This window comes from Ranitomeya imitator, chromosome 3 (assembly GCF_032444005.1).
Source record: "Ranitomeya imitator isolate aRanImi1 chromosome 3, aRanImi1.pri, whole genome shotgun sequence".
In the NCBI taxonomy this organism is placed as follows: domain Eukaryota; kingdom Metazoa; phylum Chordata; class Amphibia; order Anura; family Dendrobatidae; genus Ranitomeya; species Ranitomeya imitator.
The window spans coordinates 267,994,159-268,116,317 of record NC_091284.1 but is presented as its reverse complement, the minus strand read 5'-3'; the positions used below and the strand labels follow the sequence as shown (position 1 = coordinate 268,116,317).

Sequence of the window (122,159 nt, the reverse complement as noted above, 5' to 3'; positions counted from 1 at the left end):
CTCTGGGGAGACCTGTGGGGGGTCTTCATGTGGTGCTCTGCTTAGATATTCATCTGTATGGCTTCTGAAAGGTCACTGATCCCTCACTTTACCTGCCTAGTTTATATACTGAACTAGATGGTGGCCCGATTCTAACGCATCGGGTATTCTAGAATATGCATGTCCACGTAGTATTTTGCCCAGTCACGTATTATAATGCTCCATGCAGTTATGGCCCCATAGAGGCCGGCTGGCCTCGACCAATCAGCAAGGCGGGATTTCCGAGACAGACAATTAGACCCTTAGACAACACAATGGCGGCACTTGACAGCAGTGGAGGAAAATGATGATTCCAGAATTCGCGGCAGACTGTGCCCGTCGCTGATTGGTCGAGGCCGGCTGGCCTCGACCAATCAGAGACTGTGCCTGTCGCTGATTGGTCGAGGCCTTGCAGCCTCGACCAATCAGCGACGCGGGATTTCCAGGACAGACAGACAATTAAACCCTTAGACAATTATATATATAGATATGTTTAAAAAAAAAAATCACATTCAGCAAGGAAGTGTCAACGGTGACACCTGAGCTGCAGCATGATCATATCTATAATATCCATTTAATTATTTTATAATTATTTTTATATAAATTTATTCAGAAAAAAAAATCTCTCTCAAAATGGCGACGGCCGCGCCTGTGCAGTAGCATCTATCGGCGATCCGATAGCTGATACTGCGCAGATGCCGCCAGCGCCATTTTGGTAGAGGAAAACATTTTTTTGTCTCCATCAAGATTATTATTATTATTTATTTATATAGCAGCATTAATTCCATGGTGCTGTACATGAGAAAGGGGTTATAAACAGGGTTATAGATATCGTTTACAGTAAACAGGTTTACAGTGACAGTCTGGTACAGAGGGGAGAGGACCCTGTCCTTGCGGACTTACATTCTATGGGATAGTGGGGAAGAGACAGAAGGTAGGGGTGAGGCGGCGGCTCTTGCCGTGGTGAGGCGGCGGCTCTGGCCGTGGTGAGGCGGTGGCTCTGGTGGCGGCGAGGTGGCGGCTCTGGCGGCTTGGTTATTGTAGGCTTTCCTGAAGAGATGAGTTTTCAGGTTCCGTCTGAAGGATCCGAGGGTGGTGGATAATCGGACGTGTTGAGGCATGGAATTCCATAGGATGGGGGATATTCGAGAGAAATCTTGGAGGCGGTTGTGTGAGGAACGAATAAGTGTGGAGGAGAGTAGGAGGTCTTAGGAGGATCGAAGATTACGTGAGGGAAGATGTTGGGAGATTAGTTCAGAGATATAGGGAGGGTACAGGTTGTGGATGGCTTTGTAGATCAGTGTTAGTAGTTTGAACTGGATTCGTTGAGGAATTGGGAGCCAGTGGAGGGATTTGCAGAGGGGAGAAGCAGGGGAGTAGCGAGGAGAGAAGTGGATTAGCCGGGCAGCAGAGTTGAGGACAGACTGGAGTGATGCAAGAGAGTTAGCTGGGAGGCCACAGAGGAGGGTGTTGCAGTAATCGAGGCGGGAGATGAGAGCATGCACAAGAGATTTGGTAGATTGTGGGCTGAGGAAGGAACGGATTCTGGCAATATTTTTGAGTTGGAGGCGACAGGAGGTGGCAAGAGCTTGGACGTGAGGTTTGAAGGACAGGGCAGAGTCGAGAGGTACCCCGAGGCAGCGGATTTCAGGTGCGGGAGAGAGCGTGATGCCACGTGAGGTGGGGGAAAGATGATGAATTCGGTTTTGTCTACATTGAGTTTAAGGAAGCGAGAGGTGAAGAAGGAGGATATGGCTGACAGACACTTCGGGATTCTGGACAGCAGGGAGGTGATATCTGGGCCAGAGAGGTAGATCTGAGTGTCGTCTGCATACAGGTGGTACTGGAAGCCATGGGACTTTATGAGTTGTCCTAGGCCAAGGGTATAGATGGAAAAAGTAGGGCCCTAGGATAGAGCCTTGAGGGACTCCAACAGAGAGAGGGCGGGATGAGGAGGTAGTGTGGGAGTGGGAAACGGTAAATGTGCGGTTGGATAGGTATGAGGAAATCCAGGATAGGGCAAGGTCTTTGATGCCAAGGGAAGAGAGAATCTGTAGCAGTATGCAGTGATCGACTGTGTCGAAAGCAGAGGACAGGTCAAGAAGGAGGAGGATGGAGAACTGTCTGTTAGCTTTGGCTGTGACTAAGTCATTAGTAATTTTTGTCAGGCCAGTTTCGGTGGAGTGGTGGGGGCGGAAACCAGATTGGAGGTTGTCAAGAAGAGAGTTAGATGAGGTGGGAGGAAAGTTGAGCATGGACATGCTGCTCAATGAGTTTTGAAGCAAACGGGAGCAGTGATATGGGGCGATAGCTGGGCATAGCAGTTGGGTCAAGGTTCGTTTTTTTTAGGATGGGTGTGATGGTGGCATGTTTGAAAGCCGAGGGAAAGGTACCGGAAGAGAGCGATAGGTTGAAGAGATGGGTTAGAGCTGGGTAGCGCCATTTTGAGAATTTTTTGCTTCCTGACTAAATTTATATTACCAAATAATATAATTAAATGGACATTATAGATGCGATCATGCCACAGCTCAAGAGTCGCCGCCTCCTTCTGAATGTGATTTTTTTTTTCTTTTTTAAAACATTATATTCAGTATGTAAAATACGGGGCAGATCACTGAGGGATCAATGACCTGTCATAAGCAGCATCGGACTGGAGCACCTTGGGCCCACCAGAGAAAATCATTCTTGGGGTCCACTATGTAGCTACATAGAAATAAATACAAGACCACCAATTGTGAGGTAAAACATGCAACTATCAGGGTATAATATAAGGTAGTACACATCATAATTATGTGACAGGAGTTGGGGTAGCCTCCTCATAAAACAAAGTAGCCCCCTCACAGGGTACAATGTATTCCCTCATAGTATATAAAGTAGCCCCCTCTAAAGTATAATGCAGCCCCCTCACAGAATATAATGCTGGCCTCATAAAGAATATAATGTAGCCCCCTCATAGCATATAATGCAGCCCTCATAGAATATAATGTAGCCCCCCCATAGAATATAATGCAACCAGCCTCATAGAGTATAGTGCAACCCCCTCTTAAGGTATAATGCCGCACCCCACAGAATGTAGCCCCCTCATATGGTATAATGCAGCCCCTCCATAGAATATAATGCAGCCCCCCACAGAATATAATATAGCCCCCTCATAGGGTATCATGCTGCCCCCCTCCAATAGAGTATCATGCTGCCCCCCTCCAATAGGGTATCATGCTAACCCCCTCCACAGGGTATCATACTGCCCCCCTCCAATAGGGTATCCTGCTAACCCCCTCCACAGGGTATCATGCTGCCCCCCTCCAATAGTGTTTTATGCTGCCCCCCTCCAATAGTGTATCATGCTGCCCCCCTCCAATAGTGTATCATGCTGCCCCCTACAATAGGGTATCATGTTGCCTCCCTCCAATAGGGTATCATGCTGCCCCCCTCCAATAGGGTATCCTGCTAACCCCCTCCACAGGGTATCATGCTAACCCCCTCCACAGGGTATCATGCTGCCCCCCTCCAATAGTGTTTTATGCTGCCCCCCTCCAATAGTGTATCATGCTGCTCCCCTACAATAGGGTATCATGTTGCCTCCCTCCAAAAGGGTATCATGCTGCCCCCTCCAATAGGGTATCATGCTGCCCCCCTCCACAGGGTAGCATGCTACTCCCCCTCCACAGGGTATCATGCTGCCCCCTCCAATAGGATATCATGCTGCCCCCCTCCAATAGGGTATCATGCTGCCCCCCTCCAATAGTGTATCATGCTGCCCCCTCCACAGGGTATCATGCAGCTCCCTTCCCATAGGGTATCATGCAGCTCACCCCCATAGGGTATCATGCAGCTCACTCCCCATAGGGTATCATACAGCTCACCCCCATAGGGTATCATGAAGCTCCCCCATAGGTTATCATGCAGCTCCTCTCATAGGGTATAATAATAATCTTTAACCCCTTTCTGCCAGCTGACGGAATAGTACGTCAGCTGGCAGATCCCCTGCTTTGAGGTGGGCTCCGGCGGTGAGCCCACCTCAAAGCCGCGACATGTCAGCTGTTTTGTACAGCTGACATGTGCGCGCAATGAGCGCGAGCGGAATCGCGATCCGCCCGCGATCATTAACTAGTTAAATGCCGCCGTCAAGCGCTGACAGCGGCATTTAACTAGCGCTCCCGCCGCGCGGCCGGAAGTGCTCGCACTGCTGACCCCCGTCACATGATCGGGGGTCAGCAGTGCATCGCCATAACAACCAGAGGTCTCCTTGAGACCTCTATGGTTGTTGATGGCCGATTGCTTTGAGCGCCACCCTGTGGTCGGCGTTCAAAGCAACCCTGCATTTCTGCTACATAGAGGTGATCTGTACTTCACCTCTATGTAGCAGAGCCGATCGAGTTATGCATGCTTCTAGCCTCCCATGGAGGCTATTGAAGCATGCTAAAATTAAAAAAAAAAAGTGATTAAAAATATAAAAAAAATTAAAAATATATAAAAGTTCAAATCACCCCCCTTTCGCCCCAATCAAAATAAAACAATTAAAAAAAAAAATCAAACATACACATATTTGGTATCGCCGCGTTCAGAATCGCCCGATCTATCAATAAAAACAAAGGATTAACCTGACCGCTAAATGACGTAGCGAGAAAAAAAATCAAAACGCCAAAATTACGTTTTTTTGGTCGCCGCAACATTGCATTAAAATGCAATAACGGGCGATCAAAAGAACGTATCTACACCAAAATGGTATCATTAAAAACGCCAGCTCGGCACGCAAAAAATAAGCCCTCACCTGACCCCAGATCACGAAAATTGGAGACGCTACGGGTATCGGAAAATCGCGCAATTTTTTTTTTTTTTTTTTTTTTTTTTAGCAAAATTTGGAAAATTTTTTCACCACTTAGATATAAAATAACCTAGACATGTTTGGTGTCTATGAACTCATAATGACCTGGAGAATCATAATGGCAGGTTAGTTTTAGCATTTAGTGAACCTAGCAAAAAAGCCAAACAAAAAACAAGTGTGAGAATGCACTTTTTTTGCAATTTCATCACACTTGGAATTTTTTTCCCGTTTTCTGTTACATGGCATGGTAAAATCAATGGTATCGTTCAAAAGTACATCTCGTCCCGCAAAAATAAGCCCTCACATGGCCATATTGACGGAAAAATAAAAAAGTTATGGCTCTGGGAAGGAGGGGAGCAAAAAACGAAAATGAAAAAGCGGAAAAAGCTCCGGGGGTGAAGGGGTTAATTTTATATAGCGCTAACATATTCCGCAGCGCTTTACAGTTTTGAACACATTATCATCACTGTCCCAGATGGGGCTCACAATCTAGAATCCCTATCAGTATGTCTTTGGAATGTGGGAGGAAACCGGTGTGCCCGGAGGAAACCCACGCAAACACGGAGAGAACATACAAACTCTTTTTTGCAGATGTTGTCCTGGGTGGGATTAGAACCCAGGACCCCAGCGCTGCAAGGCTGCTGTGCTAACCACTGCGCCACCGTGCTGCCCATATCATGCAGCTCCCCCTCATAGAGTAGACTCACTGATATATCTATAAACAGTGGGGCAAAAAAGTATTTAGTCAGTCAGCAATAGTGCAAGTTCCACCACTTAAAAAGATGAGAGGCGTCTGTAATTTACATCATAGGTAGACCTCAACTATGGGAGACAAACTGAGAAAAAAAAATCCAGAAAATCACATTGTCTGTTTTTTTATCATTTTATTTGCATATTATGGTGGAAAATAAGTATTTGGTCAGAAACAAACAATCAAGATTTCTGGCTCTCACAGACCTGTAACTTCTTCTTTAAGAGTCTCCTCTTTCCTCCACTCATTACCTGTAGTAATGGCACCTGTTTAAACTTGTTATCAGTATAAAAAGACACCTGTGCACACCCTCAAACAGTCTGACTCCAAACTCCACTATGGTGAAGACCAAAGAGCTGTCAAAGGACACCAGAAACAAAATTGTAGCCCTGCACCAGGCTGGGAAGACTGAATCTGCAATAGCCAACCAGCTTGGAGTGAAGAAATCAACAGTGGGAGCAATAATTAGAAAATGGAAGACATACAAGACCACTGATAATCTCCCTCGATCTGGGGCTCCACGCAAAATCCCACCCCGTGGGGTCAGAATGATCACAAGAACATAGTAACATAGTAACATAGTAACATAGTTAGTAAGGCCGAAAAAAGACATTTGTCCATCCAGTTCAGCCTATATTCCATCATAATAAATACCCAGATCTACGTCCTTCTACAGAACCTAATAATTGTATGATACAATATTGTTCTGCTCCAGGAAGACATCCAGGCCTTTCTTGAACCCCTCGACTGAGTTCGCCATCACCACCTCCTCAGGCAAGCAATTCCAGATTCTCACTGCCCTAACAGTAAAGAATCCTCTTCTATGTTGGTGGAAAAACCTTCTCTCCTCCAGACGCAAAGAATGCCCCCTTGTGCCCGTCACCTTCCTTGGTATAAACAGATCCTCAGCGAGATATTTGTATTGTCCCCTTATATACTTATACATGGTTATTAGATCGCCCCTCAGTCATCTTTTTTCTAGACTAAATAATCCTAATTTCGCTAATCTATCTGGGTATTGTAGTTCTCCCATCCCCTTTATTAATTTTGTTGCCCTCCTTTGTACTCTCTCTAGTTCCATTATATCCTTCCTGAGCACCGGTGCCCAAAACTGGACACAGTACTCCATGTGCGGTCTAACTAGGGATTTGTACAGAGGCAGTATAATGCTCTCATCATGTGTATCCAGACCTCTTTTAATGCACCCCATGATCCTGTTTGCCTTGGCAGCTGCTGCCTGGCACTGGCTGCTCCAGGTAAGTTTATCATTAACTAGGATCCCCAAGTCCTTCTCCCTGTCAGATTTACCCAGTGGTTTCCCGTTCAGTGTGTAATGGTGATATTGATTCCCTCTTCCCATGTGTATAACCTTACATTTATCATTGTTAAACCTCATCTGCCACCTTTCAGCCCAAGTTTCCAACTTATCCAGATCCATCTGTAGCAGAATACTATCTTCTCTTGTATTAACTGCTTTACATAGTTTTGTATCATCTGCAAATATCGATATTTTACTGTGTAAACCTTCTACCAGATCATTAATGAATATGTTGAAGAGAACAGGTCCCAATACTGACCCCTGCGGTACCCCACTGGTCACAGCGACCCAGTTAGAGACTATACCATTTATAACCACCCTCTGCTTTCTATCACTAAGCCAGTTACTAACCCATTTACACACATTTTCCCCCAGACCAAGCATTCTCATTTTGTGTACCAACCTCTTGTGCGGCACGGTATCAAACGCTTTGGAAAAATCGAGATATACCACGTCCAATGACTCACCGTGGTCCAGTCTATAGCTTACCTCTTCATAAAAACTGATTAGATTGGTTTGACAGGAGCGATTTCTCATAAACCCATGCTGATATGGAGTTAAACAGTTATTCTCATTGAGATAATCCAGAATAACATCCCTCAGAAACCCTTCAAATATTTTACCAACAATAGAGGTTAGACTTACTGGCCTATAATTTCCAGGTTCACTTTTAGAGCCCTTTTTGAATATTGGCACCACATTTGCTATGCGCCAGTCCTGCGGAACAGACCCTGTCGCTATAGAGTCACTAAAAATAAGAAATAATGGTTTATCTATTACATTACTTAGTTCTCTTAGTACTCGTGGGTGTATGCCATCCGGACCCGGAGATTTATCTATTTTAATCTTATTTAGCCGGTTTCGCACCTCTTCTTGGGTTAGATTGGTGACCCTTAATATAGGGTTTTCATTGTTTCTTGGGATTTCACCTAGCATTTCATTTTCCACCGTGAATACCGTGGAGAAGAAGGTGTTTAATATGTTAGCTTTTTCCTCGTCATCTACAACCATTCTTTCCTCACTATTTTTTAAGGGGCCTACATTTTCAGTTTTTATTCTTTTACTATTGATATAGTTGAAGAACAGTTTGGGATTAGTTTTACTCTCCTTAGCAATGTGCTTCTCTGTTTCCTTTTTGGCAGCTTTAATTAGTTTTTTAGATAAAGTATTTTTCTCCCTATAGTTTTTTAGAGCTTCAATGGTGCCATCCTGCTTTAGTAGTGCAAATGCTTTCTTTTTACTGTTAATTGCCTGTCTTACTTCTTTGTTTAGCCACATTGGGTTTTTCCTATTTCTAGTCCTTTTATTCCCACAAGGTATAAACCGCTTACACTGCCTATTTAGGATGTTCTTAAACATTTCCCATTTATTATCTGTATTCTCATTTCTGAGGATATTGTCCCAGTCTACCAGATTAAGGGCATCTCTAAGCTGTTCAAACTTTGCCTTCCTAAAGTTCAATGTTTTTGTGACTCCCTGACAAGTCCCCCTAGTGAAAGACAGGTGAAACTGCACAATATTGTGGTCGCTATTTCCTAAATGCCCAACCACCTGCAGATTTGTTATTCTGTCAGGTCTATTAGATAGTATTAGGTCTAAAAGTGCTGCTCCTCTGGTTGGATTCTGCACCAATTGTGAAAGATAATTTTTCTTGGTTATTAGCAGAAACCTGTTGCCTTTATGGGTTTCACAGGTTTCTGTTTCCCAGTTAATATCCGGGTAGTTAAAGTCCCCCATAACCAGGACCTCATTATGGGTTGCAGCTTCATCTATCTGCTTTAGAAGTAGACTTTCCATGGTTTCTGTTATATTTGGGGGTTTGTAACAGACCCCAATGAGAATTTTGTTACCATTTTTCCCTCCATGAATTTCGACCCATATGGACTCGACATCCTCATTCCCTTCGCTAATATCCTCCCTTAAAGTGGACTTTAGACAAGACTTTACATAGAGACAAACCCCTCCTCCTCTCCGATTTTTACGATCCTTTCTAAACAGACTGTAACCCTGTAAGTTAACTGCCCAGTCATAGCTTTCATCTAACCATGTCTCGGTTATTCCCACTATGTCAAAGTTACCTGTAGATATTTCTGCTTCTAGTTCTTCCATCTTGTTTGTCAGGCTTCTGGCGTTTGCGAGCATGCAGTTTAGAGGATTTTGTTTTGTTCCAATCTCCTCACTGTGGATTGTTTTAGAAATGTTCTTACCTCCCTTCTGAGTATGTTTTCCTGGGTCGTCTTTGTTCGAGTCTAATGTTTTTCTTCCCGTCCCCTCTTCTTCTAGTTTAACGCCCTCCTGATGAGTGTAGCGAGTCTTCTGGCGAATGTGTGTTTCCCAGGTTTGTTGAGGTGTAGTCCGTCTCTGGCGAGGAGTCCATCATACCAGTAATTCACACCGTGGTCCAGGAATCCAAATCCTTGTTGTCTGCACCATCGTCTTAGCCAGTTGTTTGCATCAAGGATCCTGTTCCATCTCCTGGTGCCATGCCCGTCTACTGGAAGGATAGAAGAAAAAACTACCTGTGCATCCAGTTCCTTTACTTTCTTCCCCAACTCTTCAAAGTCCTTGCAGATTGTCGGTAGGTCCTTCCTTGCCGTGTCATTGGTGCCAACATGTATCAGAAGAAATGGGTGGACGTCCTTGGAGCTGAAGAGCTTTGGTATCCTATCGGTCACATCCTTGATCATCGCACCTGGAAGGCAGCATACTTCTCTTGCAGTTATGTCCGGTCTGCAGATGGCTGCTTCGGTGCCTCTCAGTAGTGAGTCTCCCACCACCACCACTCTTCGTTGCTTCTTGGCTGTACTTTTTGCTGTCACTTGTTGCTGTGTGCCCTTTTCTTTTTTGCTTGCTGGTATTGCTTCATTCTTAGGTGTGCCATCTTCATCCTCTACAAAGATTTGATATCGGTTCTTCAGTTGTGTGGTTGGTGATTTCTCCATGGTCTTCTTGCTTCTTTTGGTCACATGCTTCCACTCATCTGCTTTTGGAGGTTCTCTGACACTTTTTGCACCTTCTGTGACCAGTAGAGATGCTTCTGTTCTGTCTAGAAAGTCTTCATTCTCTTTGATGAGTTTCAAAGTTGCTATTCTTTCTTCCAGACCCCGCACCTTTTCTTCTAAAAGGGCCACTAGTCTACACTTCTGACAGGTGAAATTGGATTCTTCTTCTGGTCGATCTGTGAACATGTAGCACATGCTGCAGCTCACCATGTAGGTTGTCACATCTGCCATGTTGCTCCTAGATCCTGCTGACTTGCTGTGTGTTTTCCTTCTTGTGTAATCTACTCAGCCAAGCTCTCTTGCAATAATGTCCTACAGGCAAAAATTCGCGCGCCGTAAGGCGCGCGGTTTGGTGATGCTTTCGAAGCAGCTGGTCCCGGCTGTACCCAACGATCTTCTAGCTTAGGGAGACTTCGCTTCTCCCTAACGGTGAGCAAAAATCCCAGAACCACGCGGGGGGACCTAGTGAATGAACTGCAGAGAGCTGGGACCAATGTAACAAGGCCTACGATAAGTAACACACTACACCACCATGGACTCAGATCCTGCAGTGCCAGACGTATCCCACTGCTTAAGCCAGTACATGTCCGGGCCCGTCTGAAGTTTGCTAGAGAGCATTTGGATGATCCAGAGGAGTTTTGGGAGAATGTCCTATGGTCTGATGAAACCAAACTGGAACTGTTTGGTAGAAACACAACTTGTCGTGTTTGGAGGAAAAAGAATACTGAGTTGCATCCATCAAACACCATACCTACTGTAAAGCATAGTGGTGGAAACATCATGCTTTGGGGCTGTTTCTCTGCAAAGGGGCCAGGACGACTGATCCGGGTACATGAAAGAATGAATGGGGCCATGTATCGTGAGATTTTGAGTGCAAACCTCCTTCCATCAGCAAGGGCATTGAAGATGAAACGTGGCTGGGTCTTTCAACATGACAATGATCCAAAGCACACCGCCAGGGCAACGAAGGAGTGGCTTCGTAAGAAGCATTTCAAGGTCCTGGAGTGGCCTAGCCAGTCTCCAGATCTCAACCCTATAGAAAACCTTTGGAGGGAGTTGAAAGTCCGTGTTGCCAAGCGAAAAGCCAAAAACATCACTGCTCTAGAGGAGATCTGCATGGAGGAATGGGCCAACATACCAACAACAGTGTGTGGCAACCTTGTGAAGACTTACAGAAAACGTTTGACCTCTGTCATTGCCCACATAGGATATATTACAAAGTATTGAGATGAAATTTTGTTTCTGACCAAATACTTATTTTCCACCATAATATGCAAATAAAATGTTAAAAAAACAGACAATGTGATTTTCTGGATTTTTTTTTCTCAGTTTGTCTCCCATAGTTGAGGTCTACCTATGATGTAAATTACAGACGCCTCTCATCTTTTTAAGTGGTGGAACTTGCACTATTGCTGACTGACTAAATACTTTTTTGCCCCACTGTATATATATACTAGATTGTGGCCCGATTCTAACGCATCGGGTATTCTAGAATATGCATGTCCCCGTAGTATATGGACAATGATAATTCCAGAATTCGCGGCAGACTTTGACCGTCGCTGATTGGTCGAGGCAACCTTTATGACATCATCGTCGCCATGGCAACCATTATGACATCATCATCGCTGTGCCCGTTGCTGATTGGTCGAGGCTGCCAGGCCTCGACCAATCAGAGACGCGGGATTTCTACGTCGATGCTGTGCCGCTCTCTGATTGGTCGAGGCCGGGCGGCCTCGACCAATCAGAGAGCCGGGATTTCCAGGACAGACAGACAGACAGAAAAACCCTAAGGCAATTATATATATAGATATAAAAACGAGTATGTGTGTATCGAAGATGTCATAATGGTTGCCATGGCGATGATGATGTCATAAAGGTTGCCATGGCGAAGATGATGTCATAATGGTTGACATGGCGACGATAATGTCATAATAGGTTGCAATGGTGACGGTTAAGTCATAATGGTTGCCATGGTGACGATGATGTCAATATGTGTGTATCGACGACGATGTCATAAAGGTTGCCATGGCAAAGATGATGTCACAATGGTTGCCATGGCGATGATGAGGTCATAATAGGTTGCAGTGGTGACGGTTATATCATAATCGTTGCCATGGCGATGATGATGTTATAATAGGTTTCAAACTGAATTTCAATAAAGAAAATTCTTCATTTCATTCTTTATTCTACGACTAAGGGCTACGGCCAGAAACGCGTAAGAATGCTACATGTTTTTATCATCTTTCTGGACTCATTTTTTTTAAAAGAATGAAATAAAGAAGAATTTTTTATTGAAATTCAGTTTGCTGATCCAATTTTTTTTTCCTAACTTATCCGATGGTTAAAGGGAATCTTGATCCTAACTGCAGTATCAGAGGCTACCTACCATATAATACACGGTGAGGCACCATTCCCTTTCTTTTGTTTGCCTTTTCTCATTTGGTTATGTCATAATGGTTGCCATGGTGATGATGATGTCAATAGGTAGCCATGGCAACAATGATATCAGAATGGTTGCCATGGCGAAGATGATGTCATAATGGGTATATGGGCCCGGAACTATGGGATGGAGGATGTGTGATGGGTATATGGTCATGGGACTATGGGATAGAGGATATGTATGATGGGAATATGGGCACGGGACTATGGGATGGAGGATATGTATGACGGGTATATGGGCACGGGACTATGGGATGGAGGATGTGTATGATGGGTATATGGGCAGGGACTATGGGATGGAGGATGTGTATGATGGGTATATGGGCAGGGACTATGCAATGGAGGATGTGTATGATGGGTATATGGGCACGGGACTATGGAATGGAGGATGTGTATGATGGGTATATGGGCAGGGACTATGGGATGGAGGATGTGTATGATGGGAATATGGGCACGGGACTATGGGATAGAGGATATGTATGATGGGAATATGGGCATGGGACTATGGGATGGAGGATATGTATGACGGGTATATGGGCACGGGACTATGGGATGGAGGATGTGTATGATGGGTATATGGGCACGGGACTATGGGATGATGTGTATATGGGCAGGCACTATGGGATGGAGGATGTGTATGATAGGTATATGGGCACGGGACTATGGGATGGAGGATGTGTATGATGGCTATAATGGCTTGGGACTATGGGATGGAGGATGTGTATGATGGGTATATGGGCAGGGACTATGGGATGGAGGATGTGTATGATGGGTATATGGGCACGGGACTATGGGATGGAGGATGTGTATGATGGGTATATGGGCGCGGGACTATGGGATGATGTGTATGATGGGTATATGGGCAGGGACTATGGGATGGAGGATGTGTATGATGGGTATAATGCCTTGGGACTATGGGATGGAGGATGTGTATGATGGCTATAATGGCTTGGGACTATGGGATGGAGGATGTGTATGATGGGTATATGGGCAGGGACTATGGGATGGAGGATGTGTATGATGGGTATATGGGCACGGGACTATGGGATGGAGGATGTGTATGATGGGTATATGGGCGCGGGACTATGGGATGATGTGTATGATGGGTATATGGGCAGGGACTATGGGATGGAGGATGTGTATGATGGGTATAATGCCTCGGGACTATGGGATGGAGGATGTGTATGATGGGTATATGGGCACGGGACTATGGGATGGAGGTTATGTAAGATGGGGATATGGGCACGGGACTATGAGATGGAGGACATGTATATGGGTATATGGGCACGGGATAATCATTATAATTTTTTATAACTAACCACAGTTAGTTACTATGCCCGGGCAATGCCAGGCTCTTCAGCTAGTATATAAAAAAACCCAAAACACAATACTCACCTCTCCTCCTTGCTCCCACGCTGATTCCGGCGGTGGCGGCTCTGCTCCAATGTCAGGAGCTGCTCTGCAGTTGGGATCACAGTAGAGGGACGCTCAGCTCAAACTCTGACATTTCAGTTGAGCGTCATTGGTATAATAGGCTCAATTCTCTTGCATGAGAGAATACACGGCTCTGTGAGCGACCCCTTACATGAAGTATTCGTGGCCCTTCCATGTCAGCACTCATGCATGACATCCAGGAGCAGCTCCCATATTAACACCCATACATGAGGTGCAAGCACCGCACCCATAAATTAGGTGTAGGCTCAGTACCCATGTTAGCACCCATACAAGAGGTGTAGGCTCATCTCCCATGTTAGCACCTGTGACCCATACATGAGGTGTGGGCTCATCTCCCATGTTAGCACCCATACATGAGGTGTAGGCTCATCTCCCATGTTAGCACCCATACATGAGGCGTAGGCTCATTTCTCATGGTAGCACCCATACATGAGGTGTAGGCGCAGCACCCATGTTAGCACTCATACATGAGGCAAAGGCTCATTTCTCATGGTAGCACCCATACATGAGGTGTAGGCGCAGCACCCATACATGAGGCGTAGGCTCATTTCCCATGTTAGCACCCATACATGAGGTGTAGGCTCGTCTCCCATGTTAGCACTCATACATGAGGCATAGGCTCATTTCCCATGTTAGCACCCATACATGAGGTGTAAATGTTAGCACTCAAACATGAGGTGAAGGCTCAGCTCCCATGTTAGCATCCATACATGAGGTGTAAATGTTAGCACTCAAACATGAGGTGAAGGCTCAGCTCCCATGTTAGCACCCATATATGAGGCATAGGCTCATTTCCCATGTTAGCACCCATACATGAGGTGTAAATGTTAGCAGTCAAACATGAGGTGTAGGCTCAGCTCCCATGTTAGCACCCATACACGAGGCACAGGCTCATTTCTCATGGTAGCACCATTGCATGAGGTGAAGGCTAATCTCCCATGTTAGCACCCATACATGAGGCACAGGCTCATTTCTCATGGTAGCACCATTGCATGAGGTGAAGGCTCAGCTCCCATGTTAGCACCCATACATGAGGCATAGGCTCATTTCTCATGGTAGCACCATTGCATGAGGTGAAGGCTCAGCTCCCATTAGCACCCATACATGAGGCACAGGCTTTCTCATGGTAGCACCATTGCATGAGGTGAAGGCTCAGCTCCCATTAGCACCCATACATGAGGCATAGGCTCATTTCTCATGGTAGCACTGGATCGCCCCCAGACACAGGGCCACGCGTTTCGGTACCGGGCCTCTCTGGTTCGGTTCTGAGGCTGTCACGGTGGCTAGACCCGGTCTGCGACCCTGCTAAGGGGCATCCAATAAAGGTGGTGGTACAGTCTGTCAGGGGTTCGTGACGCCACCTGTGGTGGTCAGGGTGACCAACGCTGCTGTGGGGTCCACTGGGGTGATGGAATTGCAGCTGGATGGTATACCTTCCCACAGGTGAAGTGTGTCCCCAGGGCTTCCCAGTAAGGTGCATGGTGATGGTGTGAGGTGCAGGCAATAACGAGGACACAGGGTTGCAGTCTCTTTACTGAAGACTTCAGGATCCTCAATCCAGAGCACGTTTAACAGGGCTATCAGAGACCGGCCGGTCCGATGGGCACATCCAGAGTTTCCTTCGCAGATGGAAATCGTTGCCTACCACTAGCGCCTGTGTGTTGTAGTCCTACCCTGCTGAGCATTCGGAATAGTCCTCACAACTGCTGTTCTCGTTCGTTCTCTACAGCTCTCTCTCTTCAGTTCCAGATGTTACTAGTTTCTCGTCCCCCAGTATGTTTTGGCTAGGACGCACCCGTATGACGGGAAGGCTTGGAGGTCTTCCGGGACCCTAGAGACGCCCCTCTCCCAATGTTGCCCCCTATGTCTGCTTAGGAAATTTAAGGTAGACAGCCAACCTATAATTGACTGTCCGGCGGAGTTTGAAGTAAGGCTTGAAGTCAGTTACTCCTGCGGTGTTCCGGCCACCGACTACGCGCCTCAGTAAGATGTTGCCTCTCTCTCTCTCGGCACGACTCTTACTGGCTCTCCTTTGTGCTTGATCTTGTTTACACTGTTCCACAATATCCTTCCCTTCGTGTCTCTCTCCTGGATACCGCCGCAGGGTGTGCAGGCGCGGTTCATGCCTGACAGGGACCCCCCTGTGCCTTCTCCCTGCAACACCCCCTGCCACGGGATATTGCCTGATTCCAACCCAGTCAGCTTCTGACTAACTTCCTCCCCAGCCTAGTTTTACCAGTGTGAGGAGTGGCCCAATAAATAAAGCCTTTTTCTCCCCCTAGTGGCCGGAGTGTGAAGAGTAATGTGTTCTGGTGATACCTGGTCAGGAGAACTCCTTAGTGCCATCAGACGTACCGCCACTCTCCTTAGCGGCAGAGTGCCATACTGCAACGACCAGGTCCCTGGGGCGCGGCACTCTCCCTCGGTTAAATCCAGTACTCCTGGACTGGGAAGAAGAACAACAATATAATACAGCAAAAGACATACAAAATTTTGAAATGCTTAGAACAAGTAAATAGAAAAGGTGCTTCCCTTTATGGGAGGTAAGGACACTTGAACGTTACAAACAAGAAAACAGGATTAAATATTTTTAAATAACATTTTGACTATAAATAACTCTCAGTACCCAGCCGGGTATTCTACTAAGTGCAAACTTTTGAACAATAAGTTAACTTTCCTTTAAGGGCGTATACGCTGAACCCACTAAAGGCCTACCATAAAATGCTATATAAATAACTCAACTTTCTTTCCATTCTAACTTCCCCAATGCAGGACCGCCTAGCTCCTTGGCTGAGCCTACTGTCATTGTACCGACCATCTTTCTATAGTTCTCAGGAGGACTCTCTCTCTAACCCCTACGGGTTCACTTTCAAGCTTTCCTGTCCTCAGTCTCTGTTAACATTATCAAACTTTCTAAATTTCAACATTATTAATGTTTCAACTTTTATTAAGGCAATCATGTAAACATTCCCTTTAAGAAGGACTCAAGTCTCTAGTAAGTAGTGCAGATTCTCTCTCTGTCTGCAAGTCCACCGAAAGCAAGACCTTCTGCGTCATGTCTGGAAGCATCATCTTCGCAAAGTCTTCTCTCGCTTGTAAAACCAGTAGGGAGCACCTTTAAAGGGAACCTGTCACCTGAATTTGGCGGGACTGGTTTTGGGTCATATGGGCGGAGTTTTTGGGTGTTTGATTCACCCTTTCCTTACCCGCTGGCTGCATGCTGGCTGCAATATTGGATTGAAGTTCATTCTCTGTCCTCCATAGTACACGCCTGCACAAGGTAAGATTGCTTTGCGCAGGCGTGTACTATGGAGGACAGAGAATGAACTTCAATCCAATATTGCAGCCAGCATGCAGCCAGCGGGTAAGGAAAGGGTGAATCAAACACCTGAAAACTCCGCCCATATGACCCAAAACCAGTCCCGCCAAATTCAGGTGACAGAGTCCCTTTAAGAAGGTGCAAACTATATACAAAACAGTTTTGAATCATTCATCGTCCATGATCCGGCAGTCTTTAAAACAATGATGAACTTAGTGTAACAGTAGAGAAAACAATAGAAAACAATAGGGATCCCGGGTAAACAAAGGGATCCCTAGGAGTTAACCCTGGACGGGTTTAAGGTAGCAGCAGGAAACAGTGAACTATATACAAGTCGGGTCTCTGAGGTTTATTTCCTCGGCGTTAGTGGCTGTGACAACTCCACCGGCAGCAGTGGGCGGGGCCACCCCGCCGGGTACTCACGGGCACTCGGTGTGGTCACAGGAGATCCCGGGCTCCAGTCAGGGGTCTGTGTGGCGATTGTCCTGGACCTCGCAACAGCCGAGGCGCCAACCACTCCCGCGGTCAAGCTCTCCGCCACCACCGTAGTAACGGTATCCACAGTGCAAGTGGTGGTTTTCACAACAGTGCATGTAGGGGTCACCACCGTGGTCTTGGTGATGGTCGTGGTCCGATCACAAGGGGGCACCCTCGCTATGGGGGATGGCTTCTCCGCTGCTTTGGTTGATGACGTCATGGGGGCTGGTCGCTTGCGCACATTCAGGGTGAACCAACCCCTCTCCCCGAAGTGCCGGGTATAGGTAACTTCGTCCCCCTTGTACAGATCCCGGTCCGGGAGACCTTCCTTGAGATGGGACTCTACATCCCTCCGGTTTACAAAAACCTCGGAATATAGGTCCGGCTCCTTAATGAAGCCCCATCCTCCACGGAGCTGGAACTGAACAACGGTGCCCTGCTTGCGCGGGGCCTGGTGGGTGGTACGGTCCTTGCGGGCCCGGTTCTTTACTTCAAGGTCTCGCCGGTAGTAGGCTTCCCGCTGGGCCCTGGAGCTGTCTCTCCGTCTCCTCCCACCGCCGATCCAGCTGGGCCTGGTATTGCTCCCAGCTAAGGGCCTCCACCATCTCTCCCTCCTGTGTCTGCACCCCGGGGAACCCCATGATGTTCGACCCCGGGTTCACCCAGCGGCACACCGTACTCTCTGCATAGACCTCGCCTGGCATGGTAAGCGGCGAGATCGGGGCCTTGAGGAAGTGCTCCATGCCCGTGGGTTGGTCCCATTGTGGAAGGCGCTGGAGTTTATGGGTCCCAGGGAGAGGGGGCGCCGCGACCGGGCCTATCAGCAGGTCCTCCGCGGCCGGGGTGGGATCGGCGGACTCACCGGTTGAGGCGGCTTTCTCCGGTGCGACCGACTCCAACGATGGCAAAGGTTCCAGAGTCAGGAGTTCCTCCGCGGGTACCTCTTTGCACGAGGCCGCAGTCTCAAGCCGCCACTGGAGAAGCTGCTCCACAAGATCCTCCATCTCGCCCTGTAGAAGACCGGTCCCAGATGAAAGGCCCTGGCCGTGATGCTCATCCGGGTAGCTGGGGGAGCCCTCTGCTTCGACCCCGCAGTCTGGGTCTGAGCGGTCAGCCATGGCGTCCTCCACATGGGTCGCTTCCTGGTCTCTTTCCCGCTCTCTCCTTCGTGGGCGGTTTCGTTTCTTGTTCCTCCGCCCTCCATTGAGGATCAGGAGGCGGATCTCTGCTGCTGACGGGCACGTCCTCAAGGTGCAGAAATATTTAGACTAGGCGGCCATTATCTTTCGCGCTCTCCAACTTACTCACGCCCACTTCCACGCCCTTCTTCTTCTCCTGCGCTCCTTGTGGCGTTGCAATGGCAGCGGTTTTGGCGGGAATCTCGCGGCAGATAGCAATACACAGTCCTTGCAATAAATCACAGTCCAACACGTTTCAATCACAGTTCCAAGGCACACATGACCCAATTCTTCAGGCTTAAGTACGATCCTGTTCGTGACGCCAAGTTGGATTGCCCCCAGACACAGGGCCACACGTTTCGGTACCGGGCCTCTGGTTCGGTTCTGAGGCTGTCACGGTGGCTAGACCTGGTCCGCGACCCTGCTAAGGGGCATCCAATAAAGGTGGTAGTACAGTCTGTCAGGGGTTCGTGACGCCACCTGTGGTGTTCGGTCAGGGTGACCGACGCTGCTGTGGGGTCCACTGGGGTGATGGAATTGCAGCTGGATGGTATACCTTCCCACAGGTGAAGTGTGTCCCCAGGGCTTCCCAGTAAGGTGGATGGTGATGGTGTGAGGTGCAGGCAATAACGAGGACACAGGGTTGCAGTCTCTTTACTGAAGACTTCAGGATCCTCAATCCAGAGCACGTTCAACAGGGCTATCCGAGACCGGCCGGTCCGATGGGCACATCCAGAGTTTCCTTCGCAGATGGAAATCGTTGCCTACCACTAGCGCCTGTGTGTTGTAGTCCTACCCTGCTGAGCATTCGGAATAGTCCTCATAACTGCTGTTCTCGTTCGTTCGTTCTCTACAGCTCTCTCTCTCTTCAGTTCCAGATGTTACTTGTTTCTCGTCCCCCAGTATGTTTTGGCTAGGACGCACCCGTATGACGGGAAGGCTTGGAGGTCTTCTGGGACCCTAGAGACGCCCCTCTCCCAATGTTGCCCCCTATGTCTGCATAGGATATTTAAGGTAGACAGCCAACCTATAATTGACTGTCCGGCGGAGTTTGAAGTAAGGCTTGAAGTCAATTACTCCTGCGGTGTTCCGGCCACCGACTACGCGCCTCAGTAAGATGTTGCCTCTCTCTCTCTCGGCACGACTCTTACTGGCTCTCCTTTGTGCTTGATCTCGTTTACACTGTTCCACAATATCCTTCCCTTCGTGTCTCTCTCCTGGATACCGCCGCAGGGTGTGCAGGCGCGGTTCCGTTACGTTCTGTTCGCTAGGCACCTGCCAGGTTCCCACTCCTGACAGGGACCCCCCTGTGCCTTCTCCCTGCAACACCCCCTGCCACGGGATGTTGCCTGGTTCCAACCCAGTCAGCTTCTGACTAACTTCCTCCCCAGCCCCTAGTTTTACCAGTGTGAGGAGTGGCCCAATAAATAAAGCCTTTTTCTCCCCCTAGTGGCCAGAGTGTGAAGTGTAATGTGTTCTGGTGATACCTGGTCAGGAGAACTCCTTAGTGCCATCAGACATACCGCCACTCATTAGCGGCAGAGTGCCATACTGCAACGACCAGGTCTCTGGGGCGCTGCAGCACCATTGCATGAGGTGAAGGCTCAGCTCCCATTAGTACCCATACATGAGGCACAGGCTCATTTCTCATGGTAGCGCCATTGCATGAGGTGAAGGCTCAGCTCCCATTAGCACTCATACATGAGGCAAAGGCTCATTTCTCATGGTAGCGCCATTGCATGAAGTGAAGGCTCAGCTCCCATTAGCACCCATACATGAGGCACAGGCTCATTTCTCATGGTAGCACCATTGCATGAGGTGAAGGCTCAGCTCCCATTAGCACCCATACATGAGGCACAGGCTCATTTCTCATGGTAGCACCATTGCATGAGGTGAAGGCTCAGCTCCCATTAGCACCCATACACGAGGCACAGGCTCATTTCTCATGGTAGCGCCATTGCATGAGGTGAAGGCTCAGCTCCCATTAGCACCCATACATGAGGCACAGGCTCATTTCTCATGGTAGCACCATTGTATGAGGTGAAGGCTCAGCTCCCATTAGCACCCATACATGAGACACAGGCTCATTTCTCATGGTAGCGCCATTGCATGAGGTGAAGGCTCAGCTCCCATTAGCACCCATACATGAGGCACAGGCTCATTTCTCATGGTAGCGCCATTGCATGAAGTGAAGGCTCAGCTCCCATTAGCACCCATACATGAGGCACAGGCTCATTTCTCATGGTAGCACCATTGCATGAGGTGAAGGCTCAGCTCCCATTAGCACCCATACATGAGGCACAGGCTCATTTCTCATGGTAGCACCATTGCATGAGGTGAAGGCTCAGCTCCCATTAGCACCCATACACGAGGCACAGGCTCATTTCTCATGGTAGCACCATTGCATGAGGTGTAGGCTCAGCACCCTCCATGTGAGGCTCTCCGGAGGGATGACATGGCGCCCTCACCTCGGTTCCCTCCAGCAGTGCTGGAATGCGCGGCTCGTGTGCACTGACCCTGGCCATGAATGGAGGCGCTCCGGCTGTTCCACGCGGGAGGCGCTGTTACGATGTTTAGGAACTTTTGCAGCCGGCCCTTTGCACTCGGCGCTTCATTCACACGGACTCCGGGCAGATAAAGGACAGACATCCCGACATCGGTGAGAGCAGTCATAGCTGCGGACAGTGCGGAGCGGACAGAGTCGGACAATATGGACGTGGACGAGAAGCTGCAACTGCTCCATGGAGAGAACCGGTGAGACGCTCAGTATTGCCACCTGTGCGCGGCGGCTGCAGCCCGTGTCCGGGGGATGGGAGCACCGGGGCTGTGGGTCGGCATAGAATGTGACTGACCCCACGGGAAACGTTCTCGTGTGCACAGGGTGGGAGTCTCGGGGCTGTGGTTATCAGTGTCCTGTCACTGACCCCCCATGAGTTATTGGGGTCCACCTGAGATGGTCACATTACAGCCGGAGATGGAATCTCCCCCCTGAGTGACATTAGGTGGGCATGTACACCGGATTCAAGTTAGTCTGCAGTTAGCTATTAGATATTAGTTATTCGATTTTCATGTATGGCAGTTAGCTATTAGTTAGTTATTCGATTTTCCATGCATGGTGTTATACATAGAGTGGATATTGTTTGGGTAAAAATTTGATCAGGACTTTGAGACGTTTATTTTGACTACTTGTGGTCCTGGGTTATTCAAGTAAATCGCTTATGTCGCACATAATCAAACGCACTCAATCGTACGTAAATTCAATTTTAAAACAGGTACCCTTGACCACTAGTACTCAAAATGAACATATCAATGTCCTGAATAATATTTACCATAAAAAATATCAACTCTGTGTAGTTCTGAAGTTATTCACGTAAATCGCTTATGTCGCAAATAAACAAACGCACTCAATCATACGTAAGTTCAATTTGAAAACCGGTACCGTTGACCACTACTACTCAAAATGACCAGATCAATGTCCTGAATAATATTTACCAAAAAAATATCAACTCTATGTGTAGTTCAGAAGTTATTCACGTAAATCGCTTATGTCGCGAATAAACAAACGCACTTAATCGTACGTAAGTTCAATTTGAAAACAGGTACCCTGGACCACTAGTACTCAAAATGAACATATCAATGTCCTGAATAATATTTACCATAAAAAATATCAACTCTATGTGTAGTTCTGCAGTTATTCACGTAAATCGCTTATGTCGCGATCAGGATCCTGCTGTGCCATCGTTGGTCGGTGCAGAAAGTCCAGAACTTTATTTCGTCGCTGGACTCCCTGCAGACATCGCTGAATCGGCGTGTGTGATGCCGATCCAGCGATGTGTTCACTGGTAACCAGGGTAAACATCGGGTTACTAAGCGCAGGGCACCGCTTAGTAACCCGATGTTTACCCTGGTTACCAGGGGACCGGCATCGTTGGTCGCTGGAGAGCTGTCTGTGTGACAGCTCTCCAGCGACCAAACAGTGACGCTGCAGCGATCGGGATCGTTGTCTGGATCGCTGCAGCGTCGCTAATTGTGACGGTACCTTAAGCCAACTAGAACGCCAATAATACAACCCCGATGCAAAATAGCCACATAAATTTACGCCCTGCAATAGCTAACATGCACGTTGTAACGTTTCGTAAACTCAAACCTGTTAGTTCAACGACGGGTATAGACTCCACCACTGAGACATAACTAAAGTCTCTTATCTGCCTTTTAACCCCTTTACCCCCAAGGGTGGTTTGCACGTTAATGACCGGGCCAATTTTTACAATTCTGACCACTGTCCCTTTATGAGGTTATAACTCTGTAATGCTTCAACGGATCCTAGTGATTCTGACATTGTTTTCTCGTGACATATTGTACTTCATGACAATGGTAAAAATTCTTTGATAGTACCTGCGTTTATTTGTGAAAAAAACGGAAATTTGGCGAAAATTTCGCAATTTTCCAACTTTGAATTTTTATGCAATTAAATCACAGAGATATGTCACACAAAATACTTAATAAATAACATTTCCCACATGTCTACTTTACATCAGCACAATTTTGGAACCAAAATTTTTTTTTTGTTATGGAGTTATAAGGGTTAAAAGTTGACCAGCAATTTCTCATTTCTACAACACCATTTTTTTTTAGGGACCACATCTCATTTGAAGTCATTTTGAGGGGTCTATATGATAGAAAATACCCAAGTGTGACACCATTCTAAAAACTACACCCCTCAAGGTGCTCAAAACCATATTCAAGAAGTTTATTAACCCTTATGGTGCTTCACAGGAATTTTTGAATGTTTAAATAAAACTGAACATTTAACTTTTTTTCACAAAAGATTTAATTCAGCTCCAATTTGTTTTATTTTCCCAAGGGTAAGAGAAGAAATTGGACCCCAAAAGTTGTTGTACAATTTGTCCTGAGTACGCTGATAGCCCATATGTGGGGGTAAACCACTGTTTGGGCGGATGGGAGAGCTTGGAAGGGAAGGAGTGCCATTTGAACGCAGACTTAGATGGAATGGTCTGCAGGTGTCACATTGCGTTTGCAGAGCCCCTAATGTACCTAAACAGTAGAAACCCCACACAAGTGACACCATTTTGGAAAGTAGACCCCCTTAGGAACTTATCTAGATGTGTGCTGAGCGCTTTGACCCACCAAGGGCTTCACAGAAGTTTATAATGGAGAGCCGTAAAAATAAAACAAAAATTGTTTCCCACAAAAATTATTTTTTAGCCCCTAGTTTTGTATTTTCCCGAGGGTAACAGGAGAAATTGGACCCCACAATTTGTTGTCCAATTTGTCCTGAGTGCGCTGATACCCCATATGTGGGGGGGAACCACTGTTTGGGCGCATGGGAGGGCTCGGAAGGGAAGGAGCTCCATTTGGAATGAGGACTTAGATGGAATGGTCTGCAGGTGTCACATTGCATTTGCAGAGCCCCTAATGTACCTAAACAGTAGAAACCCCCCACAAGTGACACCATTTTGGAAACTAGACCCCCTAAGAACCTCATCTAGATGTGTTGTGATAGCTTTGAACCCCCAAGTGTTTCACTACAGTTTGTAACGCAGAGCCGTGAAAAAAAAAAAAAAAAAATCTTTCCCCCCCAAAATTATTTTTTAGCCCCCAGTTTTGTATTTTCCCGAGGGTAAGAGGAGAAATTCGACCCCAAAAGTTGTTGTCCAATTTGTCCTGAGTACGCTGATACCCCGTATGTTGGGGGGAACCACCGTTTGAGCGCATGGCAGAGCTCGGAAGGGAAGGAGCGCCATTTGGAATGCAGACTTAGATGGATGTTATGATAAGGTAATTCAGTACCGCAATGGACATAGAGGTCAGAGCACATACAGTGACATGACAATAACCCAAAAACATAGAACGAGCTCTGGGACGTGGAACTCTGCTGACCGCAATCCCTAATCCTCTCCAACCACACTAGAGGCAGCCGTGGATTGCGCCTAACGCTCCCTATGCAACTCGGCACAGCCTGAGAAACTAGCTAGCCTGAAGATAGAAAATAAGCCTACCTTGCCTCAGAGAAATACCCCAAAGGAAAAGGCAGCCCCCACATATAATGACTGTGAGTTAAGATGAAAAGACAAACGTAGAGATGAAATAGATTTAGCAAAGTGAGGCCCGACTTTCTGAACAGAGCGAGGATAGGAAAGGTAACTTTGCGGTCAACACAAAACCCTACAAAAACCACGCAAAGGGGGCAAAAAGACCCTCTGTACCGAACTAACGGCACGGAGGTACACCCTCTGCGTCCCAGAGCTTCCAGCAAGCAGGAAAAAACAAATAGACAAGCTGGACAGAAAAAAACAGCAAACAAAATAGCAAGCAGAACTTAGCTATGCAGAGCAGCAGGCCACAGGAACGATCCAGGAGGAAACAGGTCCAATACTAGAACATTGACTGGAGGCCAGGATCAAAGCACTAGGTGGAGTTAAATAGAGCAGCACCTAACGACTTCACCACATCACCTGAGGAAGGAAACTCAGAAGCCGCAGTACCACTTTCCTCCACCAATGGAAGCTCACAGAGAGAATCAGCCGAAGTACCACTTGTGACCACAGGAGGGAGCTCTGCCACAGAATTCACAACAGATGGAATGGTCTGCAGGCGTCACATTGCGTTTGCAGAACCGCTAATGTACCTAAACAGTAGAAACCCCCCACAAGTGACCCCATATTGGAAACTAGACCCCCCAGGGAACTAATCTAGATGTGTTGTGAGAACTTTCAACCCCCAAGTGTTTCACTACAGTTTATAACGCAGAGCCGTGAAAATAAAAAATCTTTTTTTTTCCCACAAAAAATATTTTTTAGCCCCCAGTTTTGTATTTTCCCAAGGGTAACAGGAGAAATTGGACCCCAAAAGTTGTTGTCCTATTTGTCCTGAGTACGCTGATACCCCATTTGTTGGGGTAAACCCCTGTTTGGGCACACGGGAGAGCTCGGAAGGGAAGAAGCACTGTTTTCTATTCGCCACGACAGCACCCACTAGAGAGAGAGGGGATCCGCCCCTAGGAACAGGAAACCTACAGAGAGATAAAAGGGGCGGCCCCCCCCCTCGCTCCTCAGTTGGTTTCCTGTTCCTAGAAGGGAACCCACAGAGAAAACTCTATGGCTAAGAAGAGGAAGGCCTGCCTGGGCTACCGCCTGTACCGACTCTGCTGAGCGACAGGGGTCCCAGAGCAGGTGGACAGTGTCAGGGGAATGTTCCTGCGGGCTCCCCCCTCATCTGGTGCGGCTGACAGGGAAGCCTGAAGGTGCCAACGGTCTCCCTGCTGGGACACCGTTGGGTAAGTGCTAATGAATGCACGGCGCAGTGTGGATACCTGCGGTAATGCCCTCCTAAGTGGAGCTGAGCAGCGGTGCGGCGTCCCTGGGCGGAATCTTCCCTCCGTTCCCTCCAGAGGTAAGAGGCGACATGGTGTGGGAAGCAGCGCTTAGGGCGCTTCCGGTATGCAGCAGACGCGGGCGCATGCGCAGTAGCGTCGGCGTCCCATGGAAGGAAGCTTGAACTTCCGGGGTCGCGGTGTCAGAGGACCATTTCCGGGGGAACCGCCATATTGGATTCCCCCATGCGATCCCAGTGTCCGGACGCCGGACTTGTGAGTAAAATTAGTCATTCCATATCTAGATGACCTATTGATTGTGGGTAAAGACCCCCTACAATGTGAGCAGAGGTTACGGGAAGTAGTGATTTCCTTACAATCCCTGGGGTGGCTGGTTAATTGGGAAAAATCTAGACTCCAGCCTGTTAAGTGTCAGAAATTCCTGGGGCTCCTTCTAGATTCAGCTGACCAGATTTGTAAGCTGCCTGAGGATAAGAAATTCTCCATAGTTGATAAGGTATCCTTAGCAATAGAAAATCGTAGTATGTCACTCAGACAGAGCATGTCATTACTAGGTTCTCTGACATCGTGTATTCCTGCGGTCCAGTGGGCTCAGGCTCATACTAGGCTTCTACAAAAATTTATATTCGAGGAAGACATCAAGAATAGAGGCTGTCTGGATAGAACAGTTTATCTAACAACGGAAGTATTACACTCCCTTAAGTGGTGGTTAAATCAGAAAAACCTTTCAAGGGGGGTTCTCTGGGTAATTTCCCCCTCTAGTATAGTGACCACAGATGCTGGTCCTAAAGGCTAGGGGGCACATTTTAAGGATCAGTGGGTTCAGGATCTTTGGTCTAGTTCGGAACTGGATAGTTCTTCGAATGTCAAAGAGTTGAGGGCGATATATTATTCCCTACTTCACTTTCTTCCTCAGCTCAGCGGCTCTCACACAAGAGTGTTCTCCGACAACACCACGGCAGTAGCTTACTTAAACCATCAAGGAGGTACGCGGTCGGACAGACTCAGGGAGCTGGCATCAGACATCATGGAATTAGCAGAAGGTCATCTGCTATCACTATCAGCAGTTCACATCAGGGGCACAGACAACTTTCGTGCCGATTTTCTGAGCCGTCACACCCTCCATCAAGGGGAATGGATGCTAAACAGAAAAATTTTCAAAATGATAACAGCGCAATGGGGTGTTCCTCAAATAGACTTGTTTGCCACAAGAGCCAACCGACAGGTCAGGGCGTTTGCCTCTCTAAACAGGGAGGACAAGCCGGACATACTCGATGCCCTCCAAGTACCCTGGACTTTCGACCTGGCATATGCTTTTCCTCCATGGAATCTACTACCTTTGGTAATAAGAAAAATAAGGGAAGAAGGAGCAAGAATTCTATTAATAGCCCCATTCTGGCCCAAAAGGCCATGGTTCTCATGGCTGAGGGCGATGTCAGTGTCGGACCCGTGGATTCTGCCTCAATCCAAGGACCTGCTCTCTCAGGGTCCGTTCCTTCATCCTCAGGCAAAGGGCATGAATTTAACTGCATGGAGTTTGAAAGGCAGTTACTAAATCTCGGGGTTTTCTAGTGGGTTAATAGATACTCTGATGAAAAGTAGAAAACCCTCAACTACCAGGATTTATGTTAGAATTTGGAGGAAATTCCTTCAATTCCATACTACACAACTTTCCGCTGATATTCCTATATTTCCAATATTGGAATTTCTACAAAAAGGTCTGGAATTAGGTCTTTCAGTAAGCACTCTGAAAGTACAGGTGTCAGCCTTAGGAGCTCTTTTTAATTTTGATGTAGCAGGTAATAAATGGATATCTCGGTTTATATCTGCCTGTGAGAGATCGAGACCAATTAGCATACCTCGGGTCCCTCAGTGGGATCTATCGATAGTCCTAAATGCATTGACACAGCCACCTTTTGAGCCTCTCCATGCAGCCTCACTAAAAAATATTTCTTTAAAAACGGTATTATTAGTGGCATTAGTTTCTGCCAGAAGAGTAAGTGATCTTCATGCTTTATCTATAGATCCTCCCTTTTTTGTGGTAACATCAGATAGGATACTTTTAAAAACAGATCCTTGTTATCTCCCTAAGGTGGCTTCTACCTTTCATAGATCCCAGGAGATCCTGTTACCTACCTTTTATGAGAACCACTCAACTCCAGAAGAAGAAAGACTTCACACCCTAGACGTAAAAAGGACTGTCTTAGCCTATTTAGAGAGAACTAGGGACTGGAGGAAGAGTAGGGCTCTCTTTGTGTCTTTTCAGGGTAAAACCAAGGGTGCCGGAGTCACAAAGAACACATTATCTCGCTGGATCAGAGAGGCAATAATCTTGGCGTATAAGGCTGGAGGGAAAGATCCTCCAATGCATGTGGGAGCGCACTCTACAAGAGCCTTGTCGACTTCCTGGGCAGAAAGGGCAAATGTGCCAATAGACCTTATATGTAAGGCTGCAACTTGGTCTTCACCGAATACCTTCTATAAGCATTATAGATTAGATCTATCCTCTGCTTCTGATCTAACTTTTGGTGTATCGGTCCTTGACTCAGTAAACCCACCCAGTCTATAGTCTCTGCAATTCTCTCTAGTGGGTGCTGTCGTGGCGAATAGAAAATACCGGATTACTCACCGGTAATGCTCTTTTATAGAGCCCACGACAGCACCCGTTCACATCCCTCCCTTTTCTGTATATAGTTGCACATGGTGCTTTTTTGGTGAGGTGTAAATATTAGAAGATATAGTATGAGGTTGTAAATATGTATATATATGTATATACCCGAACCTGTTAACTAAAACCTGGCGGCGGTTCCTCCTATTCTCTGTAAAACAACTGAGGAGCGAGGGGGGCCGCCCCTTTTATCTCTCTGTAGGTTTCCTGTTCCTAGGGGCGGATCCCCTCTCTCTCTAGTGGGTGTTGTCGTGGGCTCTATAAAAGAGCATTACCGGTGAGTAATCCGGTATTTTACTTTTTCAACGCAGAATTGGCTGGAATTGAGATCGGACGCCATGTCGCGTTTGGAGAGCCCCTGATGTGCCTAAACAGTGGAAACCCCCCAATTATAACTGAAACCCTAATCCAAACACACCCCTAACCCTAATCCCAACAGTAACCCTAACCACACCTCTAACCCTGACACACCCCTAACCCTAATCCCAAACCTATTCCTAAATGTAATCTCAACCCTAACTGTAACTTTAGCCCCAACCCGAACCCTAACTTTAGCCCCAACCCAAACTGTAGCCCTAACCCTAGCCCTAACCCTAACCCTAGCCCTAAACCTAACCCTACCCCTATAGGAAAAATGGAAATAAATACATTTTTTAAATTTTTCCCTAACTAAGGGGGTGATGAAGGGGGGTTTGATTTACTTTTATAGTGGGTTTTTTAGCGGATTTTTATGATTGGCAGCCGTCACACACTGAAAGACGATTTTTATTGCAAAAAACATTTTTTGCGTTACCACATTTTGAGAGCTATAACTTTTTCAATGTTTTGGTCCACAGAGTCATGTGAGGTCTTGTTTTTTGCGGGACGAGTTGACGTTTTTATTGGTAACATTTTCGGGCACGTGACATTTTTTGATCGTTTTTTATTCTGATTTTTGTGAGGCAGAATGACCAAAAACCAGCTATTCATGAATTTCTTTTGGGGGAGGCGTTTATACCGTTCCGCGTTTGGTAAAATTGATAAAGCAGTTTTATTCTTCGGGTCAGTACGATTACAGCGACACCTCATTTATATCATTTTTTATGTTTTGGCGCTTTTATACCATAAAAACTATTTTATAGAAAAAATAATTATTTTTGCATCGCTTTATTCTCAGGACTATAACTGTTTTATTTTTTTGCTGATGATGCTGTATGGCGGCTCGTTTTTGGTGGGACAAGATGAAGTTTTCAGCAGTATCACGGTTATTTATATCTGTCTTTTCTCTGATCGCCCATGACGGCACCACGGAGAGAGGGGATCCGCCCACCAAGGACAGGAAACCTACGGATAAAAAGGCGGTACCACTCTCCTGCATCAGTTGGTTTCCTGTCCTTGATGGGAGACCTACGGACTTACCAGTCAGCGTTGGAATTCCGGGGCCAACCAGTCCGATTCAGGCAGCTGGGGTCCCTCTGCCTCGGCTGGGGTGGTGACCCGAGGCACCACCGCTGGGGGCTAGTGGGCCTCAAGGGTGCGTGGAGGAGGTGACAAGGAGTTCGCGGTCACCTCCTCAGGTAAGATGCAGCAGCGGCAACATCCAGGGGGGTCCCTCTGTGGTTGCGGGAGGTGCGGCGTGGCCCTCCCCTAGCTCGCGTCAGCCTGCACACTGCAACGCCATCGGGCTTGCAGAGCCGCGCAATAAGGGTCTGCATAGGACCGGGGGTGCCGGTCAGCAGCGCCATATCTGTACTCCGGGCGCCATCTTGGAAAGTCGGCGCATGCCCGGAACTGCGCTGGTCTCGCGAGACGCCGGGGCGCCGCGGAAGCGATTGCGCAGGCGTCGGCGCTCCTCGCTGTAGCTGGACGCTCCATAGATCCCGACATGACGCTTAGGCGTTCTACAAGACGCAGGAGCGTCTGCGCAGGCGCCAGCGTTTCAGCGCTCCTCGTGCCGGCCGGGCGCTACTGCGCAGGCGCCGGGAAGTAGAAAAAAAAAAAAAAAAAAAAAGAGGAGCAGCGGGAAAGTTTAAATGGGAGGATTTACTTCCCCCCAGTGGCTCTGCAGTATATTGGCAGGAGCCTCAGGAGCAGTCGTGTCAGCGCCAGCGTAGCAAGTGTTGTTTTGCGCAGACCAGCAGCAGCAGTATGAGCGACCCGGCATCTCCCTTGCCTGAATCACCTCCACCTATAGCATCGCCGCAGCAGCAAAAAAGGCGGCAGCAGAAAGGTTACCAGGACACCAGCAAAGAACGCCAAAGGTCTCAACACAGCAAGGAGTCCAGCACGGCGTCGGGGAAAAAGCCAGAGGCTGAGAATTCCCAACCGGTATTTATGGGTCCTGGAGGTGGTAAGTTGATCTTCGTGAAAGTTAGAGACAGTAAGATTATTATTTGTCTCTTTTAGGGAAGGAAAAGCGTAGGTAAAACCAAGCACAAGGTCTGTGCCATCTGTAAAGAGGATCTTCCACTCGCCTGGGAGAAGCAGCTATGTAATTCCTGCATACAGCAGACGGTATCAGAAAGCCTGCCCGGGTTTGCAACAGATCTTAAAAACCTGATTAAAGAGCAGGTGGAAGACACCTTTAAATCCCTTAAAAGGGGAAGAAAACGGAGAAGGACCAGACACAGGTCCCCGTCCCCAGTCTCTAAATCTGACAGCGATAGTGCGAGTTCGGAATCCTCCGACTCCTCCTCCGCGTCTTCGTCATCCACTTCTTCCTCAGGAGGTCACAATTGTTTCCCATTAGAGGACACTGATGGCCTCATAAAGGCAGTGAGGAGTACTATGGGGTTAGTAGACTCCCACCCTAAAAAATCAGCACAAGACATTATGTTTGGGGGCTTAGAACAAAAAAAGAGGAGAGCTTTTCCGCTTAATGAAACAATTGCAGCGCTAATCAAAAAGGAATGGAAAAAACCCATGAAAAAGACTCTCCTAACTCCCAAAAGGAAATACCCCTTTGAGGATGAATCCTGCTCCTTTTGGGAAAAAGCCCCCAAATTAGATGTAGCAATAGCGAAAGCATCAAAGAAATTCGCTCTCCCGTTTGAGGACATGGGGGTCCTAAAAGACCCTATGGACAAGAAGGCGGATGCCTTCCTCAAGGGCTCTTGGGAGTCAGCGGGAGGAGGCCTGAAACCGGCAGTGGCAGCAGCATGCACATCTCGCTCCCTAATGATCTGGTTGAATCAACTAGAGGGTCAATTAAAGGGGAAAACTTCCCGAGACTTGATGCTAAAGACATTACCCGTAATAAGGGGAGCTGCGGCCTTTCTGGCTGACGCCTCGGCAGACTCTATAAGATTAGCTGCCAGGTCGGCAGTATTTGCTAATGCGGCCAGGCGTGCCCTCTGGCTTAAGAATTGGCCTGGCGATCTACAAACAAAAACAAAATTGTGTACTATCCCCTGCGAAGGGGAGTTTTTGTTCGGTTCCACATTAGATGATATCTTGGAAAAAGCAGGGGACAAGAAAAAGTCCTTTCCCTCTCTAGGTCTCCCCTCTTACAGGAAGCCCTTTCGAAACAAGAGGTTTTTCCGTAAGAACCCTGGGAGAGGCCAGGGAAAGTGGGAGGATAAGAGGAACAAGAACAAGGGGTTCATCTTTAACAAAAACCCCAGCGATACCAAGAAGCCTTCTCAATGAAGGTTCGCCCCAGGTGGGAGGGAGATTATCTCTCTTTCTCCCAGCCTGGAAAAAGATTACCTCCAGTCAATGGATTCTAAACATCATAGAATCAGGTCTGAGGCTGACATTCAAAAAATGGCCCCGTCCCTCTTTTACGATGACATCTATAAGATCTTCGGCAGAAGAACAGCTGGCACTGGAAAACGAGGTCATCGGGCTAGTAAAAAAGGGAGTACTCCTGGAGGTTCCCCCACAAGAAAGAGGGCAAGGGTACTATTCCCCTCTATTCCTGAGGAAGAAACCAGACGGTTCCTTCAGGACCATTATAAATCTAAAAAAACTAAACGATTACTTGGACGTTCAAGCATTCAAGATGGAAACGATAAAATCATCTATCAAAATGTTGTTTCCCCAATGCTTCATGGTGGTCCTGGACCTAAAGGACGCATATTATCACGTCCCAATACACAAGGATCACCAGAGGTTCCTCAGGATGGCAGTTCACATCAGGGGAGTCCTAAATCACTTCCAATTTTCAGCTCTACCATTTGGCCTTGCCATAGCCCCGAGGGTTTTCACAAAGCTGATAGCAGAGGTAATGGCTCACCTCAGGGAAGAAAATACCCTAATCGTTCCATATCTGGACGATTTCTTGGTGATAGGCTCCTCCCCGCAACATTGCGAGGATCAACTGGCAATAGTGATGCATTCTTTAAAGAAATTGGGCTGGCTAATAAACGTAGGGAAGTCCAGACTAATGCCTTCTCAGGTCCAGGAGTACCTAGGTCTCACTCTAGACTCCAAAAAGATGGAGTGTCGGCTCCCAGAGAACAAGATACAAAAACTAAAAAGTTTAGTATCAAGAACCCAATCTCTCCCCTCCATAACACTCCGTCAGGCCATGTCCCTCTTAGGCTCCATGACCTCTTGTATTCCAGCGGTCCAGTGGGCCCAATTACATTCGAGAGTCCTTCAATGGCAGATATTATCGGAGCAAATCCATCTAGGAGGGCATTTAGACGGGCAGTTGACTCTATCTCCTCGCACCAATCACTCTCTAACATGGTGGAAATCGCAGGAAAATCTTTCCCAGGGAGTCCCATGGGTAATTCAGGTCTCGAAAGTCCTGACTACAGACGCAAGCCCTTCAGGGTGGGGGGCCCATCTGGGCGACCTAGTAGCCCAGGGCATTTGGTCTCCATCTCTGGTAAACAAATCCTCCAACATGAAGGAACTCCTTGCAGTAAAATTTGGCCTTCAAGAATTCTTGGGGGTCCTTCACTCTCACCATGTAAGAGTAATGTCGGACAACCGGGTGGTAGTATCTTACCTAAATCACCAGGGGGGTACCCGTTCCAAAAATCTAATGGAAGTGACCGACTCAATCCTGCAAATAGCCGAGAGCAATCTCTTATCCCTAACAAGCCTACACATAAAGGGAGTAGACAATTACAAAGCAGACTTCCTCAGCCGGTCCAGCCTAAAACAGGGGGAATGGGAACTAAATCGGTCAATATTCACCCAGATCACAGAAAGATGGGGTGTTCCCAAAATAGATCTCTTTGCGAGCCATCTAAACAAAAAAGTAGCCTCCTTTTGCTCCCTATCTCCTCTGGGGAACCCAGTAGCGGTGGACGCTTTCCTGATATCTTGGGGTCACCATCTTGTCTATGCCTTCCCTCCTCTTATTCTGATTCCAGCAGTGCTGAGGAAGATTCGGGAGGACGGGGCGCTGGTCATCCTAATTGCCCCGTTCTGGCCGAAGAGACCTTGGTTCTCATGGATGAGGAAGATGTCAATATCCGACCCTTGGGTATTACCAGACCTTCAGGATCTATTGTCGCAGGGCCCAGTCTGTCACCCTCGAGTCAAGAACTTGCACTTGACAGCTTGGCTCTTGAAAGGAAATTATTAGAGAGCAGAGGGTTCTCTCCGGGGCTAATCTCAACCCTGTTACAAAGTAGGAAGCCGGTTACAACAAAACAATACGGCAAGGTATGGAAAAAATTTCTGTCTTCTTCAGGTGTAAGAATAGGGAAAGAAATTCCCCTTACTTCCATACTAGAATTCCTACAAAATGGGTTGGAGATGGGGTTGGCCACTAGTACCCTAAAAGTTCATGTGGCAGCTTTGGGAGCCCTATTCAATTTTGACTTGGCTTCAAACAGATGGGTCTCTAGATTCATCAGGGCAGCAGGAAGATCGAGGCCTCTTCCAGTAAAAGTTGTTCCTCAATGGGACTTAAACTTGGTCCTTAAAGCCCTGACTAGTACTCCATTTGAACCATTACGCGAAGCTTCACTGAAAAATTTATCTCTAAAAACTGCTCTGTTAGTCGCCCTCACTTCTGCCCGTAGGGTTAGCGACTTACAGGCTCTCTCAGCTAATCCTCCCTACACACAATTTCTAGAGGATAGAGTCATTTTAAAAATAGACCCAGCATATCTACCGAAAGTGGCTTCAAAATTTCACAGGTCCCAAGAGATATCTCTCCCCTCCTTCTGTCCCAACCCTAAAAATAAGGAGGAACAAACCTTACATACACTAGATGTAAAAAGGTGTCTCTTACATTACATAGAAGCCACTAGAGAGAGTAGGGAGGATCCCTCTCTGTTTGTGTGTTTCCAGGGTCCCCGGAAGGGGAAAAAAGCATCCAAAGCCACCATAGCAAGATGGATCACGGACGCCATCAGTCTCTCATACTCGGCAAGTGGGATGTCCGTTCCAGGGGAGGTTAAGGCTCACTCAACAAGGGCAGTGGCAACTTCCTGGGCGGAGAAAGCCGGAGCTTCTATAGACCAGATATGTAGAGCTGCTACCTGGTCTTCACCATCCACATTCTATAGGCACTATAGATTGGACCTAATCTCCTCTTCAGACCTTACTTTCGGTAAAAGGGTTCTGGAGGCGGTGGTCCCTCCCTGAATGTACTATCTATGCAATTCTCTCCGTGGTGCCGTCATGGGCGATCAGAGAAAAATATAGTTCTTACCGATAACGGTATTTCTCTGAGCCCATGACGGCACCCGTACATTCCCTCCCTTCACTTATGGGTGCGCACATCAAATTAGTGCCATAGTCTATTTATAGTCTTTAAACACGCGGTATCTCGTTATGATAAACAGTTAAAATTTACAAATGTTTTAGTAGTCTCCCATCGTTCTCTATGTAAAACAACTGATGCAGGAGAGTGGTACCGCCTTTTTATCCGTAGGTTTCCTGTCCTTGGTGGGCGGATCCCCTCTCTCCGTGGTGCCGTCATGGGCTCAGAGAAATACCGTTATCGGTAAGAACTATATTTTTTGATCGCGTGTTATTCCACTTTTTGTTCAGCGGTATGATAATAAAGCGTTGTTTTTTGCCTCGTTTTTTTTTTTTTTTTCTTACGGTGTTTACTGAAGGGGCTAACTAGTGGGCCAGTTTTATAGGTTGGGCCGTTACGGACGCGGCGATACTAAATATGTGTACTTTTATAGTTTTTTTTTTTTATTATTTAGATAAAGAAATGTATTTATGGGAATAATATTTTTTTTTTTTTTCATTATTTTGAAATATTTTTTTTTACACATTTGAAAAATTTTTTTTTTACTTTGTCCCAGGGGGGGACATCACAGATCGGTGATCTGACAGTTTGCACAGCACTCTGTCAGATCACCGATCTGATAGCAGTGCAGGCTGCTTCACAGTGCCTGCTCTGAGCAGGCTCTGTGAAGCCACCTCCCTCCCTGCAGGACCCGGATCCGCGGCCATCTTGGATCCGGGTCTGGAACAGGCAGGGAGGGAGGTAAGACCCTCGCAGCAACGCGATCACATTGCGTTGCTGCGGGGGGGCTAAGGGAAGCCCGCAGGGAGCCCCCTCCCTGCGCGATGCTTCCCTGCACCGACGGCACATCGCGATCATCTTTGATCGCGGTGTGCCAGGGGTTAATGTGCCGGGGGCGGTCCGTGACCGCTCCTGGCACATAGTGCCGGATGTCAGCTGCGATAGGCAGCTGACACCCGGCCGCGATCGGCGGCGCTCCCCCCGTGAGCGCCGCCGATCGCGCTGGACGTACTATCCTGTCCATGGTCATAGGGGCCCACCCCACCTCGACGGGATAGTACGTCCGATGTCAGAAAGGGGTTAAAAATCTTAATGTGCCTATGGCTGCTCTTCGTACATCAAAACATTCCTAAGCCAACAACCTAAAAATTTTATGCGCATTAAAATTATCCACTGTATTTAAAATGCATGAATGTTCCACTTTTCACAATGACACAACTCACTTTAGTTGCATTTCATAGATATTACAAGGATTGGTAACAAATAAAATGTGTGTCTAATAATCAGTTTACTAAAACCATACTACTAAATCAACAACCTTGATCAGGTACATAATACTTAATAATCCACATATTTTGAAATTATTGTCAGTGACATGAATATAATAAACATTTATAATATGTATACTTTCTAATATTATTATAAATTAATTTCACATAATTTGTGCCTATAATACATAGAGTATGAATATCTATTTGAAGCACTACTTCCTTGCACACTAGTTGACAAGATGATACTTGTCAACAATATTCATACATACACTGTAGCAGTTTCGTATTAAGACAAAAATTTTAAAGCAAGACCTCCAATATCTAACCTTTTTGAGATATCAAAACAAAAATGATTCAAAAAATTTACATTAAGCAAGTACATTTTTAAGTAAAATGTTGAGACTGATCTCATCATTTACTTTTATTCTTAAACATATTAAAAATTTTATATACCCAAATATAAATTTAACTTTCAAACAGGACAAACACAACAACACTGAAATTCAGACTTAACTTACACTGTAACCTCAACTCCAGTATGCCAATTCAACACTTACCATGGACAGATGACGTTCACAGACAATCCTCCAAGTAGGGCCGCTCTATGGCATACTTCGATGGCTTCCAAGTAAGTGTATCACTTCAGAACAGATCAGTGATGACATGGACTCTTTCAATGCCTAACATGGGTTGAGTTTCTTAAAATTTGGTCACACATGATGGTATTCTGTTTACCATGTGATAAGACCCTCATTGTTTCTACAAGACTCTAAAGGTACCGTCACATTAAGCGACGCTGCAGCGATATAGACAACGATGCCGATCGCTGCAGCGTCGCTGTTTCGTCGCTGTGTGGTCCCTGGAGAGCTGTCACACAGACAGCTGTCCAGCTACCAACGATGCCGAAGTCCCCGGGTAACCAGGGTAACCATCGGGTTACTAAGCACAGGGGTGCGCTTAGTAACCCGATGTTTACCCTGGTTACCATTATAAATGTAAAAAAAACAAACACTACATACTCACATTCCGGTCTCAGCTTCCCTGCACTGTCTCAGCGCCGGCCGGCCGTAAAGCAGAGCGGTGACGTCACCGCTATGCTTTACGGCCGGCCGGCGCTCACAGTCAGTGCGGGAAGCTGACGGCGAGGGGACTGACACCGGAATGTAAGTATGTAGTGTTTGGGTGTTTTTACATTTACAATGGTAACCAGGGTAAACATCGGGTTACTAAGCGCGGCCCTGCGCTAAGTAACCCGATGTTTACCCTGGTTACCAGTGAAGACATCGCTGAATCGGCGTCACACACGCCGATTCAGTGATGTCTGCGGGAGATCCAGCGACGAAATAAAGTTCTGGCCTTTCTGCTCCGACCAACGATGTCACAGCAGGATACAGATCGCTGCTACGTGTCAAACACATTGAGATCGCTATCCAGGACGCTGCAACGTCACGGATCGCTGTCATTCTCATTCAAAAGTTGCTCAGTGTGAAAGTACCTTTAGGAGTGTAGTTTACAGTTCCTGTTGACTCATGTAATTACCTTTGCCAGGGAAGGTCACAGACTCAGATAAATCAATTATGCTAACCTTTCATTGTATTGCTCGATTCTATGTAAATTAGCTGACTCTATCTCATCTCTAGACACCATAAAGGTACCTTCACACATAACGATATTGTTAACGATATCGTTGCTATTTGTGACGTAGCAACGATATCGTTAATGAAATCGTTCTGTGTGACAGCGACCAACGATCAGGCCCCTGCTGTGCTGTCGTTGGTCGCTGAATAAAGTCCAGAACTTTATTTCGTCGCTGGACTCCCTGGAGACATCGCTGGATCGGCGTGTGTGACACCGATCCAGCGATGTCTTCACTGGTAACCAGGGTAAACATCGGGTAACTAAGCGCAGGGCCGCGCTTAGTAACCCGATGTTTACCCTGGATACCAATCTAAAAGTTAAAAAAACAAACACTACATACTTACCTAACGCTGTCTGTCCTCCAGCGCTGTGCTCTGCACTCCTCCTGTACTGTCTGTGAGCCGGAAAGCAGAGCGGTGACGTCACCGCTCTGCTTTCCGGCTCACAGACAGTACAGGAGGAGAGCAGAGAAGCAGAGCGCAGCGCTGGAGGACAGACAGCGGTAGGTAAGTATCTAGTGTTTGTTTTTTTTAACTTCTAGCATGGTATCCAGGGTAAACATCGGGTTACTAAGCGCGGCCCTGCGCTTAGTTACCCGATGTTTACCCTGGTTACCGGCATCGTTGGTCGCTGGAGAGCTGTCTGTGTGACAGCTCTCCAGCGACCAAACAGCGACGCTGCAGCGATCCGGATCGTTGTCGGTATCGCTGCAGCGTCGCTTAATGTGAAGGGGCCTTTAGTACTAAGGATATTATGTTTGCGGCTTGGAATCTAGCACACTCTTATTCCACCAATCATGAAGCCCCAAGTCTGAATTGAGAGCTCAGGGGTATAGAAGGACTGTCCAGTGACCAAGTCTCTCTTGCTGCATGGTACCAATTTTTGATCTGCGGATCCGATTGGCAGGCCATAACCGAGCATGGATTATAAGACTACATGGACTTCAGCATCGAATGCAAGGATTCGGCTGAGATATCAAAGACTACATAAGGATGGTATACAGCTTGGGACAATCCAGTCTCCTGACTACAGAATTTGCGGTACTCAGTCAGCTTCCTAAATCTGGCATTATTGCGTTCTCGGTGGGTGCCCGCCGAAAGCGGGGTGCTGCTGGCTTGGAGTGAGTAGCCCTGGAAGCTCTGATGAACGGATATTATAATCCCTGGGGAGCCAGTGCAAGGGTGAGAAACTTGCCTGTTACATTTTGTGTTTTGCTGGTTGTGTGATATATGCCATTAATTGTTTGGAGATCCAAGAAAGTCCTAATATTGTGATTCCCTCACCCTCTGTTGTCTGAGTAGTGTTCCACCCACTGTTGAGGAGGTCGGGCGTTCAGTTGGGATGAGCCATGGTCCATGCTGTCTTTGTAAAGGCGGTCGGGACAGCGGACGAGAGCACCCACTGACCCCCATGTCTACACAAGAACCACTATGTAAAGTTAAAAAAGGTTAAGAATGACGATACAATTACATATAAATAATTTGATGACATAAAACTTTATTAAGTGTAATTTCACACACAAACTTAGCATCTGTTCAACAACCCTTGAATTGAACATAGATTAGTGGGTTAAGCCCTTATGGAAACTTCAAGTAAGTTGTGATAGCAGCGATGTACCTATAAAATGTTTCACATGTGGAGTTAGCATATTTTGTATAATTCTTCAAAAATACATAGAGTTCTGAATTTTTGGGACAAAATTTGTTAGATTGAGTACGATTGATTATGTGCGACAAAAGCGATTTACGTGAATAACTTCTGAACTACACATAGAGTTGATATTTTTTTTGGTAAATATTATTCAGGACATTGATCTGGTCATTTTGAGTACTAGTGGTCAAGGGTACCTGTTTTCAAATTGAATTTACGTACGATTGAGTGCGTTTGATTATGTGCGACATAAGCGATTTACTTGAATAACCCAGGACCACAAGTAGTCAAAATAAACGTCTCAAAGTCCTGATCAAAATTTTACCCAAACAATATCCACTCTATGTATAACACCATGCATGGAAAATCGAATAGCTAACTAATAGCTAACTGCCATACATGAAAATCGAATAACTAACTAATATCTAATAGCTAACTGCAGACTAACTTGAATCCGGTGGCATGTACTGCGATATTTCAGCACTGAGCCCTAGTTTTATGGAATATTGGATGTGAGCTAAATTCCGCATAATGCACACCTCCCATATGATGCGCTGCGTTTGCGCTAAATTCCACATTTACTAGGGTATGTGTCCACGTTCAGGATTGCATCAGGATTTGGTCAGGATTTTATGCAGGTAACTGGCACCTGAGGTCACTGGCAGGTCACCTGCGCTGTCCTTGCGTTGTTTCTGCAATGTAAGGACATGCTGCGTTCTTAAAAGACGCATGTGCGTTTTCACTGGTCTGCCACATGCATCTTTTAATGCATAGTGGAGACGGGATTTCATTAAAACCCCTCCACTATGCTGTAACATCTGAACGCTGCGTCAAAAACGCTGCGTTTCCTGAACGTGGAAACATACTCTTAGGCTTCTTTTACACTTACCGTGTTTTTTTGCCGCCCTTTATTGTGGGCCTTTTTTTTGCAGGGCGTATTGCCACAATTTTCACGGTCTGCCTCAATAACGGACCGCAAAAACTTGTTGATCACCGTTTATCGGTTTTCAATACTATTGCAAAAGTATTGGAGGGGGGGAATGGCGTTCCGCAAAACCGGAAGTCACGGTGCACCTCAAAAAGCTTCTGTTGTTTTTGCAGCCCCATTGATTTTTCAATGGAGGCCGTGTCCGTAAGCCGTGAAAAATATTGAGCAGGCTCGATTATTTTTTCACAGCCGTAGATGCGGCCATACGGAGTACGGCGCTCCTTGGAATTATTACGGTCCCATAGAAATCCATTGGGGTCGTGAAAACGGGACGCAAAACCACGGTAAGTGTAAAAGAAGCCTAATGCACACCTTTCGTATGATACGCTGCGTGTGCGCTAAATTGCGCATTAATGCACACCTCCCATATGATACGCTGCGTGTGCGCTAAATTCCGTATTAATGCACACCTTCCATATGATACGCTGCGTGTGCGCTACATTCCGCATTAATGCACACCTCCCATATGATACGCTGCGTGTGCGCTAAATTCCGCATTAATGCACACCTCCCATATGATACGCTGCGTGTGCGCTAAATTCCGCATTAATGCACACCTCCCATATACACTGCGTGTGCACTAAATTCCGCATTAATGCACACCTCCCATATGATACGCTGCGTGTGCGCTAAATTCCACATTAATGCACACCTCTCATGATATGCTGTGTGTGCGCGCTAAATTTTGCATTAATGCACATCTCCCATTTTTTACATGCTGTGCTCACTAAATTCCCCTGTATGGTGCACATCTCATAGGATGCCCTAAATTTTTCAATGTGGTGCGTGCATACTTTAAAGGGAACCTGTCACCCCCAAAATCGAAGGTGAGCTAAGCCCACCGACATCAGAGGCTTATCTACAGCATTCTGTAATGCTGTAGATAAGCCCCCGATGTATCCTGAAAGATGAGAAAAAGAGGTTAAATTATACTCACCCAGGGACGGTCCCACTACGGTTCTGGTCCGAGTGGCGTGGCGGTCCGGTCCGGGGCCTCCCATCTTCTTACGATGATGTCCTCTTCTTGTCTTCACGCTGCGGCTCCAGCGCAGGCGTACTTTGCCTGCCCTGTTGAGGGCAGAGCAAAGTACTGCAGTGCGCCGGGCCTCTCTGACCTTTCCCAGCGCTTGCGCACTGCAGTACTTTGCTCTGCCCTCAACAGGGCTCACAAAGTACGCCTGCACTGGAGCCGCAGCGTGAAGACAAGAAGAGGACGTCATCGTAAGAAGATAGGAGGCCCCGGACAGGACCGCAACGTCCATCGGACCAGAACCGCAGCGGGACCGCCCTGAGTATAATCTAACATCTTTTTCTCATCTTTCAGGATACATCGGGGGTTTATCTACAGCATTACAGAATGCTTTAGATAAGCCCCTGATGGCGGCGGGCTTAGCTCACCTTCGATTTTGGGGGTGACAGGTTCCCTTTAATATGCATTTTTTATTTTAGTCTCGTTGCATCCCACAAGGTCCTGTCCCCACGACCAGCAAAAATTCAACTGCTTTCAACTTTTTGTGACTTAACTGGACACAGTCACTGCACCTCAATGCCACCCTGTCCTTCATCTTCAAAATTAATGGCCAAGCACTCCTCTATAGTGGAATAGGCCACTTACGTCGGCAGGAGCTTGCGGCTTAGGTTCAACACAGGGTGATCTTGGTTCCCAGAGTTGACATGGCTAAGCACTGCATCGAGGCCAAGCTCGCTGGTGTTGTTCTGTACTAAGAAAGGCCGACTGTAGTCGATCGCCCTTAGCACAGGGGAAATGTGAAACCCGAAAGGCCACCTCACAGTCATTTATCCAATTGACTGTATGGGGTAGGTTCCTCTTGGTGAGGTCTGTCAAGGGTTTTGCAAGGCTACTATAGTGTACAAAGCGCCTATAGTACCCTGCAGTGTTCAAGAAGGACCTCACCTGCTTCTTGGTCCTGGGGATTGGCCAGGACGCAATAGTGTCCACTTTCCCATGCTCTGGCTTCAGAGTACCCCTGCCTACCCGGTGCCCCAGGTAGTGGACCTCGCTCATGCCCATCTGGCATTTTCCTGGCTTGATTGTCAAGCCTGCTTGGCGAATGCTCCTGAGCACCTGCCGCAGATGGTCGAGGTGATCCTCTCAGGTGGGACTGAAGATGACAATGTCATCCAGGTACACCACCACGTACCTCTCCAGTCTCTGGAGCAGGTTGGTGACCATCCTCTGGAATGTGGCGGGAGAATTCTTCATGCCTAAAAGCTTGACCATGAACTCATACAGCCCAAAGGGGGTGATAAAGGCAGACTTCTCCTATGCCTCGGGGCTCAGGGGAATCTGTCAATATCCCCGGCTCAGATCCATAATGGATTATCTAGCTCATGCTAGCTAACTGCTCAAGCAGCTCCTCGATGCGTGGCAATGGGTGTGCATCTGAGGCTGTTATGGCGTTGAGCCCCCGTCACACGCTCTTAAGGTACCTTCACACTAAACGATATCGCTAGCAATCCGTGACATTGCAGCGTCCTCGCTAGCGATATCGTTTAGTTTGACACGCAGCAGCGATCAGAATCCTGCAGTGATGTCGTTGGTCGGGGCTAGAGGGCCAGACCTTTCTTTGGTCGCTGGCTCTCCCGCTGACATCGCTGAATCGGCGTGTGACACCGATTCAGCGATGTCTTCGCTGGTAACCAGGGTAAACATCGGGTTACTAAGCGCAGGGCCGCGCTTAGTAACCCGATGTTTACCCTGGTTACCATCCTAAAAGTAAAAAAAACAAACGCTACATACTTACCTACCGCTGTCTGTCCCCGGCGCTCTGCTTCTCTGGTCTGGCTGTGAGCACAGCGGCCGGAAAGCAGAGCGGTGACGTCACCGCTCTGCTTTCCGGCTGCCCGGCGCTCACAGCCAGAACAGAGAAGCAAAGCGCCGCGGACAGACAGCTGAAGGTAAGTATGTAGCGTTTGTTTTTTTTACTTTTAGGATGGTAACCAGGGTAAACATCGGGTTACTAAGCGCGGCCCTGCGCTTAGTAACCCGATGTTTACCCTGGTTACCGGCATCGTTGGTCGCTGGAGAGCGGTCTGTGTGACAGCTCTCCAGCGACCAAACAGCGACGCTGCAGCGATCCGGATCGTTGTCTGGATCGCTGCAGCGTCGTTTAGTGTGAAGGTACCTTTAGACCATTAAATCACCCCCAACTTCAGCATCTCACCAGTCTCTTGGCACATGACGTGCTGCAACTCGTCCGATATTTGATAGGATGTCCGCAGGATTGGGGTATGATTCCTGGTGTCCACTTTGTGGACCGCTACCTCTGTCCTTCCAGGCATGTTGGTAAACACAGCCTGGAAGGATTTTAGCGTTGCTTGCAGCTGAGACCGCTGGTTTGTGGATAGCAAGGCGCTTATCTCCACATCCTCTATGGCCGGCCTTCGCTTGGGCCATGTTCAGTCCCCGGGGCCTGTGGCTGCAAATATGGTTCTGTGAGATGCTGGATCTCTTCACCTTACTTACAATTGGTGACATTCGCAGATAGCTTAACTCAGCTGCAGGCACACGTTATGAAGAATCCAGAAGAGACTTTGATTTCTTTAAGAATTCTTTTTCAATGCATACAAACAGCAGCAGGTAAAAAAGACTTTCTTCAGACAGGCTGAAAGCACATGTGCCTCTAATGAAACCAAGATGGAGACTGAGACACAGGGAGAAGGCGGAAGTGACATGACACCCAGCAGAGGGAGGCAGGGAGACAGAAGGGATAAACTTCATGGAAAGGGAGGATTTAAGCTATGCAAAACACAGGAACACATAGCAACAATAAACAATATGAGAGACTGCAATACAGCATGTAAAATGTACCGGACAGTCTGTAAAATGTCTCATTCATGGGACATAAAAGGCCACATGTCCAAGAGGGGGTCTTCCTCCCCATCCTCGGGCAGGTTGCAGACCGGTAGGACGCAGGCTTCAGGTTCTTGATGAGCCTTCATTAACGTGGAAGGCCTTTCTCCTACCCAGAGTGTGGTCAAGAGTGACCACATAGGTGACTGTGTTGAGCTGTTGGTGTATGACGTATGGGCCTTCCCAGGTTGCCTGAAGCTTGTCTATTGGTACGAGGACCGGCACCCACACCTGATAGGTCCGCTCTCGGGTGTTCTGTTCATTCCAATGCTTTTGGTCAGCCTGGGCCTGAGACATGTTGTCGTGCACCAACTGCATCAAGGTCTGCATCTTGTCACAGAAGCGCAGGACACACTCCACGATGGACACTCTTGGAGGGCTCTTCCCAGGATTCCCTTACCAAACCAAGGAGTCCCCGGACTTGCCTGTCGAACAGGAGCTCGAAGGGGGAGAACCCCGTCGAGGCTTGCGGAACCTCTCGGTAAGCAAACAGCAGATGTGGGAGGTACCACTCCCAGTCACGTCCCTGGGACTCGACCAACATTTTTAGCATCTGTTTGAGGGTACCGTTGAAGCGCTCACACAAACTATTGGTTTGGGGATGATATGCGCTCGATACAAGACGCCGCATCTGCATTTTCATTCAGAGAGCCTCCATTAGGCGAGATATGAATTGAGTCCCCTGGTCGGTAAGCATCTCCCTGGGAAATCCTACTCGAGAAAAGATGGCCAACAGGGCATCCACCACCTTATCTGCCCTAATTGAGGTGAGAGCCACTGCCTCTGGATACTGGGTAGCATAGTCTACCACAGTAAGGACGAAATGGTTTCCAGAGCTCCTGGGTATGGCCACTGGTCCCACAATGTCCACAGCAATCCTCCGTAAAGTCTCCTCTATCACTGGCAAAGAGATACCGGGAGCTTTGGGAGCAGGCCCTGACTTTCCCACTCTTTGACACGTGATACAGGAGCACCAGTAGTTTGTCACATCTGCCCCCATTTTGGGCTAATAGAAGTGTTGAGACAGCCGGGCCTTAGTTTTACTGACCCCCAGGTGTCCAAGTGGAATCTCATGGGCAATCCATAACAACTCATCCCTAAATTGGTAGGGTACGACCAGCTGTCTCTCCCTCAACCACTCCTGTTGGGGTTTACAGGGAACTACATTCATGGCCAAAAGTACTAACACCCCTGCAATTCTGTCAAATACTAATTTTCTTCCTGAAAATGATTGCAAACACAAATTTGGTATTATTATCTTCATTTAATTTGTCTTAAATCAAAAAACATGAAAGAGAAGTAAGCAAAAAGCAAAACATTGATCATTTCACACAAAACTCCAAAAATGGGCCAGACAAAAGTATTGGCACCCTCAGCCTAATACTTGGTTGCACAATCTTAAGCCAAAATAACTGCGACCAACCGCTTCCGGTAACCATCAATGAGTTTCACAAATTATTTGGTATTATCTTCATTTAATTTGTCTTAAATGAAAAGACACAAAAAGAATTGTCCTAAAGCCAAATTGGATATAATTCCACACCAAGCATAAAAAAGGGGGTGGACAAAAGTATTGGCACTGTTCGAAAAATCATGTGATGCTTCTCTAATTTGTGTAATTAACAGCACCTGTAATTTACCTGTGGCACCTAACAGGTGTTGGCAATAACTAAACCACACTTGCAGCCAGTTGACATGGATTAAAGTTGACTCCACCTCTGTCCTGTGTCCATGTGTGTACCACATTGAGCATAGAGAAAAGAAAGAAGACCAAAGAACTGTCTGAGGACTTGAGAAACCAAATTGTGAGGAAGCATGAGCAATCTCAAGGCTACAAGTCCATCTCCAAAGACCTGAATGTTCCTGTGTCTACCATGCGCAGTGTCATCAAGAAGTTTAAAGCCCATGGCACTGTGGCTAACCTCCCTAGATGTGGACGGAAAATAAAAATTGACAAGAGATTTCAACGCAAGATTGTGCAGATGTTGGATAAAGAACCTCGACTTAAGGTACTGTCACACTAGACGATATCGCTAGCGATCCGTGACGTTGCAGCGTCCTCGCTAGCGATATCGTCCAGTGTGACAGGCAGCAGCGATCAGGCCCCTGCTGGGAGATCGCTGGTCGGGGAAGAAAGTCCAGAACTTTATTTCGTCGCTGGACTCCCCGTAGACATCGCTGAATCGGCGTGTGTGACACCGATTCAGCGATGTCTTCACTGGTAACCAGGGTAAACATCGGGTAACTAAGCGCAGGGCCGCGCTTAGTAACCCGATGTTTACCCTGGTTACCATCCTAAAAAGTAAAAAAACAAACAGTACATACTTACCTACAGCCGTCTGTCCTCCAGCGCTGTGCTCTGCTCTCCTCCTGCTCTGGCTGTGAGCGTCGGTCAGCCGGAAAGCAGAGCGGTGACGTCACCGCTCTGCTTTCTGGCTGCCCGGCGCTCACAGCCAGACCAGAGAAGCAGAGCGCCGAGGACAGACAGCGATAGGTAAGTATGTAGCGTTTGTTTTTTTACTTTTTAGGATGGTAACCAGGGTAAACATCGGGTTACTAAGCGCGGCCCTGCACTTAGTTACCCGATGTTTACCCTGGTTACCGGGGACCTCGGGATCGTTGGTCGCTGGAGAGCTGTCTGTGTGACACCTCTCCAGCGACCAAACAGCGACGCTGCAGCGATCCGGATCGTTGTCGGTATCGCTGCAGCGTCGCTATGTGTGACGGTACCTTAACATCCAAACAAGTTCAAGCTGCCCTGCAGTCCGAGGGTACAAAAGTGTCAACCCGTACTATCCGTCGGTGTCTGAATGAAAAGGGACTGTATGATAGGAGACCCAGGAAGACCCCACTTCTTACCCCGAGACATAAAAAAGCCGGGCTGGAGTTTGCCAAAACTTACCTAAAAAAGCCTTAAGTGTTTTGGAAGAATGTTCTCTGGTCAGATGAGACAAAAGTAGAGCTTTTTGGGCAAAGGCATCAACATAGAGTTTACAGGAGAAAAAAAGAGGCATTCAAAGAAAAGAACACGGTCCCTACAGTCAAACATGACGGAAGTTTCCTGATGTTTTGGGGTTGCTTTGCTGCCTCTGGCACTGGACTGCTTGACCGTGTGCATGGCTTTATGAAGTCTGAAGACTACCAACACATTTTGCAGCATAAAGTAGGGCCCAGTGTGAGAAAATTGGGTCTCTCTCAGAGGTCATGTGTCTTCCAGCAGGACAATGACCCAAAACACACTTGAAAAAGCACTAGAAAATGGTTTGAGAGAAAGCACTGGAGACTTCTAAGGTGGCCAGCTGTTGTGAAATCTGTTTTCGAACTCCCTCCTGTGGTCATGAATGGTACTTGGCGAGTTCTGTCCATGGACTCCCTCTGGTGGCTGTGAGTGGAGCTGCTGCTTCTGAGGTTCCTTCCACAGGTGACGTAGTTTATTCTTTGGCTGGCTGCTCTATTTAACTCCACTCAGATCGTTACTCCATGCCAGCTGTCAATGTTCTTGTACTGGTTCAGTTCGCTCTTGGATCTTTCTGGTGACCTGTCTACTCCAGCAGAAGCTAAGTCCCTGCTAGTTAATTATTTGTTCATTGTTTCCTTGTCCAGTTGGCTATCATGATTTTGCCTTGCTAGCTGGAAGCTCTGGGATGCAGAGTGGCACCTCCGCACCGTGAGTCGGTGCGGTGGTCTTTTTGCATACTCTGCGTGGTCTTTTGTATTTTTTTGTGCTGACCGCAAAGATACCTTTCCTATCCTCAGTCTGTTTAGTAAGTCTGGCCTTCCTTTGCTGAAACCTGTTTCATTTCTGTGTTTGTGACTTTCATCTTAACTCACAGTCAATATATGTGGGGGGCTGCCTTTTCCTTTGGGGAATTTCTCTGAGGCAAGGTAGGCTTTATTTCTCTAGTAGCCTTCCACGACAGCCACCAGGAGGTTGTCTCCATTCCCTAATGGGGGACAGGAAGCACGAGGTTAAAAACCCCTCTCACCTCCCATTAACCAGTGTCTTTCCTGTCCCCCATGGGGCATGGAGAGGTTCCTGGTGCGCTGCTGCGGCGGCTCTAGCAGTGTACCTGAATTCATTTTCTTGCCGGGCACTTACGGTCGGGCTCCCCGCGGCTTCCTCCTGCGCTGTGCCTCCCGTCTCCTCCGGATTCTGGGACCGCGTTCCCGGTCCTCCTGCGTCCTCTTGCGGGGACAAAGCTGGCCGGTGAGCCCACCCGGAGGCCTCCCTGAGCTCTCCAGCGTCTCCTGTTATGGCTGGCAATCAGGCAACACAGCGTGCAGTAATCAGCGCACATACAGAGATCTGGCAATAACCAAAAACAATAGGACGAGCTCTGAGACGTGGAATTTCTGTAGACTGCAGTACCTGATCTATCCTCACACAACTATAAGCAGCAGTGGATTGCGCCTATAACTACCTATGCAACTCGACACTGCCTGAGGAGCTGACTAGCCTGCAGATAGAAATACAAGCCTGACTTACCTCAGAGAAATACCCCAAAGGAATAGGCAGCCCCCCACATATAATGACTGTTAGCAAGATGAAAAGACAAACGTAGGAATGAAATAGATTCAGCAAAGTGAGGCCCGATATTCTAGACAGAGCGAGGATAGCAAAGAGAACTATGCAGTCTACAAAAAACCCTAAAACGAAAACCACGCAAAGGGGCAAAAAGACCCACCGTGCCGAACTAACAGCACGGCGGTGCACCCCTTTGCTTCTCAGAGCTTCCAGCAAAAGAAAATAGCAAGCTGGACAGAAATAACAGAAAACAAACTAGAAGCACTTATCTAGCAGAGCAGCAGGCCCAAGGAAAGATGCAGTAGCTCAGATCCAACACTGGAACATTGACAAGGAGCAAGGAAGACAGACTCAGGTGGAGCTAAATAGCAAGGCAGCCAACGAGCTCACCAAAACACCTGAGGGAGGAAGCCCAGAGACTGCAATACCACTTGTGACCACAGAAGTGAACTCAGCCACAGAATTCACAACAGTCTCCCCCCTCCAGCGCACGCTGTTCGGCGACCCGGAAGTCAGGTGGCGCTCCACTTCCGGGTCGGCGCTCCTGTACAGGAGCGACACAAGTCCAGAGCAATGGATCATCGAACGGCATGCGAGGCACGCTGCATCCTCGCACGCCTGCCTGGGACTGCGGAGGGGGAGGGGCGGCTAATTGCCACGCGCTGGTGCAGCTTATTTTCTATATAAGCTGCGAAGACGTCTCAGGTAAGCCTGCTGTACGCATGGACTCGTCTTGCCCTGCAGCTGCAGAGCCCAGCGCTCCTCAAGCCCTAGTAAGTACGGCAGAGGGGGTCCCATTTACAGGTACATTTTTTAATATACCTTTTCTTACACGGCTTCCTCTCTCATTGCAGGGAGTCAAGCCTCGCCCTAAAAACATTACCAAGCGCAAATGTGCTACCTGTAATGCAAAAATGCCACCAGATTGGGAGAAAAAGTTATGCCAACCTTGTACGGATAAAATCGTCAGAGCGGAACACCCTTCTTTGATTGATGAAATTCGCTCCTTGGTTAGGCAGGAGGTTCAAACCTCTTTGGCCACACTCGCTCCACCGCCACCACCATCCTCACCTGGTCCATCACTCCCCAAAAAGAGAAAAATCCAGGAGTATTCGGAGTCAGTCTGAGGGGTCTTATACGTCTTCCTCTGTCAAATGGGAAGATGCGTTACCCCATAAATCTGTGGAAATTAGGAAATACCTTTTTTCCTCTGAATATATTGAGGAATTGGTATCTGCTGTGAGGAACACCATGGGGCTAAAAGAGGAATCAGTTCCTCAGTCTATACAAGACTAACTGTTCGGTATACATACTGAAAAACAACCCGGGTTCCCCGTCCATAATAGCATAATTGATCTGATTAATAATGAATGGGAATTGCCCGAGAAACGGCTAACAACGCCTCCAGATTTTAAGCATCGGTTTCCTCTTGATGAGGACTCAATAAAATGGAACATCCCAAAAATTGATGTCCAAGTGGCTAGAGTGGCTAAAAAGACGGCTCTGCCGTTCCAGGATTCCTCCCAATTAAAAGACCCTTTGGATAGGAAGATTGAGAGCCTTCTCAAAAAGTCCTGGGAAACGTCTACCTCAGCCCTCAGATTCAATATAGCATCCACCTGCGTGGCCCGCTCTCTCTTCCGTTGGATAGAAGAGTTAGAAAGCCACATCTCTCAGGGTACCCCAAGAGAGGAGGTACTGGACTCTTTGCCTATCTTGCACAGAGCAACAGGTTTCCTTGCAGATGCCTTACTGGACTCTATCCGGGTAGCCGCCAGATCCTTGGTCCAGACAAATTCAGCCAGAAGAGCTCTCTGGTTAAAAATGTGGAGCGGAGACGTTACGTCAAAAATAAAACTATGTTCTATTCCCTTTAAAGGTGACTACGTGTTTGGGCCCTCCTTAGATGATATCTTAGAGAAAGCCACAGACCGAAAGAAAACCCTTCCTGAACAGAGGCCTCCTAGGAAGCGTTTTTTTCGACCCTCCCAGCCCCAGCCCTCCCAGGGTAGAGGGAAAGGAAAAACAGGGAGGTGGAGTTATGCTAAGGGGAAGCCTAAAAACATCCTTATTCCCCAACAAACACAAGAAAAGCAATGACTCCGATCCGGTGGGGGGGAGGCTTTCGAACTTCGTTCACAGTTGGCAGAATATCTCCAACAGCCCCTGGGTGGTGAGTTATCCAACAGGGTCTGCTGATAGTTCGATGCGCCTCCTCCCAGGATCTTAAGAGTCACCTCCCTGTCATCTCGGGAGACTCAAAAGTCGATGATGGCCGGAAAACAGGACTTGCTAAACTCAAGAGCTATTTCCATGGTCCCGGTGAACGAGCAGGGGGAAGGACACTATTCCCGTATCTTCATGATAAATAAAGCCTTCCGAGCAATCTCGGATTATAATAAATCTGAAAGCTCTCAACAAATACATAACCTACCGCAAGTTCAAGATGGAGTCAGTAAAAACAGCCATCCCTCTAATAGCTCCTCATTCATATATGGCAACAATAGACCTCAAGGATGCCTATTTCCATATTCCAATACATCCTCGCCACAGGAAATACCTGAGATTTGCGGTCCAATTCAACCAAAAAAATCTTACATTTTCAATACAATGTTCTCCCCTTCGGGATCTCCTCAGCCCCAAGGGTGTTTTCCAGAGTCATGGCGGAAGCAGTAGCCCATATCAGGAGCCAAGACATCGCTATAGTCCCGTACTTGGACGACCTGTTAATAATTGGTCCTTCCGCCGAAGTTCTCAATCAGAGAATTTCCAAAACTCTGAACATCTTACAGGGTTTGGGTTGGATTCCAAATCTAAAAAAGTCTCAGCTATCACCATCAAAGGTGAGGAAATTCCTTGGAGTCCTCTTGGATTCAGAAGGTCAAAAATCCTTCCTACCAGAGGAACATCGGATAAGTCTAATCTCCAAGGTCTCACACTTCAGAAAACAACGTTCTCCGACCTTACGAGCTGCGATGTCTCTTCTGGGATCGATGACGGCCTGTATACAATCAGTCCAGTGGGCTCAGAGCCACTCCAGAGTTCTGCAGGCACACATCTTAGGGAACTGGAACGGGAATCCAAATTCCCTAAACAGAAGAGTTTACACTCCAGGGAAGGTAAAAGCCTCGTTAACCTGGTGGGCGATCCAATCAAACCTACTGAAGGGAGTAGACTGGGTGCAAGATCCGCTGATTACGGTGACAACAGACGCCAGTCAAAAAGGTAGGGGAGCAGTGGTCTCGCAAATCCCATTCCAGGGTCACTGGAATCAGAAAGAAAGCTCCGGTTCCTCCAACTCCAGAGAATTGTTGGCAGTGGAGAGGGCCCTTCTGACAGCCAGCAGTCTCATTATAGGTCAACATGTCAGAGTTTACTCGGACAGCCTGACCCTTTTCATCCTAATATTTCACAAATATTGAATTTTTTACAAAAAGGATTAGAGTTGGGGCTGAAGCCAAGTACCTTGAAAGTTCAAGTGTCAGCCTTGAGTTCCGTCTTCGATCAGGACCTTGCGGGTCATCGTTGGATAAAGAGATTTATGGTCGCAGCATCAAGACATTGTCCAAGAAAACAAATTTTCGTGCCATTTTGGGACTTAAACATAGTTCTAAAAGGTCTTACGGCTCCTCCATTTGAGCCATTATCCTCTTGTTCCTCGCAACTTCTGTCCTGCAAGACGGCCTTCTTGGTTGCAATCTCTACCGCAAGACGAGTGGGGGAAATACAAGCCCTTTCAGTAAGAGAGCCTTATCTTACCATAAGGGATGACTCCGTAGTATTCCGTCCAGATCCTTGTTTCCTACCGAAGGTAGTATCAGAATTTCATCGATCACAGGATATAGTCCTCCCATCGTTTTGTCACAATCCTTCAAATCCGGAAGAACACAGATTCCATACTTTGGACGTACGACGTATAGTGTTATACTACTTAGAATATACTAAATCGTTTAGAATTGACAAAAATCTCTTCGTTCATCTTTCTGGCAGAAACAAAGGCAAGAAGGTAGCGAAGAGTACCATTGCCAACTGGATAAAAAAGGCCATTTCTGAAGCATACCTAACTCAGAATATTGCTGTTCCTGCGGGCCTAAAAGCTCATTCCACCAGATCTACTTCTGTCTCTTGGACTGAAAGGGCTGGCGCTTCATCGGAGCAGATTTGCAGGGCAGCAACATGGTCTTCTCTACACACATTTACTAAGCATTATAGATTGGACTTCTGGTCCAATTGGGATCTTGCTTTTGGCCGAAAGGTTCTTCAAGCTGTGGTCCCGCCCTAAATACAGAATTGGTTGGCATTCCTCCTGGTGGCTGTCGTGGAAGGCTACTAGAGAAAATAGAATTATTCTTACCGTTAATTCGGTTTCTAGGAGCCTTCCACGACCGCATTAATTCCCTCCCGATGTTCTTGGATATTTTTTCTGAGAACCTAAAGGTAACCGGTGCTATGGGTTCAGTTGTAAGTCACTGGTTAATGGGAGGTGGGAGGGGTTTTTAACCTCTTGTGCTTCCTGTCCCCCATTAGGGAATGGAGACAACCTCCTGGTGGCTGTCGTGGAAGGCTCCTAGAAACCGAATTAACGGTAAGAATAATTCTATTTTTCTATCTTTAGGGCTAGTTAGCTCTTAGGCTGTGAAGAGGCGTCTAGGTCGTGTTAGGTACGCTCCACGGCTATTTCTAGTTGTGTGATAGGATTAGGGGTTGCGGTCAGCAGAGCTCCCACTTCCCAGAGCTTGTCCTGAGTGAGTTTAACCATCAGGTCGTTCCAGGTGCTCTTAACCACCAGGTCCATAACAGCCAGCAATGAGTCCAGACCTGAATCCCATAGAACACCTGTGGAGAGATCTAAAAATGGCAGTTTGGAGAAGGCACCCTTCAAATATCAGGGACCTGGAGCAGTTTGCCAAAAAAGAATGGTCTAAAATTCCAGCAGAGCATTGTAAGAAACTCATTGATGGTTACCAGAAGCGGTTGGTCGCAGTTATTTTGGCTAAAGGTTGTGCAACCAAGTATTAGGCTGAGGGTGCCAATACTTTTGTCTGGCCCATTTTTGGAGTTTTGTGTGAAATGATCAATGTTTTGCTTTTTGCTTCATTCTCTTTCATGTTTTTTCATTTAAGGCAAATTAAATGAAGATAATAATACCAAAGAATTTGTGATAGCAATCATTTTCAAGAAGAAACTGAGTATTATCTGACAGAATTGCAGGGGTGTCAATACTTTTGACCATGACTGTATTCCTCTGGCTGAGGAGGGTCCAGAAGGCAGGGTGTTACTTGCGTTCTGGGCACTCTGACTGCAGGTGACAGCAGCTTTATAGGCCATCTCCCCAGGAAATAACAATCTCATCTGCCTGCCTGGCCATGGGTACTACCTCCCCATCCTCCCCTATTGCCTCAGGAGCAGTGCTGATTATGGGGCAGCTACCATCAGTCAGGTCATTTTCCTTTGACATTGGTCAGTTTCACAGCATCACCTGCTTCATGGTTCCCACGCTTCTCCCCATCCCCCCCCCCTAGCACTGATGCTTGCTCATTTTAGGGGGTGCTCAGCAATATCACCCAGCTGCGTGGCATGGCTGAGCCCTCCTGTACCTCCAGATACATCATTATCAGGTAAAGCATTGACATTCACATAATTAACATTACCATCAGTATCAAACATCCTCCTCAAATCAGTCCCCAACAAAATGTTTGTGGGTAGGTTTTCGGACACCCCCCATTTCCTTCACCCCACTCTCGACACCCCAATCGATTAAAAACCTGGGCCATCAGCAAGGGACAGCGGACGCCCCCAATTCCAGTGACAGTCAGGGTTTTCCCCATGATAATCTCTTCAATCAAGGTAATCCAGTGCAGGTTGGATGAGGGATCATTCGGCCCCAGTGTCCTTGAGGCCTACAGTGACAGTGCCCCCCACGATGTCAGACTGAATTTTCACAAGCCCTTCCCACTGGCCAACCCTAAAAAGAACTGCTGCATTAGGCCCTGGGGCCCCCCCCCGGCTCTTCTGCTTCTCCAGACAAGTGGCACTGAGGTGTCCAGTCTGTATGCAGAAATAACACTTGTGGGGATCAGGTGTAGGCCTGACGTTGGCAAAGGGAGCTAATACTCCGAATGGTCGGCTGGCAGGGGCAGGTAGGGTGGTCTATGGCTTACCCCTTTTCCAGCTCGTGATGACCAGCTTCCGCACCTTCGGTTTACGATTGGCCTCATAGGTGTCGGCAATCTTTGCTGCTTTATCCGCCTCTTTTGGCTCCCAATCCATCACGAACTGTCGCACCTTAGCCGGACAAAGATGTAGGAACTGGTCTCTCAACATCTGGTCCTTTAGCTGCTCAAAGGTGGTCACTGACTGTCCTTGGACCCGCTGCTCAGTGTCAAATACCACTGTCAGAGATTGACAGAAGCATTTAACAGGTTAATGGGCTCCACTTTCATCTGTTGGAGGCAGATGATGGCTGAAGGATTCTAAGGTAGGCACACGATATACAGTGTACGTTTTTGTATGTCATGTAGGGGTTAATGTCTATGCATGGTCTGGAAGTGGTCAAACAAGCAGTCTGCTCTTAACGATGCGCATTGAAGAAACTATAATGGATCGCACAGTTCTTGGCAGTTCGAGTCGTGTTTGCTAGGAAGTTGCGTTGCTGTGAATAATCTTTTGAGCAGCACAAAAGATAATTTCACCCAGTAAATTAGTGTTTTGCTCATTCATCGGGTGATGGAAAGCCTATTTTAAAATGCAGAATTACCGTGAAATGAGCCATCTTGGTTTCTTGGTTTCTGTTAGTGTTTTTTGTGGCTCCTGTATACAAGTAACGTTCACTAATACTCCACTCGCTAAAAGAAGCCATGCTTTTTGGTTGCTCATCTGTGTTCTGTTTTTTTTTTATGACCTCTTCTTGTATTTGCTAGGTTGTACTCTGGCGTTTTGGGCAAAGACTTCCATAACCAAATGTTTGCATATATGTCGGATCTAAATGGCATTGAATTGGGTAACCATGGGAAGAAGCACTGCCACTCCAACAGAGCACAGGATGAGTGGCACAGCACTGAAAAGGAACGTGCTCGAAGGAAACTTTATGTGGCATCGGCAGTGTGTCTGCTGTTCATGATCGGAGAGGTTATAGGTAGGAGAACCATAACCGTGTGAATTATTTCCGATAATACTGGAATTCCAGTCACTGAAATCAATCTTTAAAAGCCACTGATGATGTCAAGCTGGCCATAGCAATAAGATACACCCTGTATTCACATCTGTTGAGAGATCGTTTTAACTCATCCAATCCTTTTAATTTTTTTTCTTAATTTAGCAGAAATAAGTGCCAGATGTATCTGCCGACAAACTGTCCAACTTTTTTTTTTTTTTTTTTTTAGAGAAGTGACATTATTTGTTCATAACAGTTGAAAGGATGCACATGGACCCATAGTGTGAATGGGTACATGAGGCTTGATATGGTAGCTGTTTGAGAGGGATAGCTATTGGTGACAAAACAGTTGTATATGTGTATTGTACATCTTAGTGGGGTTTACAGCCACTTTAACCCCTTCCCAACCTGTGACACAGCATATGCGTCATGAAAGTCGGTGCCAATCCGACTTGTGACGCATATGCTGTGTCACAGAATGATCGCGTCCCTGCAGATCGGGTGAAAGGGTTAACTCCAATTTCACCCGATCTGCAGGGACAGGGGGCGTGGTACTTCAGCCCAGGGGGGTGGCTTCGATCGCTCTGATTGGCGGTTTCAGTTTCAACAGCCAATCAGAGCAATTTGTAATATTTCACCTATGAAAAGTGGTGAAATATTACAATCCAGCCATGGCCGATGCTGCAATATCATCGGCCATGGCTGGAAACACTGATCTGCCCCCCGCCACCGCCACCGATCTCCTCCCCAGTCCTCCGTTCTGTCCCGTACTGTGGTCCGCTCCTGTCTGCTCACCACCATCCTCCTGTCCGCCCCCCGTGCTCCGATCCCACCCCCTCATACTTACCAAGCCTCCCGGTGTCCGTCCGTCTTCTCCATGGGCTCCGCCATCTTCCAAAATGGCAGGCGCATGCGCAGTGCGCCCGCCGAATCTGCCGGCAGATTCGTTCCAGGTACATTTTGATCACTGTGATCAAACTAAAGAAAAAAGTAAATGAACCCCCCACCCCCCCTTTATCACCCCCATAGGTAGGGACAATAATAAAAATTATATATATATATATATATATATATATATATATATATATATATATATATATATATATATATATATATATATATATATATATATATATATATATATTACTCGAGTATAAGCTGACCCCCCTAATTTTGCCACAAAAAACTGGGAAAACTTATTGACTCGAGTATAAGCCTAGGGTGGAAAATGCAGCAGCTACCGGTGAATTTCGAAAATAAAAATAGATGCTCCATACCGTTCATTATTGCCCCATAAGATGCTCCATATAAAGCTGTGCCACATATATTGCTGCATACCGTTCATTATTGCCCCATAGATGCTCTGTATAAAGCTGTGCCACATATAATGCTCCATATTGTTCATTATTGCCCCATAGATGCTCCATATAAAGCTGTGCCATATATAATGCTCCATACTCTTCATTATTGCCCCATAGATGTGCCATATAAAGCTGTGCCATATAGTGCTCTGCACTGTTCATTATTGCCCCATAGATGTGCCATAGAAAGCTTTGCCATATAGTGCTCTGCACCGTTCATTATTGCCCCATAGATGTGACATCTAAAACTGTGCCATATAGTGCTCTGCACCGTTCATTATTGCCCCATAGATGTGCAATAGAAAGCTGTGCTACCGGTATACTGTATATAATGCTGCGGCTGCTGCAATTAAAAAAAAAAAAAAAAAAAAAAATGCCATACTCTCCTCTCTTGCTTGCAGCTCCTCAGCGTCCCATCCCAGCGTCTCTCCGCACTGACTGTTCAGGCAGAGGGTGCCGAGCACACTATATGCGTCATCGCGCCCTCTGACCTGCACAGTCACTGCAAGAGGACGCGAAGACAGAGCGGCGCCCGGCGTGTGGAACGTGGACAGGTGAATATGTAATACTTAGCTGCTCCCGGCGTCCCGCTCCTGCTCCTTCTCCCGGGCAGCTGGTCTCCGGGTGCCGCAGCCTCTTCCTCTATCAGCAGTCACCGTTACCGATCATTAGAGAAATAAATATGCGGCTCCACCTCTATGGGAGTGGAGTCCATATTCATTTCTCTAATGAGCGGTCCGACGTGACCGCTGTACAGGGGAAGAGCTGCGGCACCCGAAGACCGTGGGACTGCAGGGACAGCGCCAGGAGCCCCGGAAGCAGGTAAGTATTCCTCAGCCCTCTCTCCCCCTCACCCGCCGACCCCACCGCCGACCGTGACTCTAGTATAAGCCGAGAGGGGCACTTTCAGCACAATCTCTGAAAATCTCAGCTTTTACTCGAATGAATATATATATATATATATATATTACACACTGAGATTTTCAGAGATTGGGCTGAAAGTGCCCCTCTCGGCTTATACTCGAGTCACGGTGGGCGGCAGGGTCGGCGGGTGAGGGGGAGAGGGCGCTGAGGCATACTCACCTAGTCCCGGCGCTCCTGACGACGCCCCTGCCTGTCACACTGTCTCCGGGTCCCGCAGCTGTTCCCCTGTTCAGCGGTCACGTGGGACCGCTCATTAGAGAAATGAATATGGACTCCACTCCCATAGGGGTGGAGCCACATATTCATTCCTCTGAGCGGTGCCAGTGACCGCTGACAGGAAGCGCTGCGGCACCCGAAGACAGTGTGACAGGCAGGGGCAGCGTCAGGAGCGGCGGGACTAGGTGAGTATTTTATATTCACCTGTCCGCGTTCCACCCGCTGGGCGCCGCTCTGTCTTCGCGTCCTCTTGCAGTGACTGTTCAGGTCAGAGGGTGCGATGACGCATATAGTGTGCGCGCCGCCCTCTGCCTGATCAGTCAGTGCAGAGAGACGCCGGGACGAGACGCCGGGAGCTGCAAGCAAGAGAGGTGAGTATGGCTTTTTTTTTTTTTTCTATTATTGCAGCAGCAATGGCACAGCTTTATACGGAGCATCTATGGGGCAAAAATGAACGGTGCAGAGCACTATATGGCACAGCTATGGGGCAATAATGAACGGTGCAGAGCACTATATGGCACAGCTATGGGGCAATAATGAGCGGTGCAGAGCACTATATGGCACAGCTATGGGGCAATAATGAACGGTGCAGGGCACTATATGGCACAGCTATGGGGCAATAATGAATGGTGCAGAGCACTATATGGCACAGCTATGGGGCAATAATGAACGGTGCAGAGCACTATATAGCACAGCTATGGGGCAATAATGAACGGTGCAGAGCACTATATGGCACACCTTTCTATGGTACATCTATGGGGCAATAATGAACGGTGCAGAGCACTATATGGCACAGCTATGGGGCCATAATGAACGGTATGGAGCATCTATTTTTATTTTTTAAATTCACCGGTAGCTGCTGCATTTTCCACCCTAGGCTTATACTTGAGTCAATAAGTTTTCCCAGTTTTTTTTTGTGGCAAAATTAGGGGGGTCGGCTTACACTCGGGTCGGCTTATACTCGAGTATATACGTATATATATATTTTTTTTCCCCGTCTCCCATGACAGCACACCTGAGAGGGATCCACCCAGTCGGGACAGGAAACCTACTGAAATAAAAGGGCGGTACCTCTCCCTCGCTTCAATTGGGTTTCCTGTCCTGATGGGAACCCTTGTGCTGAATCTCGGCGGTATTTTGCTTGAAGATTTCCACTCACCCACTCCTGTCCCGGCACTTGAAGGGCAGGCAGGGCGCCTGTATGCCGGCCTTCAGGATGCTGGAAGCGCCGTTCGCAGATCTTGCGGGCTCTTGCAGGCGTCAGGCCAGCACAGTCCGGACTCTTGGGGCCATTCTGTGTCTGCCATGCCGCTCTCTCCCCCTCTGGGTGACTTCCGGGTGCGCGGCTGACGTTGCGCGCAAGGCACGCTGGGAATGGGCATGCTTGCGTGAAGTCAGAGCGGCGCGCCGGATCCAAGATGGCGGTGCCCATGGTCCGGACGCCGGAGACGATGAGGCTTCCCGGAGGTATGCAGGAGGGGGAGAGGAGCATAAACGGATACCGGAAGAGGTGGGGAGCACTACAGATTACCCTTTATTTAAGGGTGAAGTTACACAGGAACGTCGCTCACTTCTATACAGCTTTCCAGAGATGGAGGATCGTATGGAGCAGCAGCAGCCATTGCTGCAGCAGCAAGAGCCCTTATCAGGTGATGCACCTGATCACCAACGTGCTAAGAAAAGTAGCGGCAATCGTCCTAGCCGGACGTCACAGGACTCTTCAGCTTCCAGGAACGTTGTTCGTGCTCCCAGTCAGCCTCAGAATCCGGTAGCCTTCTTGGTCAGCGGGTGGTGAGTGATCTACGTGAATGTCACCCTGGTGGTAATGGGCTACATTTTCTGTTTACTTGGCAGGCGCCGAGGAAGGCTAGCACCAAGTCAAAGCATAAGGAATGTGCCCTCTGTAGAGTTCCGTTGGCAGTCCAGTGGCAGAAGAGTCTTTGTGTAGATTGCATCCAAAAGACTATTCAGGAAAAGGCCCCTGACTTTGCCTTTAGTCTTAGTTCAATAATCAGAGCGGAAGTACAAGGCTCTGTAAAAGCAGCTCTTAAGAAAAAGGGTAGTAAAAACCCGGAACCGGTTTCTGTTTCCGAGGTTTCTCAGTCTGACGAGGAATGTCAGGAGGGAACCATCATCTCCCTTCTCTTCCTCCTTCCATGTCCTCTGGCTCCTCTTCAGATAGCGATGTTGGGGGGCCGTCCGTGCTTTCTAACTGAGAACACGGATAAGTTAATAAAAGCTGTCAGAGCGTCAATGGGCCTAAAAGATGAAAAAGCGGCCAAATCCCTGGAGGTCATTATGTTTGGGGGTTTAGAGGAAAAAAGAAAGCGTACTTTCCCAGTTAACTCCAAAGTAAAAGCCCTTATAGAGAAGGAATGGAAGAAGCCGGAGAAATCGGGTAATCTACCCTCGGCTTCTAAAAGACGTTACCCCTTTGAACAGAAAGATTCGGAGACGTGGGATAAGGTTCAAAAAATTGATGGTGCGGTAGCTAGATCATCTAAAAAGTTCTCTTCCCTTAGAAGACTCTGGCGTGTTAAGGATTCCCTTAGACAAAAAAGTGGACGGATTCCTAAGACACACCTGGGAAGCAACCGCAGGGGGTTTAAAACCGGCGATTGCGGGGACTTGTGTCGCACGCTCCCTTATAGTCTGGCTACAGCAGATAGAGGAGCAATTGAAATCTAAAGCTCCAAGGGAAGAAATCTTATCCAATATAACTATGGCTAAAGGAGCAGCAGCCTTTATAGCAGATTCTTCAGCAAACTTTGTGAGGCTAGCAGCTAGAGCAGCAAGTTTATCCAATGCGGCTAGACGTGCTCTCTGGTTGAAGGGGTGCCCGGGGGACTTACCCTCGAAGAATAGACTTTGTTCCATACCGTGTGACGGCCATTTCCTCTTTGGTCAAAAACTTGAAGACCTTTTGGAGAAAGCAGGAGATGGGGGGAAAAAGGGTTTTCATCGCTTTCCGGTGGACATTAGAAGACCTTATTTTCGGAGGAGGAAATTTAGTAGAGGCCGCCCCCCCCCAGGAGATAGGAGGAATTGGGACTCCAGAGACAGAAAAGGATCTGGATACATGTTTAACCCCTTCAAGTCACGGCCCTTTTTCGTTTTTGCGTTTTCATTTTTCACTTCCCTCCTTCTCAGAGCCATAACTTTTTTTATTTTTCCGTCAAATTGGTCATGTGAGGGCTTTTTTTTTGCGGGACGAGTTGTACTTTTGAACGACACCATTGGTTTTACCATGTCTTTTACTAGAAAATGGGAAAAAAATTCCAAGTGCGGTGAAATTGCAAAAAAAGTGCAATCCCACACTTGTTTTTTGTTTGGCTTTTTTGCTAGGTTCATTAAATGCTAAAACTAACCTGCCATTGTGATTCTCTAGGTCATTACAAGTTAATAGACATCTAACACGTCTAGGTTATTTTTTATCGAAGTGGTGAAAAAAAATTCCAAACTTTGCTTAAAAAAAAAAAAAAAAGTGCCATTTTCCGATACCTGAAGCGTCTCCATTTTTCGTGATCTGGGGTCAGGTGAGGGCTTATTTTTTGCGTTCCGAGCTGACGTTTTTAATGATACCATTTCGGTGCAGATACGTTCTTTTGATCGCTCGTTATTGCATTTTAGTGCAATGTCACGGCGACCAAAAAAACGTAATTCTGGCGTTTCAAATTTTTTTTCTCGCTACGCTGTTTAGCGATCAGGTTAATGCTTTTTTTTTATTGATCGGGCGATTCTGAACGAGGCGATACCAAATACGTGTAGGTTTTTTTTTTTTAAATTGTTTTATTTAGGATGGGGCGAAAGGGGGGTGATTTAAACTTTTATATTTTTTATATTTTTTTCATATTTTTAAAAACATTTTTTTTTTTTACTTGTGCCATGCTTCAATAGCCTCCATAGGAGGCTAGAAGCTGGCATAGCCTGATCGGCTCTGCTACATAGCAGTGATCATCAGATCGCTGCTATGTAGCAAAAAATGCAGGTGTGCTGTGAGCGCCGACCACAGGGGAGGGGCTCACAGCAGGCCTGCATCAGTAACCATAGAGGTCTCGAGGACCTCTATGGTTACCTTCCTGATGCATCGCCGACCCCCGATCATGTGACGGGGCGGCGATGACATCATTTCCAGCCGGAAGCGCCGGTTAAATGCCGCTGTCTGCGTTTGACAGGTTAATAGCGGCGGGTGAATAGCGATTTCACCCGCCGCTATTGCGCGCACATGTCAGCTGTACAAAACAGCTGACATGTCGCGACTTTGATGGGGAGACACGACATGCGCCGTACTATTACTGCGCATGTCGTGAAAGGGTTAAGGGTCCCTCGACATCAGCTAAAAAGCCTCCCAATGATGCCAGGCCAGAGGTGGGGGGGGGGGGAAGAATTTCATCCATTTTCCCAGCCTGGGTAAATATCTCCCCCAGTCAGTGGACACTGAAGGTTGTCAAGGACGGCCTAAAAATAGATTTTGTTTATCCACCGCGACAGACTTTTGTGTTAACATCCCAAAGAAAAACCCCGGAAGAACAGCTAGCCTTGGAAGCAGAGGTATTGGAGCTGGTGTCAAAGCGAGTTCTGGTAGAAGTCGTGGGGGAAGAGGAGGGAAAAGGTTTTTATTCCCCTCCTTTTTTTTTTTTTTTTTTTTTTTTTTAATACGAAAACCAGACGGGTCACTAAGAACTATTGTCAATTTAAAAAATCTCAATCAGTCGGTAGTGAACTGCTCCTTCAAAATGGAGTCTGTAAATACAGCGATAAAACTCTTGTTCCCAAATTGCTTCATGGCAGCTATAGACTTAAAGGACGCCTACTACCATGTCCCAATCCATCTGGACTACCAAAAATTTATAAGAGTAGCAGTTTATGTCCAAGGAAGTCTCAGGCACTATCAATACGCTGCCCTCCCATTCAGCCTGTCAATAGCGCCAAGAATATTCACCAAGCTAATGTCAGAGGTCATGTCCTTCCTCCGTTCTCGGAATGTGGTTATAGTTCCGTATCTAGACGACTTCCTTATAATAGGGAATTCAGCAGCACACTGCTTCGCACAAATAAGAGGTCACGGCAATGCTAGAGGTGTTGGGGTGGAAAATAAATCTCACCAAATCAAGGTTGACGCCGGAGTTAGTTCAGTCCTTTCTGGGCTTAGTTCTGGACTCCAGGCGTCAGCTTTGTCTCCTACCAGAAAACAAATTGGTCAAAATTCAAAATCTTGTGGAGTCGGCAATTCAACACCCTGTAATGACACTGAGGAAGGCAATGTCCCTGTTGAGTTCTCTGACATCCTGTATACCCGCAGTGAGATGGGCGCAGTTTCATCTAAGACAGTTACAGTGGGAGGTCCTGTCAGCACAAAAGTGGTTAAAAGGGCATTTAGAGGGGAAGCTACTCCTTTCATTGGAGGTAACAGATTCCCTAAAATGGTGGGCAGTAAAAGATCATTTGGCGTCGGGTGTCCAGTGGGTAACTCCGATAGAGCAGGTCATCACCACAGACGGTACAGGATAGGGGGATCATTTAGGAACTCTCTCAGTTCAGGGATCGTGGCCCCGACTGGAATCACAGCAGGCGTCCAATTTAAGAGAATTATGGGCTGTAGAGAAAGCTATAAAACATTTCCTTCCTATCCTTCAGGGTCACCATACCAGAGTCATGTCAGACAATCACTCAGTGGTGGCGTATATCAACCACCAAGGGGGGACGAGATCCCCCTTCCCTTATGAAGTCAGCGTCTGTCCTACAACTAGCAGAGCACCACCTACTATCCCTCTCTGCTCTTCACATAAAGGGAGTCGAGAATACGAAAGCTGACTACCTAAGTCGCAAGACACTGAGACAGGGAGAGTGGTCGTTGAATCCCCAGGTGTTGGCATACATGTAATAGATTTATTTGCCACTCTGAACAACATGAAAGTGGAGAGTTTCTGTTCGTTAGACCCGAGAGAGAAACCTTTTGCAGTGGATGCTCTTCAAATTCAATGAAAATTCAGTCTTGCTTATGTTTTTCCACCAATAGCGATGATTCCGGCAGTGGTAAGGAAGATCAGAATGGAGCAGGCGAGGGTAATTTTGATTGCTCCATTTTGGCCGAAAAGACCTTGGCTTTCCCTCCTAAGACAGATGTCAATAACCGATCCATGGATTCTGCCAGAAATTCCGGACTTGCTTACCCAGGGTCCAATATGCCACTCTCAGGTGAAGGGCTTCCATCTTGCAGCCTGGAATTTGAGAGGGCGTTACTGAGTAGGCAGGGGTTTTCACCAGGGTTAGTCTCCACCTTGTTGAAAAGTTGAAAACCGGTCACATCAAGAATTTATGGTAGAACATGGAAAAAGTTTTTGGATTTTTCAGGGCAACCTTTGGGGGACGAGGCTCCTATAGATACTATTTTAGAATTTTTACAAACTGGTTTACAACTAGGGTTGGCAACTAATACGCTCAAAGTATAAGTGTCGGCATTAGGAGCCTTGTATAATTGTAATCTGGCCTCCAATAGGTGGGTGTCCCACTTTATAAAATCTTGTAGTAGGTCTAGACCAGTCCAGTGGTAATTCAGAGGGTTCCCCCGTGGGATTTGAATCTGGTGTTAGAGGCTCTAACTAGAACTCCATTTGAACCTTTACAGGAATCATCGGTAAAAATACTCACTCTTAAAACAGTACTTCTGGTAGCATTGATGCAGCACCCCAGAGATCTGGTCGTTGCAGTAACGTCGCTCTGCCACTAAGGGGAGTGATGGTACATCTGATGGCACTAAAGGAGTTCTTCTGACCAGGTATCATCAGCACACATTACACTTCACACTCCGGCCACTAGGGGGAGCAAAAGGTTTTATTTATTAGGCCACTCCTCACACTGGTAAAACTAGGGGTTGGATAGGAAGTTAGAGAGAAGCTGACTGGGTTTTGTCCAGGCAACATCCCGTGGCAGGGGGTATTGCGGGGAAGATTCAGGGGGGTCCCTGTCAGGCGTGGGAACCTGGCAGGTACCTAGCGACTAGAACAGAACGTTACGGAACCGCGCCTGCACCACCCGCGGCGGTATCCTAAGAAAGAGACACGAAGCGAAGGATATTGTGGACAGTGAGAAACGAGATCAAGCACAAAGTAGGAGTCGTGCCCGGAGAACGGCAACATCCTACTGAGGCGCGTAGCCGGTGGCCGGAACACCGAGGAAATAACTGACTCTATGCCTTACTTCAAACTCCGCAGGACAGTTAATTATAGGTTGGCTGTCTACCTTACATCACCTAAGCAGACATAGGGGGCAACGCGTGGAGAGGGGCGTCTCTAGGGTCCCGGAAGAACTCCGAGCCTACCCGTCAAACGGGTGCGTCCTAGCCATAACATACCTGGGGGACGGAGAACTAGAAAGAACTGGAACGAATTAGAAAGAACGAGCATAGAAGTTGTGAAGACTATCCCGAATGCTCAGCAGGGAAGCACTAGAACACACAGGCGCTAGTGGTAGGCAACGATTTCCACCTGCAAAGGGAACTCTGGATGTGCCTTCGGACCGGCCGGTCTCAGACAGCCCTGTTAACTGTGCTCTGGATTGTGGATCCTGAAGTCTTCAGTAAAGAGACTGCAACCTTGTGTCCTCGTTATTGTCTGCACCTCACACCATCACCATCCACCTTACTGGGAAGCCCTGGGGACATACTTCACATGTGGGAAGGTACACCATCTAGCTGCCATCACATCACCTCAGTGGACCCCAAGCAGCGTCGGTCACCCTGAACGAACACTACAGGTGGCGTCACCAAACCTTGACAGACTCGTATCACCTTTCATTGGACGCCCCTTAGCAGGGTCACGGACCGGGTCCAGCCACCGTGACATCCCCAGAACTGAGCCAGCAGAGGACCGGTACCGAGTAACCCGCGGCCCTGTGTCTGGGGGCGCCCGTAGGGTGAGTGACTTGCAAGCCATGTCTATCTCCCCTCCTTACACGCAAATATTTGATGACAGAGTAGTAGTCAGACCAGATCCAGCATATCTGCTGAAAGTGGTACTAAAGTTCCATAGGAGTCAAGAAATTGTATTACCCTCTTCTTGTGATAATCCTAAGAACCCAGGGGAAGAGAAATTTCATACACTGGATGTAAGAAGAGCTATTTTGCAGTACATATCTTTGACTAGTCAGTGGAGGAAGGATCCGTCCCTATTTGTAGCTTTCCAGGGTAGTAGGAAGAGATATGGGGTATCCAAAGGTACTATTGCTAGGTGGATTAGGGAGGCTATTACCTTATCCTATGCTTCACGTGGTGCCCCGATCCCTGAAGGCATCAAGGCTCACTCCACCAGAGCATTCTATATGGCACAGTTTTATATGGAGCATCTATGGGGCAATAATGAACGGTGCAGAGCATTATATATGGCACAGCTTCATTATGGCCCCATAGATGCTCCATATAAACGGTGCAGAGCATTCTATGTGGCACAGTTTTATATGGAGCATCTATGGGGCCATAATGAACGGTGCAGAGCATTATATGTGGCACAGCTTTCTATGGAACATCTATGGGGCCATAATGAACGATGCAGAGCATTATATGGGGCACAGCTTTATATGGACAATCTATGGGGCAATAATGAACGGTATTGAGCGGTCACAGTTACCGCTCATTTTCAGTCATGAATATGTGGCTCCACCTCTATGGGAGGTGGAGCCGCATATTCATGACTGTAATGAGCGATACCATGTGACTGCTCAATACAGGAAGAAGATGCAGTGCTGGAAGAAGCAGGGACCGCGCCGGAGCAGGTAAGTATAATTAGACAGCCCCCGCTCCCCCTCCCTTGCCGACCCCCGGGTATGACTCGAGTATAAACCGAGAGGGGGACTTTCAGCCCAAAAAAATGGGCTGAAAATCTCAGCTCATACTCGAGTATATACGGTAAATGTTCATTTTTTTCCTTCCATGTTGCTTCTGCTGCTGTAAAGCACCTGAAGGGTTAATAAACTTCTTGAATGTGGTTTTGAGTACCTTGAGGGGTGCAGTTTTTAGAATGGTGTCACTTTTGGGTATTTTCAGCCATATAGACCCCTCAAACTGACTTCAAATGTGAGGTGGTCCCTAAAAAAAAAAAAAAAATGGTTTTGGAAATTTTGTTGTATAAATAAGAAATCGCTGGTCAAATTTTAACCCTTATAACTTCCTAGCAAAAAAAATGTTTCCAAAATTGTGCTGATGTAAAGTAGACATGTGGGTAATGTTATTTATTAACTATTTTGTGTCACATAACTCTCGTTTAACAGAATAAAAATTTGAAATTTTAAAAATTTTAGCCAAATTTCCATTTTTTTTTCACAAATAAACGCAAAAATTATCGACCTAAATTTACCACTAACATGAAGCCCAATATGTCACGAAAAAAGAATTTCAGAACCGCTAGGATCCGTTGAAGCTTTCCTGAGTTATTACCTCATAAAGGGACACTGGTCAGAATTGCAAAAAACGGCCAGGTCATTAAGGTCAAAATAGGCTGGGTCATGAAGGGGTTAATAATAGGATGCCATAAGGTTATATTGGTTGGACATGCATGCTTTGATGTATGGCCATTATCAAATGGCACAGTGCTATCAATTAATTTTTAGTTACTAGTTTCTGACCTATAATGTTGCTGTTTTTCCTCATGTGTAATGCCTCTAGCTGAAGAGCCTCGTGTTTAACCCCTTCATGTCCCAGCTTGTTTTGACCTTAATGAACTGGCCATTTTTTGCAATTCTGACCACTGTCCCTTTATGAGGTAATAACTCTGGAACGCTTCAAAGGATCCTAGCGATTCTCAGATTCTTTTTATGTGACATATTGGGCTTCATGTTAGTGGTAAATTTAGGTTGATAATTTTTGCGTTTAATTGTGAAAAAATTGGAAATTTGGTAAAAAATTTGAAAATTTCTTAACTTTCAAATTTTTAATTTTTATTCTGTTAAACCAGAAAGTTACGTGACACAAAATGGTTAATAAATAACATTTCCCACATGTCTACTTTACATCAGCACAATTTTGGAAATAAATTTTTTTTTTTTTGTTAGTAAGTTATAAGGGTTAAAAGTTGACCAGCGATTTCTCATTTTTACAACAAAATTTACAAAACCATTTTTTTTCTCCTTGCCGCGACAGCACCCACTGAGAGAGGGGATCCGCCCCTAGGAACAGGAAACCCTATGCAGAGATAAAAGGGGCGGTCCCCCTCGCTCCCACAGTTGGTTTCCTGTTCCTAAGGGAATTCGTGGAGAGAAGAGGATACCTGGCCTGGATGCCGCTTGCGTGGCTACCTTGAGGACGGCAAGGGCTCCAGAGCAGGAAGCAGCGTCGGGGGTCCTGTCTTCAGCTCCTCCCTCTGCTGGAAGGACACCGTGAGGCCAGATTCCGGGGAGTCGCCTGGCTCACGGAGAATAGGAAGCGGAACTCTCGTTGCCTGCGGGAGGGCGCTACACTCAGGTAAGCGCGCCGCCACGCCGTGTTCGGCTGGCGCCCGCACGAGTGTACAGTCCCACGAACCTTTCCCCGGAAGTGATGTAAAGCTTCTGTGGGTGTTAGAAGAGAGAGAGCGCCTGGGCTGAAGCAGCGATGTTGCGCACAGCGTGGCCGTGACCCAGAAGTGACGAGTACTTCCGGGCACAGAAGAAAATGGCGGCCTCCAGTATAAAGGACACCGGTGGTGAGACCTCCGGTGTCCAACATGGCATCCCCCAAGGTCTCAGCTGTACCTTCCTTAGAAGACATAGCGGTACACAGCCATAGAAGTAGCAGTGGAAGCCGCAAGCAGAGTAGATCCTCTACAAGGAGCGCTAAAAACAAAAAATCCGATCGTTCCTCATCACAGCCTGCGCCTTCGCCTCCTCCTCTTCAACCGGTACCTTGACAGAAAGCTTCACTGGGTGAGTGTGTTTCCCACCCTATTAAGCTAATCATCCACCCCCCCCCCCTTTTTTTTCTTCTATGCACCCTAGGCAAAAAGAACTGAAAAATCTAAGCAAAGACAATGTGCTTTATGCTCCCAGCCCCTCTCGGATAGCTATCCAAAGTGGATGTGTCATACATGCATTGAGAACACCCTACATGAAGAATCCAAGAACAGAGGAGATCAGGCTAATGATCAGAGAGGAATTACGGGCATTGAAAGGTTCAAGTAGTATTCCAGAAATAAAATCCAATAAAAAATATGACTCGCCAAAATCTGACCTTACCACAGATATTGGTGATAGGGGTTCAGATTTTTCCCAGGAATCCCTTTCCTCAGATTGAGGCCAGGACACATGTTTTCCAACGGAAAGTATTGATAATCTTGTTAAATCAGTCCGAGATACCATGGGTTTAACCCCTTTCTGACCTCGGATGGGATAGTACGTCCGAGGTCAGAAGCCTCGCTTTGATGCGGGCTCCAGCGGTGAGCCCGCATCAAAGCCGGGACATTTCAGCTGTTTCGAGCAGCTGACATGTGCCCGTAATAGGCGCGAGCAGAATCGCGATCTGCCCGCGCCTATTAACTAGTTAAATGCCGCTGTCAAACGCAGACAGCGGCATTTAACTACTGCATCCGGCCGGGCGGCCGGAAATGACGGCATCGCCGACCCCCGTCACGTGATCGGAGGTTGGCGATGCTTCTCCATTTTAACCATAGAGGTCCTTAAGACCTCTATGGTTACTGATCGCCGGTAGCTGTGAGCGCCACCCTGTGATTGGCGCTCACAGCACGCCTGCAATTCTGCTACATAGCAGCGAACAGCAGATCGCTGCTATGTAGCAGAGGCGATCGTGCTGTGCCTGCTTCTAGCCTCCCATGGAGGCTATTGAAGCATGGCAAAAGTAAAAAAAAAAAAAAAAAAAAGTTAAAAAAAATGTGAAAAAAATAAAAAAAATATAAAAGTTTAAATCACCCCCCTTTCGGCCCAATCAAAATAAATCAATTCAAAAAATATCAAATCTACACATATTTGGTATCGCCGCGCTCAGAATCGCCCGATCTATCAATTAAAAAAAAAAAGCATTAACCTGATTGCTGAACAGCGTAGCGAGAAAAAAATTAAAAACGCCAGAATTATGTTTTTTTGGTCACCGCGACATTGCATTAAAATGCAATAACGGGCGATCAAAAGAACATATCTGCACCAAAATGCTATCATTAAAAACATCATCTCGGCACGCAAAAAATAAGCCCTCAAACGACCCCAGATCATGAAAAATGGAGACGCTACGAGTATCGGAAAATGGCGCAAATTTTGTTGTTTTTTTTTTAGCAAAGTTTGGAATTTTTTTTCACCACTTAGGTAAAAACTAACCTAGTCATGTTAGGTGTCTATGAACTCGTACTGACCTGGAAAATCATAATGTCAGGTCAGTTTTAGCATTTAGTGAACCTAGCAAAAAAGCCAAACAAAAAACAAGTGTGGGATTGCACTTTTTTTGCAATTTCACCGCAATTGGAATTTTTTCCCGTTTTCTAGTACAAGACATGCTAAAACCAATGATGACGTTCAAAAGTACGACTCGTCCCGCAAAAAATAAGCCCTCACATGGCCAAATTGACGGAAAAATAAAAAAGTTATGGCTCTGGGAAGGAGGGGAGTGAAAAACGAACACGGAAAAAACGAAAAATCCCAAGGTCAAGATCCCAAAGACCCCAAAACCCCACAGGATATCATGTTCACAAGTCTGTCTGAGAGGAAAAGACCAACGTTTCCAGTGATTATGGCAATTAAAAATTTGGTCAAAAAAGAATGGGAAAGTCAGGGACAAAAAGGGTCGCCTTCAACATCCAAAAGACGCTATAATAATAATAATCTTTCTTTTTATATAGCGCTAACATATTCCGCAGCGCTTTACAGTTTGCACACATTATCATCTCTGTCCCCATTGGGGCTCACAATCTAAATTCACTATCAGTATGTCTTTGGAATGTGGGAGGAAACCGGAGAGCCCGGAGGAAACCCACGCAAACACGGAGAGAACATACAAACTCTTTGCAGATGTTGTCCTGAGTGGGATTAGAACCCAGGACTCCAGCGCTGCAAGGCTAACCACTGCGCCACCGTGCTGCCCCACGCTATCCCTTTAAGGGCTCATTTCCACTTGCGAGGAAAACGGACGAGTGAAATCCGATAAAAAATCGGATTGCACTCGGACCAATGTTATTTAATAGGTGTCTTTTCATTTGCGTTTTTTTTCTCAGCCGAAATCGGACTGAAAAAAATCTGGGTCGGCTGAGAAAAAAATTGCAGCTTGCTGCGGGTCTCGGACGAGACTCGCCAATGCAAGTCAATGGATGCGAGAAAAAAAACGCATGGAATACGGACCATCCGTTTTTTACGGATACCTTACCATTCTGTGGCAGAGAACACTGTAAATAGTCCTGTAAATGACTGTATAAAAATATTTGCAGAGAAAAAAAACGGATTGCATACGGATGTCATACGGATGTAAAAACGGATGATGCGATTAAAAATCGCATTACACTCGCATGACACTCGCACACGTTACATCAGTTTTTTCGGTCCGTAAATCGGACCGTTTTTTTCTCACACAAGTGGAAAGGGGCCCTAATGATGAGGATCTGACTACTTGGACAAAAGCCCCAAAAGTAGATGCAGGTGTAGCGTCCACATCAAGAAGATCCTTGTTACCAGTAGAGGACTCTGGTTCTTTTCAAGACCCGTTGGATCGTAAAGCTGACTCCCTTCTCGAGAGATCTTGGGAATCATGTACAGGGGCATTTAATCCAGCAATATCAGCTACATGTACGTCAAGATCCATGTTAGTCTGGTTAAATGATCTGGAGATAAGTTAATCTCCTCGATACCTGACTCTATTCGTTTAGCGGCCAAATCAGCAGGTTGACCAACGCAGCACACCGGGTGCTTTGGTTAAAGGGTTGGAAAGGAGATGAGCAGACTAAATCCATACTCTGTAGCCTACCATGCCAGGGTGAGTACCTGTTTGGTACAAAATTGGATGAGATTCTCACCAAGGCGGGTGAGAGGAAAAAGGGGTTCCCTAATAATTATATAATTATTTTCCATCTTATAGGAGAACATTCCGAAAACCCGTGTTTAATAAGAGGAAGGACTTTAGGAACCAGGACAGCTGGGCCAACAGAGACTAAACAAAAAGGTGCATTCTTCGGCAAACGTCCATTTAGAATGGAAGATAAACCACATTATAAACAGATTTACCAGTGGGTGGTAGGTTGTCCTTTTTTTTTTTTTTTTTGCCAACAATGGAGAGGGATAACATCCAACTCATGGGCCTTTAGCCTTGTAACTTCAGGCTTAAAATTTAAAATTTGCCCGGGTCCCTCCGGACACCTTTCTGTCGACTTCTCTAAAATCCCAATCTCAACAAGGGTTTTTGGAGCAGGAAATAAGAATTCTATTATCCAAACGGGTTCTAACAGAAGTCCCGTTTCATCAAAGGGGGAAGGGATTTTACTCCCCTTTATTTTTGGTTCCGAAACCAGATGTGTCATATAGAACCATAATAAATCTAAAGAAATTTAATATCTTCTTAGAAAACCAGACCTTCAAAATGGAATCTATCTGATCTACTATAAAACTTCTATTTCACAGTTGCTTTATGGCGGTCCTCGACCTCAAAGATGCGTATCACCATCTACCAATTTATATCGAACATCAACAATACCTCTGAGTGGCGGTCATGATGAAAGGACAAGTCTGTAATTTCCAAAATACAGCAATGCCCTTTGGACTGTCAGTGGCTACCAGAGTCTTCACCAAATTAATGTCAGAGGTGATGTCATATTTGAAGTTAAATGACACTCTTATAGTCCCATACTTAAGTGACCTTCTAGTGGTAGGAAATTCTGCCTCAGTGTCAGCAACATCTAGATAATACAATCTCATCTTTACAGGAATTGGGATGGTTAATCAACTGGGAAAAATCCAGATTGTGCCCGCCAAACATTCCTAGGCCTTCTCCTAGACTGCTTAAGTCAGAAGTGTTTCCTTCCAGAAACTAAACAACTGACAATGAATAAAGTACAATCAGTGGTCAACAACCCTACGATTTCCCTCAGGGAGGGCATGTCCCTTCTTGGTTCCTTTACATCATGCATTGCAACAGTCCTATGGGCTCAGTTCCTTACTAGACAGCTACAGTATACCATACTGCAGGAAGAAGAGAAACTACAGGGTTATTTAGGAAGTCTTCTATCCGTACCAGCAGAAGTAATTGAGTCTCTTGCCTGGTGGCTAGAGCCAGACCATCTCGTAGGAGGGGTTCCTTGGGTAACTAAACCTTCAAAACCATTTTTACAGATGCCAGTCTTAGAGGCTGGGGAGCACACCTAGGAGAACAGATAGTTCAGGGACATTGGTCTATTACTGAGTCAAATGATTCCTCTAATGTAAGGGAACTAAAAGCCATCTATCATGCCATATGTGAATTTCTTCCGCAATTGCAAGGAACACACACGAGTACTGTCAGACAACATGACATCCGTCGCGCACATAAATCATCAAGGAGGAACGAGATCAGGAGCTCTCATGTCTATAGCAGACAAGATCCTAACAATAGCCGAGAAACATCTATCCTTATCAGCTCTGCATGTCAGGGGAGTAGACCATTCCAAAGCAGATTTCCTCAGCCGTCACACCCTCCACCAAGGAGAGTGGGTACTCAATCGTCGCATCTTCAGAATGATAAGAGAAATGGGGCACACCCAAAATAGACCTTTTTGCTACAAGGAGCAATAGACAAGTCGAAAAGTTTGTTTCTTTGTTTCTGACAGAGAACCCCAATGTTCTTGACGCCCTCCAAGTCCCATGGACATACCTCCGAGCATATGCATTCCCTCCAATGATAATCCTACCGGCAGTCATCAGGAAGATAAGGAAGGAGAGGGCAAATGTGATCCTGATAGCAGCACCATTTTGGCCCAAGAGGCCATGGATCTCCTGGCTCAGAGCCATGTCGATCTCAAATCCATGGATTCTCCCGGAAGACCAGGATCTCCTGTCTCAGGGGCCCTTCTACCACCCTCATGTGAAGGGCCTACGGCCGACAGCCTGGAATTTGAAAGGCAGTTAATAAGGCTAAGACGCTTTTCAGAAAAATGAATTAATTACAGAAAGGGCGTGACCTAGGCCTTTCAGTCAATACTTTAAAAGTACAAGTATCTGCTCTTGGAGCCTTAGATAGTCACAATATTGCAAGAGACAGATGGATAGCCCGTTTCATTTCAGCATGTCAGAGGACAGAACCTGTCCAGATTCCTCAAATACCACTATGAGATCTCAACCTAGTCCTAGAAGCCCATTTGAGCCACTGCACTCAGCCCATATATGTTTCCATTAAGACAGCCCTTCTAGTTGCCCTAGTGTCAGCAAGAAGTTTAAGTGACATTCAGGCATTATCGATAGATTTTACCCCCCCCCCCCCCCTTCTGTCAATATTTCAAGATAGAATTCTCCTAAAAACAGGCCCTGTCTACTTAGTGCCTAAAGTAGGCACTGAATTCCATAGCTCTCAAGAGATCTTCCTTTCTTCTTTCTATAATAACCCCGCAAATCAAGAAGAAGAAAAATTTCATACACTAGATGTAAGAAGGGCTAGAATAGCTTACTTAGATAGAACTAGCCCCTGGAGGAAGAGCAGGGCACTTTGTTACCTTCCAGGGCCATAAGAAAGGATCTGGAGTCACAAAACGCACGTTATCCCGGTGGATTCGTGACGCAATATGCCTGGCTTATTCATCAAAAGGGGAGAATCTGCCTGAAGCTGTAAAAGCACACTCCGCCTGGGCTATAGCATCACCCTTTACTGAAAGAGCGGATTTCCCAATTGAACTAATATGTAAGGCTGCAACTTGGTCTTCTACTTCCACCTTTTACAGTCACTATAGATTGGACTTGTCTTCCTCTACTGACTTAATTTTTGGTTGATCAGTTCTTAACACAGTGATTTCCCCTCCCCCAGTGATTGTCTGTGAAAATCTCTGTGGGTGCTGTCGTGGCGAGGAGAAAAAAAACAGATTACTTACCAGTAATGCTCTTTTATAGAGCCACGACAGCACCCACTCACTTCCCTCCCCAATAGTTGTTATGCATAGAGCACTGATAGGGGTGAATGGTTCAATTGGTTAGTCATACTTTAAGTAAGTATAAATAGAAATATTGAATTGCCTTCTAAATCTGGTGGGCGGTTCCTCTTTCTCTGTAACCCAACTGTGGGAGCAAGGGGGACCTCCCCTCTTATCTCTCCATAGGGTTTCCTGTTCCTAGGGGCGGATCACCTCTCTGTGGGTGCTGTCGTGGCTCTATAAAAGAGCATTACCAGTAAGTAATCCGTTTTTTTTTTTTTTTTTTTTTTTAGGGGACCACCTCACATTTGAAGTCAGTTTGAGGGGTCTATATGGGTGAAAATACTCAAAAGTGACACCATTCTAAAAACTGCCCCCCTCCAGGTGCTCAAAACTACATTCAAGAAGTTTATTAACCCTTCAGGTGTTTTACAGCAGCAGAAGCAACATGGAAGAAAAAAATGAACATTTAACTTTAGTCACAAAAAAAAAGCAACAATTTTTTTTATTTTTCCAAGGGTAAAAGGAGAAAGTGGACCCCAAAAGTTGTTGTCCAATTTGTCCGGAGTATGCTGAAACCCCATATGTAGGGGGAAGCCACTGTTTGGGCGCACAGCAGGGCTCGGAAGGGAAGTTTGATTCATTTGAATTTTTGAATGAAAAATTAGCTCCAATCGTTAGCGGACACCATGTCGCGTTTGGATAGCTCCTGTGTGTCTAAACATTGGAGCTCCCCCACAAGTGATCCCATTTTGGAAACTAGACCCCCCAAGGAACTTATCTAGATGTGTGGTGAGCACTTTCAACCCCCAAGTGCTTCACAGAAGTTTATAATGCAGAGCCATGAAAATAAAAAATCATTTTTTTTTCCCTCAAAAATTTATTTTTTAACCCACAATTTTTTTTTAATTTTCACAAGGGTAACAGGAGACATTGGAACCCAAAAGTTGTCCAGTTTGTCCTGAGTATGCAGGTACCCCATATGTGGGGTGGGGGGAACCACTGTTAGGGCACACGTCGGGGCTCAGAAGGGAAGTAATGACGTTTTGGAATGCAGACTTCGATGGAATGGTCTGCAGGCGTCATGTCGCGTTTGGAGAGCCCTTGACAGTGGAAACCCCCCAATTTTAACTCCAACTCTAACCCTAATGGGAAAACTGGAGCGGCAACAGTGGAAACCCCCCAATTTTAACTCCAACCCTAACTTTAGCCCAACTCTAACCCTAATGGGAAAACAGGAGCGGCAGGGGGTGAGATCTGCGAGGCAAGGGGTGAGATCAGCGGGGCTGGGGTGAGATCGGGGGCGATCAGTGGGGCAGGGAGGAGATCGGTGGGACAGGGACGAGATCAGCGGGGCAGGGAGTGATCACTGGGGCGGGGGGGTGTGATCACCGGGGGCAGGAGGGGCTGTCAGGCGCGGGGGGCTGAGGGGAGCCAGCAGCAGGGGGAGTGATCACCGGGGCAGGGGGAAGGGAACAGAAGTCGGGGGGTGTCGAATCGGACGGCATAAAGGTTGCCATGGCGTCGATTGTCATGTGTTGCCATGGAGACAATGTCATAATTTAGGGGAAAAACAAATTGGATTAGCAAACTGAATTTCAATAAAAAAATTCTTCTTTATTTCATTCTTTATTCGACGACTAAGGGCTACCGCCAGAAACGCGTAAGAATGCTACATGATTTTTATCATCTGTCTGGACTAATTTTTTTTTTTTTAAAAGCATGAAATAGAGAAGAATTTTTTGATAGAAATTCAATTTGCTGGTCCAATTTTTTTTCCCCTAACTTATCCGATGGTCAAACACAATCTGGATCCTAACTGCAGTATCAGAGGCTACCTACCATGTAATACACGGTGAGGCACCATTCCCTTTCTTTTGTTTGCTTTTTCTCATTTGGTTATGTCATAATTAGTGATGAGTGAATATACTCATTACTCGAGACTTCCCGAGCATGCTCGGGTGTCCTCCAAGTATTTTTTTTTTTTTAGTGTTCGGATATTTAGTTTTTCTTGCCGCAGCTGAATGATTTACATCTGTTAGCCAGCATAAGTGCATGTGGGGATTCCCTAGCAACCAGGCAACCCCCACATGTACTTATGCTGGCAAACAGATGTAAATCATTCAGCTGCGGCAATAAAAACTAAATCTCCAAGCACTAAAAAATACTCGGAGGACTCCCGAGCGTGCTCGGGAAATCTCTAACGAGTATATTCGCTCATCACTAGTCATAATGGTTGCCATGGTGATGATGATGCTATAATGGGTATATAGGCACGGAACTATGGGTTGGACTGTGTGATGGGTATATGGGCACAGGACTATGAGATGGAGGATGTGTATGATGGGTTTATGGGCACGCGACTATGGGATGAAGGATTTGTATGATTGGTATATGGGCACGGGACTATGGGATGGAGGATGTGTATGATGGTATATGAGCACGGGACTACGGGATGGAGAATGTGTATGATGGGTATATGGGCACGGGACTATGGGATGGAGGATGTGTATGATGGGTATATGGGCACGGGACTATGGGATGGAGGATAATCATTATAATCTGTTATTACTAACCACAATTAGTTACTATGCCCGGGCAATGCTGGGCTCTTCAGCTAGTATTTGATAAAGATGCATGCACATATGAATAGTTTAGAGTGTGAAATCCTGCAGACAGATTCCCTTTAAAGATGTCTGCATTCTTTACGAACTGGATTTTTATCTTTTTATGAGTGAGTGAACAAAAAATCCCACATTTATACCATTTTCCCCACCTTTTTCTCTATTGACAGGTGGGTACATTGCACACAGTTTGGCCATCATGACTGATGCTGCCCATCTTCTGACAGATTTTGCAAGCATGATGATCAGTTTATTTGCCCTCTGGATGTCTTCTCGCCCAGCAACAAAAACTATGAATTTTGGCTGGCATCGGGCAGGTGAGCAGCCACTTTACTACAGTTGATGGGAAGGAGGATTTGTAAGACTAGATGGTAGACTTGTAGAAATATTCTTTCTCAATGTTTTTTTTTTTTTTTTCCTTTCCAAAGTTATCCCTAATTTTACTTAAGAGATAAACCACACCATGGTCTACCGTACCACCAACATTCAACGACTTGCTAATTACACAAAGGTTTAAAGGAGTTGCCTAGCCATTTAATGTATAGTGAAGGAAATAAGTATTTGATCCCTTTCTGATTTTGTAAGTTTGCCCACTGATCAAGACATGAACAGTCTAATTTTAAGGGGAGATTAATTTTAACATTGAGAGAATATCAAAAATAAAATCCAGAAAATCACATTGTATAAATTTATATTCATTTATTTGCATTTTGCAATGAGAAATAAGTATTTGATCCCTGTGGCAAACAAGACTTTATACTTGGTCGCAAAACCCTTGTTGGCAAGCACAGCAGTCAGACTTTTTTGTAGGTGAGGTGTGCACACATAACAGGAGGAATTTTGGTCCACTCCTCTTTGCAGATGATCTCTAAATCATTAAGATTTTGAGGCTGTCGCTTGGCAACTCGGAGCTTCAACTCCTTCCATAAGTTTTCTATGAGATTAAGGTCTGGAGACTGGCTAGGCCACTCCATGACCTTAATGTGCTTCTTTTTGAGCCACTCCTTTGTTGCCTTGGCTGTATATTTTTGGTCATTGTCTTGCTGGAAGGCCCAGTCACGACCCATTTTTAATGTCCTGGCAGAGGGAAGGAGGTTGTCATTTAGGATTTTACGGTATATGGCTCCATCCATTCTCCCATTGATGCGATGAAATAGTCCTATGCCCTTAGCAGAGAAACACCCCCAAACATAATGTTTCCACCTCGATGTTTGACAGTGGGGATAGAGTTCTTTGGGTCATAGGCAGCATTTCTCTTCCTCCAGTTGAGTTAATGCCAAAGACCTCATTTTTTGTCTCATCTGACCACAGCACCTTCTCCCGATCACTCACAGAATCATCCAGGTGTTCATTGGCAAACTTCAGATGGGCCTGCACATCTGCCTTCTTCAGCAGGGGGACCTTGCGGGCACTGCAGGATTTTAAACCTGTACGGTGTAATGTTTTACCAATGGTTTTCTTGGTGACTGTGGTCCCAACTGCCTTGAGATCATTAACAAGTTCCTCCCCCATGTAGTTTTAGCCTGATCTCTCACCTTCCTCAAGATCAACGATACCCCACGAGGTGAGATTTTGCATGGTGCCCCAGATCGATGTTGATTCACAGTCATTTTGTATTTATTTCATTTTCTTACTATTGCACCAACAGTTGTCTCCTGTTCATCCAGCGTCTTACAAATGGTTTTGTAGGCCATTCCAGATTAGTGCAGATCTATGATCTTGTCTCTGACATCTTTAAAAAGTTGTTTGGTCTTGCCCATGTTGTAGAAGTTAGTCTGACTGACTTATTTGAGTCTGTGGGCAGGAGTGTTTTATAAAGGTGACTATGTAAGACAGCTGTCTTTTTAAAGGAAACCTGTCACCCCCCAGGCGTTTGAAACTGAAAGAGCCACACTGTGCAGCAGTAATGCTGCATTCTGACAAGGTGGCTCTTTTAGTTATTGGTGCTGTAACTGCAGAAATAATCCGTTTTGTAATTTGTCCTAAATACCTTTCTTCAGTCCTGGAGGCAGGCCTTCCCACCCCCCCACCCCTGCTGCAGACGCCACACAGCCGTCACGCAAGTCGTCTTGGCGCCGGGCGCCACCTCCTCAGCGCTCTTTTGAAATCAGCCGGCGCCTGCGCTCTTTTGTCATGCCTTGTGCAGGCGCCGTGAGCGCTGCCCGTCCTCTGTCCTTATATGCAGTCTAGCTGACTGCACCTGTGTGGCCGCCCTGCCTGTGAATCCCAGCCCCGCAGTGTCTTCTGATTTATTCACACTGCGGGGCACCAATAACTAAAAGAGCCACCTTGTCAGAATGCAGCATTACTGCTGCACAAGGTGGCTCTTTTAGTTTTAAAAGCCTGGGGAGGTGACAGGTTCCCTTTAATGCAGGTAACTGGTCTGTAGGAGCCAGAACTCTTAATGGTTGGTAGGGGATCAAATACTTATTTCTCACTGCAAAATGCAAATAAATTTATATAACTTATACAATGTGATTTTCTGGATATTTTTATATTCTATCTCTCAATGTTAAAATTAACCTACCCTTAAAATTATAGACTGTTCATGTCTTTGTCAGTGGGCAAACCTACAAAATCAGCAAGGGATCAAATAATTTTTTCCTTCACTTGAAATCACCAGTATCGCATAGATGGTGGTCCGATAATTGGCTCCCTGGCTGATTGGTTATAGTCACCGCTGGACCTAATATGTAAACCTTGGATAGAGCTGAACAGCACAACACAATGGAGCTGTGCTGTTCAGCTATGTTGAATGTTTAAATTCGGCCACCGATAGATCACAGCTAATCGGTGTAGGTGCCATGTGTTGGACCCCCACCGTTCCGATATTAATGATCTATCCTAAGTTTAGCCAAGAAAATTATAGGCCTGGACAACACCTTTTGAGCTTGTTACACTGTACATCACATCAATTATACAAAGTGAAATTGTCTATACATATCGTATATACGAAAGTAGATTTTATCTGGTGGTATGCTATGACATACAGTGTCACATTCTGAGCCTTACCTTTATTATACTCCACAACATTGCCTTCTCCCACACATGGGTAGTGTATATTTCTACTGCCTTAAAGGTTTCCTGAAAGCTTTGTGATTGCAGTCAGCATATCTTAGATTATGCCATTGGAGAACAAAGAATGGCACACTGAAAATACAAAAGCTTTGCTTCTCCTTTATTAGAAATCCATTATACTGGTATAAAAATGTAATCAACATTGATAGGTTATGCCATACAGTCTTCAGAGCAGATGCCGGCTTGCTATGCCTCCATTTACACTTGGATCTAGTGTATCTGCCAGTCTAGTATTACCACAGTGAATTGTTGCGTTATCGGCATATATACGACATTTGGTTTCCTAAATGTAGTCTTGAGTCTGCATTGTTGTCTCCTCTTCAGAAATCCTGGGAGCCCTCCTATCTGTCCTGTCCATCTGGGTAGTGACTGGCGTCTTGGTGTATTTGGCTGTAGAACGGACAATTTCAGGAAACTTTGAAATTGAAGGAGAAGCGATGTTAATCACATCCGGCTGTGCAGTTGCCGTGAACATTATGTATGTAATGGATTCTTTTTGCTCTCACTAACAATTGTCTGTAACATTCTGTTTATTGGTTTACTAGTGTAGTTAAGAACATAAAAAGATATTCGGCGTTCAGATTTGTCCACCATGAACCACAAAAATATATATATATATTCTGTTTAAAATAAGTGTTCCTAAATTACGGGAAAGCATTACCATAATAAGCTGCAGTAAACTCCTATTTATGAAATCCATATCCAAAAGTTAATTTGCATACGACATCTGTGATCTTTCTCGTAAGACATAATTACCGCATATACTCGAGTATAAGCCGACCAGAGTATAAGCCAAGGCAGCTAATTTTGCCACGAAAAACTGTGAAAACTTATTGACTCGAGTATAAGTCGGTTATGCATTGTCCCTTCATCCCTTTCCTGGGTTGCATGGCCCCTCATTCCTATCCTTGTATACATGGTTCCTCATCCCTATCCTGGTATGCATGGCCCCTTCATCCCCACCCTTGTATGCATGGCAATCTCATCCCTGGTATGCTTGGTTCATCATCCCCTATCCTGGTATGCATGGCCCCCTCATTCCTATCCTTGTATGTATGGCCCCCATCAGAAAAGCATAAAAAAAAAAACTGTCATACTTACCGTCCCTGCACTCCCTGCCAGCATCTTGTTCCAGTGCCAGCAGCTGCATCTGCCAGGTGATTATATGTCCCCCGCTACTTAAGGGAATGAATATTCACTTCGCTCCATGCCTTTGGACGCGGAGAGAGATGAATATTCATTTTTCTTAAGTTCTGGGCACATGTGTGCGCTATTACAGAGAAATGAATATTCACTGCCAGTGCAATGAATATTCATTTCTCTTTACTCTTTAGCAGCTGGCACAGGCTTTAGCTGCAGCAGCCGCCTCCTGTGACCCGCTGCTCCGCCGTTGCTGCCCTTCCTCCATCTTTTGGGACAATGACTTGAGTGTAAGCCAAGAGGGGCGTTTTCAGCACAAAAAAGTGCTGAAAAACTCTGCTTATAATCGAGTATATACGGTATACTATTTATGTGTTTCACTTTTAATGTTTGTGTCCTAGGTGAAACAAACTGTTCAGTCCAGAAATATTAAGAAAGTAGCACAAGTTTTGGCATTTTAGCTGCTTACCAAAACATATTTAACCCCTTAGTGACCAATTTTGACTCTAATGAACAAGCCAATTTTACAATTCTGGACACTGTAACTTTAGGAGGTTATAGCTCTGGAATGCTTCAACGGATCCCACTGATTCTGAGATTTTTTTTTTTTTTTTTCCGGGACATATTGTACTTCATGATAGAGGTAAAATTTCTTCGCTATGACCTGCATTTATTTATGAAAAAAATGGAAATTTGGCAAATTTTGACAATTTTCAAACTTTTAATTTTTGTGCCCGTTAACCCCTTCCCGACCCATGACGCCACGTAGGCGTCATGAAAGTCGGTGCCAATCCGACCCATGACGCCTATGTGGCTTCATGGAAAGATCGCGTCCCTGCAGATCGGGTGAAAGGGTTAACTCCCATTTCACCCGATCTGCAGGGACAGGGGGAGTGGTAGTTTAGCCCAGGGGGGGTGGCTTCACCCCCTCGTGGCTACGATCGCTCTGATTGGCTGTTGAAAGTGAAACTGCCAATCAGAGCGATTTGTAATATTTCACCTATTATAACGGGTGAAATATTACAATCCAGCCATGGCCGATGCTGAAATATCATCGGCCATGGCTGGAAATACTAATGTGCCCCCACCCCACCCCACCGATCGCCCCCCCAGCCCCCCGATCTGGCCGGTACACTGCTCCGGCTCCCCTCCGTCCAGTGCTCCGCTCCCTCCCGTGCTCTTGTCCGCTCCCCCCGTGCTCCAATCACCCCCCCGTGCTCCAATCACCCCCCCTGCACTCCGATCCACCCCCCCCCGGTGCTCCGTTCCACCCCCCCCGTGCTCCATTCCAGCCCCCCCGTGCTCCGTTCCACGCCCCCCGTGCTCCGTTCCACCCCTCCCGCGCTCCGATAACCCCCCCCCCCCGTGCTCCGATTTCCCAACCCCCCCCCCCCCCCCCGTGGTCCCCCCCCACCCCATCATACTTACCGATCCAGCCGGGGTCCCGTCCGTCTTCTCCCTGGGCGCCGCCATCTTCCAAAATGGCGGGCGCATGCGCAGTGCGCCCGCCGAATCGGCCGGCCGATTCGTTCCAAAGTGCATTTTGATCACTGAGATAGATTATATCTCAGTGATCAAAATAAAAAAAATAATAAATGACCCCCCCCCTTTGTCACCCCCATAGGTAGGGACAATAAAAAAATAAAGAAATTTTTTTTTTCCACTAATGTTAGAATAGGGGTAGGGTTAGGGCTAGGGTTAGGGCTAGGGTTAGGGTTTCGGTATGTGCACACGTATTCTGGTCCTCTGCGGATTTTTCCGCTGCGGATTTGATAAATCCGCAGTGCTAAACCGCTGCGGATTTATGGCGGATTTACCGCGTTTTTTTCTGCGCATTTCACTGCGGTTTTACAACTGCGATTTTCTATTGGAGCAGTTGTAAAACCGCTGCGGAATCCGCACAAAGAAGCGACATGCTGCGGAATGTAAACCGCTGCGTTTCCGTGCAGTTTTTCCGCAGCATGTGTACAGCGATTTTTGTTTCCCATAGGTTTACATTGAACTGTAAACTCATGGGAAACTGCTGCGGATCTGCAGCGTTTTCCGCAGCGTGTGCACATACCTTTAGAATTAGGCTATGTGTACACGGTGCGGATTTGGCTGCGGATTCGCAGCAGTGTTCCATCAGGTTTACAGTACCATGTAAACATATGAAAAACCAAATCCGCTGTGCCCATGGTGCGGAAAATACAGCGCGGAAACGCTGCGTTGTATTTTCCGCAGCATGTCAATTCTTTGTGCGGATTCCGCAGCGTTTTACACCTGTTCCTCAATAGGAATCCGCAGGTGAAATCCGCACAAAAAACACTGGAAATCCGCGGAAAATCCGCAGGTAAAACGCAGTGCCTTTTACCCGCGGATTTTTCAAAAATGGTGCGGAAATATCTCACACGAATCCGCAACGTGGGCACATAGCCTTAGGGTTAGGGTTGGAATTAGGGTTGTGGTTAGGGGTGTGTTGCGGTTAGGGTTGTGATTAGGGTTATGGCTACAGTTGGGATTAGGGTTAGGGGTGTGTTGGGGTTAGTGTTGGAGTTAGAATTGAGGGGTTACCACTGTTTAGGCACATCAGGGGTCTCCAAACGCAACATGGCGCCACCATTGATTCCAGCCAATCTCGTATTCAAAAAGTCAAATGGTGCTCCCTCACTTCCGAGCCCTGACGTGTGCCCAAACAGTGGTTTACCCCCACATATGGGGTACCAGCATACTCAGGATAAACTGCGCAACAATTACTGGGGTCCAATTTCTCCTGTTACCCTTGTGAATCTAAAAAAATGCTTGCTAAAACATAATTTTTGAGGAAAGAAAAATGATTTTTTATTTTCACGGCTCTGCGTTGTAAACGTCTGTGAAGCACTTGGGGGTTCAAAGTGCTCACCACATATCTAGATAAGTTCCTTGGGGGGTCTAGTTTCTAAAATGGGGTCACTTGTGGGGGCTTCTACTGTTTAGGCACACCAGGGGCTCTGCAAACGCAACGTGACACCCGCAGACCATTCCATCAAAGTCTGCATTTCAAAAGTCACTACTTCCCTTCTGAGCCCCGACGTGTGCCCAAACAGTGGTTTACCCCCACTCATGGGGTATCAGCGTACTCAGGAGAAACTGGACAACAACTTTTGGGGTCCAATTTCTCCTGTAACCCTTGGGAAAATAAAAAATTCTGGGCTAAATAATTATTTTTGAGGAAAGAAAACGTATTTATTATTTTCACGGCTCTGCATTATAAACTTCTATGAAGCACTTGGGGGTTCAAAGTGCTCACCACACATCTAGATAAGTTCCTTTGGGGGTCTAGTTTCCAAAATGGGGTCACTTGTGGGGGGTTTCTACTGTTAAGCCACATCAGGGGCTCTGCAAACGCAACGTGACTCCCGTAGAGCATTCCATCAAAGTCTGCATTTCAAAACGTCACTACTTCACTTCCGAGCCTCGGCATGTGCCCAAACAGTGATTTACCCCCACATATGGGGTATCAGCGTACTCAGCAGAAACTGGACAACAAATTTTGGGGTCAAATTTCTCCTGTTACCTTTGGGAAAATAAAAAATTGCAGGCTAAAAGATCATTTTTGAGAAAATAATTTTTTTTTTTTATTTTCATGGCTCTGCGTTATAAACTTCTGTGAAGCACTTGGGGGTTCAAAGTCCTCACCACACATCTAGATTAGTTCCTTTGGGGGTCTAGTTTCCAAAATGGTGTCATTTCTGGGGGATCTCCAATGTTTAGGCACACAGGGGCTCTCCAAACGTGACATGGTGTCCGCTAATGATTGGAGCTAATTTTCCATTTAAAAAGCCAAATGGCGTGCCATCCCTTCCGAGCCCTGCCGTGCGCCCAAACAGTGGTTTACCCCCACATATGGGGTATCAGCGTACTCAGGACAAACTGGACAACAATATTTGGGGTCCAATTTCTCCTATTATCCTTGGCAAAATAGGAAATTCCAGGCTAAAAAATCATTTTTGAGGAAAGAAAAATTATTTTTTATTTTCATGGCTCTGCGTTATAAACTTCTGTGAAGCACCTGGGGGTTTAAAGTGCTCAATATGCATCTAGATAAGTTCCTTGGGGGGTCTAGTTTCCAAAATGGGGTCACTTGTGGGGGAGCGCCAATGTTTAGGCACACAGGAGCTATCCAAACGCGACATGGTGTCCGCTAACGATGGAAATAATTTTTCATTCAAAAAGTCAAATGGCGCTCCTTCCCTTCCGAGCCTTACCATGTGCCCAAACAGTGGTTTACCCCCACATGTGAGGTATTGGTGTACTCAGGAGAAATTGCCCAACACATTTTAGGATCCATTTTATCCTGTTGCCCATGTGAAAATGAAAAAATTGAGGCTAAAAATTTTTTTGTGAAAAAAAAAAGTACTTTTTCATTTTTACGGATCAATTTGTGAAGCACCTGGGGGTTCAAAGTGCTCACTATGCATCTAGATAAGTTCCTTGGGGCGTCTAGTTTCCAAAATGGGGTCACTTGTGGGGGAGCTCCAATTTTTAGGCACACGGGGGCTCTCCAAACGTGACATGGTGTCCGCTAAAGAGTGGAGCCAATTTTTGATTCAAAAAGTCAAATGGCGCTCCTTCCCTTCCAAGCCCTGCCGTGCGCTCAAACAGTGGTTTACCCCCACATATGAGGTATCAGCGTACTCAGGACAAATTGTACAACAACTTTCGTGGTTCAGTTTCTCCTTTTACCATTGGGAAAATAAAAAAATTGTTGCTAAAAGATAATTTTTGTGACTAAAAAGTTAAATGTTCATTTTTTCCTTCCATGTTGCTTCTGCTGCTGTGAAGCACCTGAAGGGTTAATAAACTTCTGGAATGTGGTTTTGAGTACCTTGAGGGGTGCAGTTTTTAGAATGGTGTCACTTTTGGGTATTTTCCGCCATATAGACCCCTCAAACTGACTTCAAATGTGAGGTGGTCCCTAAAAAAAATGGTTTTGTAAATTTCGTTGTAAAAATGACAAATCGCTGGTCAAATTTTAACCCTTATAACTTCCTAACAAAAAAAAAATTTTGTTTCCAAAATTGTGCTGATGTAAAGTAAACATGTGGGAAATGGTATTTATTAACTATTTTGTGTCACATATCTCTCTGGTTTAACAGAATAAAAATTCAAAATGTGAAAATTGCGAAATTTTCAAAATTTTCGCCAAATTTCCGTTTTTATCACAAATAAACGCAGAATTTATTGACCTAAATTTATCACTAACATGAAGCCCAATATGTCACGAAAAAACAATCTCAGAACCGCTAGGATCCGTTGAAGCGTTCCTGAGTTATTACCTCATAAAGGGACACTGGTCAGAATTGCAAAAAACGGCAAGGTCTTTAAGGTCAAAATAGGCTGGGTCATGAAGGGGTTAAATCAGAGAGTCGTGTCACACAAAATAGTTAATAAATAACATTTTACACATGTCAGTTTTACATGAGCACAATTTTGGAAACATATACCGTAATTTGTTTTTTTGTTAGAAAGTTAACCAGCGATTTCTAATTTTTCCAACAAAATTTACAAAACCATATTATTAATAATAATAATAATAATAATAATAATGATGATAATAATAATTTTTTAAGGGACCACCTCACACTTGAAGTGAATTTTGTGGGTCAGTATAACATAAAATGCCCCAATGTGACACCATTCTAAAAACTGCACCCCTCACAGTGCTCAAATTCACATGCAGGAAGTTTAACTCTTCAGATGCTTCACAACTAAAGCAATGAGGAAGGAAAAAAATGAACATTTTTACTTTTTTCACAAAAGATTTACTTTAGACCAAAACTTTTTTATTTTCACAAGAGTAACAGGAGAAAATGGACCACAAAATTTGTTGTCCAATTTCTCCAGAGTACACAGATACCCCATATATGAGTGAAATCCACTTGTGGATGCAGGGCTCAGAAGGCAGGGAGCACAGTTTACATTTTTCAGATCACAAAATTGGCTGGAATCAATGGCGGGTGCCATGTTGCGTTTGTAGACCCCCTGATGTACCTAAACAGTGGAGACCCCCCAAGTTCTAACTCCAACCCTAACCTCAACCCTAGCCCCAACTCTAACTGCATAATTTAAACGGTGCTCCCTGCCTAATAAATATATATATATATATATATATATATATATATATATATATATAATTTTTTTTAACTAACTAAGGGGGTTTCAAAGGGGGGGGGGGTTGATTATACCATTTTATTATTTTGATCACTGTGAAAGACCTTATCACAGTGTTCAAAATTAACCAATAGGAAAAATCTCCTATTGTTGCCGGGTACCAGCCGGCAGATCTCGGTGGGAACACTGCGCATGTGCCCGCCATTTTCTTCCAGGTAGAAGATCCCGGGGGACCGAGCTGGAGGGTCCAGGGATGGCAGAGGTACAGGGGAGTGGGATATCGAGGGACCCAATTTCTCTCTTCTGGTATGCTAGATCGTATCAGTGGATCGAGAAATGAATGGGAATTGTGACTTGTACTCAAAACCACATTCAATAAGTAGTTTAACCCTTCAGGTGCTTCACAGTAACTATAGCAATGTGGAAGGGAAAAATTAACATTTAACTTTTTTTTTTTTTTTGCAAAAATTATACTTTATCTCCAAATTTGTTATTTTTCACAAGGGTAACAGGAGAAAATGTAACCTAAAATTTGAGTAATTTATCCTGAGTATTCGGATACCCCATACGGCAGGTCTCGGAAAGGAAGTAGCACTGTTTGTCTTTTTGAATACAAAAATGGCTAGAATAGAGAGCGGACACCATGTCACATCTGGAGAGCAACCAATGTGCTTAAACAGTAAAAAAAAAAAAAAAATCCACAAGTGACCCCATTTTGGAAACTAGACCCCGACCCCTTACGGGATGTTTCTAGGTGTGTGGTGAGCGCGTAGAATCACAAGGTGCTTCACAGAGGTTTATAACGTAGAGCTGTGAAAATAATTAATCAGTTTGTTGTGCAATTTGTCTCGAATGCACCTATCCACATATGTGGTCCAAAACGTCTGCTTGGGCACATAATAATAATAATAATAATAATAATAATCTTTATTTTTATATAGCGCTAACATATTACGCAGCGCTTTACAGTTTTTCACACATTATCATCACTGTCCCCCGATGGGGCTCACAATCTAGAATCCCTATCAGTATGTCTTTGGAATGTGGGAGGAAACCGGAGTGCCCGGAGGAAACCCACGCAAGCACGGAGAGAACATACAAACTCTTTGCAGATGTTGTCCTGGGTGGGATTAGAACCCAGGACCCCAGCGCTGCAAGGCTGCAGTGCTAACCACTATTTGCCTGGGATAGATTGTGAATACCATGTCCCATTTGAAGAGCCCCTGACATGTTAAAACAGCAGAATTCCCCCCCCACCAGTGGCCCCAGTTTGGAAACCAGACCTCCTCAAGGAATTTCTCTTGGGGTGTAGTGAGAATTTTGAACCCATAGGTGCCTCATAGAATGTTATAACATTGAGACGTGGAAATATGACATTTTAGTGGCAAAAATGTTATTTCTGTATTTGCTGCAAATTTGTCAGGTACACAAGGGTTAATAGGTGAAACTAGACCCCACAATTTACTGTGCAATTTCTCCTGAACACTGCGCTTCTAGCTATGTTGTCAGACATTACTGTTAGGCCACATGTCAGGGCTGAGAAGGAAGGAGCGCTATTTGGCTTTTGGAGCATAGATTTTGCTAGTTTAGTTTACGAGCTATATTTGTGCAGCCTCTGAGGTGCCAGAACAGCAGAAAAACCGCAAAAGTGATCCAATGTAGAAACATTGCCTCTGTACAGTCATGGCCAAAAGTATTAACACCCCTGCAATTCTGTCAGATAATACTCAGTTTCTTCCTGAAAATGATTGCAATCACAAATTCTTTGGTATTATTATCTTCATTTAATTTGTCTTAAATGAAAAAAACACAAAAAGAATTGTCCTAAAGCAAAATTGGATATAATTCCACACCAAACATAAAAAAGGGGGTGGACAAAAGTATTGGCACCGTTCAAAAAATCATGTGATGCTTCCCTAATTTGTGTAACTAACAGCACCTGTAACTTACCTGTGGCACCTAACAGGTGTTGGCAATAACTAAATCACACTAGCAGCCAGTTGACATGGATTAAAGTTGACCTCTGTCCTGTGTCCTTGTGTGTACCACATTGAGCATGGAGAAAAGAAAGAAGACCAAAGAACTGTCTGAGGACATGAGAAACCAAATAGTGAGGAAGCATGAGCAATCTCAAGGCTACAAGTCCATCTCCAAAGACCTGAATGTTCCTGTGTCTACCAACCGGTGTCATCAAGAAGTTTAAAGCCCATGGCACTGTGGCTAACCTCCCTAGATGTGGACGGAAAAGAAACATTGACAAGAGATTTCAACGCAAGATTGTGCAGATGTTGGATAAAGAACCTCGACTAACATCCAAACAAGTTCAAGCTGCCCTGCAGTCCGAGGGTACAACAGTGTCAACCTGTACTATCCGTCGGCGTCTGAATGAAAAGGGACTGTATGGTAGGAGACCAAGGAAGACCCCACTTCTTACCCTGAGACAAAAAAGCCTGGTTGGAGTTTGCCAAAACTAACCTGAAAAAGCCTAAAGTGTTTTGGAAGAATGTTTTCTGGTCAGATGAGACAAAAGTAGAGCTTTTTAGGCAAAGGCATCAACATAGAGTTTACAGGTGGAAAAAAAGAGGCATTCAAAGAAAAGAACACTTTCCCTACAGTCAAACATGGTGGAGGTTCCCTGATGTTTTGGGGTTGCTTTGCTGCCTCTGGCACTGGACTGCTTGACCGTGTGCATGGCATTATGAAGTCTGAAGACTACAAACAAATTTTGAAGCATAATGTAGGGCCCAGTGTGAGAAAGCTGGGTCTCCCTCAGAGGTCATGGGTCTTCCGGCAGGACAATCACCCAAAACACACTTCAAAAAGCACTAGAAAATGGTTTGAGAGAAAGCACTGGAGACTTCTAAGGTGGCCAGCAATGATTTCATACCTGAATCCCATAAAACACCTGTGGACAGATCTAAAAATGGCAGTTTGGAGAAGGCACCCTTCAAATATCAGGGACCTGGAGCAGTTTGCCAAAGAGAATGGTCTAAAATTCCAACAGCGCATTGAAAGAAACTCATTGATGGTTACCGGAAGCGGTTGGTCGCAGTTATTTTGGCTAAAGGTTGTGCAACCAAGTATTAGGCTGAGGGTGCCAATACTTTTGTCTGGCCCATTTTTGGAGTTTTGTGTGAAATGATCAATTTTTTGCTTCATTCTCTTTTATGTTTTTTCATTTAAGGCAAATTAAATGAAGATAATAATAGCAAAGAATTTGTGATTGCAATCATTTTCAGGAAGAAACTGAGTATTATCTGACACAATTGCAGGGGTGTTAATACTTTTGGCCATGACTGTATGAATAAATCCATGGCTGCAATGACTATTTTGTAACATCCATTCTGGAGAATTTCAAATCTGACAGTCTAGGACCCATACATTGTGCACAGCTTGTGCTTCTGGCGATACGCACCCATAAATTGCTATCTGGCATTACTGTAATGGAGAGAAGGCAAACATGTGGCCACTTACGGTTATTTAGGCACAGTGGGGCTCAGGAGGGGGGATTTGGATTTGGGAGTGCAGAATTCACTGGATTTTATTTGAGGGGGCGGAGCCATGTCTCTTTTCCAGAGTCTTTGTTCTACCAATAGTTTGGGAACCCCCTATAGTTCCAGTGACAGATGACAGACCTGAGTCGGGGCTGGTTTTGTGTGGCATAATTTAGGGTTTTTATTGGTAATATTTTGGGGTACATCATAATTTTCAATCACGTCCAGTATAAGACTGGATCACATTCTTGTGTTCTATGCTGAGCACTTGCCTTGGGGTTTCCGTTTAAATCCCACAAAAATGCGATTCAGACGAAACCCCTAAGGAACCACCCACCATGAGGCAGATGGAGACACCTCATACTCTGTTTGGCATCTGCTCTGGTGATAGCCATCTTTTTGGCTGTGCATAGAACTGTGGTAGTCCTCACTTGTGTTCTAAAACGACACCTAAAATGGTAAGACACCACCAGACCAGAGACCAGTCCAAAGTAACTCCATCTGCCTCATAAGTGAGTGGTTCCTTTCGGGGGTTTTGTCTGAATCACTGTGTTGGGGAATTTACATAGAAACCCAAATGTAAGCGCTCAGCGGAGAGTGCAGGATAAAGGTGAACTGAGCCTTCTGATTCTGACTTTTGGGAGGTAGAACGAACCGATAGCAGTACAAGAATAGCTTTTATTTTTGCGCGCTTTACCGTACGGTAAAAGTGATAAGGCGGCTTTATTTTTCGGGTCGGTGCTATTACAGCGATACCAGATTTATATAGTATTGTTTGTTTTTTTTCTAGGTTTCTCTATCACATAGTAAAAATGTTTTTTTATAAAAAAAAAAGTCAATTTTTCTTTTGTCGCAGTATTCTGAGAGCTGTAGCGTTTTGTTTTTTTTTTGGGCGAGCAGAGCTGTATGAGGGCTTTTGTTTTTGATTTTTTTTTTGGGTACCATTTGGGGTACACCTTTTTGGATTGCTTTTGTGAGGGGTTGACTCGCTCAGTTGCTTCTCAAGTTAGACACAGGAACAGCCTTTCTGGCAAAACAAAAAGATAACTTATAACAAAGTCCATCTGTCTGAGGAATTCGCTCGCTCAGACCACCATGTGTCTTCAGCTCCACATGGAGCCACCTTTTTGGAGTCTTTTCCTATCCAAACAACAACACCATGACTTCCTCTCATGTCCAGCTATTTAAACCCAGACCATGTGACTGATCACGTGACTGTGACGTCACACAGGTTCTATCAGCACACGGCTGTACCGACTTCAGTTGGAGATAAGGTGGACATCTTCCCACCCACTCTATAGATGTCCACATAAAACCAGCCCATGTATGCAACTTTAATTTAACCCTCACAACACGTAGTGTGCTGGAGGAAAATACTCTGCTGTCACATCACTGATGCTATTATGCACACTGACATATATCTCCCCTCATTTACTGTCAGTGACCCTGTAACAGCTTTGTATTCAGATTTTTCTGACACAGAATGAACATAGCTCAGAAATTGTTATTGTTATTTATTTTTTTGCGCCTTTCATGGTGGGTTAAGTCATAAGACCAATTTGTTCGTTGGGTCAGTACAAATACAGCGATACTAGATTTAGATTATTTTATGTGTCCGCCAAATAGAGTAGTGTGCCTGTTTTATAAAGCTGGTTGTTCCAGATGTGGCGATACCAATGATGTGTAAATATATATTTATTTATTTTTTGTATATTTACATTTTTATCAAACGCTGCATTTTGATTGGTGAAACAGATTTTAGTGATTTGTGTGCACTTTTTTTTCCACTTGGTCCCACTGTGGGACATTTATAGTTTTTATTTTGATCACTTATCTCATACACTGCTGTGCTCCTGCACAACAGTATGTAAGACTCAGCTTTTTGATATGGCAGATGCATCAGCAGAGTCAGTGCATTATTTCTGGCTGCAAAATGGACTATCAAATGCGGCAAGGCGGGCCCTGTGGCAAAGATCTTGGATAGGAGATACCCAGTCAAAGAACAAACTTTGTTCAATTCCATTCTCAGGCCTTCACGTATTCGGACCAGTTTTAGAGGAGTTGCTTGAGAAAGCAAATGATAAAAAGAAGGGCTTTCCCAAAGAAAAACCAATGAAGATGCCATCCTTTCGGAGGGCTCGCTCCTTTCGAGACTAGGCGTCAAGACCCGGCAGACAATAATGCCAAAGGTATAAGGGGGAGGCTGCAGTACTTTCTGGAGGGTTGGCAGGACATTACCCAGAATCCGTGGATCCTGCAGATCGTCGCTCAAGGGTACAGGATAGAATTCACCCAGCTACCCCCAAAAGATACTGCCTATCACGTACCGAGTCTCCAGCAGTCCGTCAAAGGCTTCTAAAGGATATACAAGAGCTTACAGAACTGCAGGTCATAGTTCAGGTGCCCCGTTCCCAACGTTTCCATGGACATTATTCCAGTCTGTTCTCTATTAAAAAAAAAAAACAACAAAAAAAAAACCCGGAGGGGAATACCATAGGATAATAAACCTAAAACCAATAAATCAGTGGGTAGCTTGCAGGCGCTTCAAAATGGACTCTCTCAGATCGATCATACCATTAATAAGGAAGGACTCAGTAATGAGCACGCTAGATCTCAAAAATGTTTATTACCATGTACCCATCCATGCCTCACATCAGAAATTCCTCAGATTTGCAATAAAAGACCACGGGGAAATACATCCTTTCCAGTTCCTTTGCCAGCCATTCGGTCTCGCCTCTGCTCCATGTATAGTCACAAAACTCATGGCAGAAGTTATGGCCTCCTTGAGAGAAAAGAACATTCTTATCGTCCTTTACCTGGGCGACCTTTTGTTGGTGGCAGACTCCCCATAACAGATGGAGCCTCTAACAGTAACCACGTCACTCCTGCAGAAGCTGGGGTGGGTAATAAATTTTAAAAAATAAAGTCTCAGACCAGAAAGGAAGAAAACGTTCCTGGGGGTACTTCTAGACTCCGAACAGGAGTAGTCATTCCTTCCAGAGCAAAAACAGACTATCAAGCGAGAGATTCAGGCGCTAATAAAACAAAAATGCATATCCATCAGGAAAGCCATGAGGCTTCTAGGTCTAATGACTTCATGTATTCCCAGCGTCCACTGGAGTCAGTTCCATTCAAGGATCCTACAACGGGAGGTCCTTTCAGTATGGGATGGCAAAAAAGCTTCGTTTGACAACAAGATGTTATTGCCCAGAGAGGTAAAACAGTTTGGGAGCAGTTTGGGAAGCACTGAAAAGATGCCAAAAAGAGTTGCACAAATGCCACGACCGAAGCACACATCCTGCCTTGACTGACTGAGGTAGTGGAGGTATTTCTCTTTAAAGGAGGGACGCTCCCTGGACCTCCTCCCTCCTCCACGTCAAATTCCAGCAGCGGGACCTACGGAGCAGTGTATCCACGTGTGGACCCATACTTCCTGGTTATCTACTGTACCACACTTTGTACACCGGATTGACATTACGGCTTACTACCAGTAAGTTTTATACCCTATACAGCATTGATTGCCATTGTCATATATGTGCTGGCTGGTCTTCTAGTATACTTCTATTTGGATATTGCTATATATTATCTACTATTATGTTAGTGCACTTAGCAACATACTATCTACAATTTTATCAGTACATGTAGCAGTTCACAATTGTAATTATAGAATCTTTTTTACAGTATTGTTCGTGAGTGTAGCATTCCATATGTTGATTTGTCTATCATAGCTTTAGCGCGGTGTCCTTCTTCTCTTATATAATTTCTTGTAGTTTGACAGATCTAGCACAGAAGCTGTGTAGGCATCAGCGGCTTTAGCTCACTTTTATTTATACCAGGAGCATCGGTGTGTTTACAACTCAGTAATGTTATTTAACTATTTTGTGTGATGTATATCTCTCTGATTTAAGGACATAAAAATTAAAAGTTTGAAAATTGCAAATTTTTCACCAAATTTACTTTTTTTTTCCTTTTTCAAAATTCTATGCAAGTCCTAGCGAAAATATTTTACCACTGTCGTAAAGTACAATAAATCACGAAAAAACAAGCTCTGAATTAGTGGGATTCGTTGAGGCTTTCCAGAGTTATTACCACATAAAGTGACACTGGTCAGAATTGTAAAATTTGTCCTGGTCATGAAGGTGAAAACCGACTCTGGGTTAAAGGGGTATTCCAATATGTAGTAGGTGTAGTATTAATAATATTAGCAAATGCCTCCAATTAGAAATGTACTATAGTTTTTTTTTTTTTTTTTCTCTCGTTATGCCTCTTTCCTTTTGTGCAGACATTGCAGGGCCTTGGGTATCGACGGTTACAACCACTAGCAACTAGCTATCACTTCATCAGTGGGCGTAATCATGGATACCTTTTTGAGCCCCTGAAAGGATTTACTTGTTCAACCCCTTTAATTAATTAAACCTGAACTTCTACACTTCAATTGTATCCTAATTGTTTCATTTTAAATAAAAAATAGTGGTATGTAGAGCCCAAATTGTGAAGATTCGGTCCTATCTAAATATTTCTGGACCTAACTGTATATCTTATACAGTGTAATGTTTGTGTAAATTCATTATCTTAATTCTTCTTCTATAGCATGGGTGTGACACTTCATCAGACTGGACACGGACACAGTCACGGAGGTGAAAATACTCACTCTCATTCGCACAGTAATGGAGAGCTGCATAACCCTAGTGTTCGTGCTGCCTTTATTCATGTGGTGGGAGACCTGCTGCAAAGCTTAGGTGTCTTAGTTGCTGCCTATGTCATCTATTTCAAGGTAATTCGGTGATAACAGAAATCTTTAATGGGTTGTCCCTTTTAATTTTTTCTTTTCCTAACCTATTCGTGATTATCCCATGTTCCCAACATGTTTGATGACAAGTTCACTGCACACTCGAAATGGTGCAAACTTGAAATAATATATTTAATAGAAGATGTGTCATTAAAGGATATCTCAATTATAGATTAGAAAATACAGTGGTTCATACAACATTAGTTCTATGTTTCGACCCTCCCGGGTCTCTCTCAAGCTATTATTTTACTAGGTTAGTCTTCAATGTGTCTAAAAAGAAAATAAGAAGGCGTGTATATGAATTTAATTTTAAGAAGTTAGACCAAAGTAAATTTTAAAACCATAAATCCTACATCCTATTTAAACCCAAGGGATCAGGGTTTGTAGCATATGGATCTCGTTGTTTTAATAGTCTCTCATGACATCCTCCTCTTCTTGGTCTAGAGACCTGTTTTATCACCTGAAATCTAGTGTGAGCCATGGTGTGCTTTGCATGTTTAAAGGGAACCTGTCGATATGAGTTACGGCCATCACCTTTCTGGCCTTATCTACAGCATTCTATAATGCTGTAGATAAGCCCCTGATCCGACCTGCAAGAGAAGAAAAATAACTTTTATTATACTCACCTGGGGACGGTCCGGTCCGATGGGTGTCGCAGGTCCTGGTCCGGCACCTCCCATCTTCTTACGATGCCATCCTCCTGCTTGCTTCACAGGGTCCCTGGCATCGCTCTTCTGCACAGGCGTACTTATCTCCCCTGTTGAGGGCAGAGCAAAGTACTGCAGTGACGCAGGCGCTGGGTCTCTCTGACGTTTACTGGCGCCTGCGCACTGCAGTACTTTGCTCTGCCCTCAACAGTGGAGATACGTACGCCTGTGCAGGAGCGCGATGCCGGGGAGCATGTGTGGATGATGCACGAATGCGTCATCCACATGAAGCAAGCAGGAGGATGGGGATCGTAAGAAGATGGGAGGCGCCGGACCGGGACCTGCGACACCCATCGGACCTCACCACCCCCAGGTGAGTATAATAAAAGTTATTTTTCTTCTCTTGCAGGTCGGATCAGCGGCTTATCTACAGCTTTATAGAATGCTGTATATAAGCCTTGAAAGGGGGTAGCCGTAACTCGTATCAGCCAAACCTGGTGACAGGTTCCCTTTACAGTTACAGGGAGAGGAATCAGGTTTTGCAAGATTGTATGGTAGATTTGAGGCTGGTTATCGTATCGCAGACATATTGTCTGGTTTCTCCAATATATAGCAGACTGCAAGGGCACTTGATAAAATCATCCCTTGATTGGGTATGATTTTGCCTATATGTGGATAAAGGAAGTTATTGGACATACAGGTATTGTTCAAAACAAGTGCAGGTGCTCAGTGCATCATGGTGGGGCTAAACATTTTAATACATCTTCCCATCTGCTTGTTTTTCCTGATCTCCACCCTCCCCTCTTTGACAGTTTAAGCTTCATAGAGAAATAGAAGGGCGGAGATGGATGGAAAACAAGCAGGTGGGAAGGCGTAGTTAAATGTTTTGCCCTACCATGATGCACTGAGCAACTGTACATGGTTTGAACAACCATTTTGTGCGGACTGTCCCTTGAACAACATTCGAAGCAACTAGAACTGTTTAGGAGTAGGACTGTGCCCATTCTCCTGGTGTCCAATAACTTATGTGAGTCTGTGTATGGCTCCCAATGTCTGCCTTAACATGTCTGTGATGCAGGTTACGTAGTCTTTTGAGACACATAATTGATAATGTATAGAAATCAAGAATGTGTGGATATGCTCAATTCAGGAGTGGGCAATGTTTGTGTATGCATGTGTACGAAAGATATTCTAGTATTGGCCTTAGTTAATTGCTTTTTTTTAGGATCCAAATTTGTCATTTCTTTGTTCAGTAAAACAAAGTTAGCCCCTCTCGCCAAATTTTTTATTTTTTTTTGCCATCTTTTTCCAGAGACTATCCTTCTTACCCTCTGAAATTGTGAATTGTGGAGGGAATCCTTTGTGGTCTGGGGTGGCAGCTTGAATAGTGTAGAAGGCCATATTTGTCTGTTGATTTGTTATATAGGTCTGTGCTTTGTATCCCATGTTCATCTTTGATGACTTTCTTGGATGAATTAATGCTAAACTGCAAATGGGGTCTGACTTGGTTGATGGCGAAAACAAAAGAATACAAAAGATTTCATCTACATATCTGTACCAACAGATGTCATGTTGTCTGAATAAATGATGTGTATACATAAAGTTGCTCAGACAACATACCATCTGCTGGTAAATATATTTAGAAGACCTCTTTTACCTATGGGTCAGCTCTGCTCTATTGATTCTCTACATTATTCTGCTTCCTTTTTGTTTCCTCCATCAATCAATTCATAAGTCAGGTGATCCACAATTGACTTGACTCTGTTAAAGGGAATCTGTCACCCCAAAAAATCGTATATGAGCTAAGGCCACCGCCATCAGGGGCTTATCTCCAGCATTCTGTAATGCTGTAGATAAGCCCCGATATAACCTGTTTTTCTTACCTTTCAGGTTACATTATACTCACCCAGGGGCAGTCCGGGTCCGATAGGCATCTCGTTCCGGCGCCTCCTATCTTCATTCGATGACGTCCTCTTCTTGTCTTCCTGCCGGGGCTCCAGCGCAGGCATACTTTCTGTCCTGTTGAGGGCAGAGCAAAGTACTGCAGTGCACAGGCGGCGGGAAAGGTCAGAGAGGCACAGCACATGCGCACTGCAGTACTTTGCTCTGCCCTCAAAAGGTCAGACAAAGTATGCCTGTGCTGGAGCCCCGGCAGGAAGACAAGAAGAGGATGTCATTGTATGAAGCTAGGAGGCACCGGACATGGACTGCGACGCCCATCAGACCGCAGCGGGACCGCCCCTGGGTGAGTATAATATAACCTGTTTTTCTTACCTTTCAGGATACATCGGGGGCTTATCTACAGCATTACAGAATGCTGTAGATAAGCTCCTGATGCCAGTGGCCTTATCTCATATACGATTTTTGGGGTGACAGATTCCCTTTAAAATAAAGTTGCTCAACCCCTTTAATTACATTGGCACATCCTGCTGTGTATGAAAATGCTAGACCGTGAGTTCGAAATACTGGATTCCAGTATCTGAATATAAATAATCTCTGTCTTCTACCAGCCAGAATACAAAATTATCGACCCTATCTGCACATTCCTGTTTTCTATCCTGGTCTTGGGTACCACATTGACCATTCTTAGAGATGTTCTGCTTGTACTAATGGAAGGTAAGTAGGATGACTCAAATTTTATATTGATTGTGATTGAAGCTGAAGGCAATTGTGCTGGGGTCCTATTTGTCCATAACAGAATATAGTATTTTTGTCTCACTACAGGTACTCCTAAGGGTGTTGACTTTAACATGGTCAAGGATACCCTTCTTTCTATCCATGGAGTGAAAGCTCTTCACAGCCTGCATATCTGGGCCCTTACAGTGTCTCAACCTGTTCTTTCTGTTCACATAGCAATAAGTAAGTGATTACCTGTCCAACTAGCATTAACTATTTTTCTTGTATATAAAATCTAGACTTGTATGTGGACTGTCTCACATTTTCTGTCTAATTATTTTGTTCACTTAATGGGCTTTTCATATAAAATCATCACTACATCAGTTTGATCTGTGGGGCTCTGACTGCTGACCTTAGCTTTTATTCAACAGATTTTCACTATTTGACTAGTCCCTTTCTTTATTTGGTAGGCACAGCACTTTAGTTGCTGTAAATGAAGAAATAGTCAAAGTGCATGACTAGATTCTTCTTTATCGATCATGATATAGGGTGAGTCATCACCTGAGACATGTAGATGCGAGCGTTACATCAATGCTAGATCATCTGTCATCTTGACTTCTGTTCCGGTGTATAGATTTCATCTGAATAAAGAACTATCTATTCATGAAACTGGACTATTCCTTCATGTATCATTTATTTGGGCTGTGGCTGTGCTGTCTGAGATCCGAGTGGATGGGGTGAAAGTCAATAGTAGCTGGACTCTACGTTATTGTATTTATTTGCTGTGCCTAGAACTGCCAATCACAGCAACTATTCCCATTCAATAGTTGCAGTACCAATCACCGCCTCTAACAAATTTATGGCATTTAGCAATGTTATCAATAGTTGGATCACATCATTTTTTCAGGGTGCGGCTGGGCCCTAGATGGCTCTGTAAACTGTGGCCTCTGTTCACACAGGATGCATTATAGCAATGGCTGGCCCGCTATATGGTGTTAATAGGCCTTGAGCCATATGCTTTGCACTTCTGTGTGAACATGCCACATACAGATCATTTTGCACAGGTGTGCCAGGCGGCCAAATCCTGATTGTAGGCTGGCTGCATTATCGGTATTATTGCACCTGTGCTTCTGTCATCCACCATCTTAACTTGGGTCCGCTGCACTTTGGTTAGTGTAATTGTTTGGAGGCCTTGGACAGGTAAGCATCTCTGCATGCGTACTGGCTCACTGTGCACACAGTCAGTTGGTGCTCTACACTGTCTTTTATAGACTTCCCTTAACTTCAATTCTCCATTCGCCAATGATTTGGTGCAGTATCTAAGCACAAGAACTGTCACATTGGTGTAGGAATCTCTGGATTATAGCTCTATCTGATTGTCACTTTGTTCACCTCCATTGCTACATCTAGAAAACCAGAATTGTGGTGTCCACTACTCCAACAAGGTATGTCCGTACTGATGGAGCCGTTCACCAGCCCCTTAGGGTATGTTCCCATGGTCAGTAATTTTCAGCACTTTGGACGCAGCACATGTCTGCTCCATCCAAAGAGCTACCTGCTTTTGAATGCAGGTGATTCCGCATGTGTTCATTGAACTGTGCGGAATCCCCGCGTGCGATACATTGGACTGGTGATATTTATCTTGTGGAGACTGAGCATCTCTGCAAGATAAATAGACATGCTGCGGTCTGGAAAGACGCACTGCATGTCCATCTTCGCAGGGAAGCCGCGGGCACATTTCTTGAAATCCCATCAACTATGCTGTAACATCTGGATGCTGCGAATTTACGCAGCGTCCAACCCGCAGCTTTTACTGACCGTGGGAACGTACCCTTTCACTTACAGACTAAGTCTAAGTTCACATTTGCGTTGTGCGCCGCAGCGTCGTCGCCGCAACGCAAAACGCATGCACAACGCAGCGTTTTGCACCGCATGCGTTCAACGCATGCGGCGCAAAACGCTGCGTTTTTTTGAAACGCAGTTGCGTTTTTACCAAAAAACGCAGCGTTATTCGATGCATGCGTTTTTAGTGCAGTGAGTCATTCTTCATCCCCCTCCCACAAAAAAAAGTGTCTACACAATAGATAAGGACCACCAATGGCTAGAAGAGGGTTGGTGTTAAAAATGTGTATATACCATGGCAGAGATGAATTCCTCCCATTTTGCTGGTATTCATGATGGAGCGACCCATGGACAGTATCTACATGGATATGGAGATGGAATTTGCCTTGGCTCATGCCTATGCTGTTGCCTGTTTTAATCAAAGGGAAAGGGAAAAACGGAGATGGAGTCGTCGCCGCTTTTGGATACACCCTATCGTGGAAGTCCGGGAGAGCCGTGGAGCATACCATTGCTTGTTCGGCGAACTGAATGACAACCGGGAAAAATATTTCGAATATACCAGGATGTCACAGGACAGCTTCCGCTATCTTCTGCGTCGGGTGGAAGGATCCATTAGCAGGCAGGACACGCAGCTCCGGAGAGCGATTTCCACAGAGGAACGGCTGCTGGTGACTCTACGGTACGTTGCTGTTTGAATGACTGTGATATGTATTTACTTTTTATTTTATTTTTATTTTTTGTTTTTAATTGTAATGGTCAATGTACTTTTATAAATTACAATGTACTTTAATCTAAATTTCTTTATCTTCTTGGCAGTTTCCTGGCTACCGGAGAGACGTTGAGATCACTTCATTTTCAATTCCGGATTGGAGTCTCCACTCTTTCCGGAATTATTGCTGAGACATGCCGCGCATTGTGGGATAATCTCCGGGAGGAATTTTTACCCGTCCCTACAAGCGAAATCTGGGAGGCCAACGCACAGAAATTCGAGCAAGTGTGTTCTTTTCCAAACTGTATTGGCGCAGTGGATGGAAAGCACATTCGGATTACCAAGCCTGCGAAAAGTGGATCCCTTTTCTACAATTACAAAAAATACTTTTCAACTGTGCTCATGGCAATTGCCGGTGCGGACTGCCGTTTTCTCGCAGTGGACATTGGTGCATTTGGGCGTGCAAATGACTCGCGCACATTTAAAGAGTCGGATATGGGCCAAAAATTATATGGCAACAATTTTAATTTCCCACAGCCACAACCTCTTCCCCACACCGAAGGCCCTGCGATGCCATTTGTTGTGGTTGGGGATGAGGCATTCCAAATGTCTGCCAACCTATTGAAACCCTACTCCAGTCGGGGCTTGGACCATACAAAAAGAGTTTTCAATTACAGACTGTCCAGGGCCAGAAGGACTGTGGAATGCGCCTTTGGCATCCTTGTCTCCAAATGGCGGATATTAGGATCCGCCATTAATCTTAAAATTGAAACAGTGGATGAGGTGGTGAAGGCTTGTGTGGTTCTCCACAATTTCATTATGGCCAAAGAGAGACTGAATGTGGAACTCGATGAACCCATAGCCAACCCATTGCCCGATTACCATGATCATCCTCTGAGGACAAGTGTGGAAATTGCGCAGATGCGGGATCGTTTTGCGGCCTATTTTGTGTCAGATGTTGGCCGTGTGTCATGGCAAGATCAAATGGTGTAGTAATGTTACTGTTGGACTGTCTTCTGATTTTAACTACACCAATAAATACCTCTACTGTGACTGTGCTAAAAATATATGAAAATAAAGTAATTCTCCAGTAAATGTGCAATAAATGTTCCGTTTAGGTTGGTTGGGTATATGTCAAATTTGGCATCTAACTATAGTTCACAAATTTAATGTGCCTATAAAAAACTGGAACCCGTTGTTTTTAAAATGTTGTTGTTTAATAAATTTTTTTTCTAATTTTATACCGATTCAAATAACATTTTTATACCATACCATAACATATTTATTTGTTTGTCTGATCGCCGTGTATCTTTGTGTTTTACAGCAAACGCAACGATAACAGCGATGTTTTACAATGGTAACCAGGGTAAATATCGGAAGCGTGGCCCTGCGCTTAGCAACATGATGTTTACCCTGGTTACCCGTGGGCCTCTGCATCGTTGTTCGCTGGAGAGCTGTCTGTGTGACAGCTCTCCAGGGACCAAACAGCGACGCTGCAGTGATCTGCATCATTGTCTGTTTCGCTGCTGCATTAAGTGTGAACACCTCATACACTTTAGTGTTTGTGAACACCTCATACAGCAATGAGAGACACCCAAAAAAAGGCAAACTAACAATTGTAAAAATAGTGTCTGACATTGCATATATGAGGTGTTTGAAGCACAAAATATGTGTAGACAGCACACGGCGTGACTTGCCGAGAAATATTCTGGAAACTAAGAACAAATATTGTTTTTTTAAACCAAAATTTTTTATTGGGGGGGAAACAGAAAAAAAAAGGGGGAAATAAACTTAGGGGGTTTCAACCTGTGCCACCATGGGGGAATGGTATGTGTCTTGTTTGGAATGGGGAGAGGAAGGGGAGGATGATGATGAACAGGAGGATGATGGCGAAGAGGAGGATGATGTCCTATAGTCCAGGAGGCTCGATGGCAGGTCCAAACCCTCCGCAGGGTATACTGGGGAAGAAACCGCCACCTCTGTAGGGGAGGGAGGAGGCAACACAAGCCTTTGAGTTTTTCTTGGTTGGCCCTGGCTGCTCCTGCTGCGGCTAGAGCCCCGACGCGCACTTGGTGTCTGTACTGGAGCAGCCAGAGCCTCAGTGTGTGCCTGAGTGTGTGTCCTCTTTCTTTTTTTGCGTTTTTTTGCTCCCGCGGCAGCTCCCCCAGAATGACGCCTACGGGAGGATGAGGGCATGGCAGGAGCAGGAGTCGGCGGCACTATGCTATGGTGCCTGTGGTGGCGTCGCTCGGCACGTGGACCACGGTGGGGTGGCTGGAGTGGCTCTCCAGCAGGAGTCGGAGTCATGCTTGCCAGCAACGGCACTACAGGCATTGTCGCTGACTGCATGACCCGAGCCTGCTGGAGAGCCCTCACGTAGGTAGTGTTGCAGGCCTGCATTACCGAAATCTGGAGTTCCGGCGTAAGGTGTTCCACCATGCCCTTAGCAATGGTACTAAAGAAATGTTTGGCCGGACTCGAGAGCTCGGATTCCATAGTTTCAAGGCGCCGGTCGATATTGGACAGACGAGTGTCCATTTTATCGCTCAACGCCTTGAAACAGTTCTGGAAAACCGTGCTCAAATGCAAAAATTCGGGCATGGCTGGCCTGTCCGAGGCCCGCTGGCGCTGTCGGGAATTCCCAAACGAAGGTGCGCCAGAGGCCTCGGGCAGGGGAACACCTGATGTACCGGCTGCCGGTTCTTCAGATGGCGGTGCAAGCCTGCTGTCGCTGTGGGAGGGCTGTGATGGGTCAGATGGCGATTCATGAAGGTCCGCTCCTGCGGGGCGAGCTCTCTCGAGGGTGCTGCTGTGTGTCCTGTGAAAAGATAATGGAAAAATTAGTCTTCAATTAATAACCTATCCCATACGCCAACTCCTGGAATAAAAATAACATTACATTACACAACAATACAAATCCTCTGTCTCTCAGTCTGTGTGGCCTATAATAAATTGCTGATTGTTATCGCCAGCTGACCGTTATGGCTGACGATAACAATCATGGACATTCCCGCTGCCAAAGCCTTTTGACCGCATACCACTGTGGGTAAAATAAATTTTGGAATCTAAAATTCTTTCTTGACGCTGCCTATGCCGCAAAAATAGTATAAAATTTAATGTCAAGATAAAAAAAAAAAAAAAAAATACACAGTGATTTCGCTGATCTGATTGCAGGAACGACCATGACGTTAGGATCATGTGATCGAGACTTCATCATTATTCCTGCGATCAGAACTACCCTGACTCAGAACTTAACCTGTCATGGACTACAAGGACTCACGCTTAACCCAAAAAATAACTAATGGCCTATATACCATTTCACTAGGGATAAATTTACGTGGATGGCCAATATGTTACGCTGACTACATGGATGGCCAATACACTATGTGCCTGGGAAATATACTATGTGGATACGTGGCTAGAACGTGTACTATGTGGCTGCGATATAGTGCCCTGCCAATATACTATGTGGATGCACAATGTACGTGGCTGGGCAATGTACTATGTGGCTGTGCAGTAGGCTATGTGGCTGGGCAATGTAATGTGGCTGTGCAATATGGTTTGTGGACAAAATACTTACTGTCGGCGGCCAAGGACCGGTCTTAAGAACTGTAAAGCCTTGCTGTATTTGTATGGCACAGACTTGGCCGCAGCAGCACCACTCTTTGATCGCTCCTCCTCAGCCCGGATCCCCTTATTGAAACGGTCCTTCATGGATCGCCATCTGATCCTCAACCTTTTAACTGTGAATGCAAAGAAAAAAAAAAGGTTACATATTTAGCATTTTAAAAGGATAAAACAACCGTGTGCGATGCAAACTTTAGGCGTTGATTGCATCACACACGGTTGTGTTTATCCTGGAAAGATGGGTCATAGCAGCGTATCAGCAATACTCACCAAAGTTGGCTTTGTCCTTGGCTGGAGCAATGTCAAAGCCCTCCCACAGCGACTTTGCCACCTCTACCCACAAACGCCTCAACACCACCTGGTCCATGTGCCGGGAGTCACGGCTGTCCCACAACGGGCCACGCTCCTGGATGCTGGAGATCAGGAGCTCCACGTCAATTACTCCTTGGTCCCGTTGTGAAACCTAGAAAAATTACAAACCAAAAAGGTTAGAAATATGCAAATATTAACAACCACCAGCACCTGTCATGATATGTACCTTGGCCCTATCCTTTGCCATTTGATATATGTATATTGATGGTTTCTACACCTGTATTTTGGAATGTTTTTGTTCTGAAAGTTTCACCTTTGTTACCTTCCCCCAATACTTGCTACCCTGAAAAGTTATAATGTAAGGTTACTAAACATCCCTAGTGAAAGCAGGATGCTACTCAAATGTAATGTTCCGCACAGCAGGATGCTACTCAAAAAAAAAAAAATGTTAAAAAAAAAATACTCACTCGCCGTCCTGACGCCACACCTTGGCCCTGACCTTGCTGCTCCCGCTGACTGCCTTCCCCCTCACTTGAAGAAGCCTGTAAAAATTGTATAAAGAAATTATTTTCAATATTACAAATGACAGTGAATAGTAAGCAAATGGACATAATTACTCACCGCACTCCCCTGCGCCGATTGGCTATGTTCAGAATCACTCGCCATTCTTGCAAGTTTGTTCTGCCATGAAAAAATGGGAAAAAAAAAAATCACATCCAAACCAAACTAATGGCACATACAATAAAATAGGCCCAAAAATTTAAACAACCACAATTGACTGTTGACTGATAGGACAATGCAAAATCAGAAAGCGACACCACAACGCCATACATTGCAAGAGAAGACAATAGAAGAAACTATACAAGAATAGACCCAAGCAAAATTAAGCAAAAATAGACACCTATGTCCAAATTTTTACATATCAAAACTTTCCAAAAAAACATTACAGGCACAAAAAAGGACAATGAAATAGCAATATAATGAACGCCATACTTTACAATTGCAACAAGACATGATCCAAAAAAACACCATCTGGTGACATCTAACCACAGAAAGACATCAGAAAAAGGCAATAAATACCATTCTAGATAATGAGCAATAAACATTACGGGACAACCGCTGTACAAATGTACAGCAACCCAAAGATAAACCATAGTCAAATAGAAAAGAAAACACATGAAATTTTCAAAAAGGGCACCACCCAAAAAAAAAAAAAAAAAAAAATTATACTACACACTTGGCAATGCAAACAGTCAATGTAGGAAGATATATGCCATACGGAAAACGACGTAAAAACATCAGAGATTTTTTTTTAAATAAAGGGAAAGTACAATTGAAACTATAATGGCATAGCAGCACGTAACTATACAATACAAATGAGACATCATAAATGTAGCCCCCCCACCAGCAAGAAAAGACACTCAAGGAAAGAAAAAATAAAGCCAACAGTATAATAAAAACACAGCAAGACATGAGCCAAGGAAATGCCACACAGTTACCACCAACAATAGAAACCAGAAAAACATGCACCTGAAATTTTACAAGAAAAAATGAGCCAAAATCAAGACATTGAACAACCACATGACACAAGAACAAAACACAAAACCAATCCAAAACCAACGTAAAAAAAAAAAAGGCCAAAGACAATAAACGCAATCATATAAAGCCAGAAGAACATCAGAACCAGAAAAACAATTTTTCAATAACAACCCATAACCGTAAAATAGCACAGACCAAACATTGCAAAAATAAATAAAAATCAAGAAATAAAACACAGAATACAAAATGTGCAAAGAGAAATATATACTTACAAGTTTGGAAAGCAGATTCTCTCCAGATTCTCTCCTGGGTGATGACTTGTAAAAGACAATGGCAAACCCCTTTTTCTTTTATATATATATATATATATATAGGTTGTTTTTTTTGTGTCTAGACAAAGTCTAGACAATGTTTTGCATTTTTTATTGGAAAACTCATGCGTCGTACAACACACCACGACGCAGGTACTTGCGTCGTCTGCGTTGTCAATACAAGTCTATGGGGGAATAGGCGCATCGACGACGCAAACACGACGCATGCGTTTTTTAAAAGGTCGGCGCCGCCCGAAAAATGCAACATGTTGCGTTTGCCGCGCCCAGACAGGTGCGCCCTAACGCCGCATGCGGCGTAAAACGTAACAAAACGCAACACAACGCATGCACATGCGGCTCCATGCGGCGCCAATGTTAAAGATAGGGCCGCACGACGCATGCGTTTTGTTGCGGCGGCGACGCTGCGGCGCAAACCGCAAATGTGAACGTAGCCTAAGAGGAGCATGGAATGTGAGGTACATGTTCACACTGAACAAATATGGCATTGCAACTCAACAACAGAAATAGTTTTCTAAATGTGCTTATAGGCAGAATATAAAGTTGGGGGAAAGGGTGAGGTACAATCCCCTTTACAGAGTTATGGTGCAATTTTTAGCTATTTGTAAACCAAAAGCATCGTTATGAAAGTGATAACAAGATCCCTTAACACATGCATATAAATACTTGCAGCAAATCTGTATAGTCAACAATTTGTGGTTAGCACTGCTTCCTTGTGTTGTAACGCTGGGGTTCTGGGTTCAAATCTCACCATGGACAACATCTGCAAGGAGTTTATATGTTCCCCCCGTGTTAGCGTGGGTTTCCTCCAGGTTCTTTGGTTTCCACCCACATTTTAAAGACTGATGGGGAATTTCAGTTGTGAGCCCCAATGGAGAATGTCGCCTGTAAAACGTGGTGGAATTTTATAGGGCTATATAAATAAGTAAAATAAGTAATAAAATTGCATTGCAGGCCATCACAAGTTGTTGTTGTTGTTGTGTTTTTTTTTTTTTTTTTTTATATATATATATATATTTGGACCAAGCGTGAAATTTCTACACAGTGTGAATGAGATGTAGTAGAATCTCATCTACAATGTATCTTCTGTATATTACCTTTCTGACCTGTTTGAGCACCCTCTCCAGCTGAATTGTTACTGTAATGACAATGGAATCTCACCATACAGTAATAAGGTTTTAAAAAATGTATATCGTTTGAGAACCTACAAGCTTGATCTGTCCTTCCTATTTATCTGCATGTGTTTTTCCTTTTGTGTAACCGCTCTCCATCTCTTGTTTGACGTAGATGAAGATGCAGACTCTCAGATGGTGCTGAAAGAAGCCAGTTTGCAGCTACAGCACAAATTTCACTTTCACACAACTACTATCCAGATAGAAAATTACTCTGAAGATATGAGAGATTGTCAAGAATGTCAGGATCCAACTGACTAATACATCTTCGATCTGGAAGCCTTCCATCCATAGGATCCTGTTGATTTCTGTGCCATTGATGGTGTTCATTGGATGTGAATTCCATTTGCACAGGCTTCTCTAGCCGAGGATTACATTCAACCTAATGTGAGAATTGTGTCCTGCTCAAGGATTTAAGGAAAGAAGTATTCTAAAGCTGCATAGGTCCGCTGCATGCCATCAGTTATCTCTTCACCCCTGCTGAAATTTTCTTCAAGATGAGTAGTAAGAAGGATCCATTCTCCACCATGAAGTGCTTCACACATTTGCAGACTTTTGCACATTATTAAAAGGAGAAACTTTATCATAACTAGATATGTAATAAAACATGTCATTGGACATGAGGAATTGCTGTAATTTGTTCGTTACATTTCTGTAATAGAATTACAATTGTAGAAATGAACAGTTATGATACTCCTCTGCTAAAATTGCTATTTTATCTTTGTGGTAACCTTCCTTAAATGAAGTTTTTTTACAATGATAATAGGTTAAATAGTATTGAGCTCTTAAAAAGGTTGGCGACTACTTTATTAATGGCCCATGTTTAGATTCGGCCATGAATGTCTGGTCAATGGGGTGCAACTCCTGACATCCCCATCTATTAACTGTTACCGGCGGTGGCTGAAAGTTCTCAGATACTGCAGAACACAGCGCCACCGTCACTATTGTGGCTACAGCTGAGTATTGTAGATCCAACCCTTACTCAAGTGAACAGAGGGCGGATATGTAATACCCATCTGTTGAGCTCAGGCAGAATCAAAGTACTTTTAGCCACCACCGGTTACAGCTGACTGGCGGGGGCTACGGGTGCTGCATCTTTGATCAGATATTGATCACCCACTCTAAGGCCATGTTCACACGTAGGGTCGGGTCCCTGCGGGTTCTCCCGTAGCGGATTTGATAAATCTGCAGGGCAAAACCGCTATGGTTATCCCTGCAGATTTATCACGTTTTGTCCTGCGGTTTCCGCTGCGGGATTTACTCCTACTATTGATGCTGCATATGCAGCATCAATAGTAATGTTAAAAATAAAAAAAAATGGTTATACTCACCCTCTGACGTCCCGATCTCCTCGGTGCTGTAGGCGGCTGTCCGGTTCCAAAGATGCTGTGCGAGAAGGACCTTCGTGACGTCAGGCCCTGCTCGCATAGCAAACCTGAGACCGGATGGCCGCGTACAGCGCTGGGAGGTGAGTATATCATTATTTTTTTATTTTAATTCTTTTTTTTTTTTAACCACAAATATGGTTCCCGAGGCCTGGAGGAGAGTCTCCTCTCCTCCACCCGGGTACCACCCGCACATTATCCGCTTACTTCCCGCATGGTGGGCACAGCCCCATGCGGGAAATAAGCGGATCAATGCATTTCTATGTGTGCAGAATCGCTGCGATTCTGCACAAAAAAGAGACATGCTGCGGGTTGTAAACCGCTGCGTTTCTGCGCGTTTTTTCCCGCAGCATGTGCACAGCGGTTTGCGGTTTCCCATTGGTTTACATGTTTACTGTAAACGCAACGGAAACTGCTGCGGACCCGCAGCATCAAAATCGCCGCGGTTCCGCGGTAAAAACCGCAACGTGTGCACATAGCCTAAGCATAGTTCGATTTTAATAAAAAAAGTTATGCTTGTGAGACAGATAAGATAGATATATATATATATATATATTATACATGTAATCTCACAGCCAATATAATCACTGGGTTAAATACCAGTTAGTGTACCCCATGGCCTATTGGCCAAATTAATGAAATAACAACATATGTTTCTTTTTTCCATCGCTTCATTAGGGGACACAGGAAACCATGGGTGGATGCTGCTGCTACTAGGAGGCTGACACTCTGCACAAAAAAGCTAGCTCCTCCCCTGCAGTGTACACCCCACTGACTGGCACTAGGTTAATCAGTTTAGCTTAGTGTCACTAGGGGTTGGACACAGGTCTTTCATTAGACTCATACCTGCCTCGGTTTTCGACATTTTCCAGTAGCGTCTCTTCTTTTTCATATGGATCTCCTCCCCTACCTCTGGAGGGATACAGTGTGAACACACTGTATTCCCACATAGAGACTGAGTACTGTGTGTACTTCTGCCCTGTATTCTCAGGTTTAGTCGGCAGGACCCCAACCCCTAACACATGAGTGTTTAGGTGATCTGTACTTGGTGCTAGCCCCTGTCTCCTACCCACTCGCCCACCAAAGCCTGCCAGTTTCAAGAGGTATGGACATCCCACAATACAGGAGGTTGGGACGTCTAATTCTTCTCTCTCCTCCAGGTTCCTTTTCCGAGGCGACAAGAAGTTATAGGTAAAGAAGAAGATGCGAAGAACAAAAGATGAAGACAGAATAAAGATCGAAGATGAAGTGATAAGATGATGAGATTTTTTTCCCCCTAAACCCTCACTTTATTTCTAGGGCTTTAGTGTAAGTGTAGGCCTTTTGAGGTCTACGTGTGGCTGTTTTCTTTTGTTCCCCTCTGGGTTAGGGTACTGGGCTACCTTTTTCAGCACTTTTAGGGCCTCTGTGCCGCTAATCCCGTTTGTCCGCCACCATCCTTAACCCCTTCAAGACTTGGCCTTTTTGCGTTTTCGTTTTTCGCTCCCCTCCTTCCCAGAGCCATAACTTTTTTTTTTTTTATTTTTCCGTCAATATGGCCATGTGAGGGCTTATTTTTTGCGTGACGAGTTGTACTTTTGAACGACACCATTGGTTTTGCCATGTCTTGTACTAGAAAACGGGAAAAAATTTCAAGTGTGGTGAAATTGCCAAAATAGTGCATTCCCACACTTGTTTTTTTACCCTTCGCCACGACAGCACCCACAATGAGAGAGGGATCCGCCCTTGGAACAGGAAACCTACAGAGATAAAAGGGCGGTCCCCTTCTCCTCCTCAGTTGGTTTCCTGTTCATATCGGAAATCCCTGGATAACCTACAGGACGAGGTGGTTGAAGCACCTCCATCATACCTGACCCATGCACCCGCCTGTTCAGTCTCCTGGTGAGCGGCAGGGGCTGCGGCGTCAGCAGCAGCGTTGGGGGAGCCACTGTATCCAGCCTCCCCCCTCGTCTGGTTATGTTCCCGGCAGGTTCCGGGCGCTAAAGCCCGGCCTATGGTGAGGAGGACGCAGGAGCGGCGCTTCTAAGGGCCGGCGGCAGCAGCGTCTCCGGGTAAGTGCGCTCTGTCCTGCTTGAACCGGAAGTAGTGAAAGCACTTCCGGTTCGCGGCCTGGAGCCGGGACACAGAGCGATTGTGCTCGGAATGTCGTTCCCAACGTGTGGGGAGCATCCACCAGCGGTGGAGCAGGTGAGCGCTGGCAAAGACAGCAGCGCTAAAGCCTCAAAGTCCACAGCAGCAAAGAAGAGTGGTCGCTCTGTTATTGAGTCTGACACTCATGTTAGAAGGAGTAGAGAGATCTACTTAGAAGCCGCACAGCGTCTCCTCCTCCAAGACCGGTACAATGATTGCTTCACTGGGTGAGTGTATTTAATCCTCTACCTATAAGCTGATCCCTTCCTTCTCTACCCTCTCCCCATAGGCTAAAAGGACCAGTAAAACGAAACATAAGGAGTGTGCCCTGTGTATACTACCCTTGCCGGATTCATATCCAAAGAGGTTGAGTCAAGATTGCATACAGCAAACAATAAAAGATGAGGCTGCAGTTACCACCACTAACATCAGGGCCATAATTAGGCAGGAGATCCAGTCACTAGGATCAAAAAGCCAGAAAAAACAAGGAAGTAAAAGCCGTCCCCTTCTAGTTCAGAGTCAGAAGAGGGGTTAATTCGGTCCTCTAACACCTCGGAATCATCGTCTGGTTCTTCTGAGGATGAGAGCGGAGCTTGCTTTCCAGTGGACAGCATAAATAACCTTATAAAATCAGTAAGGAATACCATGGGTTGTCCAGACACTAAGGGGGTCAGATCGGCCCAGGACATAATGTTCGCAGACCTAGGTCACAAAAAACGGCGAACTTTCCCAGTGGTCTCCGCCGTGACAGATCTTGTAAAGAAAGAATGGGACAAACAGGGGAAAGGGTTCCTTCCCTCCTCTTCAAAAAGGCGTTACTCCTTCAGTGACGAAGAGTTAGAAGTTTGGTCCAAGGTGCCAAAAGTAGATGCAGCAGTGGCATCCACCTTAAAACAATCGTCCCTCCCTGTGGAAGATACAGGGATCTTACTCGACCCATTAGACCGCAAGACTGAAGCTCTTCTTAAAAGGTCATGGGAAACAAATACAGGGGCCTTTAAACCTGCCATATCGGGTACTTGCACAGCTATGTCATTATTGGTATGGATAGACCAGCTGGAGCAGCAGATTAAAGGTAGAGTGGCAAGAGAAAAGATCTTGCAAGCAATTCCTTTAATTAGAAGCGCTACAGCATTCTTAACAGATGCTTCAGTGGACTCCTTGCGGCTGGCAGCAAGATCAGCGGGCCTTGTTAATGCAGCCCGACGTGCCCTTTGGTTAAAGGGATGGAAAGGCGATGCACAATCTAAATCAAGATTATGTACAATCCCCTGCCAGGGTGAGTTCCTGTTTGGGAAGGTTCTTGATGACCTTCTTAATAAAGCAGGAGAAAGAAGGAGGGGATTCCCTAAACAGTTTCTTCCTTCTTATAGGAGAGCGTTTAGAAGGCGGCCATTTAATAGGAGAAGGCCATATGATCTGCAAAGAGAGCGTTGGGAAACAAAAGAGAAACCGAAAGGTGCCTTATTCGGTAATCCCGAAACATCTAAACGTGGCAGATACCATCAATGATGAAATTCCGGTGGGTGGAAGACTGAAGTTTTTTTACCATCAGTGGAAACATATAACTTCAAATCAGTGGATTCTCCGCCTAGTAAAATCCGGATTAAAATTAGAATTCTTTAAATTCCCACAGGATACTTTCGTTGTCACATCACTGAAAGCGCCGGAACAGCAAAAAGCGCTTCAGTTAGAAATTCTAAGCCTTTTGGCTAAGAATGTTCTCGTAGAAGTACCAAACAATCAGGAAGGGAGGGGATTTTATTCCCCTTTATTTCTGGTTTCAAATCCAGATGGTACTTTTCGTACTATAATTAATCTAAAAAGACTAAATTCCTTTCTGTACAATCATACATTTAAAATGGAATCAATAAGGTCTACGATTAAACTTTTGTTTCCTAGGTGCTTTATGGCGGGTCTAGATTTGAAGGATGCGTACTATCATCTTCCCATTTATGCGGAGCATCAACAGTACCTCAGAGTGGCGGTAGTCCTACAAGGCCGGATCCGTCACTTTCAATTTACAGCCATGCCATTCGGCCTGTCTATGGCTCCTCGGGTTTTCACAAAAGTTATGCTCGAGGTGATGGCTTATTTGCGTCATCAGGAGACGCTAATTGTACCTTATCTAGATGACTTTTTAATAATTGGAGATTCAGCCTCTCCGTGTAAGGAACGATGGACTAATACAATTTCATCGTTACAGGCTTTAGGTTGGATTGTGAACTTCAAAAAGTTCAGACTACATCCGGAAACCCGTCAGTCCTTCCTAGGACTAATTTTGGACTCTAAGTCAAAAATGTTTTTTACCAGCATCCAAAAAATTAACAATAATTTCAAAATTCACTATGGCAAGGGCAAAACCTCAAATGTCCCTTAGAGATGCCATGTCTCTCTTGGGCTCACTTTCCTCCTGCATTCCTGCCGTACAATGGGCTCAATACCATACCAGAGCCCTACAGCACCAGACACTCCATGCGCAATCTCATTGCCATGGTCATTTAAATACGAAAATTACTCTATCTAAAGATGTACTGGAGTCACTTCACTGGTGGATAAATAGAACCCATTTGTCCAGAGTAGAGTTGAGCGACCTTGACCTTTTTAGAGTCGAGCCGGGTTTCGCGAAACCCGACTATCTCAAAAGTCGGGTCGAGTGAAATCGCCCGATTATGACGTAAAGTCGGGATCGACCGAAACACGAAACCCAATGCAAGTCAATGGGGCAGCATAGTCGGCAGTGAGTGGGGGCCAGGAAAACACCTAGAGTGCCCATTTTAATGTCAAAACCATCCATTCTTCTTAATGAAGCTTGTCAAGCGTAATTTACCTTATAATAATTGGAAGGCATTTGAAATTGGGGGTCATTTGGCTAAAGTTGTGGTGGGTAGGGCTGGTTCAAGTAATTAGTGGGCCCAGGAAATCTGGACCACGTAACGGCAGTGGAGCAGGGAGAGGTAAGTATTTCAACTTTGCAAGTGCTGTGAACCTGAGCAAGCAGGGGGGGCCCACTCGTTGGCATTGGCACTGGCACAGGGCCCCTCAAAGTACAGCGGTGTGTTTGCATGGCGGGGGCGCCTCCCACCGGCAGCAACACTTTTGCGTACCATGAGAGGCCCTGTGCCAGTGACGTCGCCAACTAGTATTCCTCCCCCCACCTGATGAAGGAACCTGCACTTTCATCTGCACCTTCCTGTTTGTCCCCGTGTAAGGTGGTATGGTATGCGGGAAGGGGGACCTGACTTTCAGCAGGGTCACAATCTTGCAGTGTAGCGTGCACGGGAAATGTTGCATTATGGGTCAATGTACCAGCAGACTCATCTATCACTGGCTGGGCAATGGGCAGGATGAGGAGGAAACACAGATATAGGCCCAAAGAATAAAGTGAGCTAAATGCAGTTCAAAATTGGTAACACAGGACTAATCAGGGGGCATTGCAGTGGAGGACAACTGGAATGAGAGGCTGACACAGAGAGTAGGCCCAAATCAGTAAGTAGTCGAAATGCAGTTCAAAATTGGCAACAGTAGTAAACAGGCGGCACAGCTTTGTTCAGTGGAGGAGAACAGCAAGGAGTGGCAGACACCGATAGTAGGCCCCAACCCAACTAGTAGGCCAAATGCAGTCTAACATTAACAACTACTTAACGAGCGCCTGAAAACGGAATTTCAGGACAGGAAACCAGGAGAACAGCAAGGAGCGGCAGACACCGATAGTAGGCCCCAAACCAACTAGTATGCCAAATGCAGTTGTTCCGTTTAACCACAATTTAATGAGAGCCTGAAGATAGAAGTTCAGGAAAGGCAACCTGGAGAACACCTTGGAGTGGAACACACCATCTCTCTACACCCCATACCCAATTTGTAGGCCTAATGCAGCGTAGTTTCCAACAACTACTAAACGAGAGCATGATGATCGAAGCATTGGCGAGGAAACCTGGGGAACACCTTGGAGTGGAACACACCATCTCTCTACAGTGGAACACACCATCTCTCTACACCCCATACCCAATTTGTAGGCCTAATGCAGCGTAGTTTCCAACAACTACTAAACGAGAGCCGGAAGATCGAAGCAATGGAGAGGAAACCTGGGGAACACCTTGGAGTGTAACACACCATCTCTCTACACCCCATACCCAATTTGTAGGCCTAATGCAGCGTAGTTTCCAACAACTACTAAACGAGAGCCGGAAGATCGAAGCTCAGGAAAGGCAACCTGGAGAACACCTTGGAGTGGAACACACCATCTCTCTACACCCCATACCCAATTTGTAGGCCCAATGCAGCGTAGTTTCCAACAACTACTAAACGAGAGCCGGAAGATCGAAGCAATGGAGAGGAAACCTGGGGAACACCTTGGAGTGTAACACACCATCTCTCTACACCCCATACCCAATTTGTAGGCCTAATGCAGCGTAGTTTCCAACAACTACTAAACGAGAGCCGGAAGATCGAAGCAATGGAGAGGAAACCTGGGGAACACCTTGGAGTGTAACACACTATCTCTCTACACCCCATACCCAATTTGTAGGCCTAATGCAGCGTAGTTTCCAACAACTACTAAACGAGAGCCGGAAGATCGAAGCAATGGAGAGGAAACCTGGGGAACACCTTGGAGTGGAACACACCATCTCTCTACAGTGGAACACACCATCTCTCTACACCCCATACCCAATTTGTAGGCCTAATGCAGCGTAGTTTCCAACAACTACTAAACGAGAGCCGGAAGATCGAAGCTCAGGAAAGGCAACCTGGGGAACACCTTGGAGTGTAACAAACCCTCTCTCTACACCACGGAAGGGCTGATTCTTAGGAAGGAAGGCTGTCGGAAAGAAGCAGGGCGCGTCCGAGGGTGATTATATTCTTATTAGGTATATACTCACCCTCGGACGCGCCCTGCTTCTTTATTTGTAATGAATGTTTATTTGCAATGTGGTTTTGACTTACTCTATTTTTTTGGTAAATAATGATTTTATTATTTTCATTGTTTTGCATCTACTTGGCAATAATATAAAGAAGACGCGACAGGACAACACTCGGTGGATGCCATATCTGTGTTTAAAATTGAAAAAACCTTTCAGATAACTACTTGCAGGAGAAAGTTATTGTAGCTGGTGGCCATTTTTAGTACTGTACCAGATTTTTGTTGTATGTGTTTGTTTTTAATGTTAAAATGTCTGCATTTGATATCTCTCCAGTATTTTCTTTTTTATAAGCAAAATACTTATTTTTATATTTTCTGATGTTGGTTCCAGGGGTACACGGGCAGCAGTGGTGTGGTCAGTGGAGGCCTAGTGGAAGGAGTGACCGCAGACAGGCATCGAAGGCCTAAAATAATAACAAAAAGGGAAGAAGCCAGCACTGCTTATGGTCAGAACGCAATAACTGAAGTGCAATTGCACATAAATTCTAACTGTATTTCAAATATGAGACATTTAGCAAACGATCAATTCTTTGAGCTACCCCGCCACTTCACGGCAATCTCATAATGGGGCAGTCCTAAGGACCACATTAAATGCGAACTGTACCTGGAGCATTTTCAGAATCACTCCCTTGGTGCCAGGAAAGGCAAGCGCAGGTAATGGCCGATCAGGTCCAGTGCGGACATTTCAGATCTGGCTTCCACACTGCCAAACCCGCACCAAAGATGAAGGGTGAGACAGGCTGAGACACAGGTGCACAATTAACTTGAGCCTGAGGCGGGGCAGGGCTGCTGTGTGTGTGCACAGCAGCCTATCAATCACAGTGAACACAGAAAGAACGGCGCACATAACCCAGCGTGCGCGGCAACAGTGGTGGTCAGCCACATACCAATGCAAAGCAAAAACAAAAAGGGAAGAAGCCAGCACTGCTTATGGTCAGAACGCAATAACTGAAGTGCAATTGCACATAAATTCTAACTGTATTTCAAATATGAGACATTTAGCAAACAATTGATCAATTCTTTGAGCTACCCCGCCACTTCACGGCAATCTCATAATGGGGCAGTCCTAATCTTCGTATTTTATTTACGTTGTGCCATTATGGCTTCCTGAATGTATAAAAAAAAAAAAAAAAAGGACCACATTAAATGCGAACTGTACCTGGAGCATTTTCAGAATCACTCCCTTGGTGCCAGGAAAGGCAAGCGCAGGTAAAGGCCGATCAGGTCCAGTGCGGACATTTCAGATCTGGCTTCCACACTGCCAAACCCGCACCAAAGATGAAGGGTGAGACAGGCTGAGACACAGGTGCACAATTAACTTGAGCCTGAGGCGGGGCAGGGCTGCTGTGTGTGTGCACAGCAGCCTATCAATCACAGTGAACACAGAAAGAACGGCGCACATAACCCAGCGTGCGCGGCAACAGTGGTGGTCAGCCACATACCAATGCAAAGCAAAAACAAAAAGGGAAGAAGCCAGCACTGCTTATGGTCAGAACGCAATAACTGAAGTGCAATTGCACATAAATTCTAACTGTATTTCAAATATGAGACATTTAGCAAACAATTGATCAATTCTTTGAGCTACCCCGCCACTTCACGGCAATCTCATAATGGGGCAGTCCTAATCTTCGTATTTTATTTACGTTGTGCCATTATGGCTTCCTGAATGTATAAAAAAAAAAAAAAGGACCACATTAAATGCGAACTGTACCTGGAGCATTTTCAGAATCACTCCCTTGGTGCCAGGAAAGGCAAGCGCAGGTAAAGGCCGATCAGGTCCAGTGCGGACATTTCAGATCTGGCTTCCACACTGCCAAACCCGCACCAAAGATGAAGGGTGAGACAGGCTGAGACACAGGTGCACAATTAACTTGAGCCTGAGGCGGGGCAGGGCTGCTGTGTGTGTGCACAGCAGCCTATCAATCACAGTGAACACAGAAAGAACTACGCACATAACCCAGCGTGCGCGGCAACAGTGGTGGTCAGCCACATACCAATGCAAAGCAAAAACAAAAAGGGAAGAAGCCAGCACTGCTTATGGTCAGAACGCAATAACTGAAGTGCAATTGCACATAAATTCTAACTGTATTTCAAATATGAGACATTTAGCAAACAATTGATCAATTCTTTGAGCTACCCCGCCACTTCACGGCAATCTCATAATGGGGCAGTCCTAATCTTCGTATTTTATTTACGTTGTGCCATTATGGCTTCCTGAATGTATAAAAAAAAAAAAAAAAAGGACCACATTAAATGCGAACTGTACCTGGAGCATTTTCAGAATCACTCCCTTGGTGCCAGGAAAGGCAAGCGCAGGTAAAGGCCGATCAGGTCCAGTGCGGACATTTCAGATCTGGCTTCCACACTGCCAAACCCGCACCAAAGATGAAGGGTGAGACAGGCTGAGACACAGGTGCACAATTAACTTGAGCCTGAGGCGGGGCAGGGCTGCTGTGTGTGTGCACAGCAGCCTATCAATCACAGTGAACACAGAAAGAACGGCGCACATAACCCAGCGTGCGCGGCAACAGTGGTGGTCAGCCACATACCAATGCAAAGCAAAAACAAAAAGGGAAGAAGCCAGCACTGCTTATGGTCAGAACGCAATAACTGAAGTGCAATTGCACATAAATTCTAACTGTATTTCAAATATGAGACATTTAGCAAACAATTGATCAATTCTTTGAGCTACCCCGCCACTTCACGGCAATCTCATAATGGGGCAGTCCTAATCTTCGTATTTTATTTACGTTGTGCCATTATGGCTTCCTGAATGTATAAAAAAAAAAAAGGACCACATTAAATGCGAACTGTACCTGGAGCATTTTCAGAATCACTCCCTTGGTGCCAGGAAAGGCAAGCGCAGGTAAAGGCCGATCAGGTCCAGTGCGGACATTTCAGATCTGGCTTCCACACTGCCAAACCCGCACCAAAGATGAAGGGTGAGACAGGCTGAGACACAGGTGCACAATTAACTTGAGCCTGAGGCGGGGCAGGGCTGCTGTGTGTGTGCACAGCAGCCTATCAATCACAGTGAACACAGAAAGAACGGCGCACATAACCCAGCGTGCGCGGCAACAGTGGTGGTCAGCCACATACCAATGCAAAGCAAAAACAAAAAGGGAAGAAGCCAGCACTGCTTATGGTCAGAACGCAATAACTGAAGTGCAATTGCACATAAATTCTAACTGTATTTCAAATATGAGACATTTAGCAAACAATTGATCAATTCTTTGAGCTACCCCGCCACTTCACGGCAATCTCATAATGGGGCAGTCCTAATCTTCGTATTTTATTTACGTTGTGCCATTATGGCTTCCTGAATGTATAAAAAAAAAAAGGACCACATTAAATACGAACTGTACCTGGAGCATTTTCAGAATCACTCCCTTGGTGCCAGGAAAGGCAAGCGCAGGTAAAGGCCGATCAGGTCCAGTGCGGACATTTCAGATCTGGCTTCCACACTGCCAAACCCGCACCAAAGATGAAGGGTGAGACAGGCTGAGACACAGGTGCACAATTAACTTGAGCCTGAGGCGGGGCAGGGCTGCTGTGTGTGTGCACAGCAG

The 122,159-nt window shown here is 45.7% G+C and overlaps 1 protein-coding gene across 1 annotated transcript; it reads left to right on the top strand.

The window, feature by feature from the left end:
- Positions 1 to 21,381: 21,381 nt before the first annotated feature.
- SLC30A2 (solute carrier family 30 member 2) lies at positions 21,382 to 110,772 on the top strand. Its single transcript, XM_069756454.1, has 8 exons — positions 21,382 to 21,536; positions 56,323 to 56,537; positions 78,899 to 79,045; positions 82,131 to 82,284; positions 97,163 to 97,346; positions 100,519 to 100,624; positions 100,733 to 100,867; positions 110,270 to 110,772. Exons 1-8 carry the CDS (start codon positions 21,493 to 21,495, stop codon positions 110,413 to 110,415), a joined length of 1,131 nt encoding a protein of 376 aa, XP_069612555.1. The 5' UTR covers positions 21,382 to 21,492; the 3' UTR covers positions 110,416 to 110,772.
- Positions 110,773 to 122,159: the final 11,387 nt, after the last annotated feature.

Bases quoted from the DNA above. Each gene is read 5' to 3' on its own strand.
- SLC30A2 (XM_069756454.1), top strand. From the start codon at position 21,493: ATGGACGTGGACGAGAAGCTGCAACTGCTCCATGGAGAGAACCG. The intron at 56,538-78,898 runs GTAGGAGAACCA...CTCTATTGACAG, and splicing joins CATGATCGGAGAGGTTATAG to GTGGGTACATTGCACACAGT. The intron at 82,285-97,162 runs GTATGTAATGGA...CTTCTTCTATAG, and splicing joins GCAGTTGCCGTGAACATTAT to CATGGGTGTGACACTTCATC.